At 40.7% G+C, this 144,179-nt stretch overlaps 7 protein-coding genes across 13 annotated transcripts; 3 read left to right on the top strand and 4 right to left on the bottom strand.

The window, feature by feature from the left end:
• Window positions 1–9,051: 9,051 nt before the first annotated feature.
• On the bottom strand, window positions 9,052–25,980 carry LOC103716047 (cysteine-tryptophan domain-containing zinc finger protein 7-like). Its single transcript, XM_008803895.6, has 14 exons — window positions 25,334–25,980; window positions 24,541–24,613; window positions 24,311–24,444; window positions 23,827–24,186; window positions 22,301–23,724; window positions 21,596–22,050; window positions 19,299–21,442; window positions 19,043–19,203; window positions 14,493–14,653; window positions 13,151–13,311; window positions 11,487–12,201; window positions 11,180–11,336; window positions 10,982–11,076; window positions 9,052–9,250 (listed from the first exon to the last, which is right to left on the bottom strand). Exons 1-11 carry the CDS (start codon window positions 25,487–25,489, stop codon window positions 12,010–12,012), a joined length of 5,421 nt encoding a protein of 1,806 aa, XP_008802117.2. The 5' UTR covers window positions 25,490–25,980; the 3' UTR covers window positions 9,052–9,250; window positions 10,982–11,076; window positions 11,180–11,336; window positions 11,487–12,009.
• Window positions 25,981–43,293: 17,313 nt separating this feature from the next.
• Window positions 43,294–69,307, top strand: LOC103716045 (sucrose nonfermenting 4-like protein). 2 transcript variants are annotated; one of them, XR_016396153.1, is made up of 13 exons: window positions 43,294–44,249; window positions 44,923–45,010; window positions 45,819–46,004; window positions 51,481–51,615; window positions 51,716–51,775; window positions 53,572–53,661; window positions 59,926–60,060; window positions 60,265–60,409; window positions 60,545–60,718; window positions 61,816–61,879; window positions 61,969–62,038; window positions 66,648–68,683; window positions 68,756–69,054. XR_016396153.1 is itself a non-coding variant. In XM_088702774.2 (13 exons), the coding sequence occupies exons 1-13, from the start codon at window positions 44,125–44,127 to the stop codon at window positions 68,872–68,874; spliced, it is 1,509 nt and encodes a 502-aa protein (XP_088558900.1). In that variant the 5' UTR covers window positions 43,294–44,124; the 3' UTR covers window positions 68,875–69,307. The 2 variants fall into 2 exon arrangements, 1 of the variants encoding a protein (XP_088558900.1); XM_088702774.2 differs by having other exon boundaries at window positions 68,566–68,683; window positions 68,756–69,307.
• Window positions 69,308–73,953: 4,646 nt separating this feature from the next.
• KUP3 (K+ uptake transporter 3) lies at window positions 73,954–91,196 on the top strand. 3 transcript variants are annotated; one of them, XM_008803890.6, is made up of 10 exons: window positions 74,123–74,368; window positions 78,329–78,572; window positions 78,659–78,907; window positions 79,077–79,127; window positions 83,717–83,977; window positions 84,062–84,114; window positions 88,229–88,343; window positions 88,424–88,678; window positions 88,924–90,044; window positions 90,736–91,196. In XM_008803890.6, the coding sequence occupies exons 1-9, from the start codon at window positions 74,330–74,332 to the stop codon at window positions 90,009–90,011; spliced, it is 2,355 nt and encodes a 784-aa protein (XP_008802112.3). In that variant the 5' UTR covers window positions 74,123–74,329; the 3' UTR covers window positions 90,012–90,044; window positions 90,736–91,196. The 3 variants fall into 3 exon arrangements, with proteins under 3 accessions (XP_008802111.3, XP_008802112.3, XP_088558901.1); XM_088702775.2 differs by having other exon boundaries at window positions 78,369–78,572; XM_008803889.6 differs by lacking the exon at window positions 90,736–91,196 and having other exon boundaries at window positions 73,954–74,368; window positions 88,924–90,279.
• Window positions 91,197–96,738: 5,542 nt separating this feature from the next.
• Window positions 96,739–97,959, bottom strand: LOC149752966 (protein ATAF2-like). 3 transcript variants are annotated; one of them, XM_089924770.1, is made up of 3 exons: window positions 97,895–97,959; window positions 97,468–97,739; window positions 96,739–97,288 (listed from the first exon to the last, which is right to left on the bottom strand). In XM_089924770.1, the coding sequence occupies exons 2-3, from the start codon at window positions 97,729–97,731 to the stop codon at window positions 96,848–96,850; spliced, it is 705 nt and encodes a 234-aa protein (XP_089780896.1). In that variant the 5' UTR covers window positions 97,732–97,739; window positions 97,895–97,959; the 3' UTR covers window positions 96,739–96,847. The 3 variants fall into 3 exon arrangements, with proteins under 3 accessions (XP_089780896.1, XP_089780897.1, XP_089780895.1); XM_089924771.1 differs by lacking the exon at window positions 97,895–97,959 and having other exon boundaries at window positions 96,739–97,285; window positions 97,468–97,864; XM_089924769.1 differs by lacking the exon at window positions 97,895–97,959 and having other exon boundaries at window positions 97,468–97,864.
• Window positions 97,960–100,009: 2,050 nt separating this feature from the next.
• LOC103716043 (zinc finger CCCH domain-containing protein 6-like) lies at window positions 100,010–110,398 on the bottom strand. Of its 2 annotated transcripts, none has more exons than XM_008803888.6 (7): window positions 109,980–110,398; window positions 109,677–109,831; window positions 109,322–109,387; window positions 109,045–109,164; window positions 108,629–108,916; window positions 108,203–108,520; window positions 100,010–101,073 (listed from the first exon to the last, which is right to left on the bottom strand). In XM_008803888.6, exons 1-7 carry the CDS (start codon window positions 110,044–110,046, stop codon window positions 100,687–100,689), a joined length of 1,401 nt encoding a protein of 466 aa, XP_008802110.3. In that variant the 5' UTR covers window positions 110,047–110,398; the 3' UTR covers window positions 100,010–100,686. The 2 variants fall into 2 exon arrangements, with proteins under 2 accessions (XP_008802110.3, XP_089780894.1); XM_089924768.1 differs by having other exon boundaries at window positions 100,010–101,366; window positions 109,980–110,338.
• A 21,935-nt stretch (window positions 110,399–132,333) lies between these two features.
• Window positions 132,334–133,895, top strand: LOC103716054 (ethylene-responsive transcription factor FZP-like). The gene has a single exon (XM_008803902.4). The coding sequence runs from the start codon at window positions 132,485–132,487 to the stop codon at window positions 133,571–133,573; it is 1,089 nt and encodes a 362-aa protein (XP_008802124.4). The 5' UTR covers window positions 132,334–132,484; the 3' UTR covers window positions 133,574–133,895.
• Window positions 133,896–138,617: 4,722 nt separating this feature from the next.
• On the bottom strand, window positions 138,618–139,367 carry LOC148702661 (uncharacterized). The gene is made up of 2 exons (XM_088702776.1): window positions 139,237–139,367; window positions 138,618–139,130 (listed from the first exon to the last, which is right to left on the bottom strand). The coding sequence occupies exons 1-2, from the start codon at window positions 139,273–139,275 to the stop codon at window positions 138,768–138,770; spliced, it is 402 nt and encodes a 133-aa protein (XP_088558902.1). The 5' UTR covers window positions 139,276–139,367; the 3' UTR covers window positions 138,618–138,767.
• Between the last annotated feature and the right edge of the window lie 4,812 nt (window positions 139,368–144,179).

Consider the following 144,179-nt stretch of genomic DNA (forward strand, 5'->3'; position numbering starts at 1 on the left):
CGGGTGTGGCCACACGCTACACATGTCTTGATTTGTTTGAGTTGTTTTGATTTGATCTAGACTCTGGTTTAAGATAAACCTTCGTATGGTGATAGGATAAATTTTGTGGTGGTTGTGATAAAATTAAATTTTATGTAACCATAGTGAAGACAATGCTCATCTTAATATCCACAACTTACTCTTGATACTGTCTCTAATGGATGAGGCACGTACGAACTTGGTCCCTATTTTATTCGAGAATACTTGTAAGGTTCTTCCATTGGGCATACTCAGAGTACATCGAGAACTTCTCATAATTGCAGTCGGCTGTTTTAGAGATCCATGCGTCCAGTGCCGGCTCGAGCCTTAGGCGACCGCCTGGCGACCGAGGCGGTCGCCTAAGGCCTCCGGCTCATGGAAGGCCCCCCACGCGACTCGTGAAGAGTCTTTTTTTTTTTTTTTTTTTTGAGTCACATCCGAAAGCTGGCTGCAGGGTTGACGGTCGACGGCGGCCTGCTACAGTCCCCATCTTCCCGACGAGGCGACGGGCGCGGGCCGACGGCTATGCCTATGCTGCTGCCTCCTGAGAGCCTGAGACAGGCTACGAGCCTATGATCCGTTAGGGGCCTGAGACAGGCAGAGCGGGGCGGGGCGCCGGGGCGTACGGCATACCTTCCGTTCTCCTCTCAAAGCAGTCGGCAGAAGCCAGAAGCCGTAGAACCCTTCAAAGCACAAAAAAAAAAAAAACAGAGCGTACCTTCCGACTTCCGTTCTCCTCTCCGGCTCTCCCGATCTCCCCTCAGGCCTCAGTGCTTCTTCACTTCAGTTCTTCGGCAGTTCGGCCATTTCCTAATCCCTAGTTTCCTTCTCTACCGGCAGCCGGGAGGCTCGACCGTCGACGGCTTGAGGCTCGACGCCTCGACCGCCCCTGCTTCGGACTCCGGAGTCCGTATCTCCTCTCCAGCTCTGCTCGCCGTCCTCGGCTCCTCCGGGCTCCGGCTCCTCGGCTCCGGGCCTCCGGCTTCGGCCTCCGGGCTTCGGGCTCCGGCCCTCCGGGCTCCGTCGCTCCGCGGCTCCGGCCTCGTCGCCTCGTCGACTCCTCCTGACTCCCGTCCTCCACTCGGAGTGGAGCATCATTCAGCAGCTCGGCTATTCCCAAATCCCAAATCCCAAAGGGCAAAGGCAGCCAAAATCAAATCCCAGGCTTAGGCTAAGGGTAAGATTTAATATTTTATATTGACTCATCACTATTCACTATTCACTATTCACTAATTATTTCATGAAAGTATTTGTTGATTGTTGTTTTTATTTTCTAATAGTTCTGTGAATCTGTGATTACCGAACAATTATATATAAATAGGGTTTCTTTCATATGCCATATTGTTGTTATTGGCTTATTGCATTCAGAGCCACTTGAAATTCTTCTACATCTTCCTCTGCTTGCACAGGATAAGGTATGTATTTTCTCTGATAGCTTATTAATTGAAGATTATTGTCCTTGCTGCTGCTGTTATTTTTTTGTTCTGTGCCTGTATGTGGGAGTTGAGGTGTGAAGTGAGGATGGCGCCAACACTAGTGACAGCATAAGCTTTTATTATAAAAATAAGTTTCTACCCTTCTTAGTAACTTCAAATGGTTGGTAAATAGACGGTTCCTAAAGTATATTGCACTTATTAATTTTTTATTATTATTTAAAATAAAAAATAAAAAAAAGGCTTTTTTTAGCAAGTTCGCCTTAGGCCTCCAAATGCATTGAGCCGCCCCTGCATGCGTCAATGGCATGATGTTCATGTAAGTAATATTGCCCATATAATTTAGTATTGTGGTATCAAAGATGGTCATTACGCATAAAGATTGAAACCTTGTTTGTTAAATCTTGCCCATCAAGATCCCATGGATATGGACTGTGATCAGCCATCCTGGCCTCATGACCCATTTAATCGGTGGCCATAGTTAGAAAGGTCACCAGTCACGACCCATGGACCTCCTTAGATTAGATTGGAAAAAAAACAAAAAAAAAAGGGGGGGCATAAGGAAGCGAAAAACGAAAAAAAAAAAAAAAAAGAGGAAAAAGGTGACGGCACTCATGATTTCCTGCCATGGTGCCCGCCTCCTCCTCCCATCAAGGTGGCTGGACAGATCATCGGCGGCCGCCTAGGATGCTCGAGAAGAAAAAAACTGACGTCGGTGGACTTGACGTCGGCAGCTAATGGCGCCAGCATCAAGGTTAACGGCTTACCGGGGCGTTTTCTCGCCGGTTATGGGCTGCCGGCAATCCAATTTTTTTTAAAAAAAGAGGGGAACCGTCGGATCCCAGTTTTTTTTTTTTTTGCTTAAGCGGGCATTTTATACATCACAGATACGAATACACCCTAAAGAGTCAGAATACAAAATGTCCCGAAGAGCTCCGGGCATCTCTCTCTCCCCAGCCCATAGGGTGCCTCCAGAGTAGCTCGCAACAAACGCAGCCACCCAATCGGCCGCTGGCCTCACGATATACATGCATAGCCTGTAGCGTAACACCCTCCCTCACCATCATCCAAATGTCACGAAGCAAAGGATGAGCATCTCCGTGACCAACCGGGCCCCTACGAATCCAGCTAATCACCGTAGCCGAGTCGCCCTCCAGAAGAACCGAACTCGCCCGAAGTACTCGCCGCACATAGGACAAGCCCATCCAGGCCGCTCGCAACTCTGCCCCTGGGACAAAAATATCAAAAATCTGACGGTCCTCTGCTGCCACCACATCCGACCTCGGGCCCCTAACAACAAAACCGGCCCCTCCCCTCCTACCATCGTCCAAGACTGAACCATCAAAATTGACCTTGAGGAAATTCGGGGGTGGGGGCTCCCAGGTAAAGAATACCCTGTGTGGAGCTGCCGAAGCCCTATCAAGGGTCTATGAGCTGGCTCTGCCTGGATAATCTCTGTCGCTTGAGCACAGGCCCGCTCCATCACGAAACGTAGGGACAGCCGACGCTCACAAAACACCCGGGCGTTCCGGGCCAACCATATCTGGTACGCTGTGCAGGACGTCCTAATAGCCAATCCCCGCATCTGAGTAGAACCAGCCCAAAGCCGAACCTCCTCCAAGTAAAACTCCCTACTCCTCCAGGTATCCTCCGAGATCCCAGTCAAACTCCAAACACCTCTCGCCCATACGCAGTGGAATAGAACATGATCCACCGACTCGTCCACCCCACAGTCCGGGCATGAGGGGGAAAGGTCCATACCGCGTCTATACAGCTCTGAGCATGTCGGCAATCGCGCCCAGGCCACCTTCCAGAGGAAAAGAGCAACCCTCTGGTGTAGCCCAAACCTCCACACCCAGCCACAGTCTAGCCCCGACTGTGAACCTGGCTGAATAAGCCGGGTAACATCGCCGACCCCAATGCTCGCTCTACTGGTGGTGCTCCAGACTCTGACATCTGGACCTCCTGACCCTGGAAGGGGAATCGACCAAACCCGCTCTACTAGATGCTCTCCAAACAGCTGGCCCAGCCTGTCACTATCCCACTCGGCCACTCGGTTCTACCCCTAGTTGCCGGATGCCGGCAGCGGGTGGATCCTGAGAGGCCGGCAAAGCCGGGATTTAGCGAGGAGGGGCGCTGGATTTGGCCTCCTCCTCCTCCGCCCGTTGGAAGGAAGAAGAGGATCAATGGGTTTCAGGTTTTGGGTTTCCACCCGAAATCTGAAACCCAAATAGTTCATTTAAAATAAAATGAAAAAGAAAATTTATGAAGTAGTACCTAACGAAGTATTTTATTTCATAAGAGTCCTTAGACTATTGCATCTTGATCCTCGTCATAAGATTTTATTCACCAAAGTTCCTAAATAATTATTTTGTTCCTATAATAAAGTTTTATTACACAGTGGTCCTCCAATATTTATGTTATGGTCGCTATAATATAGTTTTATTGCATAAAAGTTTTTAAATATGCAATTGCAAATTTTCTGATATTCTTATATTTGGACTAAATAATAAGATATTATTTAATTTGTTTATATGCAAATAAAGTATTGTAGGCCTGATATTATATTCTTGATGATTGATTATTTATATATTTATATCATGTTTTGCAATGTAAAGTTGATTAACACTATTTATAAGGAAAGAGAAGTTTTTGGTTTAATTGTTCGGTGTGATCACCAAAGTGACCTCAAGCATAAAAAACCAGAAACTTTTTATAATATATAATTCTGGATAAATATAATTGATCCAATAAAGTTTTAATAATATCATAATTGCATTTAACCTATTGAAATATTGAGTCATTTCCAGAGGAGCATTTTCATATTTGATGTTTAAATGGGTGAGATGGCAGAAGTATGAATTGGATCAAGTGGCACTTTTATGCCCAAAGGTGTGGTGCTTACTTGTATCGAATGTGCATATCTTGCTAAGTTCATCAATGATAATGATATATTACTAATCGAGTATAGCTACTAGTATATTATGACACTCGTCTAAAGAAAAGATATAACGGTACACCAGGTTACCGACCAAAGTTAAATATAGAGAAATTTAATTTATTTTGGATAAAGTTATTGTTATTTGGTCTTATTAATTGATGATAATGCGAGAATGTATTATTTGCATCATTAATTTCCGCAATCATTGATAACAATGTATGAAAAATTATTTTTCTTAATCCAATCTTGGAATGAAGAGAAAGAATAATGCTTGTGGAGTGATTGACTAAACCCCTATTTAATTTTGATGAGCTCAAAGCATTTGAGTATATTTCATGTTGTACTAATGAATTCAATCTAGTGTTTCAGGCAAATATATGTGAATTTATCTTTAAGAGCATCGAGTTTTTTGTTCAAAGTCATTTGGCTAAGTGTTGAACTCAATTAAGCCAAAGTCTGAAGCTCGAGTCGACTCCGGAAGATTACGAGTCGACTCCAAGTGTTTCAGAGGTTCTAGTACAAGCTCGAGTCGACTCCGACTGAGAACAGACAGAAGAACAGAAAGATGAATTTCAGACCCTGTCACCGAGTCGACTCCGACGATTTCGAGTTGACTCCGATGCTTGCCGAGTCGACTCCCGACAGTTTCGAGTCGACTCCAAGGAGTAACAGACAGAAAGACAGAGAAGTGTTTTCTAGACCCTGTTACCGAGTCGACTCCAGAAGGATTCGAGTCGACTCCAACGTTTGGCGAGTCGACTCCTAAACATGCAAGAGTCGACTCTCCGAGGAAAGCAGACTGAAAGGCAGAAAACCAAACAAAGTGACTTTGTGAACGAGTCGACTCCGAGAATACGAGAGTCGACCCAGAGTCAGCCGAGTCGACCCCAACAAAGTGCGAGTCGACTCCGAGGCAGTTCAACTCGAAAGACAGAGGATCAGTTTTCGGGCTCTGATAGTCGAGTCGAGTCCAAGATAATCCAAGTCGACTCCGAGGCAGTTCAACTCGAAAGACAAAGGATCAGTTTTCGGGCTCTGAGAGCCGAGTCGACTCCAAGATGATCCGAGTCGACTCGAGAGAGAAATGCAGAAAAATAGATCTCTGGAATTCTGAGAACGAGCCGTCTCCAAAAGTGTCGAGTCATCTCCGGATATTGGCGAGTCGACTCCAGGTTTGGTCCGAGTCGACTCCAGGACGAGACAGCACTTTAATTCAAATCCTGAACAGTGGGCGAGTCGTCTCCAGTAAAGCATGAGTCGACTCCAGCAACAGCCGAGTAGACTCCAGTCGAACGAGTCAACTCCGACCCTAACAGATACATTGTCAGGAGGTGCAGACTGTGCAGAACGGCCACAAATCAGTGTCTAACGGCTATTTTTCAAAGGAGACTGCTTAAATAGCTAGAGTGAACAGAGTAGACATCAAGAGAGTTACTCCATCTGTGCATTAAGTGTTTTCCAACTACAAAGAGTCTATAGAGAGAAAAGACAAGAAAAAGAAGGAAGAAACGTATTCAATACATTCCTAGAAGTCTTCCCTTCGCATTCAAGGCTCTTCCTCTGACATCAAATCTTCAGTGCACTCAAAGAGGAGACTCAGAGTTCGAGAAGCCCTTTTCTTCCTCTTCCAAAATCTGTTTGAGGGCTTCTAACTTTACTCTATTCATATTGATTCATATTTGCTTGTTAAGAAGCTTTCCTTGTATCTTTTCCCAAACTGTTTTCTTACTTGATTCAATCAGGGGATTGAATCAAGGGGTGTAAGTTTTGTTGGTGAGCCGAAGTTAAAACCAACGGTGTAAGGGTTCGATTGTGATCCCGGAAAAACAATCGGGTGGTTCTAGTCGGTGAGCCTGTGAAAATCGACCGAGTTCGTTGTGATCTCGCAAAAACAACAAGTTAGGTTGTGAACTTGTAAAACAACCGGCTATAATCCAAGGGATTATAGTGAACTCCCAAGTGAAGCTTGGGGAGTGAACGTAGGAGCAAGGGTTAGCTCCGAACCACTATAAACTGGTTTGTGTTTGTATTGGCTGTTGTCCTCTCTCTCTTCATTCACTTCATCTAGTAACTTAACTAATTTGCTTGCATTAGATTTAGTTAATTACTAATCATAGTTTTTAATTGGTCGAGAATTAATCCAAACCCAATTCGCCCCTCCCTCCCTCTTGGGTTGTCTTCTTGGGCAACAATGCTCATATTAGATGTGATAACCTTGACCTAGTATTCCGAATCCATGAATCTTCACCACTTATAGATAAAGTAAACCATAATAGAAGAACTTTTTTGAGAAATAGGAGCTTTCCAATCGCCTCAATTTGCTTCTAACGAAATCCAGTGTGGCTAGGCATATTAAGGGATCCATCATTTCATGTGGCAAAGCATGTGCTTTTTTAGATAATGTGGAGCAGCAATTTGTAAGCTCTCACAAGGCTAAAGCTGGCACCCTAATGATGGAATCAGTTTTCATGAGATATATAGGCAAAATTGGTATACACAAGCACATTATGGAGATGAGGAAAATTGTGTAGAGTTAAAAGATATTAAGGTTTCTATATTTGGTGCATTCTCAGTTCACTTTATTTTCACTTATCTTTTATCTAAGTACAATCTCTTTAAGATTTTCTACAATACCCAGAATGAAGATTGGACAATTAATAAATTATTGACCAAATGTATGCAGGAAGAGAGATTGAGAGGAGAGAAGATAGAGAACGTGAACATTGCTTCCTATCACGTTAGTGAAAGACCAGATAAAGAAAAAGGTGTGCACACAACAAAAAGGAAGTATTAGTTGTGGCATCAAGTAAAACTAATAATAAGATTATCACATGCTTATGTAGAAAGAAGAGACACCTAAAAAAAATGCTTAAAGTATGAAAAATGACGGCAAAAGAAAGGTACCTTTACGCATATCAATGTTTTGAATCCAATATAGTAAATGTTCCGAATTCTACTTAGTGGATTGACTCTGTGCACATTGCCAACAACTTGCTTGATTTCTGCCAAGATGTCATTGAAAATCAAGCATGTTCATATATCGAGGCAGTTGGATGCTACATGGTTGTCTTAGATTCTAAATTTATCTTAAATTTAGATAGGATCTTTTATATTCATTCTTTTTCTAGAAATTTAGTTTTTGTTTCTACTTTGAACAAAGTTGGTTTTTATGTTTGTTTTGGAAACTCTGGATTTGATTTAATAAAAAATCTATATTTGTTGGTTCTAATTTGCTGTATAATAGTCTTTATAGACTTACCTTGGATCATATCTTTGAGCAATCTTTTTTGGCAAATTCTTTTGTTGGCAATAAAAGATGCAGTATCAATGAAAACTCTATCTACATTATGGCATTAGAGACTGGGCATACCTTTAACGAAAGGATCAAAAGGTTAGTAAAGAATGAGATCTTAGAATCATTAAACTTTACAAATCTTGTGACCTGTATTGACTATACAAAGGCAAAGCAAACATACATATCTAAGAAAGATGCCAGGAGGAGTTTGGAAACTTTGGAAATGATTCGCACTAATTTATGCAGATTCTTTTCCTGATGTCTAATAAATGAAAAGTATTTTGTCACATTCGTTAACGACTATTCATGCCATACGTATCTGTACCTTCTATTTAATAAGGCTGGTATTTTTGAGTCCGGTGAATAGTACAATAGACACCTTCTATTTAATAAGGCTGGTATTTTTGAGTCCGGTGAATAGTACAATAGACATATAGAGATAGGACAAGGACCAGGATCATTAATAAAATTCCTAAAGTAATGGCATTGTACCATAATACACAATATCGGGCACACTAAATCAAAATGGTATAGCTGAAATAAAAAATCAAATACTTCAAGAAATAGTTGGGGCTACAATAAATTACCCTACATTATCTATTTCCTTGTAGGATGAGGCTGTAAAGACAGCTCTGCATATCTTAAACAGAATTCCCGCTAAGGCAGCCCAAAAAACTCCTTTAGCTATGGACCGATGGAAAATCTAGTTTGGGATACATGCATACAAAGGTCTGAACCCCTGTGAGGTCATAAGTTGGTACTCTCTAAAATTTAGAACATAGATTAAAAGCACTAGTTTATATGGATGAAATAACATTATCTTTAGACTCATATTGATAATGATCAACTAATATATCTTTAGCTTCTATATTTATAAACCAAGATCAATCATGCCAGAAATATGCAAGAGGCTCTTAAGCTCATCTGGACTTACTAGGCGAGCAGTTCATAAGCTCAAGCTTATCAGTTTAATAGTTGATACGAGCACTTAGAAAGCCAGAAAAAGCCAAAAACAAGCTGCTCATGAACAGCTAGCTCATTCGACAGCCATTGCAGGAGTCATGGCCTGCAGACCCGCATTTAATTTCAAAAAACTAGACATGAAGTTCCTGAAAAATTCTCATGATGCTGCTCGAAAAGAAACCCATGGACCTTTTCTTTTGCATATTGAGGACCTCCAATAGGCATCTCGAAAGTTCCGGACTACATGACAAGATATATAAATTAACAAATACAAATCAATTACAGCTTGTCTTTACCTGGAATTATACTATTAGGTTCACAACCAATACCAATGTGCAATGAACATTGGAATGAAACAGAGTAAGCGCCAAAATTGGGGGGGGAAAAATCATGCTAGCATGTTAAAGTATAAAACTTTTTTTATTTTGAAACCTTTTATTTTGAAATAAAACTTTTCTTCTATTTAAATACATGGGGAGTAACCAGGTCCAACTCAGAGGGTGTGCTCTTTTGTACAATTCTTGATACAAACCGATCAAAACAACTAAAAGCATATAGCCGCCCATGTCGCTACTCGGTCACCTTACCATCTTTTCCAACCTGAAAAACAGCAATTTTGAACAATCAGCACACATCTACAACAACAGTCGCACATTAAGGTTGATGTCTACACCAGCGGTCAAACCATTGCAGTTTGCCGTTTCTTATAAAAGAACAAGATTTCCAACATAATTACAACCCCAGCAGCATGCATTTGCTAAGCTCATTGCAGCTGTATGATTATCCCAGGAAAACATGCCACTAATCTAAATCAAGATACCTAGAGTTCAATTAGATTGTTATTTATATTTACAAACAAACATTAATTTAAATTTGGATTAGTTGTTATCTATAAATTCATATAATGCTGATTATCACTTGAAAGTATTTTAATTTGGATCAACCCGACATCCAAATTACCCAGATCCCAGAATCAGCATAATTACAAGCCTTGGGAACAAGGTTTAACATATTTAAAAACATAAATCATAAATCACATCAACTGTTTCATCTTACCATCGAGAGGGTCCATTTCTCAACCCAAAAAAAAGTCCACTAAATGCAACGGTAGGGAACCTTGAAAGAAGTTGATTGTTGGTCTTTAAATGTTCTTAGATTGCAAAATCATGATGTATGTTGAAAATTCTTGATTAATGGTCCCTAGTTATTTGTAAAATTTGAGGCAAATCTAACACAAAGTACTCATTCGATCAGTAAAAATTATCCATTGTATAACCACTCAATGCTAAACTAAGAAATTTCAAAACCACCTAATTTGTGACTTTTGGCATTTTCAGGAAATTGAAAATCTTGTGAGTAATATGAATTCTCGGTAAAGATGACCCACCATTGCTAGCAGGACAAGAGTTCTGAATTAAGTGAGCAAAAATACTCATTTACTATCTATATAGACTAACATAAGGTTTGAACCGCATATTTAATGCCCAAAACATAAATGAAATTTTTAATCAAGGAAAGAAGAATCGTGACAATGTCCTAAATTACAGTAGTTCATTACATAAATAACATTAGGATGACATCCTGGTCTTATCAGAAGGAGAAACAAAGCAAAAGATCTGTCAGAAGGCTAAAGAAAGCACATACAAGTATACAACATGAGCCCCTATCAGGGTGCGTCAATGGAGAAAACCATGATGACCTTCCAAAACTAAAATCCAAAACATTAGCATGATCATTGTGTTCAAGCACTAGTCCAACAGATATCGAGTGTAAAAACAACTTCAGATGCTCACATTTATGCTTTATGTCAACAAAATTTTCATCATTTACAGCATATTCATATGCTCAAATCTGCTAGATTTAGAAGTGCATGTAATGACATCAGTATATTATTCTCATATCTCCAACAGTTGGACATAAAATATTCTGGTGTCCAGCAGGATATTGTACAAGCAGTTTCATACAAGTTCAAACGGTTCCACTGTTGTGGAGATTTCAAGTAGTTTAATCAACAGATTCTAAAAATATAAATGGATCAACCAAAGAAGTGTTAACATGCAGAGCTCAAGGCTTTTCTAGCAAAATTTGCAAAGACGGATACAAAGTATTGATCTTATCCAAGGAAGATTGGATGGAAAGTTATTGGTGGCCAAAGAATGTACGCAAGTACACCCGGGACAGGGAGTACTTTTTCCACTTCGCCCTGTTTCTTCCATCCACTATATCACCTTTATAAAAACTTTATCTGCTCTCTTCTATCTCTCCATGAATGTATCTTACTGCTTATCAAATCTTTAAAAACATCGCTGTAACTGAGTAGTATGCATTTACCTGTTGGAATTTTGACTGAAGACTAACGCAACAAGAACCCAACAAAAAGACCCTTGCTCCCCACATTATGTTAGTGTTATGATTTAACAAATCCCCTGCCGCATAGAATAGACGTGCATCAGCTAATAGAGTCTAATATAAGCCTTAGAAGATGAAAAAGCAAAAAGGAAAAAAATCATATAACTCCACTTAACAGACCTCTTCGGGTAAGGTTAGAACTCAGATGCTTCAATGTCAGAGAACCTACGAACTGAATGTCTTGTATAACTACACTATAATTGCTCAGTACTAGTCTGCCCTTTCCATGATCACATATGCTCCAACCCTAGTTATCAACAAAAACCAATAGGACAACCTGCAAAGAGAAAAATAAAATAAAATGCAAATGATTTAGCATCATCTATAGCAGTTGGCCTCCAAATGGAAAACAGTTTATCCAATATTGTTATAGCTTAAAACAAGAAAAGAATGAGACACAATTCTGAAAACATTATATAAGACATACCATGACAAGCAATGTCAGCTGTATTCTGCTTCATGGCATTTTAAACAAGGTCACATTTGGCACCCAAACCAGACCGAGCTTAACGGAAAACAATTCATGTCGGCCCACTTCCATGATGTTTTCATCACATATTTTGAATCCATGAATAAAGAAAGTGAACAACCCTGTCTATAGCATGATCTCCATCATGTTGCAGAGACTAATAAGAAAATGCACATCATCTGTCACCTCTCTACAGTTGATGGTGCAAGGGCCAATGAATTCAAGCCTTAAACGAGCCTAAAAACATCAAAGGCTGCAATGAATACAAAGACTGCAAGGTGAACTTTCTGTACACATTTTACAGGAAGCAAGACTTAAAAGTCCAGGCCCTTTTGGAAGAAAGAATATGCTATCATAAAAGTGAGACGGAAACTAATCGAGCATTTTCACCCCCATATAACCAGCACAGCAGAGGATAAAGCAGAACAACATGATCCCTTGTTTCTATTCACAGGGCCAATCTTCCTCTATCTTTGAGCACTCAACAATTAATAGACTCCATTGACAATCGTACAAGTCGCAATAGTCCTTCTACGTTGTCAAAGTTGAAATCCAGAACTTTTCTCACAGAAGACATGCCATCAGCCCTGTCCCTCTCCAGGCTGGCACTAGCAGCTGCAATAGCAATCTTTGATTTCCTGGTTGCTTCAAATGCACAGTTTACATCACTTGTCTGCAGTCAAATATGTTTAGGACACTTTTAGATTCCATGCTAAAGCCATTAACAATCAAAAAAGGTATTTATTACATTTGTCTTATGAGAAAACAGCAGAACACTTGTCCATATGTACTAATACTAACAAAAAGTCCTACATCTCTATATCCACTTTTAGATAAAACATTTACGCAATGTTCTTGTTGCCAATTGCACGGCATTCCAAAACAAAATTTTCCTCATGAGTATACAAAGACACCATGCATATACATGCATATATCCTATGAATCATGGAAATGGATACAAATATTTTATGAAAAAATATAATATGGTTACTGCCATAGCGCAAATCTGGGAAAAAGAAATCGATATGATGCAGCTGAGATATGGTAGTAAATATAAACAAAACTTCTACAAATTAATTCATAAAGCATAACCAGTTATCATCATAGCAATATTCCATGCTTGATACAATAACATCAAGATCCAAAATCTCATTGTTTAGTCATCATCCAAAGACTGCAACATGTACCACATAGCACATGCAGTAACATCAAAATTACAAACTCTAAAATTAATCACCATCATTAAGAATTTTACATTCACCCAAAAAGGGCAAAAAAAAAAAAAAAGAAAGAAAAAGACAAGGCACTGCCCCTCATCCCTGGAGGAATTTATAAAATATCACAATCTTGATATCCAACCCATATTGGATGGAAACACACGTACTGCATGAGCCATTAAATGCAGCCAATTTTTGAAAATACCCAAGTTTGTGTTTTCAGGTGGCTTTGGGCAAGTGTGTATTTGCCTGTGTTTGTTGTTGTCATTCTCATTCTCATTTGGCAATCGGGGATGATAACATATGTTTTATCAAAAAAAAAAAAGTTATTTAACACCAAATTTTTGATATGCCTATTTCTCATCTACCAAAGCTTCATAAAGAATCCAAATTAGCAATACTTACATAGCTGAGCAACCGCATGACGTGGGGATGATTGCAAGCAGCTATAACATGGTTGCCGGCAACCTGAGGGGAAGTAACACCTCTGGCTGACATAGCCTTACCTAATGTACCCTGATTGTTTAAATTATCAACATCTGAAGCAGAAGAAGACGGAGACTCCCCTACAATGAAAAATGGACAATTGTCAACAACCAAGCATGCCTCTTCATTAGAATGAGAATAGTGTGTAACCCAAATAGCAGGCATAAACAGAAATGAGGTGAAGTAATAATTGAATGGCACAAGAAGGAAACCATTGACAAGCAACCATAAAGTCCCACAAAACTATATCAGGGAAAGGAAATGCAGATCAAATTAAGCGACAACATATGATGCATGACAATCTTTTATAGTTAAAATTTCCAATTTAATAAGAATAGACTTCTTTAAGATAAATAACATACATAAGTGTGTGCCTATAGTAGACACATCAAAAGAATATCACCTTAAAACTTAATCTTTGGCAAATCAATGGAATTTTGTTATCCATTATTTTGAAAGGAACTAAGCATCCGTAAGGGGTAACCCTTGGCAAATTCATTATCTATTCCACGAAATCCATCAGAACCAACAAACCTTCTCTCTATACAAGCATCTGCACCTGTTTCCAGTGAAAGCAGATATTGCTTATATTCAAACGAAACTAGCTTTTACTGTTTTACTTTTTTTTCTCTTTTTTTTTGAACTTGAGGGTGGGCAGCTCAGAGCCCATCCTCCTTTTATTATGGTGAAGGAGGGACTTGAACCTAGGCTGCTGGTAACAACTCCCAGCAACTTCAACTCTACCATTTGCACTTTCAACATGACCTAATTCACAAACACCTGGACACTAGTATCTTCATTAGCAAATAATAATTTAAAAATTTAGAGTAAACAGAATCCCACTAGCCCATTATTGGAGGTCATGATAAGAATCTAGCAGTTCCTGGTCCAAACAAAATGATGAATTATATTCACAAACAACACTAGCAGTCTAGTAGTTTTGTTCACTTCTCAAAGTTGGCAAAAATAGAAGTACAGGCTTATGCTGACGGAGCTTCACAATAAGCTCGCGAGATATCGCAGTAGATCAGATGTAAGGCATTATATATTGTCCACTTTTTCGTTCAAGCAGATGAGATCCTTATAGTACAAACAGCTCATTTACATGATAGTTTTTCATGCAACTCCTATTGAACTCTGATAATTGGATTGTTAAAAGTGTCAACTAGAATTATCAATATTTAAGTCTATAGTTCAGGGAAGGTATAGTATTTATTAACTTTTAAACCGAATTTCCAAGAATTGTTACATCTCCACTAACCTGGCTGAAGAATCTGAAGAGCTGCTTGCAATTCATGTTGGTCTTTGCTTGCATTAGGATATTTGTAGTATGCAGACTTCAAATAGGCCACTTCTACACACTTGTATGCTAAAGCAGCAGCTGCCGTCTCTTTGCATCTTTCATATTCATGAGCACAAAATCTGTTAAAAATAATTAAGCATCAGTAAACAAAATGGCATACTGTAGCCAAAATATTTTCTTTATTCTAATATGAAGTTTTAATTTCAGCAAAAAAGAAATATAGATTAGCATGGTCCAGTTCCTCAACTCAGATAGGACAGTCCCATTCTTCAACTTGGATAGAGACATGTACTTGGATACCATGAGTGCATAGGTATTCAATTTGCTAAGTAAAAGTAAAATCATTACTGTTTCATAACCAGTCCAGATCAACCAGGTCAATCACCCCAAACCATCATGCACAAGCCAAAGCAAGTCAGGTTATTTGAACTAGAAAAAAGTATGAGCAGCTTTTTCAACCACCAACCCAAGCTGTTCAACCATTCAACCCACCTGGATCAGATAACTGATGCTCACACAGTTCTAGTGATAGAGAATCCTGGAGATAGGCAATTAAAAAAAAAGGAAATGGCTTATTTTTCTGATACCCCTTTTTTCCTATTTAGGTTTCCATTTCCCCAGTTAACGGTTTCAGGTGGGGTTTAATTCACCTTGATGCCGACAATGAGATTGAGAAGACAGCTAGAATCATTTCTGGAATCAACAACAGAAGCCGTATTCCTAGATAGGGACAGTTGATATGAGGTTTCTCCACCAGATCTCAAACATCTTTAGGGATTAGAGGTAACACTTGGTTCCGATTCAGTTCTTCCTCTTCCAATTGGTTGATCTGGTAAGGATCAAATTTGGTTCAATTTTCACTAGTAAAGATCAGGTTGTAGTTAGCTGGAATATTGCTCTTCTCCTCACCTTCTTCCTCGGATAAACACAGGGCTTGGCTCTCTTTTGGACCGAGGCAGGTTGAGGCAAGTGGGCAGACAAAGGGCTCACTAGTTAAGACAGGAAGAAATGGCAGAGACTGGACATAAAAAAGGATACATGTGATCCAAATATAGATTTCTGATTGACCCATAATTAGAACAACGAACCATGAGCTGGCCACCAGAAGTGGTTCCCTCCAGATTGCTGAGTTTAAAGCACTAGTGATATGTGCTAGGACATACTTCTTCACAGAACATCTTGAGGTCAAAAAGGGTATAGAAATGTTGAATATTATCAAATCACTCTTCTCCTCTGCCATAATCATGATTTATCTCGGTCTTTTATCTTCATCAACTACAACTGGTCATGTGATGGCTTCAATCACAAAATGACCAACTTTTCTTCGTACAAGCAAGAAGATTATGATGTTAGGCGTCAGAAGATTAATTCTACAATATGAACTCTCATGGCTCATATTTCCATTAGAAAGCTATTGGCTTTTTCAAAGCAAGAGGCCAAGGGATAAGCTTTAGTGTGGTGCGTGATGATGCCAAAACTCAAAAGCAAGCATATTAACCTACTTTCTTTTTTTTTATACAACGGTACCTCACACTAAACGTGCATGAGTGCAACTAATAAAGTCAAAAAAGAGAAGTTGGCAAAAGAAAAAAGGAACAGCTGCTAGGTTATTCCACAAGATCCCTCCAGAATAGCGAGCAGCATAAGAGGCGATCCAGTCAGCAGCACTGTTCGCCTCCCAATGCACATGAGCAGTCCGGAAAGAACCACACCTTCTCAAGAGCCTATGTATGCCCCAAAGCAACGAATGCTCGTTGTCGTAGCTGTGCTGACCTCGAATCCACTCGATTACCATAGCCGAGTCCCTTTCAAAGTAAATGTTGTCCGCACCCAAAACAAGTCTCGCATAGGTGATGCCCTCCCATACCGCTCTCAGCTTTGCTCCTATGACAGTCGTGTCGAAAATACATCAGCCCCTGACTGCGACGAGTCTGGAGTTGTGGTCTCTAATCGTAAAGCCCACTCTCCCACTGCCTCCACCCTCAGAAACACTGTCATCAAAGTTTACCTTAAGAAAGCTAGGGGTTGGGGGCTCTCAGAAGACAAACGCAAACTCGGTCGCTACATGAGCTGAGTGGGAGTCCTAGATATCCCTAATCGTCTCAGGTGAGGCCGCCGCAGTAGCCTCGATGATCTTCACAGCATGGAGTAATGCTCTATCCACCATTGTTCTCAAGTTCACCCTTGTACCCTCGAAGATCCTGACATTTCTGTCTAGCCATATGTGATAAGCCAAGTAGGTATCTCTAATCCCCCACTCCACAGTACTGGGCTCCGCGAGGACTCCTTCAACTAGCCTAGGAAGTCCTAAACCAGTGATCTACCCTGCCGCATATTGGGAGAAGCCATGGCGCACCTCCAGGTCTATTAACCTACTTTCCAGTGATGGTGGTTGCTAACATCAATCAGTCTTTGATCTCTTTAATCTGGAACATATTTATAATGACTAGGCAAGTAATGATGGTTCCTTATCACACCATAACCATCAACCATTTCTCGACCATATATATTCCAAGCATCCTCAATTACCACATAATTTTTATTATGAAAAAAATCCTAAGTCACTGCAAGCTTTTTTAAATCTTCTAACAGCATTTATCCATGCTATCTCCAGTTTCTCCTCTTTCCAGATTGTTCAATTTGAACCAAATATTTTTATAATGAAGCCTCCTTAGATCTCCAATGGCAATTCCTTACTTCCTTTTTTATCTCCATAAATTAGCCCATAATAATAGCAATTCCTTTCCTCCTCAGATGTACTTAATCCACCCCCTAATGTTTCTTGACTTACCATATTACCTCAACAAGTTTCATATGAGTAAAACTCACTTTGTATGCTTCATGCCCTAGACCCCCTTTTATTCTTGATATATTGAGCTATACAACATTCTTCCATCCACTCCACCGAACATTCTCGATATATCTCCTTAGATATATTGACTTTCTCCTCTATCTTTTCCTAACCACACCATGACTTCACCCTGGGGCTTCACCCCCTTGATGACATTGATGTGGAGACTCAAGTTGCTCTTGGAGATGTCTTTATTGTCTTCCAATTTGCTTTAGATCTCCCATTTCTTGTTCTCTCATCTTCCTGTTTCCTTTCACCCACAAATGCATGCTCTAACAATTCAAGTCGAGTTTGTCATGTCGAGCACAAGCTAGCTTGAAGCTTTCATGAGCCAAGCTTGAGCTAAGTCTTCCCAACTCAACTTGAGCTCAAGCCAAGCTCAAAATGATGAGATTTAATTTCAAGCCAAGCACGAAAAATCTCTAGGTCAGTCATGTTCAACTCGTTTACACCCATATCCGTAGGATACTTAATGCATTTTATTTATTTTTATATAGTTGAAACCTATGCAGCCACATACCATACATGCATTATATGGTCCCTTGACCGCCCGCTCACCCACCACCATTTTCTAAAACACTGGCTATAAGGCATATTTGAGTGGAAGAGAAACAGTTGAGTATTGAAAGATCATGATCAAGAAGCACCTTCTACCACATATGGCTATTGATCACGTAGAATTAACGGATAGTCACTAATGAAATCAAGTGGTGCTAGCTTTCTTCATTTCATGTTCACAAAGATCTAATAGCACTTTGAATTTAGATTTCCAATTTATGCATGAACTCCTAAATTTGAGGGAAACCATGTAAAGAATTTATCCTTCTTAATAAGATCTAATTGAATTTTTAATGGAAAGGATAGAAGAATGCATTTTACGCCCTAATAATTCCATCTTATACAAACTGATCAAGGGTTTTCTTTAGAGGTGAATAATGCCTTCATGATTAATTCATAGCGATGACATGATTCAGAATCAGGAGCTTCTTCTTGTTCAATGCATCATGAACATGTGTTCCTATGGTTACTTTTAAGCATTAGTATAGCATAGTTAGGTATCCCAGAAGTCCTTGCTGAATTTGCAATCAGTTTGATTATTAAAAGCATTTGGGATGTTCAAACATCATTTTGGGTTCAGTACTAGCTATGAAATGATTGTGAGAAAATATTTGAATTTTAGTTTCAAAGACTCAAAAGTTGCAAATCAAGGCCATGAACACTTTGTTTATGAGGCTCGTAGATTTTCTATAAGGAGGAAAAGCAGACCAAACCATAGTAGTTGCTAGTGAACCAAAGAGGTAGCCTAACTAATGTACATGCTATTCAAATATGTTGATCTGCCAGCAATCCAAAGGATTTCCTGGTAAAAGAGAGGAAGAACTAACACAATAAGAAAAATGAATGGCTATGTTAAAATCAACTATTTGATTAGCATTGTTACAACTTACAACAGCTCGGAGGAGGTGCATCTAGCAAAATCACGAAGTACTCTAGGCTTACGGCTGGGTCAAGAAGAAAGAGGCTGGCATGCAGTACTCAAGTTTGCCATTTTCATATCTCAAGGACAAATTATCTGATATGGGTGTTATCATAATGAAGTTTCTTTGTCAATTGCCTGTTAATAAAAAAGTAATTTATCATGGTATTTTTAGCTTACTCGCAGAGTTTTGCTGTTTCAAAATACATCTGCATTGAACGGGAAGGGTCTCCTTGTTTTGCACTATCAAAACTGAGAGGCTCCATAAGAGAGGCACAATGCAGAAACTTCAATGCTGCCTGAAAGTATAGGCTTGTGCTTTCAAGTTCTAGTCCCTCACTCTGTAAAATAAAACATTCATTAAAATGTTCGCAAATGAATAGTAACCCTAGTGCACCTAAAAAATGAGAAAATTATATGAAACAAGTATGTTTACCTTTAAACGATTAGCTGTATGCTTTAAATCTCTTGCTTCTTTCATGACAATGTGTGCAGCAGAATGGCCATCCTTTCGAATTGGACTTGATGTGTCAGGATCATTTGGGGTGGCCTGCCTCAAACCTGGATGGTGCAATCCATTCTGGATATTGGGCTGTCTAGATTGTTTCCCTGTCTTGGATGTATCAGCATTTACCGCATCACAGGAGGGTACTTCTGACCTGCTTTCCTTGACAGGTGAGAACTTCTGAGGGTCCGGACAGTGAGTTCCTTGTTTATCCCTAAAAGACAAAATTGAATGTGCTTTCCCTGTAAGAAATGGCAGTTCCGGTAGATCAATCTGACCAGAAATTAAGTGATTTGGTGATTTTTCCTCATTGTAAGAAGATCCCAATTGTAGGCCATCATGTACATTGGATTTGCCACATCTAGCTCCTACAGCTGAAACTCGTGAGTCAAGATCTTTGAGCTGAATAGGAAGAACGGAAGGACCATGCTCATCCAAACTTTCTTGTATTCCAAAACTTGAGTTATTATCTCTTCTACCTGTAGAAGATCTTGCAGTACAGTCTTTCTTCCCTGAGCAATCTTTCTCATCCTTCCCCTCAAAACTGTAATTTTTATCCCTCGCATTTTCAAGATAAGTAGAATGCTGATGAGAATCAAGGTCAACCTTCTGTCGGCAGCTGCTGCCATTCTTGGTAGAATATGAATCCTTGTTTTCGCAAAAAGAACCAGAAACCTTCAGTTTACTATTGTCCATGTCTGATTTAGAACTCCTATGTCTCCCCTTGAACTTCAAAGAAGAGTTCTTACCAAAGTTCTGATGACTAGAACCATCTACCTGGTGGTGTTTATTCAGCTTATCAAGATCTTGAGCATGGTCTTTATATGGAGATTCATGAAGACAGTTGTTATCAAGATCCATAAGATTTCTAGTACCACTCACCACATTAATCTCTTCAAATTCAGCGGTTGAGACACCATCACATGCACCCCTTTTCAAAAGCATCTCATCTTCGACTTTGCCGCCAGATAATTGATTTGCTTCTCTGCTCTGGCGATTCAGTGGCCTTCTCACAGAATCTAAAACTCCAGATTCTGCTGCTTTATAATTTTCTATAGGTCGTCTTTGGACAGAATAAGATGTCTCCTTCCTTATTTTTCGCGAACGGTCACTTTCACCATCGACTTCACTATCTGAACATCTTTTTGGGCTCCTCAGGACAGAGGAACCAACATTTATTGCATCTTCCTTTACCACTGATTTTCTTTTGGTAAAAAGCTTCTCAGTGTTTGAAATCCTCAATGGAGATGAAGAAACTGACTCTACTGGAGAGCCCTTGAGTTCCTGAAAGTTGGCTTTACTTCTGCGGGAGCTTGAAACCTTTGAAGAACTTGAAGTAGCTGCCGTAGAAGCCTGTGCATAAGCCATATCACTCTTCAAGGGATCAACACAGTCCAATGCCTGTTGAGATGTAGTCCCCCGGCACTGCCCCAACTGATACTCCTTTCCAACAGCATAGCTGCCCTCATCATCCATTCCATCAGGTAGATGTTCTCTACTGGAAGGCAAGATAGCCCTCATTGAGGAACCTCTTTTGTCCATCCCACCATCAATCTTACTTGCACTAGAACCCATTCCATCGGAATTTGAAACCCTAGCCTTCTTTGACTTTAACATCTCATTGTCACTTAATACTTCATTAAGGGAAGCCTGGGCCTCCTGACTGTCCTGCCACTCCTTCGGTTTTCTTTTCTTAGCAGCAAACCTCAGTCCCTCGGGTTTTTCAAGATCTGACGTGCTGAATGTTTCTTTAATCTCCCCATTTGAAATATCCTGAACTTCATTTTTTAACCTCCTAGATGACACAGATAAGCTGCCTTTTGTCTCGCACTTCAAGTCCTTGGACAAAGAAATATTGTTGTGTTTCTGACGATTTTTTGCAATTGTCTTAGTTGACAGACCATTAGCCATGTCAGGACCTTCTTTTCCAATTACATCATGGTCAGGATAACAATCTTTGATGAGATAATGTGATCCTTCGTTCTTGATTTTTTTAAATGCTCTAGAATCATCTTGCTCGACCTCTCTCTTGCTCTTCGGCTTTGATTGTTTCCCGCTCTTTTCCATAAAATCACCTGTAGTAGAGTACAAGAGAAATAGCATATTACCATCACAGAACCAAGTTTACATATTAAAAAAAATGAGCATTGGCACAATTAATCGATGCGTGGTAGGTCAAATGCCTCCAGAAAGACGTAAAAGAAGAGTTTAAATAGTACGGACAGTACCTCCATTTGAATAGCAGCCCAGATTTTTGTGCTTCTCCTTTTGTTTGTGTTTTTGCTTCTCCGAAGAGAAGTCAGTTGATTTTCTTGTGTGTCCAATGCTGACTTTGTCCAATGAGTTAGTTTCAAAAGGATACTGGCTTGCATTATTTAAACTTCTATTTTTGATAGAGGCCTGCTGGCTCATTTTCACAGGATTTGAAGACTGAATTGAATGATTAGACACATTTGATGCATCCTTGGGTCCATTTTTCCTCTTCCGAACAGCAGGCACACTCTGCAAATTACGTTCAAGTTTTTGATTGCGATACTGAGCATTGGTTGTTGTAATGCCTGATGCAGCAACATTATGACCTTCCAAACTAGCACCAGTCTCTGGGGCAGCGGGAACCAGGTAGAGTGCATTTAGAGCTTTTGTTGTTTCCTCCTCGCCGATTTCGCAACTATTCATTCCATGCCTAGATAAGAATTTCAAATAGTAATCAGTTAAAGAACAACATTAATCGACAGGCATGAATGATAAAAATGAGAGTTGTTGCTTACCTACTTAAACTAGAAAAATAATGAAAAAGCAACAAGATATTGCTATACTAGTAAATACTCATAAGAATTTGTGCATTTAAAAAAACAAGAAAAAAGATATAATACAGCAATCACCAAACCAAATTAAGTTTTGGTGGTCAACAGTGCATCGAGAGAAAAACTTACAGCCAATTAAGCATGTTACATTGCCAACTCTTGGGTAGTTGATCAGGATTTGTCCAGTAGGGTAAGAGGCGCCACTTCTGGCATGCATCACAACATACCCAATGTTCCTCTATAACAACAGGAGCATAAGGGGCAGCCGCCGCACCTGAAGTTTGTGCATTGCCCATCAAAGGCATAACTGTGGGTTCATTAACAGGCACATCAGTGATTGGAGGCTTATCGATCTTTTTGCCACCTGACCTCTCCTTTGATGTTTTAATAGATTGAAACGGCTCCTCATGCTCAGGCTTCAGAACTTTCATCTCATCTTTGGAATGTAAATCCGGCATATCAGTTCCCTTCTCTAGCTGTTTGGCATTTATATCACCCAAAACATCCCCATGCAACTCTTTAAAGGAGTCACCACTCAGTTCTTTGCGGGATTTTAAAACTTTGAACTTCTTTTCAGAATAGTTAGCTTTTGCATGAGACTTTTTCTTTTTTTCTTTTAAGGATGCAGAAGAATGACCACTCAGGTTATCCTTTGATAACTCCATGAGTAATGCAGCATCAGTTTGTTTTCCCAGTTTTCTTTTGCCTTCAAACTGGTCCTTTCCTCGGAATATCTTGTCTCCATCTTCTTCACATGGAGTAGCTTTCTGAGATGGAACATGTTTAATGTGATCTGCAGGTCCAGAAATTCGCTCCTTCCTTCCCTTAAGCCTGTCAGAATGGGCATTGCCTGGATCATATTTTTCCTTAACTTTGCCTCCGACTTCTCGTTGCAAATCAAATGAAGCACCCTTTGGATTACATATATTTCGTTCTTCCAAGCCCTTATCTGCCATAATTGTTTTTGAGTTAAATTTCCCTTTTGAATTTGTTGTTTCGTTTCCTAAATTGCCAGCCCCATTATTTTCCATGTTTTCCAATGACTCCAATTGTTTATGCTTCACTAAATCAGGTGAGGGTATTCTCTCCTTCATTTGTATCTTCTTTGGTTCCTTCAACCCATTCAACATCCTATTGCCACCTTTCACTGACTCCCCAACTATCTGCCTTTCTGCCTTTTTATCAGCATTCCTTGAACCAGATAAGGATGGTAAATTCATTGCATTAGAAACAAGCTCTTGTCCAGCTGGGCTTTCAATGTCAGTTTCCCTATTCAAATTTGTGTCTATGTCATCTTGGTATTTTAAATTCTTTACTTCCATGGACCTCCCTTTCTTGTCATCAGATTTCATTTTGTTTTCACTGCAACCTTCAACATCTCTAATAGGCAGTGCCAAATCACCTAAGACCGCATACTTTTCAGGAATGCCCTTGTAAAGCATGCCTGTTTTACAGTTTTTGACGAAAGAAGTATCTTTTTTAGTCAGCTGGAATAGACTTTCTCGAAGAGGTGAAAGCAAAAATCCCCCAGGTACTGAAAAGCATGTCATCATCTGCTTCATCGCATTTATGAACACAAGAATCATTAGCTAATGAAAACCATATTATCCTGCTTTCTTTAATTAAAGACAAGCCAATGGTTGTAGCAAATTTACCTGGAGAATGGTCCTGGGAGATTCATCAGGCATATCTGGAAATTCAGGGGTAAGGCCTCCACTCCCGTCCGGGCTGTCCTCCAGTGATGAAGATGGAGACATGTCGAGGCCCAGGCCACTGTAGATAGCAGCATTATTTCTTGCCAAGATGTTATCAGGGCCAACTTTTATCCGGACCTTTAGTGTCTTCTGGTCACTACTATTAACTGGTTTACTCAAGGAATCATGCTGGGGAATAGGCTTCTCATCATTGACTGTGCCAATGTTATTTTTGCTTGAGTTATCTAATGGTGATGCTGAGGCAGTGTTATTTTTGGAAAGTGATAACCACGTCCCGGTTGAAGGATTCTGACGTGTACCCTATGGAGAGACATGATGATGATTACAAAATAAAGGCAGGCATGCTGGACTGCTATACATTTTCTTCTACCTAGAGACCTAAAATGGTACATAATTTAGTACATGCCAAATTACAAGAATATACCTCAAATGAAGGGGCATAGGGAGATCTTGCAGCATTGGTGTTTGGCGCCTTTGGTGGACTTTTAGGTTGAGCCAGCATGGGTGGAGAGCGCTGGTAAGTAGGCAAAAATGAACCATATCCCCCAAACTTTGACCCTGTTGTCGAAATCAATTTTCCGATCATCATCTATTGCTAAAATTACTATTATTAGAAAACCAATATCATATTCAAGACTATGCAATCTGCCTTACCCAAGTTTTCCGCAGACACTCCACCTTCAAAATCTTTTTGGAAGTGTCCCAGTACATCGTGAAGTCTTTCGCCCTGAAAGGAAAAGAAAGCCAACTTTGAGAAGAACAGTAAAGATGCACATGGAAAAGAAGGGTGCCACCACATTCTCGGTGAGAACCATAAACATAAACTGTATGAGTACTCTTCCTGCTTAAATTCATGGACTCTCAATTCAACAATCAAACATCATAAATTTAAAGCCCCATGGCAAGGCTGGTTTTTTCAGCCTAAGTTCTAAATCTCGGTGCAAGATCATATAAATATTTTTACAGTTGCCACTATAAGACTTTAGATGAACTCGCACATTTCTATATTTCATGGAAAACATTTAGTACTAGCACATCCACAATGCTTGCAGCCAAACTTAAGGAGTTCCTAGTAAGAACTTTGATGAAAAGTCTTTCTGAAAAAAGCATATTGACTCACAAAAATTATAGGTAAATTGACGCTAGCGAATTTGGAAAAGTGCATGCATTTTTTCATCTAGGCATCTCCTATCATAAAGCAATGTGTCTAATTCCACTAATTCCCAAAATTATGCTCCAGAAAACAACATGAGCAACAAATCTGAACTACCTATACAGCCTACTCAAATTGCAGCATAGAAGAAAGAACAATAGTATCTGGGACGGGCCAACTACTAGTACAAACCTCATCAAAGCCATGAAATTATCAATTATAATGACAGAAAGATCCAATCTTTCTCTTAAAAATGAAAGAAACTACAACCGAGAGACCAATCAACGGCCTTACGATGTAGGAGAGGGCGATATCGGGGTCGATGCAGGAGTCGTCCTCCTCCTCCTGCCCGGAGCACGCCTCTCCTTCTTCAAGCTCGTTCTCCTCCATCCCCCTAAACCCTAATCCTATCTGCCTTCTTCCCTCATCACCCCTCCTTACCGACAGCATCCAATCACCCACCCTGCCCCACCGCCCAACACGAGACACCCCGGCCCAAATCCTTCTCCACCCACCGCCTCCAAGCGCCCCAAAACCGAAACCCTAGAACCACTCCAAAAAAAGGGCGAGCCCGGCGGGCCGCATCGACCCCTGCCCCCGGCCCCGAAATCCGGCGGCGATCGACGCCGGGAGAAGCGGAGATTCGGCGATCGCAAGATCCCCGAGATCGAATTCGATAGAGGGAAGAGACGGCGGCGAGATCGAGATCGCGATCGCGAGGATCGCCGGAGGGTTTTTATCTTCCTGGCTCTCCACACAGAGAGAGAGAGAGAGAGAGAGAGAGAGAGAGACGTTCTCTTCTCAGGAACGGAGAGAAAGGGGAAAAAAATAAAAATAAAATGTTTCCTTCCTTGCATTCTTTTATATTAAGGCAGCGGGGGGAAGAGCATACAGCGCCAAACGGGACCGAATGGCGTTTCTAATTTCGATTAATTTTGATTAATTTTTCTCACCGTTTATTCTATTTTCTATTTTATTTCCCGCTAGACCTTTTGTTGGTGAGTTCGGACGCCGCCGAAAACCGGCTGCCTGGTTTTTTTTTTTTTTTTTTGACAGCGAAGGCTTTCGCACAGGGTAGGACCCAGCCAAACAGCGAGAGGAAAACTGACACGTCAGCAACTCGTCGGGGAGGAGGATGGTTCGGCGTGCGGTGGGAGGATCATGAGAAATTCTTTGCGGCCCAATATCTGATGTTTGATGAGGATGGTCTAACTCGTGTCATCATGTAATTGGTTGTTCTTCCCGTGACCCCACTTAGGTTACACACTAATCCTTCTCCATGTGTATGAAAGTTTGTTTAGTAGCAGCATTTGGCCGCGCAGCACTACTCTGGCCGAGAGAAAGGGTTTTTAGAGGGGGCATTTCGCATTTCCTTGTGCGAGACTTCGATCTTGGGGTGCTCATCACACTGTTTGCCACATTTTGTCTTTGTTTCTTGGGCACCTCCATCTCTTGGCTATTTCAAAGTAAACTTAGACAGTATTAGGTCTGTGGATGGTATGTCTGGAGGGGTCGCATTTGTGATCAGAAACTATCTCGGTCGGATGATAGCAGCAGGAAGGCGGTGTACGCCAGGACTTACAGTGGTTGGGGCAGAGCTGCAGGCAACCTGTAAGGGTATATCCTATGTGAGACGGGTACTTGGGGCCGAACGGGTGTACCTCGAAGGTGATTCATCTGTAATGATTGACTGGATTCGGAAGGTGGATCGGTTTGGGACGGTCATCCCCTCATCCGGGAGTCTCGCAGGATGACTGAGATAATGGCTGAATTTCAGGTAGTACATGTGTTCGGGAAGGCGAAATGGGCAGCAGACTGGGTCACCTCCTTTGTCGTCCGGCATTTTGGTGGTTTTCTTTCGACGTCTGCATCAAACGCCCCCCCCCCCCCCCCCCCCTTTATACTTTTTTTACTTTCCTGTGATCTGGAAGATTGTACTCACGTTCAATATTTATAAGATGAGTAGCCGTTTTTACAAAAAAAAAAAAAAAAAAAAAAAGAGGACTTCCAAAATAGCTCAAAAAGTATAAGAGAGAAAAATATTTTTGGGACTGTGACGGAGAAATTCTCTGGGACGGAGTTAAATGATGGGAATTTCCGTGAGGAGATATGGACGCCGATTTAGTGGAAAAATGTCATCATTTCGGTATGAAGCATTTGTCTCTATTCCGCTGTTTTTTCATAATTTTTGTTCCACAAATTTATTAGAACTTAGGCAGGTTTTGCATGAAGCTTTGAGGTCAAAAATAAAATTACGTAGTATGTTTAACATTGTTCATTGTGTTTGAAATCCGTGGTGACAATTTTCTATGTACTCAATTATTCATTTGCAGTCATTCTTGTATAATGCGTACAAGCCTGTTTAAACTGGTACTTTTAAGTGTGCTTTAATGGGATTTTAAATCGTGCATCCTTATTCTTTTATAATAATCTTTCTTTCAAAAAAATATTCTCGAAAAATAATCTTAAACTTTCTATGAATGCCTTTGAGATAGAAAATAATTTTTAAAAAAAAAAGATCCTCAAGATTCATCAAATTTGCTAATCGTTGTATTGTTTATTTTGTTAATCAAATTTAACATGATATTTGATGTCTTTATATATTTACTTGTAACTATTTATTAAGATTAAAGTAATAGTGAGGGGTCCTATTAACCATTGACACCACCCTTAAAATATTTCTGCCCCAACTTGTGCTTCACATTGTTATGATTATGGTCATAAAAGCCCGTCATTAACTATTCAATATGATCGAAATTATGGATGAACAATATTTTTTGTTAAGTATTGCTCCAACAAGAGTTCATCAACAATGATGACTATCAAGTTTCAAAATAGTAAGATGAGTTGGATTAAGGTGTAACTTGGGTTGAGATCAATTTGAAACCACCTATCCAATTTGCCCATTATATAGAGTTATAGAGCTAAGGTTTCATAAATTTGTGTAGGGTTTGGGCTTAAAATTTCTAACTTGATCTAAGTAGGGTTTGATTAGGGTTGACCTTCAATTTAACCTAAATCCAACTCTTTCCCAAATGTAACAAGACCCAAACTAATTGACCAATGTGTAAATAAATACAAAAATAAATCAATCATATTTACATTTCATAGAAGTTGCTTATATGACTACAAAATAGTTTTTAATATTATTAAAATATATATAATTGTATCATTAAAATTTATAAAAATATTTCAAAATCTTTTCCTAATTTTAAAATTCCTTTCCAACCTAAACGAACTCAATTAATATAGCACAACTCAACTATCCTGACCCAACCAGAGTTAGATATTATAGGTTTGGATTAGGTTAGGTTAGAAAAATCCCAACCCAATATCGATTTAAGTTGGGTTAGAGTTGAGGTATTTAGAGGTTGGGTTGGGTTAAGATTTGCCTTCAACTATCCCAACTCATTGAAGTTGCAACTTTAGTTAACTCAGTTAGTGAGAGATAAAGGTGAAAGTGGTGAGAAAGAGGTAAAAGAAAGAAGAAAATAAGAGAAAGTAATTATTCATTAAATAGTATTGCTATTTGTCTACTACAATGAATAAACTGTTTCAATTGTTTTATTTACCATATATCAAATTTTACAAAAGTATAAAGAAAATCTTAAAATTAAAGGTAATCATATAACTACCAATTTATTGTGGAAACTGTACTTACTTGACACATGGTGAGCATATAAATATAATAGATTGAAGTTAATACTGTATGAACTATAGATAAAATGTGTATCATGCATGAATTTAGAGAATATATTAAGATCTTTTCATTAAATAGCTAAATCAATGATCCTTGATCAGAAGAGAGAGAGAGAGATGCTAAATTAGCACTTAAAATTTTTTCTCTTTGGATTGTGAATCCAAGCTATTTGCTTTCATAATTCTTAGCTTTTTTTGGAACACATATTTTATAATCTTCCCTAGATTTTTATAAATATCAAAATATATAATGGGTCATTAACATTATGCTCCTTATAAAATCCTTTTTACATTCATACGATAAACAACAAAAATTGTCAGAGATGAATCTATAGCTGAGAGCAGTGGATTGCAATTCCTCGATTTCTACCCATCCTTCCCGAGGTTCATCTTGTCTCCCCCATCAACCCCCTCATGTCTTATCATTTTCAAATGTCCACTTTCATATGAGTATATTGATCATTGTGTATCAACATTCGATGATTAAACAGATACTAATATCATATTGTTGGGGGGAACAAGATTTTTCCCAAATGACGCAAATGTCCCTAAGGAGCCGCACGACCTCCGACCCTGGACGGCCAAAGTCGGCGTCCGACCTCGGGACGCCCGACCTCAAGACGACCGATCTCGAGACCTCCGATCCGAGAAAAACCCCGATGTTCGAGGTCTACTCTTGTCAGCCACCTACTACGGCCGTGCACCTCTGAGGTCCGGCCGAAGACCATACCCTGACGCCCCTCTGGCATTTATTGCGCATAATCGCTGTAAACCTCTGGCTTACTCCACAATAAATGCGGATCTCCGGCTTACTCCACAATAAATGCGGATCTCCGGCTTACTCCACAATTAATGAGGATCTCCGGCTTACTCCACAATTAATGCGGATCTCCGGCTTACTCCACAATAAATGCGGATCTCCGGCTTACTCCACAATTAATGCGCATGGCTCCTGTCATCTACGGACTCTCAGCTCTCCACGCAAATTAGCCCAGCAGAGTCTAGTCGACTATGATAAGTCTCTGATCCCGACCATACCTCCGACACCAATGCAATAATTCGCCTGGTAGCGTGCTAGTTCGGGTTGTACGACGCCCTCACCGCCGACATCGGTGCAATGATTCGCCCGACCGTGCGCCGACCTGAACAACATGCCGAGCCGTACTACGGCCTCGCCCTGTTACATCGCAGGTAAACCGACCCCCGCCTATAAAAGGGAGCCTTGGCCTCTCAGGAGGGGATTGGAAGATTGATGCACTCTACAGACACTATTTATCTCCCTTTTTACACTATTCGCCCCCTCCCTGACTTAAGCGTCGGAGGGCCGGCGCCGGAAAATCCGGTCACCGGTTCGTGTGCAGGCACCCAGACGGAGGACGCCGCCAGCTGACGGATCGCCGCCTTGCCACGAGGACCAGCTGCTCCTTCTCCCCGATCACACCAGACAGAGGACGCCGCTCGCCGACGGACCGCCGCCCCGCCGTGAGAACTCGCCGCTCCCTCTCCTCGACCGAAGATTGCCCTCGGGTTCAATTTCCAGCAACAGTTGGCGCTAGGGGAAGGGCCGAGTAGCAGTCATGAAGTTGAGAAGTAAGGGAGCCTCTAACATCTCCCGGCGTCCCCCACAAAGCCCTGGACACTCCGTCCAAAATTCTCCAACTCCGGCTGACCCAGCTCCTCAGGTCCAGCCGGAACAGTTCGACGCCCTGGTACAGCAAGTCCAGGCCCTGGCCGCCGCCGTTCAGGGTCTGCGGCGCGAGGAAGCCTTACCTACGCTCCCCCCACGGGCCCAGGCCCCGCCGGAGTGTCTCTCCAACGGCCCGGTTTTTCCAAGCCAAAACTTGCATGGCTCCTCCAGAGCCAACAACGGAGAACCAGCTTCTCCCTGGAGGGAGTTACCAGGAGAAGGTTTCGACCAGAGGCCCCAACTTTCTGAGGCAGAGTCAGCCCCAGACCACCGTGAGCCGGCGCAAACCACAGCGACAATCCCACGGATGGGGGAGCTCGACCGGAAAGTTGAGTATCTGGAGCGCCAGATTGCGGCGCTCCACAGCAAGAAGGCAAGACAAGAGGGAGACTTTGAGTTCACTACCAAGTCCCCCTTTTCCCGCCAGATCGAGGATGAGCCGGTTCCCGCGAGGTTCAAAATGCCTCAAGTGGAACCCTACAGCGGGACGACTGACCCTCTCGACCACCTGGAGAGCTATCGGGCCCTCATGGCCCTACAAGGGTCCTCGGAGGCCATACTCTGCAAGGCCTTCCCAGCAACCCTCCGAGGGACCGCTCGGCTTTGGTTTTCGGGACTTTGAGCAACTCGGCAGGCAGTTCGCTACCAACTTCGCTGCCAGCCGGCGCCAGCGACGGACGTCAGACTCCCTCCTCAACATCAAACAGAAAGAGGGGGAGTCCCTCAAGGAGTACCTGGATCGCTTCACCGCTGCTACATGGGAGGTTCGCGAGCTAGACCAGTCGATAGCCATGTCGGCTCTGAAGACTGGGGTTCGCTCCTATCGATTCCTCTTCTCCGTAGAGAAGAGCTTTCCGGCCGACTTCACCGAAATGTTGGCCCGAGCCCGGAAGTATGCCAAGGCCGAGGAGGCAGTCGCCTCCAGGCGGGGAGCAATCGAGCCCGCCTCGAAGAAGCGGAAGAAGCGCCGCGAGGAGCGCGGCCGGCAAAGGAGCCGGTCTCCCCGCCGAGAGAAGAGTCTCCCCAGACTGAGAAGTCTGCCCCGACAGCAGAGGCGACCTCAGCAGAGGACCCCTCCTCGACCGAGGTCCCCACCACGGTCTCGGACGTACCCGGGGAAGTACGAGAACTATACACCCGTCAACGCTCCCCGGGCCGAAATCCTGATGGAAATCGAGGGTCGGGACTTCTTCCGACCCCCGCCCCCCATGCGAGACACGGGATTCCCCCGAAATCCCAGGAAGTATTGCCGCTTCCACCGAGATCGCGGGCACGACACGGAGGACTGCTTCCAACTCCGGGACGAGATAGAAGCGCTCATCCGTCGGGGAGTACTCGACCGGTTCGTGAGGAGCCGACATGAGGAAGGAGGCCGGCGGAGAATGTCGCACCAACCGAAAATCCGGGCGACAACAGGCCCATCGCCGGTACCATCAACATGATTGGGCGGGCCTCGGCAGGAACAGCCGCCCAGGGAGCACCCCCGAAGCGCCCACGTACTGGTGAAGTCATCTCGTTCTCGGACGAGGACTTAGAAGGGGTCGAAACCCCTCATGATGACGCTGTGGTCATCTCTATGATTGTAAACAGGTTTGATGTAAAGCGTGTCCTAGTTGACAATGGAAGCTCAGCCAACATTTTGTATTATCATGCCTACCAAAAAATGGGAGTGACAGAAGGGTATCTCCGGAGAGTCAATGCCCCGTTGGTTGGGTTTACCGGAGATGCGGTCCTGGTTGAAGGTGAGGCTAGCTTCCTTGTCACAGTCGGCCTCGCCCCCCGGGAGAGCACCGTGAGGATGGACTTCCTGGTGGTCCGTCTGCCCTCGGTCTATAACGCCATCCTTGGGCGCCCTGGGCTAAACGCCCTTCGAGCCGTGGTTTCAACTCGCCATTTGCTCGTGCGTTTCCCCACCGGCCAAGGAGTAGGCGAGGTCCGCGGAGACCAGCTGATCGCCAAGCAATGCTACATGGCAGCCCACACAGCAGAGCAACCGACCAAGGCGCCGGACCACCCGATGGGCCCTTCGCTGCCCATAGAAACCCTCGATGCGAGGGACACCCTCTGGAAGAAGCAAGTAGAGCCCGGTGAGCTCCTTATTCAAATCCCACTACAAGAAAATTTTACCGAGCTAACCGTGCAGGTCGGCTCCGGCCTCGGTGCCCACGAGAGGGATCGCCTCGTCAGCTTCCTGCGGGATAACGCTGACGTCTTCGCCTGGTCGCCCGCGGACGTGCCAGGAATTGACCCTGAGGTCATGGTCCACCGACTCCAGGTGAGGCCAACCAGCAGGCCTGTAAAGCAGAAGAAAAGAGGCTCCGCCCCGGAACGACAACGAGCTGCGGCTGAGGAGGTGGGCAAACTCCTCGGGGCCGGCTTCATCCGGGAGGTCTCCTACCCGGATTGGCTCGCCAACGTAGTCCTCGTAAAGAAGGCCAACGGGAAGTGGCGTATGTGCGTGGACTACACCGACCTAAACAAGGCCTGCCCGAAAGACAGCTTCCCCCTCCCGAGCATCGACCAGCTCGTCGACTCCACTTCAGGACACCAGCTGCTAACTTTTATGGACGCCTTTTCAGGGTACAATCAAATTCGAATGGCGCCAGAAGACGAGGAAAAGACGGCCTTCATCACCGACAAGGGCACCTACTGCTACAAGGTGATGCCCTTTGGCTTGAAAAATGCTGGGGCCACCTATCAGAGACTGGTCAGCCAAATTTTTAAAGACCAGATCGGCCGGAACATGGAAGTCTATGTGGACGACATGCTGGTGAAGAGCCGAGCGGCGGAACACCACATAGCCGATCTCAACGAGACATTCGCCAAGCTCAGGAGATATCAAATGAAGCTTAACCCGGCGAAGTGCGCGTTCGGGGTCACCTCGGGCAAGTTCCTGGGTTTCATAGTGACCCAGCGCGGAATTGAAGCCAATCCGGAGAAAATCCGGGCACTGCAAGAGATGTCGCCTCCGAAGACAGTTAAGGAGGTGCAACGGCTCGCGGGGCGGGTTGCCGCCCTGGGAAGGTTTGTCTCTCGGTCAGCCGAGCGCTGCCTCCCCTTCTTCAAGAGCCTCAAACGGCCGAAAGACTTCCGGTGGACAGAAGAATGCCAGCAGGCCTTTGAAGAGCTTCGGAGCCTTCTGGCCTCTCCCCCACTGCTCACCAAGCCCCAGAAAGGCGAGATCCTTTACTTATATTTGGCCGTCTCCCCGGCTGCAGTGAGCTCAGTCCTCGTCCGGGAAGAGGACAAGCTCCAAAAGCCAGTCTATTACACCAGCCAGGTTCTCAGGGATGCTGAGACCCGATATTCTAAACTTGAGAAGACCATCTTCGCTCTCATCATCTCGGCGCGGAGACTCAGGCCTTACTTCCAAGCCCACACGATAGCCATAGTGACCGACCAGCCTATGAAGCAAATATTGCAGAGGTCGGATCGTGCGGGGAGGATCGCCAAATGGGCGGTCGAGCTCGGAGAATTCGACCTCGAATATCGGCCCAGGCCGGCTATCAAAGCTCAGATACTCGCCGACTTCATCGTGGAGTGCACCCTTCCGGACGACCCCGAGCAGCCACCCGAATCCGTGGAGGAGGCCCCGAGGCAGCCATGGGTCCTGCACTCGGACGGATCTTCGACCTCGGGGGGCAGCGGGGCCGGACTTATCCTCACCAGTCCAGACGGAGTGGTGGCCGAGCAAGCTTTGCGCCTCGAATTCCCGGCCTCGAACAATGAGGCCGAGTATGAGGCTCTCATCGCCGGGCTCAAGCTGGCGAAAGAACTAAAAGTGGGAGACCTGACGGCCTTCAGCGACTCCCAGCTGGTGGTGAACCAAATCCGAGGAGACTTCGAAGCTAAAGAGCCATCCATGCAAAAGTATCTCCAAAAGGTGCGGGAACTCACGTCTGCCCTGAATTCTTTCAATATTCAGTACATTCCCAGAGCGGAAAACCTCAGGGCAGACCAACTATCCAAATTGGCAACTTCCCGCATGAGCGAGCTTCCCAAGGGAACAACGCTCGAGTACCTCCAGATCCCCAGCACGGAGGAACCCGAGCCCACCATGTGCATCGACTCCGAGCCAAGCTGGATCGATGGGCTCGTCTGCTACCTTCAGGACGGAACCCTACCTCACGACGAGACGGAGGCTCGCCGAATCAAGCGCCAGGCCCCCCGGTATGTCTTGTACGAGAATAGACTTTATCGGCGATCGTTTACTTCTCCCCTTCTCAGATGCCTCCGCCCCTCCGAGGCGGACTATGCCCTCCGAGAGGTCCATGAAGGGATCTGCGGAAATCACCTGGGGGGTCGCGCATTAGCCCATAAGGTCCTGCGACAAGGATATTATTGGCCCACACTCCAGAGGGATGCAACGGATTTCGTCCGGAAGTGCAATCGGTGCCAACGAAACGCCAATGTCCAGCGCCGACCTTCAGCTTTGCTGACTTCCATCATCGCCCCCTGGCCGTTTGCCCAATGGGGGATCGACATCCTGGGGCCCTTTCCCCTGGCCACCGGACAGAGAAAGTTTCTGGTCGTCTCCATCGACTACTTCACCAAATGGGTCGAGACCGAACCCGTCGCCCGGATCACCGAGCCAAAGATGCGGGACTTCGTGTGGAAGTCCATAATCTGCAGATTCGGACTACCCCGTATCCTTATATCCGACAATGGTCGACAATTTGACAATGTTCATTTCAGGGAATTTTGCTCTGAGCTCGGCATTGATCACCGTTTCACCTCAGTCGCTCACCCCCAGACAAACGGGGAAACTGAGGTAACTAACCGCACTATTTTGCAGGGGCTCAAGGCTAGGCTTGATCGGTCCAAAGGACAGTGGGTCGAGGACTTGTACAATGTCCTTTGGGCGTACCGGACCACGTTCCGACTGCCCACGGGAGAGACTCCCTTCAACCTGGCATACGGCACTGAGGCCGTCATCCCGTTGGAGATCGGCCTGCCTTCTCCAAGAGTGGAGCATTACGACCCCGACACCAATTCCTCCCAGCTCAGGAGCAACTTGGATCTTGTCGAAGAGACAAGAGAGGTCGCCCGGGTCCGCATGGCGAGATACCAACAGCGAACGGCCCAATACTACAACGCCAGAGTCAAGCCCAAGCTCTTCAAAGTGGGGGACCTCGTCCTCAGGAGAGTCGAGGCTTCTCAACCGACCGAGCAAGGGAAGCTCGCCCCAAATTGGAAAGGGCCGTATCAGATCGCCCGGGTGCAACGACCAGGGGCCTATAAATTAAAGTCCCTAGAGGGGACCCTGATCCCGCGAAGCTGGAACTCCGAGAATCTACGAATGTACTACCAGTAAAACCCCTAGGGGTTCATGACAATCAGGACAATGGACTCAGCTTCCTTTTTGCAAATAATTCTCCCATCTTGATGGCTGTAACTCTCTTCTAACGTTGGGTCGTCTGTGATCCTCAGATTCCCCGGCCAAAATCGGGACGCCTCGAGGCTCGACCGTAGAGTCCCAAACTCCCTCGACCTCGAGAAGTATCGCAGGACGATGAAACATCGGCTTGGCGCAAGAATCCCTCGACTAAGGTCGGGATGCCCCGAGGGTCGACCGTAGAGAACCAGACTCCCTCGACCTCGGGAAGAAGCCGTAAGGGGTGGAAAGGGTGGCTCCACCCGGGGCGCCACAAAGTGGACCCCCGGAAGCGGTCGACGATCTCCGATCCCCGAAGCGAGCTTTCCCCTGACTAAGGTCGGGATGCCCCGAGGGTCGACTGTAGAGAACCAGACTCCCTCGACCTCGGGAAGAAGCCGTAAGGGGTGGAAAGGGTGGCTCCACCCGGGGCGCCACAAAGTGGACCCCCGGGAGCGGTCGACGATCCCCGATCCCCGAAGCGAGCTTTCCCCCGACTAAGGTCGGGATACTCCGAGGGTCGACCGTAGAGAACCAGACTCCCTCGACCTCGGGAAGCGTCGCAGGTCGGTAGAGCGTACCCAGACCCGCCGACCTGACGAAAGATCCCCCGACTAAGGTCGGGATGCCCCGAGGGTCGACCGTAGAGAACCAGACTCCCTCGACCTCGGGAAGAAGCCGTAAGGGGTGGAAAGGGTGGCTCCACCCGGGGCGCCACAAAGTGGACCCCCGAGAGCGGTCGACGATCCCCGATCCCCGAAGCGAGCTTTCCCCCGACTAAGGTCGGGATGCCCCGAGGGTCGACCGTAGAGAATCAGACTCCCTCGACCTCGAAAAGCGCCGCAGGTCGGTAGAGCGTACCCAGACCCGCCGACCTGACGAAAGATCCCTCGACTAAGGTTGGGACGCCCCGAGGGTCGACCGTAGAGAACCAGACTCCCTCGACCTCGGGAGGCACCACAGGTCCGCAAAGCGTCCACGGACTCGCCGACCTGACACAAGATCCCTCGACCAAGGCTGGGGCGCCCCGAGGTCCGACCATAGGGTCTCAAGCTCCCTTGACCTCGCAAAGAGCTACAAATCAATAAAGCCTCCCCAAATTCTCTCAACCTCGGCAGACGCCGTTGGGTCCGTGAGAAGCCCGAGCCCCCTTAAAGTCAAGAATGACTCCGGAGGTCGACGAGGAAGGGAGGCAACCTACTCCACCATGCAAAGCATAACTCTAAGAATGCAAGAGGTACATCTAACTAGACGCCCTCTTTGTCAAGTTTTATCTACGTACTGCTGAGCGGAATCTCATCCAACGTTGGAGTCTTATCCCGCCCCGAAGTCGGGCTTCTCCAATAGGTCGGCTTAAGACCGACCCCCTAACTACATTATGCATGCTCCGTTCATCAAGTCTCCGCAATTTGTACAAAGGCTTCATAAATTAGGGCCCAACTCGGCTCTTCTACGTAAACTCCGACGTCTGGCTGAGAAAGTGGTCCCGACCACGAGTGTACCAGCCAAACACGGGTACCAAGGCAATCTTTAGAAATCCCAGCCTTGCTCACCGAAATCTCGGCAGAATCCGAGAACGATAACTACGAAAACCTTCGGCAATAACTTGTTTATTAGCCCGCGCTCCCTACGAGGGGTTCAGAGTTGAGTTCGGAAACCCGACTAAACTCCCCGAATAGCAGCACGCACAGACCTAGTTCGGTCTTACTTGAAGGACTAAGGCCCGACCTCAATGCCTGGGGACTTTCCTAAAGGCTAAACGTGATGACTTCCACGACTCTCAGATCCGAGTTATAGGACTTAGAGAAATTTTCTAAAAAACCTAAGACTCGGAGCTCCCTTCGGTCGGAATGACTGGAATCCGAGAAGGCTAAGGCGTAGCCCGGGAAAAAGGGGCAACTTCGTTAAGCAGCCCGAAAATTAAATTACAAAGTTAGAGGTCGTCAAGGCGGTTAGCTAAGGCTCTAGCCTCATCCACAACAACAGAGGGAAAGATGAACACAGAATGACAAAAATATTTTTTCATTGACAAAGGGCCGGAAGGCCAATTACAAAATTGGAAGTCGGCCACTCAAGGGCCGACCTCGGATACAATGGAAAAAGAGAAAGAAAAAATAAGATATACGCTAAGTCCTAAGCGGCGGGAGCAACATCCGGGGGGTCGTCCGGCACATTGATGATCTCGGGGTCTTCGGCCGGCACAGGCTCGGGGTCGGGGGCAGGGGCCTCAGGTACCGCCTCCGGGACGGCGTCCGTCTCGGCCGCCGGAGCCGCCTCCATGGCACCGACCGCCTCGGCCGCCCCCGTCGAAGGCTCGGCGGGGTCTTGTTCGTATATTCCCGCCTCGGATGTCAAAATGGCAGGGAGGCCTTCCGCGTCGGACCCCCAGCCCAGGTCCTCCCTCGGACGGACTGTCGAGAGGTCGTACTGAGGGCAGTACCGGCGCATCTGCAGCCGGAAGTTCTCAAAGCCCCGGAGGAACCCGTCCACCGTCTCCTCCTCCAACATGTCGCGGAACTCTTGCGACTCCTTGAAGAGTTCCACGGCATGGTCAGCCCGCTCAAGTGCCCTCCGCTCTCGGGCCTCGAGTTGCTCGATTCGGAGACGGGAAACCCCGTTCTCATACTTGAGGGCCGCGACCTCGGCCTGGACCTCCCCCAACCGCGCCTCCGTACCGCGCATGGCCGACCTGGTCAGGGCATGAGCAGCCCTTTCCTCTTCAAGCGCCTCCGCCATAGCAAGGCGCTCGGCCTCGGTGGCCGCCCTCCGAGCTTCGGCCTCGGCCAACGCCGCCTCCAGCTCGGCGACTCTCTTCTTGGCCGGCTTCAATTGTCGGCCGAGCCGCCAGGCCTCCTCTTGACAGCCTTGGGCGATAAACACCAAGGCGTCGAGCTCGTGGACATGCTGAAAAGAAAGAAACGAAGATATCATGAGTTGAAAAACACACAAGTTCGCTAGTAGCTTAAGGAAATTAAGAAGGAAGCTTACCCGGGCGGTGTTGCAGTAAGCACTGTTGACGACCTCCTCCAGCGGAATGTTCCGGAACTTAGCCCGGTCCGCTGGAAGCATCGCACGCCGCAACACGGAACGCGCGACCTCGGCATCATGAAAGGCCGAACTCCCCTCGGGAATAGAGGAGCCCGGCTCGACCGAATCTTCTCGGAAAGCCCGGGAAGAGCTCAGCACGATCGAGCCCGAGGTCCCGGAGCCGCTCGCTTCGGGGCCTCGAGTAAGCCCGGGTTCTGGCCGCCGCGGCCGGGCCATGGACGACTCCCCCCGCTGGGCAAGGGGGGTAGGGCAAGGAGGGGCCGATGCACCCGCCTCAATGGCGACCCGCGCCCGCCTCGGGTCAGCTGTGGAAGCCCCCGCCTCGGGGCCACTCGTCCCGGCCGATGTAGAGGCGCCGTCCGTCCTCGCCCTCTTCCGAGGCTGGGGTATGGCTCCCCCGGCCTCGGCCTCTCGCCTTCTCAGGCGGGAAAAAAGTGATGTGTTGCTGGTCGGCATATGGGGAATATCTGAAATCAAAAATTTCGTTAAGTGTTAGACCAGTGGCAGTAAAACCAAAGAACGAGAAAAGAAAGTAACGTAACCACCCTTACCCTCGGGGCGCGCCGAGCTCAGACCCACGCTCGCCAGGGCGTCCTCCCGTAGGAGCTCGGTCAGGTCGTTGCCCCTCCCGAGGGCTCGCAGAGAGTCCAGGGTCCTCAGCTCCCTCCTCGAGGGCTCAGAGAGCTTATTGAGGGCCTTCAACCGAGGGTTCCCCCACCTCGGGTCGAACCCCCAAGGCGCCTCGGACGCCAGAAAGAAAAATTTCCCCTTCCACTCATGAATCGAGGAAGGGGCACCCTGGAAGAGTGACATACCGCCCCGAAAGGCGAAGTATAGCCACCCTGCGTCCGCCGGGTTATTCTTTAACAGAAAACACCGGCGGAAGAGGCCTACCGAGATCGGGACCCCGTGCCCGAGGCACAGGGACAAGAACCCGATTATGGTCCTCCACGAGTTCGGAGCCAACTGCGCTGGGACAAGCTGGTACTCGGCCAGCAGGTTGCTCACGAACTCGTGGGCGGGAAAACGCAGGCCAGCCCAAAGTGTCTCGCGGTAGACCGCGATCCGACCTGGGGGCGGCTGCGTCACCCTGTCCCCCGGCCCCGCAGTTTCAAGACGAAACCCGGGCTGGAAGAAGAACCGGGAGCGGATCAGCTCCAACTCCTCCCCCGACAGGCTCGACCCCACTTCCTCAGGACCCAAACCCATTCCCACAGAAGAACGAAATAAAAATTAAAAACAGCGAATGGAAGCTGGGGAGGAGAAGAAAAGAGGAACTCTAGCAATCACGGGGTAGGAACCTACTGGACATCGCCGGAAATCGCTCCGGGCACCGACGGCAAGGTTCGGTGGAGGGAGGAAGCAAGGGAGAAAGACAACGAAAATAAGAAGCAGCCAAACAAGACCTTTAGGGCAACCTCGAGGGGTTTATATAGACCCCCCTGACGGCCCAGATCAACGGGGTCGGTTCCCATCCCCCGATCAGGTTGCGCCACGTGTCGACCTCGGAAGCCGAGGCACCGTATTCACTCCGGATTAATAAATCGGCTACGAAATCGAAGCGTTGTCCCATCGGATCTCGGGGCTTCATCATGGGTCCGCAAAATCAAATCGTCTTGAGGAACGAGCGGACGCCGCCCCCGCTCCCCTCATTTAATAAGATCTGGGACACGTGGAGCCCCGATGTGGCCTCCACCTCCCCGAAATTATGATCCAGTAACACGAAAGCGGAAGCGTCCGACCTTAGGTCATGCCGCGTGTCCGCTTTAGACCCCGCAACGGCACACTCATTGATGAGTAAGGGGTCTCGATTACGGGATTAGGACACCGCCTCGACGAGCTCGAGGACCCCCATCCTTAATCCGCCGCAAAGCAACCTCGGCAATTCAAGAGACGCCACCCCCGCTTCAAGAAGCGTAATGATACGAGCTTCATCATAAGCTCGCTGAATAAAGCAGCCTCGAGACGCCAAAGGGCGCAGGTTTCACCATGAAAACTCCGAGAAGCGCAAGGACGCGGACGAGATTCGCCCCCCCCCCCAACTTTAATGATAGACTTTACTTCCCACGTCCGAGCCCACAAGCCGCTCGAACTCGGAAGTCGGGGGGTAGTGTTGGGGGGAACAAGATTTTTCCCAAATGACGCAAATGTCCCTAAGGAGCCGCACGACCTCCGACCCTGGACGGCCGAAGTCGGCGTCCGACCTCGGGACGCCCGACCTCAAGACGACCGATCTCGAGACCTCCGATCCGAGAAAAACCCCGATGTTCGAGGTCTACTCTTGTCAGCCACCTACTACGGCCGTGCACCTCTGAGGTCCGGCCGAAGACCATACCCTGACGCCCCTCTGGCATTTATTGCGCATGATCGCTGTAAACCTCTGGCTTACTCCACTAAATGCGGATCTCCGGCTTACTCCACAATAAATGCGGATCTCCGGCTTACTCCACAATTAATGAGGATCTCCGGCTTACTCCACAATTAATGCGGATCTCCGGCTTACTCCACAATAAATGCGGATCTCCGGCTTACTCCACAATTAATGCGCATGGCTTCTGTCATCTACGGACTCTCAGCTCTCCACGCAAATTAGCCCAGCAGAGTCTAGTCGACTATGATAAGTCTCTGATCCCGACCATACCTCCGACACCAATGCAATAATTCGCCCGGTAGCGTGCTAGTTCGGGTTGTACGACGCCCTCACCGCCGACATCGGTGCAATGATTCGCCCGACCGTGCGCCGACCTGAACAACATGCCGAGCCGTACTACGGCCTCGCCCTGTTACATTGCAGGTAAACCGACCCCGCCTATAAAAGGGAGCCTTGGCCTCTCAGGAGGGGATTGGAAGATTGATGCACTCTACAGACACTATTTATCTCCCTTTTTACACTATTCGCCCCCTCCCTGACTTGAGCGTCGGAGGGCCGGCGCCGGAAAACCCGGCCACCGGTTCGTGTGCAGGCACCCAGACGGAGGACGCCGCCAGCTGACGGATCGCCGCCTCGCCACGAGGACCAGCTGCTCCTTCTCCCCGATCACACCAGACAGAGGACGCCGCTCGCCGACGGACCGCCGCCCCGCCGTGAGAACTCGCCGCTCCCTCTCCTCGACCGAAAATTGCCCCCGGGTCCAATTTCCAGCAACACATATGATAATTAAATCTATAAATTAAGTAGAATATTAGTTGAGTATGAAACATATTTTGAAATAATAACAAATATACATAAAATCTGCAAAAATAATTACACAAATGTTCATTTGATAAAAATGAAATTAACAATGCATAGAATATACAATGTTTAAGTAAGGATGCTTGTGATTCGATATCCAAGAATATAAGGGAGAAAAGCAGGATGGGTAGAAAAATCTAAGTTAGAAACAATGAGGGGTTACTTGGGAGATCATATTGAGAATTTTAAAAAATAAAGAGTATGACTACAACCTCTAACAAGACATTATAACTATTATATACTAGTATTTAACACTTGTAATGTACGTGCCTTTCCAAAAAATGAAGAGTACGTAGGAGATATGAGAGTGTGATTAGAAGAGGGAAAAAAACAAAGCAAGAAAAATTTGCTAGACTATTTCTTTAAAAGAAGAAAATGGAGGTTTAGGGCATATTTAGATGCAAAAAGAACTGTTTGGAAAACTCAATTTTCTTAAAAAAATCAAACTTGTTGTTTGTTTACTATACTTGAAAAGCAAAAACTAGGAAATCTAATAACTATTTTTCTATTTTTTTTGAAAGTATTAATCCCCATTTGGTACTATTTTTTTTAAAAAATAAAAAATATAGAAATTAAAGTAGGAAATGTGTTTGGTAACAATCTTTATGTTTTTCTTAAACAAACTTGCAATATTTTAAAAAAATCAAAATTATATCATGCTAAAATTATATGAGTCATCTATTAAAAAAAAAAAGAAAAGTACTACATAAGAATATATTACATTGGAAGAGAGCATGTTTTACATTCATGGCAACTCGTAATGGTCACTTTGTTGCGGATGCTTTAAGGGGGTGTCAGACAGGTTGGCAGTGTTGTAAATTTTGACATAGAACTGGTTGTTGCATGTTTACACTTAATTTCAGGGTTGGCCTCAGACTTTCCCAACCAAAAAAAAAAAAAAAAAAAAAAAAAAGCATCAATCTGTCACGTGGAAGGCACGTGAATGACATCAGCAACGATCAGTTTGACTCACATTACGTCACATTCGGGATTGCATTTGCAGTTAGTTCCACGTCATTGATCAGATAAAGCTGCCCAAAGACGAAACAGCTGATTTGAGCCAACAAGCCTTGATTCAGGGCCCCACGTCGGATTGCATTTTAACACCGCACGATCTAATATCTGCGGCTGAGATTTACCGGATGTGCCGGCCTCCTCCCTTTCATTCCGTCTCCTACCCTTGCAATAAAATAAGCGAAAAATAAGTCGAAAATGCCGAATTTATTATTATTTTTTTCCTTTCATTGCCTCCTTCCCCTCACTCCGTCGTTCGTTCGCTCTCCCTCTCCTCGCCATTTTCCCCTTTTCCTCTTACTCCCAAATTTCCACTCGATTTCAATCTGAAATCGGCCTCGCAAGATCTCTGTTCTTCTTTGCCGCTTCCCGATTCGACGGTTTCAGTTTGTTCTATGGGCAATTCTGGCTTTCTACATTTATTTTTTTTATCGGAAATGTTGAGTTTCTTTCTATAATTAATCTTCACGGTCGCAGTTACTTTTCGAATTTATAGTGTTGTTTTTGAAATTTTGTGGTTGATTGGAGAGATTGCAAGATTCGGATTAGCTTCGAGTGTTGATCGAGAAGGTGCTGGGTTTGAAGTTTTGAAATTTTAAGCTAGCTCTTTGGGTGAAATCATAGGATTTGCCTGTTTTCCAATTAAGTCAGTTGAAGAGAGCGGCTTTTGGGTGCGAAAGGTGGCATTTTTACGGGATTAATAGGTGATTCAATGCATCCCTTGGTTTTTGGTGATCCTCTGGCCTGGAATGCGTGATCATGAGGGGTCCTCTGCGAATCTGTGGAGGATCCCGTTGCAGGAAGAAACTCAAATTAGGACAGGGTTTTTCCTTGGTGGGTTTTTAGAGTAGTGGAACATGCTCTACCCGATCCTCAGTTTCCATGAGGTTTTGTGTTGACCAGAAGCATCGGAGCAGGAGATGGGTTGTTTGAGAGTGCTAATTCTTTTGTTTTACGGAAGAAACTAGAGGTAGCGGAATAATATCATCGGGCATCGTTTATTGGGTAGTTCTTGTTGGAAGATTTGAACAATGTTTAACCCCGGGACAAATCCTTCACAAGATGCAACTGGAGCCTCAGGTGGGGTGCTAATTCCAACGCAGTTTGTGTGGCCTTATGGAGGGAAAAGGGTTCTTCTCACTGGCTCTTTCACAAGGTCAGTTTCAATTGTTTCCTACCCTTCCCTGCTGTGCTTAATGTGTTGTTTATTAGGTTTCTACTTGTTTTTAGTATACATATAAGTATCTATCTATATCTATCTATGTATCTATCTATCTGTCTATATACATGTAAAATGTGTGGGTATATATGTGTGCGCGCGCGCACACACACACATTGGATTAAGATATACCATCACTGCACTGAGGTTTAGTATCCTTTATTATTGAAATGGTACCCGTAGATGCGAGAACTATTCAATGTGAATCTAACAATATAGAGTGCTAGGAGTTTATGAGTTAGGGGTACCATGAAATTCAGGGAGGGCCATCGGCAATTACGTGGTGTAGCGTGGAAATTGGTGTGGCTATAATCTTGTAAATTTATACCAGACTATACATTATATAGGGGATATGTTCATGCATGTATGTATGTATGCAAGTTAATGGGCATGTGCATGTATGGATCTGCTTCTGACTAGCTAGACATTAAACCTGCTGTTTGTTCAGAGTTATTTTTTTTTCATAGAGAGGATACTTGGTTATAAAATTAATGTTGTGTTTTTGTCATATCATGACCTTCACAGCTTTGGAATTGTGTATGTATATCTGCCACAATATAACTCTTGCGTCTTTACTTCAAACTGATCTGTCTTGAATTATCTGTCTTAGGTGGACTGACCATATAATGATGTCTCCTGTGGAAGGTTGTCCTTCTGTATTTCAAACTATATGGAACTTGGCACCCGGCATTCACCAGGTCAGCACGTGGTTCTTATTCCTATGAATGCTAGGTTCATGATTCTTCATTTTTGTTAGCATCATTCGCCATTTTTAAATTTATGATATGTGCATGGTATCTTGATGCTATTTCTAATTAAATTATAGATTAAATCAAGATCTGCCGAACCTGTATCAGGATCCATGCCGGTTAGCACTGGTTTGGTACAGGGTGAACAGGTGGTTCACTCCAATTCAATAGACCATGATTTAAGCCTTTTAAAGAGGGGTGTGTCTGGGTGGGAACTAGTTCAAACCGGTGCGAACCGAGTGGTTCCACCGGTTCCGCTTTGAACCGCCCAGTTCGGGGTGGTTCAAGAAGGATTTCGAAATTTAGGGCCGAACCAACCTGGTTCCCCACCAGTTTAGTTTGGTACAGAGTGAATCGGATGGTTCGGCCTAGTTCGGCATGCCTTGGATTAAATAGATGTTGATTTTAAGTTGATTCATTGGATGCATATGTCATAACATAGTTACCTTCCTCACATTCTCAATTGAAATGTTTAAGATCTGAGATCTAAGATCAACGCATTTCTTTACACCGCATAAGACTAAGATCTGAATTATTTTATGAATACACATTCATACAAATATGCACCACATGCAGATATTTATGCAAATATCTGACTGAAGACACCCGTCTGGTGTTCAGCATCACGTCCTGTTAGTGTGTATCCACATGCATTTAAGGAAAAGTATCTAATTATATAATGACTTTAGATGTGTTAATATTCCATCTGTTGCTTTTGGGCCTTTAACTCATTTTCTTCGTGCCCTCTTGTATGCAGTATAAGTTCTATGTTGATGGGGAATGGCGGCACGATGAGCGGCAACCTTATGTGGTGGGAAATTATGGGATAGTGAACACATTGCTTCTTGCACGGGAACTTGATCCAAGACCTGCAGTCTTAAGCCCCGAGGCAGCTGGCAGTAGAATGAACATGGACGTGGACTACGAAACCTTCCAACATGCAGTAAGATGACAATTAGCTTTTGTGATTAATTCTTTTTAGATGGTACAGATTTATGTTAATCATGTACATAAACATACATAAGTATATAAAATGCACATGCATATTTATAGATGTTGTCAACTTGTATAAACGTACTCATATAGGTGTAGATGAACACTTTTACATGCACATATGGATTTAAAGTGTTAATACATTTATTTTTTGAAAATGCTTTTTTTTTGTATTCTTGACAATCCAACAGCCACATGCTTAAAATCATACTCCAATAACACCCACATGCTTAAAGTTTTAAGCCATTTTAGCAAAATTGGGCAGCATTTAGTTTGGGATTGCAGTGGGTAGAAGGTCTAGAATAAGCTTTATGCTCGCCAAACATCTTTTGAAAAATAGGCATAAGTAAGGAATGGTATTCCAGTCAAAACTGCTTATGCTAACTTTTCCAAGGGTAGAAATTGTCATATTGCTATTCTTAGCTTAAAGCCCTTAGTGGACCTTCTTCTTTTGTTTTTCTGATCAAAAAACACTCTCAGGCCTCCGCCTTGAGTTATTCTAGAAGCTATTGCACAAAAAGAAAAAAATTGTGAAATAACTATTCCAAAAGGAGCAGTTATCATTTTCCCTTTTTGTTTTCCAAACTTAAACACAGAATTAATGTTTAGATTTCTAATAAGCTTCATGGGCTCTATTCAACACCCACGAGCAAGCATACAAAAAAAAAAAAAAAAATTGAAGACCGAAACTAGCGATGAGACTTCTAGTCATGTAGATGGTAGTTTTAGCCAAAAGGGGTCCAGTTTGTATAAAAGAAAGTACAAGTAGCAGAAACTGCTAGAATTCGAGCAGTTTTGGTAGTCAAAATTTAAAAACCTCGGATTGTCTCTTAATTTTGTCATATGAAAAACTTCATTTAGTTACGATAGATGCTTTACTAATTTATTCATACGCGAAACAATTATTCACTGATGTGCATTAGGCATTGGGAATGATGTACAATGTGCACCTACCAAAAGGTTTGAATTTCATTGACAACTAATTAGATGCTTCATGATTGAATGTTGTTCATACTTGGTGTCACCTTGAGATTTGTGGTTGCATGTTTAAAGATGTTGAAATTTGTGTTTCTCAAGTGAATATAAAAAGTTATGAATTGAGGACCTGGTCGATATCAGTCTGTATTGGCTATCTTAGATTGGATTGGTGACTAACTGGATCCTAGGACGCACCTAGGACCCCCGGTCCACTTACAAGGGTGCCAACTTTGTCAGTAAAGATTGGTACCAAGTGGGACATGACAAATACTACATACTCTTGTTTGATGCCAACCAAAATGCAGTCAAAAAGGCATTGGTTCCATTTTAACCATTGTCGGTGTTTTAGTAGAGAAAGGAAGGAAGAGGAAGATCATAACAACCCTAATATATGATTTAAAAAACCACAAAACAAGGCTTAGCGACCCTAAAAAAGTCATAAAACAAAGGAAAAAAAGGGGGTCTTGGATTGGATTCAGGACACCTTGGTGTATCGTGTATCAACATGAGGGTTTCTTGCTGCCACAGGGACTTGGTACCCTAACTGATATCAGGCCTAGATCTTCATTTCTTGTAGAAAGTAGAAACTATTTCTCTTTTGATGCGCAAGATGAGTGTGGCTGAAATGAGAATGCAGAGATGGATGCATGGTAATACAAGAAATTATAGAATAAGAAATGAAGTCATTCACAAAATGATGGAGGTAGCACTAATTAAGGATAAATTGAGAGAAGGATGACTTAGATGGTTGGATAAACATAGGCCGAGGGATGCACCAATATGAAGGAGTGATTTGATATATCTAGAAGGAATATAGAGGGGTAGAGGTAGATCGATTCATATGGGATGACATCATAAGGAAGGACTTGATATCTTAACATCTTTTAGAATGTGTATCTCTAAGCCGGACAGAATGGAGGAAAGGGATTTATGTAGGCAACACCAACTAGTTTGGGATTAAAGCTTAGTTGGATTGAGTTCAGTTGAGCTTTTCTTTATCTTAGTGTTAAAAATAAAAGGATTGAATAGTTTATCCTTCAAACAACAATATTTCTTTCCTAATATGAGGTCTTTTAAAAGGATAATGGCTTAGGAAAGGTGATGATGAGGCTTACAAAAAATGTCACAGGTAAATGATCTTTTGGGAAAAATTGGATATATAAAGGTAGATATGTGGTGAAACTTGAATAGTCAATTGGTTTTTGGATAGTTAAGTTTGACGAGTCTGGGCTAGGATGGGGTGTGGTTTAGGGAGTCATCTTAATGCCTGGTATGTTTGAAAACTTTGATGTGGTTGTTGTATTTTGTAGTTTATATATGTAGGCACACACTACTCATGCTCTCAAAGGTCAACTTGAGCAATATATAAGTATTTTAATCAATACTAACTAACATATATTATAATAAGTTTATTTGTAATTCTTGTAGATGATCATGTATGTATATAAATATATAATATATGTAGTATAACACACACACACACACACACACACACACACACACACATATATATATATATGTATATATAAGTTATGTATAACTCAAGTACTGGTCTCGTTCCTAATGGGACCTAATCGAAAGGCGCAACGTCAATTCAAGTGCAAGTCACCGATTGGCTCCTATCTTCTCTTTAAGGAGGTCCCCTGGTTCCTTAGCTGCACCTCAGTGTGCATTTAGCTGTCTAACTTTATATTTTGAATTTTCTTCCTCTAAAGAAAGGGGCAAGCAACATGCACGAGTAGGAAAAATGGAAGTTTGGGCTTTAAAGCGATTTGTCATTGCACAGATTTTATGAGAGATGCTCGTGTGTAAATTTGATCATTGTATTAGAGTTTGTCAAGGAGTACTTGGTGCTATGACCATTGGAGGACCGGTACGCACCTTGAGGATGCTATAGAGTCTTTTTGATTGCTCATCTGAAAACCATGATCTTTGGCTTTAAAACTAAATTATAATTTGTATTTGAGAACTTCCAAATTAATAGGAAGGAAGTTTGATTTGAATGATTCTGGGTTTCTATTCTATGATCGAGTGGTATATACATTTACAACTTCGAATTGGATTAATTTCTTCTCAACAAGTAGGCTTGAGCATATGCTAGGTCGTGCTGGGCCAAGGTCTAGTATCAAGACCATGGTACGCCGTACTATCTTGAATCGGACGGTACGGGGCATACCGTATTGTACTGGTACCGATACTCGGTATGGGTGGCGTACCGACACTCGGCACGCAAAAATTTTTTTTACCGTACCATAGCGACATTGTGCTAGTGTGGCACCGGTACATGGTTCGGTACCGAGACGACGAATCTTGATCAAGACAATCCAAACCACTCCCAAGCCTAGCTAGTCGTAGCCTTAAGTCTAAAGATACCGAGCTTGGTTGAGTGTAGTTGCGATCGCCCTGCCTTACCTAGGACAAGTTGGGCCAGTCGGGCTTGGCCAAATGGATTTAACTTGATTAGAGAGAGAGAGAGAGAGAGAGAGAGAGAGAGAGAGAGAGAGAGAGAGGGAGGCAAAAGTCATGATAGTGGGTTGTGGTCAGGCTAGGTTATATAATATAAGTAATTTACAATATATAAAAAATATATAACTTATCATATATTAAAATAAAATATATTGTTATATAGTTGAGTTGGGCTAGGCCATGCTATGCTAAAATAGCAAACCCAAGCCATGCCTGATTTCATATTGAGACTAAAATTATAAGACTAGCTCAACTAGCTAGGCCTAAAACCTCAGCTTGAGCCCGGCCAAAATTGGGTTGGGTTGAGCCTGGTTGGTTGGGCTTTTTTTTTTTTTGCATTGATATATCAACAAGAGCTTGGGCCAACGAAATCTTACCAAATGGAGAGACAGTTGAGAGGTGACAAAACCTTTTACTTTCATTTTAAAACCAGTAACCATAAAAAAGATGGATTGTTTTTGAAAGAATCTTTTGACCGTAACAGGTAGAATTTGTTCTTGTGGTAATTATCAAGTTATTGTAGCTGAGAAAGACCTGGAGATTTGTAAACAATGCGGGTTGTAATTTATTGATTCTAGGACATGAAGATATCAAATGGATACATCAAACTTGCATGTCTTGTCTCATGTGTGGTATTTGAAATATCTTCCTAGGTATATTGTTAATCTTTGATAAATCCTTTAAAAGGAGTTTGAAGGCCTGGTATATTGCAATGTTTGGTTTGATCAACATATTCATTTCAGTTTGAGAAACTGTCATCCAATCAGATTGAATGGGATTTCCCGGGCTCTGATATGTGTTTTGGGAAAAGTAACATGAAACTCAGAATTATGGGTATTCCCAGTACTACCAAATGAAAGCAATAGATCCATGGTCAATTCTCTAACAAATAAATAAGAATTGCTAGTTATACCTTGTGCAAAAAAAAGCTTTTCATTAAATTAGCCATTCCATGTGAATCCAAAGTGCATCTTTATGCCAAATAAACTCATAACATACTTAATATACATGCGGTATATATATTTACTTGCAGCCAATGAATGTTGAGTAACTTAAATATATTTAGTTGTGAATATGTAATAGAAAAATAGTATTATTTCCCTTGGAAGAATATGAATGAACCTGAGATGGGTGCATGATAACCTTCCACTCATCCTCGTATCTGTAATTTATTTACCTTTGAAGAGGAAAAGACTATGTCTGTTCTATGAATCCATTTGGCAGTGAATCAGGGTTGCCACGTAGCTTCTCCCTCAAAGGGGTTGCCCAAACTCTAAAATAATTAAATATGCTTCAGTAAATATGTGTTGAATAATACTTCGAAGTAATGATTGCCATGTATACATACTCTAAAATATGTATATAGTAAAAAGGATTTTACTTAAATAACTGAAAATACAGGATTAAGTGATTTTACATCAATAATGTGAACTTAATGTATGCGTAGGACAAACGATGATGGAATTGTCCACAATTTGTTGGGGTCATAGACTAAGGACTGTCTGTAATAACCATGGTTTGTGTGTAAAATCCAATACAGCAAACTTGACTTTTTCCATTTCCAAGTTAACAATGTCCAAAAAGCAAAGGTGGAATTCGTGAAGTGGCTAGGTGAGTGCACAGAGGAAAAAACATCCATAAAAGAACTAGAAGTGCAAGAAGATTATAAAGGAGGAAAAAAAGAGAGTTGAAAGGGGAACAGAAAAGGGTGGAAATTATGGCAGGATGCTTTGATTATCCTGTCTTTTGGCTTTTGGTTGATGCCTATGAGAGCCATTATTGTCCTCTTCTCAGCTACTCTCTATTTATCTCCTTACAGTTGTGAATTGCAAGAAACCAGAAGGTGAAATCTTTAATATTTTTTTTCCAATCATATGTTTTTAGATTTTTAGATATTATTGGTGAGGAATTAGCAGAATTATTGGATTCATCGTCTTGACTCTTGATCGTTTCTCTGTTGCAAATTCTGTTATGCCAAATAGGCTATGTCATCACGTGGTGCCCTGCAAGAGTCAACTTTGACGATATCGGAGGCTGATATAGAGGTCTCTCGCCATCGTATTTCTTCATTCTTGTCCAGCCATACTGCCTATGAGTTGCTTCCAGAGTCAGGGAAGGTATAACTAGTTTCCTTTCAATGAATGATTTCATGTTTTTGTACTGTACTATTGTTGACACTCGCCCATCTTGTGATTCAAAGTGCGCATGTGATTTCAGGTCATTGCTCTTGATGTTAATTTGCCTGTCAAGCAAGCATTTCAAATCCTTTATGAGCAGGTACCTCTAGTCTTAAAGGATGGAATTGATTAACTGTGTTCCAGCTATTTTTATTTGATGATCATTATGTCTTATTGTTTAAATTTCTATGACCTGCAAGACTGCAGGATAGTAAGAACTGATGGAATGTTTGCACTCTTTGATATTTTTCTCATTAATGAACAATGCCTTGACTTTGCACAATCACTTTTTTATTGGCTGTGGGGCACTTTGATTTGCAAAATGCAATGATCAAATATTACTCATGTTCTATGAACATATGCTTGATAATATTAGGGCATAATTATCATAAATAATTTAGAAATGCTGCTTCATCACCAAACTCAGAGAAAAAAATGTGCATATATTGGTTGGTAGATATTAGCACTAATTTATTGTCAAGTTGTTTTAGAAAGAAATTTTAACTCCAAACTGCAGATTGACGCATGAGCTTGCAACATGATCTATAGGAAACTCTGAAGAGAAACTGATACAGAGCTTTGTTGGGTACTCTTAGGGTCTGATCCAATCTATTAGTGACTTTAATTTAGTGGTGGGCCCATAATTATGGGTCACTTTACATCTTGGCAACACATTTACCAGACACATTGGCAAATCTGAATTCATTAGCATTAGATGTGATTATTTCTTTGTGTCTTTATATTGGGTATCCTTCACGGTTTTCTCCTATTCTTATCCATATTTTTTTTTCTAAATATAGATCTATATATTGATATTCAAATTTTATGTTTACCTGTATCCATTCCATCTGACAGCAAAGTATAAATACAAATACGGATATGCATTATCCAATCTATCTCCATTGTATTTTCGTCTAAAGTTAGCAAGATATAAAATAACCAGGATACAGTGGCTGCAGTTGATTATTGCTTGGTACAATCTATTAGAAGATATTTATTTTGAAGTCTGAAAATTAAGGGGAGAAACCTTGTTCATGGGGAGGCAGTAGACCAGTTAATATGTGGGCTTGTGTTTAATTATCTTGTCCTGGCTGCTTCTTAGGTGGCTAGGCTCAACTTAATAGCAATTCATGCATTGCCGCTTGTGGGTGCCTAGTTGCTTATCTAAAAACAACAGGAAATATGCCCCCTGATTGGAATGTTTTGGCAGAGGACTCTGCAAGCTAATTTTAACACAGTAGGATATAGCTCTTATAATAGTTATATCTAATATTGCATTCATCCTTTTGGTTTCTTTTTTTCGAATCCTTAGACCCTAGAAGGTTTACAATCTGGCATTTGGAATCATTCTTTATTAGCTAGCATCATCTGTTTGGTGGCGCATTTGCCTATCATTGATTTTCTCTTCTGTTCTAGACTTCTAGGCTGGCTTATCTTAGCTTTCTGGTTCTTACTGTCTCATCTTTTGAATTCCATGCATCTCCTACTATCAGGCCGCCTGAATTCTGTCAAAAATAATCTCTATTAAATCCTTATTCTATATGTTCTAAATTATCTAGCTATGGTTTAAAATTGCCTCCATATCTGGGAATATGTGCAAATTAAATGCGTGTCAAGGAACTTTCAAGTTTAGCTGAAAGATATTTTAAACTTGGCATATAAATCAATTGGCTCTCTAAAATAGAAATTTTTCTACTCTTCTCTTGTTTGATGTCCCTGTCCTTCTCAAGATGCTTTTTATGTATGGATGTTTATTAAGCACATTATATCTTTAGAGCAGGACAAGTTCTTCCACTGTTAAAAACTATAAGTTTGATGTATTATACCTTTGCATATTGATCAAAGCTTTGTCAAGTTGTCATCTATGCTTGCTGTCTGAAATCAAATTGCTTACAGGGAATTCCTGTGGCTCCTTTATGGAACTCATACCAGGGGCAATTTGTCGGAGTGTTAAGTGCATTGGACTTCATATTAATTCTGAAAGAGGTGCGTGTGGAATGTTGTTTCTCACTGGTTTTAATCTTAGCCAAGACAATATTGTTCTTTATTCCAGGAAAATTGCTAGTTGTAGTTGGTTCTTTAGTCATTCTCTGTTAACTATGAATTATGACTGGCTTGGTTTGTTAAATTAAGTAATGCTTTCTGTATAGAGCTGTTTTGAATCATGGAATGTGCTTACTTAGAAAGGATTCCTGTGAACTCTTTTGCAAGATAATGTGCCCATTCCTTGTTGCCTGAATGATAGGGCTTGCTAATGTTTTCCTTCATCATTCTAAAATTGCTGGTGACATGTCCGTTGAATGAATTTACTGCATTGATGCTTAAAGATATAATATGCAGCATAACCCTTCAATAAATTGCATCATTGAAGGAAATTAACGTGGAAAATATTATAGCTAGCATTTTCTTTCCTGAAGAATTAGTAAATAAAAGTTTTACTAAGCTTGTTTCAAGGAATAGGGGTCAAGTTGACTTTATTAGCTGCATCAAGACCCATCAGATTAGACTGCATTCTTAAGCTTCATATTACATGATATAAATTCTTCCTTCTTTCTCGATAAGATTAGTTAAACTCTTTTTACATAGACTGATTTGGTAGTGTAGGACAAGGAATGCTGAACGAGTCCGTAACGAACCGGTCCGATCTCTGATCGGTCCGGTTCGGCATTAAAAAATGGTATCAGCTACAAACAGGTGCGAACCGACTCGGTTCGCACCGGTTCCAAATTTTTTTGGGCTTTTGGATGCATAAACCAGGCCGAACCAGTGGCCAACCGGTACCGGTACGCCTACCGGTACCGGTACGGCGATCCTTGGTGTAGAATGATTCTATTCATGTGAAACAAGATATCATACCGTATTGAACCGGACGGTACGAGGTGTATCGTACTGGACAATATGGGGTGTGCCGTACTATACAAATTTTGTACCAGTATGCAGTATGGTGAGTGTATCGATACTCAGTATGCTGAACCAACTTCCTTATCAGGCGTGCCGACACAGTAACAGGGTGGTACCGGCATGAGGCCCAATACCGAAATAGCGTACCTTGGTGTAAAATAATTAGTCATTGATTGATTCTGTTATAATAGAACTCGAACAAACACTGTTCATGGCTGTCTCAAGTCATGTTCAGCTCTTTTAACTTGGACCATAGAACTTATGTGCAGGAAAAAGAAAAAAAAAACTGGTGCATTTCTGTCAAGAAAATAATAAAAAGATCCCAGGATCTGTTGTATGACTAGTTGAGCATAACCATTGCCCAATTTCAATGGCAAACATCTTCTTATTCTCCTTGGTGTCAAAAAACTCAATCTACTTTGCTCTCTCACCTGCTTGTTCATTCAATGAAGTTCCTAGCTGACCCGATTACCTTTTGATTTATTTACAATACGATTCCATATATTATAGTAGAGATGTGGTGTTCTTACCATTGGCATCAATATGGCCATTCTTGATTCTTAATTCATGTGCTCCTGTTTCCACTTTCCACCCTATGTATTCTGTTTGTACCAAGGTTTTGCTACAATACTTCTTTATTAACTTTTAATTGGTATAACTTTTAATCCTGGCCATTGGTTTAATAAAGGGTAAAAAAGGAAAAGACTCAATCAATTGCTCACACCCTCCAAACAATCTATACCATGCTCTGCTGTCTCAGTACCGTTACGGACCAGTCTTTCTTCCCACTAGGCATCCCACTTGCCCTTCCTTGCTCGTCGATCCCATTGCACTTCCCTGCCAACCTCAGAACCATTCCTCCTCTACTTACCACTGACTCCTTCCCCCAACTAACTCTAGGGACAAAAAATGGTAGACCAGTCTAGAAACTATATTGATGAATTGGAGGCAGAATGGAGGGGGTGAGATCATTGAGGATGAGAGGATAACTGTTAGCCAATGGAAAGAGGCGGTGGCTGAGAGACCTGATGTAGGGGAAGGGGCAGTCAAACGAGGTGTGAAAATGAGAGGTGGCTGTGGGAGGAGGGGTATCGTGATTGGAGCAAGCATCATCAGGGGAGGCCACAAGGCAAAGGGGGCACAGAAGATGACTACCACAACGTTGCAGCTTAGGGGCCACAGGATGGACTATAAGTGATGGAGGAACTACTTGGCAGAAGATGGATGGAGTAGTAGAGGGGTTTGAGGACACGAATGAGGTGCCCTTTATAAAGTAGTAAACTGCCCTCCGGGTTGAATTGAATCACTAAAATGCTTTCATCTTTCACTTGTACTTGTATAGCTGGTCAGGCATCCACTGCTAAAATTTAAAGATATGAAACCACTTATTTAAAGATGGACTGTTCGAATGAATTCACCTATATAGCTGTATGGATGAGAACGGAGCATTGTAATAAATCCCTTTTGTCAATTGGCAATGCATGCTGGATTATCCAAGAAACCATATATTCTTCATGAGATTCTTTTGTGTGTGATATGAGATTTGTGACTTCGACATTTTAATTCTATATATAACAACAATAAGGCCTACAATGTTCCAACTTCTATGGCATAGAAAGTGGGACAATAAAGAGGGTTCAGGCAAGCAAGTTTAGCATAAATGAAAATGTCATGATGAATGTGTGGTAAGACTAGAAGGGAGATTAAGAAACGAGGATATTAGAGGAGCTCTTGCAAATGCAAAAATTAAGGGCAAATTGATGAGAAATTACTTGAGATGGTATGGGCAAGTTCAACGAAGACATGAGGTGGCTCCAATAAGAAGAGATACTTTAATTTCTATTGAAGGATATAGGAGGAAAGATTTGAGGTGACATGGATGGAGGTGCGAGAAAAGATATGGAAAAGCTTGGAGTTAATCTGAGGTGGCTCTGAATAGGAATTGCCGAATGAGGATATATAAAGTTGATCCTATATACTTGGGAGTTGGGATAAGGCTTGATGATTATGGTTATAGTTATTAATGTTTCAGTTCTATCTACTATTGTTTTTGAATTGGTTGCACATGCAAGCATGTTCAAAATCCCTTTTTGTAATTAGTTTAGAGTACCCTTGGTTAGAAATTATCAGGAGCAGTACTGTTTGTTTGTGGACCCATTTGAGGAGTCTTCCTGCAATTCTTAATTTATCATGGATCCTACTTTTATTTGCATACCTTTAAAGAACAGGCTTGATAACCATTCAAGCATGCTGGCACTTTTAATATGTCATCCAAAAATTCAAAGTCAAAATCTTGTGAATTTAAGAGTATTGCTTTAGGCAAAACAAATTGTTTTTCTCTTTTTCCGCGTATTTTGATTTGCTCATCCTGTGGGTGGTCGTTAGTTAATATCCACTAATTTCTCATTTTTGTCTTTACCAATTTTGCTGCATACATTCAAGTTTCTATCTGAACATTGCACTAATTTTTTTTAAGCTGTGCTGTGATGACCTAAGAGTGTCCCAAGGCTTGCTGAATCGGCCGGTTCAGTATGGGCCGGTTCAGCACGTACCATACCGGTACCAACCCCCACCGGTATGGTACAGTCACATAAAACGGTTCAGGGCCGGAACTGAGCGGGGAAGAAGAAAGAAGAGAAAGAGGAGAAGAGGAAGAAAGAGGAAGAAAGAAGAGGAAGCAAGAAGAGGAAGAAGAAGAGGAAGAGGAGAAGAAGAAGAGAAGAAGAAGGCGCTTCGACGTGCCTCGGGCCGACCCCCTCTCGAGCACCCCGATGCACGCGCAGCCCTCCCAACGGTTCCTTCCTTGCTCGTGGGAGAAGGGGGGAAAGAGAGGAGAAGAGAGAAGGAGAGAGGGGAAGAAAGAAGAGGAGAGGGTTTGGGAAGGAGGAAGAAGGGAAGGAAAAAAAAAAATTTCCGCGCGCCCGTGAGCGGGGAATTGCTCGTCCCGTGCGCGATTCTAGGCGTAGGAATCTCGATTCCGCGCGGTTCCCCGCGCTCGCACGATTTCCCCGCGCCCGCACGCGGGGACTAGCGCAAAGCAGCGAGCCCATGCGGGGCCGCGTGGGGCATTTAATGCCACAGAGCGCGTCCGTGCGCGCGTGTCGCCCTCTTTTTTTTTTTGGGTTCCGGTTCGACACCGGTTCCAACCGGTACCGGAGCCTACCGGTACACCGCTTCGGTCGGCTTGGCGGGCACTGGAGTGTCCCTTGAAGAAGGTGCCTTATTTTGATGTTTTATTGTGTATGCGGTCGGTTCCATGTGTATATGTATATTTTTTTGATGGCCTATCTTCTTGCATTTTTAGTTCATTCCAAGAAATGAAATTTGGATTCAAAAAGGCACTGTTATGCTTAAATATATTATATATCTATTGTTGAGTACGACAGCATGGGGGTAGATTAACAGTTCCACGTGTGTATTAATTTATCTGTAATGCAATTCAAGCTGGGTTTTATCTGCACGGAAATTTGAAATTGCAAATTAGTGTGTTGTGCAAAGAAATTGTTGCATATTGTGGTTTGATGAGAGTATCTTTGGTTATGTTCCTTCACATGCATATGGTAATAAGCTATTTGATTATTCATGTTTCCTCTTGATTAGGGGTGTTTTTGAGCTGAACTTCAGCAAGCCTGATCCAGCTCAAGCTTTGCATTATATTGATGGTTTGTTGAGCTTTGTCAGTTTATTGCTGTTTTGACTTCAATTCCAAGCTCAAGCTTACGCTGATCAATATCATGTCATAAATGAGCTGCTAACAAATAGCACATCAAATGCTCCAACTTAAGTTAACATGATTGATAGTAGGTGTGGGTGCAGATTTGGGTACTGGAGTGGAGATATTGAGCTGTCAAAATAGTTGAAAGTTAGCAGCACCTCGGAAGCAGGTGCTAGAGTGAGATTTGAAGAGATCAGAAAACAGGTGCAGAACTGTAAGTAGAAATTTGGAGTAAAGATTTCAGGATTCTCTTTGCAGTCCCATACCCTTTGTAGATCTTTGGAGCAAGATCTCAGCTAGTAGACCAATAGACCTGACACACATCAATTCCAAGGTACTCCCCTTGCATTTCTTATTGAGAATTGGTTGTAATTGTCAACCTCGAGTGGTTGTAAGTGTTCTTTTTGAGAACTAGAATGGGAGCACCCCTGGCTGAAAATCCAGTGATGGTGGGGCTCAGCGCAGGTCATTGGTACCAACCAGAATGGCTTTACCAGTTGCAGTAGTTCGCACCTCAGTGCTTGAAATGTTTCTTAATCATAAAGAAATAGAGCAGCAGACAGTTGAAACATTTATGGTCCAATATGATGCTAATATGAAATATACAAAACTATATATTGCTATGGTGGCCATTGCTCCAGCTCACCTCAAAACTTTTTTGAGCTTAGATCCTTGGCTCCAGCATGGCTTGATTACTAGTTTAGTGATCTTTTGCTGAGTCAAAAACAAGTTGTTCACAAATGACTCATCAATTGAAAAGCCTACCTTTATTAAGGTAACATATAAACGAACATGGTAGCTATCTCAGAACAATATGCTACGATTTCATCATTTTTTTACTTCAAATTGTTTCTTAATTCTCTTTCTATTACCCAATAACTGATCCACAAATATTAGCTTTTTTCTCATAAAATGAGAAAAATAAATTAACTTGGTTAAAATAAATTCTTATGAAAATATTTGTTAAATCATTTTCTTGATCTTGTTAAAAGTTGTTTACTTAACCAAGTTTTTATACTTGAATTGAAAATATGCAAAACTTAATATGTAAAAGTTTATTTTCTTTGGTAGATTCATGAAGATATTGTAATAATTTTGGACTGCATGTGCTATTTATAAATTTATATTCTAATTGGTAGTAATAACTTCTCAAGATTTAACCTTTTGGTGTTGGGTGCCATTTCGGCAATAGAGTAATACTGAAATTATTTGGTCATAAATAATCAATCATTGATAAGGGCTTGTTTTAATGATTGTTATGATACAAACTTAAATTCTAAGAAATGATTGTAGAATGAAAAAATTGGTCTTCTAAGTTTCTAACATCTTTATTTTCTTATTCTAGTTTTGCATTGTGGCCTTCAAACTAGTCATTTTATGCTTATTCCTGTTTGAACATGCATGCTTCCATTATTTCACTTTTGTTCTGAATGTGCTGCACATTTAGTGTGATCTATAACAGTATTGCTACATTAGTTGGTAGTGATTGGATTTGCGTAGTTCTGCAAACATTCTTTTCTTCCTTTTCTGTTTCATTTTCTTCTTTCTCTTCCTTTTCTTCTCCTTGTCCCATAATTTTTTCACAGATCTTTTTAATGTGTTGTTAAATATAATACTGTTGTAACTTTTTGCAGCTTGGTAATCATGGCTCAAATCTAACAGAGGATGAGCTCGAAACTCACACAGTATCTGCTTGGAAGGAGGCAAAACAACAACTCAGTAAGCAAATGGATCCACATGGAAGAACATTTCATAGGTGGCTAATCCATGTAAGTTCCCATGAAATTCCTTTCTGTTTCTTTTAAAATTTGGTATGGTGTGTTCGCAATTCAGTGGCATGCATAATGCCTTTCAAACATATCATTTTGTTTGGGTAAAAAACTTACATCTAGCATGTCTTTTTCCCATTTTTCATCTGTCTTTTGTAAATGCCATCTCAAGATCTATATATTGAATGCACTCGGTGTCTACAGGCTGGCCCCTATGATTCACTGAAAGATGTTGCTTTGAAGATTTTGCAAAATGACATTTCAACTGTTCCAATCATTCATTCTTCATCATCGGATGGGTTGTTTCCTCAGTTGCTGCATATCGCATCCCTTTCAGGAATACTTAAATGTAAGCTCTATACTATCTCCCTTGCCCATGATCATATGCACCTGTAGTTGTAATTTCTTTTGGTGTTACTTATATACAAGCCTCATTTAGTCCATTCATTGATGTAATCACAAGTGCTGTAATCTTAATTTTCAGGTATTTGCAGGTACTTTAGGCATTGTTCTAGTTCTTTACCCATTTTGCAACGACCTATATGTACTGTTCCTTTGGGCACATGGGTCCCAAAAACAGGGGAGTCAAATGGGAGACTGTTGTCAATGTTGAGACCCAGTGCAACACTTGGTGCTGCCCTATCTTTGTTAGTGCAAGGTGGAACTCTCTTTAATTCTTGATAACCAAATGAATTAAATGGTAATTGTAATTAGATCTTGACAAATACATTGTAGTTACCATTTGTTTTATCATGGGCTTTGGTACTTAGTATAAGTGTTATATGTATGCGTTATCATCACTTTCATTGGGCCAAAAGCAAAAGTTGAAATATTATTTCATTTGTGCAAATAAATGCATATCAAAAGTTCTATCATTTCTATTCTTTGTTTCTTCTCCTCTTAGTTTTTCCAACTTCCTCTCTGCTATGTATCGGGTTGTTAACACGTTGTCTACAATAATTGTTGGCAAAAGTAAGATATAGCCAAGCTGATTTTGCACTCCTAGGTTAAGAATGTCTCAAAATTTAGCTAGAAATGTGACTCTCAAGTCTCAACTCCGGCCTTGGCTTTGTTATTGGAAGCATGTTAGGTGTGGGTACGTGGAAGCGGCCTCTAAAACAAAATACTAAGAAAATGCTTAGAAAGTGGGAACGAGGATGAGTTTCCGAGGAGACTTGGAAGCGGGTGCACTATCCTAAATGGAAAATTCTCGTTTTTAAGGTCCTTGGACATTCTTTCTTTTTTGCTTTTAAAACATTTTCAATTTTACAGGGCTTGCCCACCTGCTAGGAATGTCAGGACTTGTAACTGTGAGGATGACTTGTAATTCTTAGGAAGATCTCACCAAACTAGCATAACTAGAACCTAATGGCAATTATAGAATAGCCAAATGTAGCTCATTTTTTATGCTAAAAAGTGACTAATTGAATTTATTTGGATGAAATTTTTAATTGGTTTGTTACATAGATGCATCCTTTTGAATTTTTTAAGGGATCAACCAGATGTTTTGGGAGGTATGCTTTTGGCTGTTATAAACCATCGCATACATCACTTGAATGCAAATACAAATTCGTTATGGCCAGTCTTTGTGCAATCTCTAGTATTATTTTTTAAGTGCTAAAAGATACTGACTTTTTTTTTTGTTTTAGTTTCTTTCCAAATAGATAATCATCTTAATTTCTGTGCGAGTTTCATGTTTTTATTCTCTTTGCCAAGCATCTTGGACTTATGCTACTGTATTGATTGGCTTCACAGCTGGAGTTAGTTCAATTCCAATAGTTGATGACAATGACTCTTTGTTGGATACATACTCTAGAAGGTACCCTATGCTTCAATTTAGTGTGACGGTTGAATGTTTTAGTTCCCTTTTTGTTTTTAATGCAAAAACTTTGGTGATTCTATGCCCAGTGATATTACAGCTTTGGCTAAAGATAGAGCTTATGCAAAGATTCATCTTGATCAAATGAAAATTCACCAGGTAAATACTGATACTTCTTTTTGGTGAACCTTGGGGAAAAGTGCACTAAATTAATGGTTCTAACTTATTATCCACGAATTGGATATTTTTTTAATGGGTTTTAAAATATATTTTTCTTTACCAGACCGTCAATGTTAAGGTTTTGTAGCCTAAAGATATTTTGTAATAGTGTGAATGTCACTATTAAAAGATATAGTTGTTGGACCAAGATCTGTAGGATTGGAACGAGCACCCGTGCTGGTAGGTCGGTGGTATGGTATCGTGCCATGCCATCCCAATATGAACTGACAAGGGAGAGGGCTGGAGGAGAGAGGAAGAGAGAGGGAGGAAAAGGGAGAGGGAGGGAGGGAGAAAGCGGGAGAGGGCGGTGGAGGGAGCGGGAGAGGGAGAAGAAAAGAGAGGAGGAGAGAGGGAGGGAGGGAGGGAGGGAGAGGGCGGCGGAGAGCGAGAGAGGCCAAGGGAGGGGGAGAGAGGGCTTTTGACTTCACTTTAAAAAATTTCAAAATGAAAAAAGTAAAGTCGGCAAGATTTGCCGGCTTCACTATAAAAATTTCAAACATATATATAAAGGGGCTGAAGCCTCTATCTCATTTCGAAACAAGGGCTCTGCCCTTGTTCTGGAACCATGGGGCATAGGGCTTCGAAAGCCCTCTCTCCTCTCCGCTCTTTGCCTCTCCCTCTCTCTCCCTCCCTCTCCCTCTCCCTTCCAACCTCTCTCTCTTTTCCTCTCTTTTTTTCTCCCTCTACCCCTCTCTCATTGGTTTCTCGATTTGAAGGTCGGAACTGTCCCGATCGGCCTCCGATACAGCTCGATACCTCCCGAACCGTCTGGGACGGAACCACCGACCTTGTTTGGACATTGACTTTCAAGTAGCTCAAAGTGGATTTAATGAAGTATGTAGTATTTTTGTACTATTGTGACTAGGATTGAATGTCCAACATTATCACCTATATTTGGAATGGTGAAAAATTTTAATGCAAGAAGAATCAGATCATGCACCCTTTTATACTTTTGAAGGGTTATGGCAATGACTACGAGTGAGGAGCTCTAATGGTGTCTTGTGGAAGTATATGGGTCTAAGGTTCTTTAGGCATTTTATTGTATTTGTTAAATATTATTTGTAAATTTCATCTAAAGAATGGGTTAATCAGACAACTTTTTTGAATTATTTGCCATCTATGTTCTTTTTTTAAAGGAAAAACTGAGGTCTGCCTCTAACGTGGTTGTTATTTTATATTTGGTTCTAGTTTTTGTTTAATTCGTGGCATGTGAGTTGCTTTATAAAATATGTATACTCAAGGTTAGCCGAACTGGATGGTTCGGACCATGGTATGCTGTACCGATCGGTACCGGACGTACGGTACCCGTACCGATGGGTACCGGTACCGGTACGCCTGGCGTACCGCATACCATACCGTACCAACACTCGGTACGTCTATACTAGTGCGGCACCGGTACGGGGTTCGGTACCGGTACGGCGAACCTTGGTTCGGACCCTACTGAACCGAACTGATCAAGAATCAGAATGGTTTGGGTGGTCTGGAAGGTTTGACCTATAATAAAATCCTAAGGCCTTCCTAGTCCCCTCTTCCAATCTCGCTCGATTTTCCTCTCTCTCTCTCTCTCTCTCTCGATCTCTCTCCCTTTCTCAATTGATTTCTCTCTCCCTCTCTTGATCGATATCTCTCTTCTTCTCTTGATCGAACCGTGCGACAGCGACATCAATGGAAGATCTTGTGATGGTGATGGTGAATGGGCATGGTTGAACAGGTACGACTCTCGACCAATCGATCTCTCCATCCTCTCCCCATCCCTCTCTCTCCTTTTCGACCCCCCACCTAGATTAAGTTTAGGGTTAGGGTTTTCTCTCCCTCTCCCCTCTCTCCCTCTCATTCTCTCCTTTGCTAAGGCCAGCACTGCCTTCCTCTACATTTCTCTCTATCTTTCTTCTCTCTCTCTCCTTCCTCGCCCTCTCCATCCCTCCCTCCCTACCTCTGTTTCTCTGATGGCGGACCACTGCAGGGAGAAGAGACAAAGAGGAAGAAGAAGGGAAGGAGGAGGAAGAAGAGGTTATAGAGACGCAGGAAGAAGAGAAGAGAAGGAGGAAGAAGAAGCAGAAAGGAGGCTAGGGTTTTTTTTATTCAATCATTCAATTTCTAATTCATGAGAGGTTGGCCTTTATATAGGCCTTACATCAGGTCAATCAATTGACGACATACCAAATTTGGATCCTCAATCAATTGACTAAGTCAACCGATTGATTACATACCAAAATCGATCCAATCACTCGATCTAATTACACGACTTAACAACTAACCAAACTGACTCGACCAATAACAAAAGTAACTAATCAAACTGACTCAACCAATAACCAAACAACTAACCAAATTGACTCAACCAATAACCAAACAACTAACCAAATTGACTCGACCAATAATAAAAGCAACTAATTGACTCTATTATCTGAATGAGGGGCTTTGATGTCCCCATCAACTCCTCCCAGATGGAAAAAACTCGATCCCGTCGAGTGTAGGTCTGGCCGGAGAAAATTCTGCAGGCACATGGGCTTGGAGAGGGAAGGGAACACTGCGGGAAAGGAGCCTGTGGAGGGATTAGGGCGCGTGGGCCTGGGCAACAGTGGGCCGGCTGAAGGAGCCTGAGGAAGCCCGCGGTGGGTCGGGCCTGTTGAAGAAATGGGCCCATTGTTGTGTGAAAGGGGGTTGGGGAATTGATGGGCCGCAGGTCACAGGAGGGGGGGGGTTGTTTTGGTGTGTTGGACCCGAGGGCCTTGGTGGCTGCAGGTCAGAAAGAGGGGGGAAGGGGTCTGATGGGCTCGGGCGAGGGTATGTTGGCCCGATAGTGGGATAAGCGGGGAGAAGGAGGGGGGTTGAAACCCTGGGGAACCAAAAATGGGAGGAAGCTGGAGGAGAGGACAGCGGGTGGTGGAGGGCTTGAGGTGGGAGATGATGACCAAAGGGAAAGTCAGAGAGGGAGAGGAGATGAGGGAAGCGAGGGGGGCGGGGGGGGGGGGGGGGGGGTGGGCTGCGGCGGAAAGAGAGGGAAGGCGGAAGGGCAGTGGACTTGTGAGGAAGAAGGCGGCGACAGAATGAAGGAAGAAGGTGGCGACGGGATGAAGGAAGAGGGCAGAGAGCAGCGAGCGGCTCGCATAAGGCGGTGCTTGGAGCCGGAGGACCTCGGCGGAGGACGTCGTGGTGTGGCGGCTGTGGCGCGGTGACGACGGCGGTGGTGGACGGCCACGAGGGAGAGGGCGGTTCCGCGGCGTGAGGGGGCGGCCGTGGGGCGGTTTGCGGCGAAGATCCAGGTGGACCTTGGCGGAAGGAGAAGCGGCAGGCGGCGGGGCTTCAAGGACTGCAACGTGGCGTCGCGGAGGGGCCGATACTTGTAGGAGGTGGCGCTCGGAAGATGGCGGCATTGCTGGCGTTGTGCACGGGGGTGAGGGCGGCCACAAGAGTGACGGGTGGTGGGGAGGAGCAGCCGCAGGGGTTCTCCCCTTTTTCTTGGTGAAAACCGAGAGGGAGGGAGAAAGGCACGAGTCGAGAGGGGAGGGGTTTGTTAAACCTTTATTTTTTTTGTTGAAAACGAAGAGAGAGAGACGAGAAAAGAAACTGGATCGTGGTTTTGGTAGCAGGGGCAAAGATGGCGTGCTCTGATACCAAGCTGATAGCAGACCACTGCAGAGACAAGAGAGAAAGAGGAGGAAGGAAAGGAGGAAGAAGAGGTTATAGAGACGCAGGAAGAAGAGAAGAGGAGGAAGAAGAAGAAGAAGCAGAAGGGAGACTAGAATTTTTTTATTCAATCATTTAATTCCTAATTCATGAGGGGGTGGCCTTTATATAGGCCTTACATCATGTCAATCAATTGATGACATACCAAACTTGGATCCTCAATCAATTGACTAAGTCAACTGATTGATTACATACCAAAATCGATCCAATCACTCGACCCAATTACACGACTTAACAACTAACCAAATTGACTCGACCAATAACAAAAGCAACTAACCAAACTGACTCGACCAATGACAAAAACAACTAACCAAACTGACTCGACCAATGATAAAAGCAATTAATTGACTCTATCATCTGAATGTGGGGCTCTGATGTTCCCATCATTCTCCCTCTCCTTGTTTCGGTATGCTCTGGCACGACATGGTAACGACTTGTACCGTACAATACCAGTAACCGACCGATAAGGGTCATGGTACCAGTTTGGCGAACCTTTATATGGAAATAGGACTAACTGTTCAAAAAGTGGTCTAAAGGACCGAGCAAAATAGCTGAGGACCAATCATAATCAAATGGAAGTCAAACAAGGGACCAAGTGTTTCGTTCCTTTTTTAAGATGGTCAGTCAACTTGCCAAACATTATATGAAATTTTATCATTTGGCTTTAACTAGTCATTTCAATGCTAAAATTATCCATTTAATAACCCTTGAGTTTAAGAAGTCTTATTTTGTCTAAATGATTCTAGGTCTAAGCTTGTATTACGTTATTTAAGTTTTAATTTGATTAGAATTTCATTAGGTTCATTTTCCAATCTCTGTACTTTTTAAACTTTAGTATCAAAATTTGCTATCTTGGTACTAGGACTTGTGAGGAAGAAGGCGGCGACAGAATGAAGGAAGAAGGTGGTGACGGGATGAAGGAAGAGGAAGGTGAGCGGCTCAGACAAGGCGGTGCTTGGAGCCGGAGGACCTCGACGGAGGACGTCGTGGTGCGGCGGCTGTGGTGCGGTGACGACGGCGGCGGTGGACGGCCACGAGGGAGAGGGCGGTTCCGCGACATGAGGGGGCGGCCGTGGGGTGGTTTGCGGCGAAGATCCAGGTGGAGCTTGGCGGAAGAAGCGGCAGGCGCGGGGCTTCAAGGACTGCAACGTGGCGTTGCGGAGGGGCCGACACTTGTAGGAGGTGGCGCTCGGAAGATGGCGGCATTGCTGGCGTTGTGCACGGGGGTGAGGGCGGCCACGGGAGTGACGGGTGGTGGGGAGGAGCAGCCGCAGGGGTTCTCCCCTTTTTCTTGGTGAAAACCGAGAGGGAGGGAGAAAGGCACGAGTTGAGAGGGGAGGGTCTTGTTAAGCCTTTGTTTTTTCTGTTGAAAACAAAGAGAGAGAGAGACGAGAAAAGAAACTGGATCGTGGTTTTGGCAGCAGGGGCAAAGCCGGCCTGCTCTGATACCAAGCTGATAGTAGACCATTGTAGAGAGAAGAGAGAAAGAGGAAGAAGGAAAGGAGGAAGAAGAGGTTATAGAGACGCAAGAAGAAGAGAAGAGGAGGAAGAAGAAGATGAAGCAGAAAGGAGGCTAGAATTTTTTTATTCAATCATTCAATTCCTAATTCATGAGGGGTGGCCTTTATATAGACCTTACATCAGGTCAATCAATTGATGACATACCAAACTTGGATCCTCAATCAATTGACTAAGTCAACCGATTGATTACATACCAAAATCGATCCAATCACTCGACCCAATTACACGACTTAACAACTAACCAAATTGACTCGACCAATAACAAAAGCAACTAACCAAACTGACTCGACCAATAACAAAAGCAACTAACCAAACTGACTCGACCAATAACAAAAGCAACTAACCAAATTGACTCGACCAATGATAAAAGCAACTAATTGACTCTATCATCTGAATGTGGGGCTCTGATGTTCCCATCATTCTCCCTCTCCTTGTTTCGGTATGCTCTGGCACGACATGGTAACGACTTGTACCGTACAATACCAGTAACCGACCGATAAGAGTCATGGTACCAGTTTGGCGAACCTTTATATGGAAATAGAACTAACTGTTCAAAAAGTGGTCTAAAGGACTGAGCAAAATAGCTGAGGACCAATCATCATCAAATGGCAGTCAAACAAGGGACCGAGTGTTTAGTTCCTTTTTTAAGATGGTCAGTCAACTTGCCAAACATTATATGAAATTTTATCATTTGGCTTTTAACTAGTCATTTCAATGCTAAAATTAGCCATTTAATAACCCTTGAGTTTAAGAAGTCTTATTTTGTCTAAATGATTCTAGGTCTAAGCCTGTATTACGTTATTTAAGTTTTAACTTGATTAGAATTTCATTAGGTTCATTTTCCAATCTCTATACTTTTTAAACTTTAGTATCAAAATTCGCTATCTTGGTACTGGGCCTATATCGGTACTATATTGGTATAGCATTAGTATAGGGGTCGGTTCGGCATATGATACTCGGTATGCACTTGAGTATCGGTTCAATACTAGTATGGTATAGTATCCTTGGTATAGGGGTGAACCTTGCTTAGCGTACACCCTCTTATATCGAGTTGCTTTATCTTATCGTCTGTATATCTCAACTTTTGCACAACAAATGCCAAAAACTTACCCTAATAACAAAATAAATTAATTAAACCACCAACGAGAACTTTCTTTTTTCTTTATCTTTGAAATCTTCAAGGGCATGTGCCCAACCATGCCTTAAATGAATGACAATTTGAATTATCTCCTCTCTCTCTCTCTCTGAGATAAATTCAGGCATTGCAACTTGGACAAGATGCAAGTGCTCCATATGGATTCTTCAATGGGCAGCGGTGCCAGATGTGTCTTCATTCTGATACTCTGCAGAAAGTGATGGAGCGATTGGCAAATCCTGGTAATATCTTGTCTTTAGAAAGTTCAGGTTTCTCAATTGTAATCTCATTCTTGATATCCTCCTCGATTTTAGGGGTCCGGCGTGTTATCATTGTCGAAGCTGGAAACAAGCATGTAGAAGGCATTATTTCTCTCAGCGATGTATTCAGATTCTTGCTTGGTTCACCTCAAGCATCAGCAAGTACCTTTTAATTATACTGGCTTGTGATCACATCATTGGCCTACCAGGCAAATGGAATTATTTGTCTTCATTTCTTTCTCTTCTTAAATTAATAGGCCTCATTGGTTTAGAGCCTGGTTTCTGTTGAGAAGGCAGAGGTCTGTAAATGAGGAGTTTTCTTTTACCCCAATTTTTCATAATTTTTATTTCTATACTTTTGTTTTTGCTGGCTTGGATGATTAAATCAGACCCCAGTTCCTCAATTCTGCATGCTGCCAACGAAAAGGGACCAAGAAAGAAAGGGATAAAGATTAGAAAGTGGGAGATGAGGCTGAATTTGATGTCGTCCAAATGCTGTTGAAGTAATTAAGTGGCAACTCACGTCATGCTCATTGTCTTTTGAATTATGTTATTTCGATTGACTTATGAGATTTAGGCGGAATGCAATTACCATCTTCGCTGAAAGTAGTGAAAACTCCTTAAGCTATGTTGGACTTTGCTGATTAGGTTTTGGGGTTGACAGCAGGTTGGATTTGCTTCTGCTGTAAAATTGGATTTGCTTCAGTTGTGAACTAGATAGCATTTATGCCAAAGTTTTAAGCAATAGCAGTAGAACTGTTTTAAATAATACCATACCAGTAGCCGACTGGTATAACCATTACAGTATAAGGGCTGTAGGCATATGAAAACAGGCCCAGCTGATCAAAAATTTGCTTGAAGGACTAGACGAAATAGCGAAGGAGTAGTCATCATCAAATGGCAGGCATATAAAGGACCTTCTATGAAATTTTATCACTTTAGTTTTTAACTAGTCATTCAATGATAAAATGAGCTATTTAATAACCCTTGAGTTTAAGAAGTCTTATTTTGCCTATGATTCAGGTCTAAGCCTGTATTAGGTTATATAAGTTTTCATTTGATTAGGCTTTCATTTAGGTTCATTTTCACCTTTGTATTATTTAAATTTTAGCATTGAAATTTTCTATCTTGATACTAGGTTTCGGACTGGTTCTCAATCCCTATCCCAACCATCCTTCCCCTCCCTACCAACAGTCTACATAAAAACAAAAAAAAGAAAAAAAAACTAACTACCAACAAAAAATTACAATATATATAAATTATGGCTGAAAAAGTTAATGGCTGTTATAATGTGTTCTTTGGGGGCTATTTAACAACCTATTGGTTTTATAAATGGACGATCATAACACGAGGCTAGGTTTAAGTTTTCGTAGAGTCTTGGTTTGTGTCCTTCGTGTTAAAGAAGGATTCACCTTCCGTTGCACCGGTCTTCTTTGGAGTTGGACCATCCGCTGCTTATTTTGAGAGCTGTACAGAATAGAGTTCAAAGTGCTTTAAGATATGTGTGGTGGATGATTCAATGGTGAATTCGAGCAAATGAAGGTGAATCCTTTTCATCCAGTGCTCACTTTATATGCAGAATGGAGTTTGGAGTGCTTTAAGATCTGTGTGGTGGATGATCTAACGGTAAATTCATGTAACAGAAGGTGAATCCTTCTTTCACACAAAAGATACAACCTGAGTCTCCTATATGGTGCAACAAAAAGAAAATATATATACCTCTATGCATTTCCTAACAAATGAAAATGGAAAGCAGATCCTTTTGGGGGGGGATGAAGGACAATTTTGGATAGAGCATTGTTGCCTTGAATATTGCTAAGGTTTATTTAACAATATATCTTGTGACGAACTTTGCAAACACTAAATAGATTAATTCTCGTTCCTCATTGTAAAATTTTGACCATATGGTAAACTCATAAAAAATAATATGTTGATTATGGTAGATTTATATGTTTACAACTAGAAGATTTTTAATAAACAGAATTTCATGACTCTTTGGATTCTAACAATTATCTATCTTAAAAGAAATTGAAATATTTAGAAAAAACATAATGGGTTTGTTGCTATGCTCCTGATTATATATTAAGCTGTTATGCCTATATAACAGATTTGATTTAGGGGAACATTTGGCATTGTATTATCAGGAATTGTAAGGTTTGTTACCGTACTCCAAATTATCTATTGATTACGTGTGAGCTTGAGATTAGGGCCAGAAAAGGATATGGTACCCAATTTGCCATTTTGTTCTTGGAATTGGAAACTTATATGTGCTGAAATCAACTTTCCATCAGCATATAGGCTGAAGATGTTCCAACTAATATATCATGGGCAGAAAAAAGATATGCTTTCACCATGGATGTCAAATCTTTTCATTTTCATGGCCTTCTTAACATCTACATTGACATGGATCTTATTAGATGGGCATTTTTCTTGCACTATTCAAGCATGAAATTTGGCTATCTGCTGCAATTTTAAGTTGCATTGCAACTTAAGTTACAATAGTTGACTTACAAGGAAGCTCATGTCTTGTGTTTGGAAGAGAGTTTTGAGAAAACAAGTATCTTTGATAGACATTCTGTGGAACACCAAGCGAGTATATATGAAGTCGGAGCACTCCATGTACATAGAGTGATAAAGGTGTTATGGATGTAGAGGTTGCCATCAAAACCGTCGATGATGAGGGCCTCGGTGTGGACCTTGGTGCCCACATGGAGGGAGTGGGAGGTGATGTCGGCCTTAAGTGAAAGAAAGGGGTGAGGTTAGAGACTAGAGGTAGTGCATGGCAGTGTAGAGGTGGAGGGGATGGGCAACAGCCACAGTAGAGAAGGAGGCAAAATAGAGAAAAGAAAAAGGGAAGAAAGAAAATCCTTTTCTAAATTACAATATCTACTTGAGTGCTTGCAACTTGTCTCACAGTTTGGAGATGACATATCACAATGTAGCCCTAAGTTCTTAATGAGCAACTAAACTTATAATGCAACTTAAATTGCAGGCATCCAAACAAGTAGATTGGCCTGTGCTGACAACTTAAAGCGGCATACAACTTCACTTATAGAACTTTAAACAGCCTCATAGTGTTGAATAGGCAACCTAGGGCAGGTTATAATTTAGCCCCTATGAATCCCAACATTACTCAAAATGTTGTCCCGAGTCTATTTAGTTCTCAGTTTGATATATTTTGGTCTGAGATTGGTCCAAGGTCCCATGCCCAAATGAATCCCAACATTACTCAATGTCGTCTCGAGTCTATTTAGTCCGCAGCTTGATATATTTTGACCTGAGATTGGTCTAAGGTCCCCTGAATTGCACTCAGGCTATACATTTTTAACTATGGCCTTCATATGATATAATATAACATATATGCCAATTAGACCTAGCTAAGACATTCAATCAAGCTTTGTTAGTGCTGTCGCAAGCTGAACCTATTCTTAAATCAGGTTAGAGTATTTGGATGTAAGCTTAGCTCATATGAATATTCCCTAACATAGGCAAACCTGCTAGTATGAAGTGAAGTAGAACATGGATTGGCCTAGCTTAGAATTGCAGCAACCATCTTTATTATATTTTCTTCTAAAAATCTTCTAATGTTATCCTACATCTTGCAGGAACAATACTAGTCTGAAACATAAAGCTTGAGAATAATTTCTTTCACTTTAGTTGTTATATGAGTATCATATAGTTAAGATGTTCTGATGAAAAATATATGCATAAATAACCTTTACATGTGTATTATTTTGTTTTCACTTGAAACAGACAGTTGTTCTAAAAATTTATATAACGCCAATGTTATTTCCTATAACTTCAAAGATCGAAGGGCTTGGCTAGGAATTTTCGGTCAATGATCAAAACCCATTTTCATAGATCTTGAAACAAGCATGTGGAATTATACCTAATGAGAAGGTTTGATAAAGGTTTATCGATAATGAATTTGAAACAAGATCAGTAAGGAAGTTTAATAGGGGTGATTTGAGAACTAATTTTGACAGGAATGAAAATTTTCACACAATTATTCCCATAGTTATATAATTTTAATTTTATTACATATTATATGATATTAGTTTCATTTATTATTATATATCTAAATAAGACCTTTTAATTAAAAAAAATGTTTTTAAAAAGAGGCAAGAATGCATCAATTTCTCCACACTGAGGTTCATTGTTGGAGTCAACTCCTGGCGACACGGTTGGATTAGATTACACGTTTAACTTGACAATAGTGATATATATTTTATTATAAACGTAGGCCCGCAAATAATTACCCTTTTTTTTTCGGTTTTTCTTTTGAAAGTCTTGCCTGTCCATATCCTGTCCACGCGAAGAAAGCTCCAAATGCGTAAGACAACAAGATTTGTGGGCCCCATCTGGCCAGCCATTCAATGAACGGAGTTTGGAAGTGGGTGTCCTTTAGAGTAGGTGCGACAAATATTTTTTGTTATTTTATTGTTTGGATTCATGCGGCCAAATACAGGGGCCGCACAATGGCACTGGCACACGGTTCCCCCGCGGTGTTCCAGCGCTGTCACATCAATCTCAGCCCGCTTCCTTCTTACTTGCCTACAAAAATTCTTAGATGGATGATGGGGATCCCCTCACCTCCCATTTCTTACTCGCACTTCGATCCCTCAATGGACCGTATTTGACCCGAGCTTCTCACCAGCTTAATGGTTCAACAACTGAGATCTCATCCTACAACCAGAGTTATTTAGGTATCACATGATGGCCCATGATTATTGTATAGGTTTTGTGAAAACATGAAGTATAATGCCTATGTAACATGTAGGAACCTATAATCCGGAGATAGTCATGTGATTCATGGATGGTTATGATTATCGGATATAACATCTGATTCAATCTTAATCTAGATAGTATCCAAACTTGTTTGACTTGAGTACTTTATATTTTATATTAATTTCAAACAAACTTTTTTTTGCCTAGATTTTAAGATTAACACCACTAAATCAAAAAAATCTCAAAATATTTTGCATTATCCATGATTGTAATACGAGCTATAGATTAAATTTGATGACCTCATATGAATAGCATCAGCATCTTATAATTTACTTTCATATGTAAGAAAAATACAATTATAAGACAACACCAAGTTGTCCCACTTGTAGTCATGGTTATTTTATAGGTTGACATGGATATGCAAGAAAATGATATTTCTAGAATATGCTGAAATGAAAACATTGAGATTCACAGATCCAGAATTTGGTTTATTTAGTAGAAGATCACAAGACCAGTGGGAGATCAAGCTTAGCCATGTCATTTGGGCAAGTTTTTATAATTTTCTTGTTATTAATTGAGCGCGTGAGATCGTCCCCAGCAATTGCGGTAACAGTACCCATGACTCCGGGTGCGGTGACCACATCCCTCCAGCTCAGCGTTGGCTATGTGCAGGGTGCCGCCGGGGCTCAAATCGTTATCCCCCCCACCCCAACTCTTTTTTAACCAACCCACTCGTCTCTCTCTCTCTCTCTCTCCCCTCAAATTTCTTTTGATTCTGATCGATCTTTTTCCTCGTTTCGCGGCGACCTCCCACGGATTTGAAATGGAGATTTCTTTCTAATCCTTTCGATTCGCTCGTCGCGGTAGATAATAGCAGCAGCGGCGGTGGGATCGCTCGCGATGGATCAGGAGGGAGGGATGGCTTCCGACAACCAGAGGGTGAGCAGTGTCTATTGTTTTTTTTATCTTTTTTGATTAATCTGCGGTTAGGGTTTAGTGTTAGCGACGCTGTGGCTATCTAATTTTCCAAACTTTATCGTTCTTAATATTTGTTCATAGATTCACGTGATTGAAGGAGTTGTACTCTCTCTACTTCTATGATTATCAATTGAGTGATATTTTCGTCTAATTTCTTTTGACATGGTATATATTGGGATTAAAGGAAAAAAAAACTTACTTTGTAAAATGGTTAAAGCTAGATTATATAGATATTTGGAAGTGAAAGGAGCTTAACTAATTGAGGATTTGTAAGTAATGGCTTCAACGGTGTACTTTTTTGTTTTGGTTGTCTGTTTAATAGTTTAGATTTTGGATGAGGACTTGAAATTTAGTTAAAGTTTGGATTTTAAGTGCAATTGGAATTTGGTACCTTGTGTTTGTATGTTTAATCCTGTTGCTTAGGGAATATAATGAGGAAAAGGTATGGGTGGTATTGGTGGGGTAGCGAAAAAGTATGTATCCAGGCTTTTGCGGAGAGGACTGGAAGAACATATGACAGGTGAATTAGAACGACCCTCTTCTATGACAGAATATATGATGGGACTGATTGGAACAACCCTCTTGTATAGTTGAAGGATAATTCTGAGGAGGTGGCTCAGGGGAGGTTGTGGCATCGGCAAAGATGCTACCAGACAAAATATATAATTTATTATTTGTCAGGGAAAATTATTCATCATAATTATAAAAATAGGGTATAATATGACTGGCCATCTTGTTCATTTGAGTGCATTGCATTACTTGTGGCAGGGCATGCCAATCTTCATAGTATAGATTGCATAGACATCTATGATTATCAATTGAGTGATATTTTCATTTAATTTCTTTTGACATGGTATATATTGGGATTAAAGGAAAAGCAAACTTACTTTGTAAGATGGTTAAAGCTAGATTATATAGATATTTGGAAGTGAAAGAAGCTTATCTAATTGGGGATTTGTAAGTAATGGCTTTAACGGTGTACTTTGTTTTGGTTGTCTGTTTAATAGTTTAGATTTTGGATGAGGACTTGAAATTTAGTTAAAGTTTGGATTTTAAGTGCAATTGGAATTTGGTGCCTTTTGTTTGTATGTTTAATCCTGTAGCTTAGGGAATATAAAGAGGAAAACGTATGGGGTATCTCCTTCTTTAATAGCGGTATCACTACCTGACCGGCGGGCCAGCCGCTCGTCCAGCCGTGTTAAAGCTTCCATAAAAAAAGCCAGACTAAGCAATAAGGTACCCCGTATCACGTTCTATGGGAAAGAGTTGGAGCAGCCTAGATAAGAAAACCCAGGAGCCCTACCCAAGAGAGGATCTTAGCTGTGACTATGCCAGGCCTTCTGTTGTCAGATTGTAAATGTTATGTAATTTGTTTCAACGAAAAAGTAATTAGATCGTAGGTAGGGGGGAAGTGTGCAACAGAGCATAGGGTATGAAGGGCAGCACTGTGGTGTTGGTGGGGTACCGAAAAAATAGGTATCCAGGCTTTTGCAGAGAGGACTGGAAGAACATATGATTGATGAATTAGAACGACCCTCTTCTATGACAGAATATATGATGGGACTGATTGGAACAACCCTCTTGTATAGTTGAAGGATAATTTCTGAGGAGGTTGCTCGGGGAGGTTGTGGCCAGTAGAAATTGGCAAAGATGCTGCCAAATAAAATAGATAATTTATTATGTGTCAGGGAAAATTATTCATCATAATTAGAGAAACAGGGAATAATATGACTGTCCCTCTTGCTAATTTGAGTACATTGCATTACTTGTGGCAGGGCATGTCAATCTTCATAGTATGGATTGCATTGACTTAAATTATATTAATACGACAACCAGATATTATGCAGATATAGTTTATATTGAATTGATTATTCTTTATTTCTTTAGTTATACTCAATGGTTAAGACTGAAAATTACATCATCATCATCATCATCATCATCACAATCAGATGCATGGTTATGTGCATGGAACACGTTAGTTTGTATGGCACTCCATCAAGCTCAAGATGTAAGATTCCAGATCCATTGAGTTATGATTTTGCCGAGAATTTTAACTTAAAAAATGGAAAAGAACCGAGAAGGAAATTGAACATTTATCAAATAACACACAAGTCAAGTGTATACTTACTAATACATGGAAATCAGACTTTTGTTAGTATTTAACTTTCAATACTTAAAAGCAAAGTCTTAAGTCCTGGCGGGAAGGGGTGCGTCCCGGCAGCCCCGCCCCATTCCTGTGAGAAAATGGGACTAGGATGTAGGTTGGGACTCCAAAATCCATTCACACGGGAAAGAAGGGAAGGAAAGATGAAGAAAAAAAATAGTGAAATGAAAGAAGAAGAAGAAATGAAGAAAGAAAGTAGAAGAAAAGAAAGAAAGGAAGAAAAGAAGGAAGAAAGAAAAGATAAAGAAGAATAAAAAGGAAGGAAAGAAAGAAAAGAAGGGATAAGAAAAAGAAACTAGAAGAAAAAGAAAAGAAAGAAAGGTAGAAGAAAAAGAAGGAAGAGAAGAAGGAAGAAAGGAAAGATAAAGAAGAATAAAAAGGAAGGAAAGAAAGAAAAGAAGGGATAAGAAAAAGAGAGAAGAAGAAAAAGAAAAAAAAGAAAGCTAGAAGAAAAAGAAAGGAAGGAAATAAGGAACAAATGAAAGAAAGAAGAAAAAAAAAAAGGAAAAACAAATAAAGATAGAAAGGAATGAAGAAAGGGAGGGAGATGGAGGGTACCTTCTGAGAGTGCCATCAGGATGGGGAATGACAGCGGGTTCTCCCATTCCAAGAAGGAACTAGGACATTACTGTCTTGCGGGATTTAAATCCTTGTTTAAAAGTATCTTTTCTATTTTAAAACTACTGTAGAAATAATTTAGAAGTGAAGCTTATATGTGTAATTTGGTGCTAATAGTAGTTTAAATAATTACAACTTACGACCTATCTACTTGTACTTGAGTCGAGGAGTTTGAGGATTTGATAGTTGCTCCAAATTACTACCTGATTTTAGTTTCCAAAGCAATACTTATTATCTGATTTTTTTTTTTCCTAAAGCAATACCCTGGTTTTGCACCTTGGACCTCCTGAAGTGCAGCCCCTTAGGTGTGGGGTGCCAATTGATCATGATAACAGTTGTTGGCACTGTGATTTTTTGTATTAAAAATGTTGACAAAGATATTATTCGTGTTCATTTATGCTAAGGGAAATCTTATGCGGCATACTTGTATCCATACTATCTCAATTGATTGGAGATAACAAACTAGCACAGCTGGCGAGATCCATGAATTCGATATCTCACCTTAATGTTCTGCAGTTGCCAGTCTTTCATGACCAAAACCTAATAATTAATTCTTTTATTTGTTGTCTATAATTTTTCATTGGAACCTGGATCAGGGAGATGCATATTATCATATGACTTTAAACAGTCCACCTGAAAAAGAAAGGCTATACGAAAACAGAGATATGTATGAAAAGGCTCTCGGTACTTAGATATTACACCTAAATTTGTAGAATTCTTTATTCCTACATTGAACATTAGTATTTGGTTTCTGCTTGAGGCGCCCTAGAGAAAGGGTTGGGGGAGTTGTTACATGGGAGGTATTGAACAAAGGAAAATACTTCTTTTGAAGTGTCGCATAAGCAAAAGGCAATTGAGTTGTTGCCTTCTTTCTTTTTTTGGTTTGTTTTGTTGGCAAGATGCAAGCCTCAGGGCAGTGGCTAATCATTAACCTACCTTTGCCTGCATAATGAAAATTTACTGTTTGTAGTACAAATCAACTATTAATAGTGGTATGTGATGACTGTGCCTATTAGGTTTGAACCATAATTTTGCTTCGAGATGTTCTTAGGAACCTCTCAGTTATATGGTTAGCGTATCTGATAAAATGCAATACTATCCTTTAATAATGGAGAATCTGTTGGTCCATCAACTTGCAGATTCACTGGAAGACTTACTACAAAAACTTGTTTCTTTTAGCATATCAAAGTTTTGGGGTGGTGTATGGTGACTTGAGTACATCTCCTCTTTACGTGTATCGAAGTGCATTTTCTGGGAAGCTACGCCGTCATCAAGATGAAGAGACAATATTTGGTGTATTTTCCTTGATTTTTTGGACATTCACTCTGATCCCATTGCTGAAGTATGTGCTCATTGTCTTGAGTGCTAATGATAATGGTGAAGGTGAGCCCGGAAGCTTCCTTTGACTATCTATTTATTTTTTGTTTTCTTATTCAATTTGTAATGATGATTTGTGGTTTTTGGTATAGGAGGACCATTTGCTTTATACTCTCTCCTCTGCAGACATGCAAAGTTCAGTTTGCTTCCGAATCAGCAGGCAGCTGATGAGGAGCTTTCTACTTACTATAGGCATGGACAAATGTCTCGCAATATGATTACCTCTCCATTGAAAAGGTTTCTAGAGAAGCATAAAAGGCTGAGAACTTGCTTACTTCTTATAGTTCTATTTGGCGCTTGCATGGTGATAGGTGATGGTGTTCTTACACCAGCAATTTCTGGTAACAATGCCATAGATTTGCACTTTTTTCTCTATTTTGATTATTTTCTGCATGATGCCTGTCAATTTTGATACACATTGCCTTTTTTTTATAAGATAATTATTTCATTGTCATTTGGTCTCATGCTACACCTCAGTTTTAAGTTTTTCTTTCCTTTTCTTTTTTGCAGTGTTGTCATCCATTTCTGGGTTGCAAGTTCGTGCGAAGAAATTACATAATGGTATGCATCAATTTTGAAGTATCCCCCCTCCCCCTCCCCCCCCCCCCCCCCCCCCCCCCCCCCCCCCCCAACCCAAAACAAAAAAAAGAGAGGATATATGCAATTTAAAATTGCTGGTTGTTTTTAGCATAGTCACAAATTCAACATTCGGAAACAAGTCGGCTAGATGTAATTATTTGGAATTCGGGGAAAATCCAGAAAATTTTTCGAAAATTCGAAAAGATATCAGGTAACAAAGAATTAGAAAAATAATCAAACTAAAAAAATATGAACTTTCTAAAATATTTGTAAGTTTATTGACTTAAAAATAAGTATAGGAGAGGCAAAATAACAAGTGATAGAAGAAAAACCATTGGTATTAGCAATGATATATGGCAAAAATTTGTAACACATAAACATTTCTCAAAGAAGTCATGAATAATTCATCAATAAATCATAAAATTTGTGTGTAATTCCAGAATAATTGAATAGTTTTGGATTGACTCATTTTGGAGAATTATATAGAGAATCGTTTGGTCAAGAGACAAACCAAGAACAATTTGAGAAATTTTCAATAATTTTGCAAATTTTTTAAGTATGATTTTTAGAAATTTATTTAATATCTTAATGTCAAACTTATAATTTCTAAAACTATAGGATTACTTTTCCCTTTCAAATGAATAGATTCCAATTTGAAGCTTGGAGGTGTTTCTCCAAGTATTGAACCTAGGTAATTTCACTTGTTGGTTTTTTTATCTTCTTTTGCTACAAAGAAAAGAAAACAAAAGAAGGTCCTGAGAGATGAACTTGGATGCATGAACCGACCACCTTTCTTCTAATCCAATAGTCTAACAGTTGTTGTTACTTGTAAACTAGGAATTATTATGATAGTGGTACCCATGACCTGTGATTGCGTCCCGCCATCTTTCAATTTTGGTCAGGCTTTCTCCTATCCTACTACTTTTTTTAAAAAAATTTTAATTATGCATTGCTACTAAAGCTTAAAGTGTTACTCATATCTTGAATTTTAAATATTCACTTTTGAGTTATTGCTCATATATATATATATATATGTATTTTTTAAAAGTTTGAAGCCATGTGTGATTGTATAATATTGGTCAATCCATCTTGCACTCATGTATATGTGTGGTTATGTTAGGGTATTGGTATTGTATACACATAGTAGTGAATTTACTAATACACTGTTTAGCTTTATGAGCAGGTACTAGGAAGAGCCTATGAAAATTGTGATCTTTTTATTTATGTAATGATCATTAACATTGGGTGCATTTAATGTAAGGGTTGTGTGATTCGAAAATCCTCTAATGGTTTCCACATCATGTCAGATAAACCATTCTTTAATCATTTCACCACCATGAAGCACATTATTTATGAGTCTATCACCTATATAATAGAATTTGTCCTTATGCTTATATGAAGTGCAATAAATATTAATATGTAAGGTAGTAATCTTTTCTCTTTCTTTAGGCAGAAGAGTAATAATTTTTAGCTATCCGAAGTGAATCACAACATAAACATTTTTAATCATATCATCGTTCATACTATACATCAAACTAAAGTCGGTGGAACCGTCCTGAATTTGGCGGTTTCGGCCAATTTGAGCCGTACCGATGGTTCACCAGTACGGTTCCGGCAACGTAAATAAGACCGCTATCGGAGCTGGAGAAGGAGAAAGAAAGAGAGAGCGAGCATGGGAGGGAGGGCTGGCGGAGGCCGTAGCAGGTGAGGTCATGGCCGGTTTTTCTATTTTGAACGAAATAGGGATTTGACCACGGCTAAAAAATTTGCCGACTTCACTTAAAAATCGCAAAATTTTTTAGTCGTGACCTGCTCCCTTCGTCCTCTGCGGCCTTTGCCCCTCCCCCTCCACGGCCTCTGCCAACCCTCCCTCCCCTGTTCGCTCTCTCTTTCTCTTTTCCTCTCTCCCACTGTGCCGTGCCCTCTCTTGGTACAGGCTCAACACGGCCCGTACCGAGTCATCCCGCCTAAAAACCGGTATGGTGCCCGGTACCAGGTCTCCGACCTTGCATGAAACTAATTGGATTTGTTTAATTCATTTGGAATATGAAGTGGCGTTTTTGCACTGATAATGATTTGGAAGTTATTGGTAGATATAAGGCCTTATTTTGGCTACTTTATAACCTTGATCAAATTGGATTAGGCTTTTAGTGTTTAGGAGTTAGGATGGGAAAGATTAGACCTTTTGGTTGGTTTGAAGCAAGCTAAATATATCCGGCATTGTGTATACTTTACTAACCATATGGTGTCAACACTTGCCATGTCTAGCGCAGAGACTTATAGGATGGCATCAACAAGAATGCTAGAAGCATGCTAGCATGTCCTAGTTAATGATAAAGTGGACAAGCCCTTGAAGCACTAGTAGGCCCCTAGGATAGTGCTCACAACTCAGAGAATTATGGGCTAGTCAAGGAATAGATTGGGTGATTAGGAAGGTGATGAAGTTCATGGTTAAGAGACATTAAACCAAGGATCGCCGAATTGGTACCAGTAGGCGTACTGGTCGGCTACCGGACTGGTACGGTACCGGTTCAGGCCGATACGAATCGGTACCACTGGTTCGGTCTGGTTCACACATCTAAAAGCCCAAAAAAAATTGGAACTGGTACGGACCAGTTCGGGCCGATACGGGACGGTACCATCCGGTACCATATTTTAACGCGCGACCGGTATGGGTTGGTTCAGCATTCCTTGCATTAAACATTATTGGAGAAAGAAGTGGAGCAGAAAATATTTTTGGGATTTACCATGTTTTCTTTTCTATTTCTTATTTTCTCCTCTCTTTCTTTATCTCTCCCAGATAGGGGTGTCAATGGAGGTCAATAACCCACTAACCTGAGCCAAAATTGACCCAAAACTTAGGGTTTAGATATGAAAAACAAACCCAATAAGCTATTGAGACAGGTTTGAATTCTGAAATTAGACCCAAGTCTTATTAGGCCGGGTTTGGATTTAGGTACATCCATACTCGAAACCTGAAATCTGACCTGACCGTATGCATACATATAGAGTATACGCACACACACATAGATACATATATAAATACATTCATGTGTGTAACTTACATTTTTATATCATTATATGCTTTTGTGTTCATAGTTCATGAGGTAGCATTTTGGGTGCATTAAATAATTTGAGAAAATAGTCCAAAAGTGTAGGAAAAAAATTATCCATTTCTATCTGTAACCCGACCTAATACTTGATATTTTTGGGTCCAATATTGTGTTTGTGTATAGCGTTTAATGGGTTTGGGTTTGTTTGAATTTAACAAATATATTTTGGTTAGGTATGGATATGGCCAGATCCAACTTGAACCTAATCCCTTGAGACCCCTACTCCCACTTTACTTGGGTGCCGAACACTGGATCCCCTCTTGGTTCCTTGGTTAAGTTTCATTTTTAAAGGTATATAATTTACAAGTTAAGCCTTAAATTAGGTTGTAGGTTGGGTACGAGTCCTCATAAAATAAATGACAATTTATAACCCGACCTGCCAGTTTGACCCATAACCAACCCATGTTAGGCAGGTTTAGGTTTGGCATAAATGGGTCCGGATCATAAACGAGTCGACCGTCCTAACCCGTTCATTAAATAGGTCGGGTTCAGATTTAGAATCCTGACTTGCTAAACCCATTTTGACCATTTATTAATTAGGTTAGGCCATGACTTGACCCATTTCACTCGCTTAGGACTTGCTTAACCCATTTAAGACTTGCTCAACTCGTTTAACCAGATTCAACCTATTTTTTAAATGGGTTATGCAGGTCTGGTCAGATTACCTATTTAATAAAATGTCAGCTTTGGGTTTGGATTTTTGACTTGTTTAATAAACAATTCAGTTTGAGTTGACAGATTTTCGACCTGATCCATATCTAACTTGACCTGTACCTGACCCTACTGCTACTCTTAGTAAATGAGTCGGACATGGGTTTCTTCTTTTTAACCCAATTGTAAATTGGTCAGTTATAGGTTAAAGGTTTTTTGAGATGACCTGAATTTGATCTGATCTAAGCTAGACACCTAGACCTGGCCTGATCTATTGACACCCCGAAAATCAAAGAAGACCTTTTTTTCTCCTGTGGTTTTTGATCTTTGCTATCATTTCTTTTCTTTCTGCATGCAAATCTCTTGGTTATTGTGATGAAGCTACCATCTTTCTTATCCTTGCCTTCTTGGTGCTAATTTTCTACCTGTTATTGGATCTAATCATCCACGAAAAACTCAGGAATTCTACATAGTTTCCTTTCTTCGCAAGGCTTATCACTATTGCTGAGATTACTAAAAATTATTTTTTCAAGCAAATATGTCAGTTGTGGTTGGTTGCAAACATGATATTCTATTATTTAATTAGCATTTTTAATAACACCTGCTTAATAACAACCTTTATAGATTTATACCTGTTACAGAGAAAATACTCTAGTTTGACTTTGTGCAGAAATAATTCTAAGTTTTCCTGCATCAGAAAATGCTTGTTTGTCATGACATCTATATTAGCTGTTTATATAACAAAATGTAAAATATCATTCATTAATCTGCTTAATTTCTGAGAATGCTATATTATCTAATGCACAGCTGAGGTGATTATTATTGCCTGCATTGTGCTGGTTGGCCTCTTTGCTTTACAACATAGAGGTACTCAGAGGGTAGCCTTTCTGTTTGCACCTGTTGTTATCATTTGGCTCTTGTGCATTGGTGTAATTGGTCTATACAATATTGTTCGCTGGAACCCCACAATTTATCATGCTCTTTCTCCACACTATATCATTAAGTTCTTCAGAAGGACAGGAAAAGATGGCTGGATTTCTTTAGGGGGAATACTCCTTTGTATTACAGGTTATTTTGCTGAACACAGTCCAAGATGCTTTTCATTTTCATCTATTAGTAGCATCTTATGTCGAATTTTCATGATATCTGCAGGTACTGAAGCTATGTTTGCGGATCTTGGCCACTTCACTGATTCATCCATTAAGGTGTGGTAGTTAAACATATCTGTTTATTTTCTCTTAGAGGTTTCAGTGTTTGTGAAAGAGAAGTGATCAAGTAGAAATTGTCTAGAAGAAGAAAGTGCCATTGTGAATATGATGATATGAAAGCAAAAATCTTTTCTTTCAAATGAATATTAACTAATGCAAAAGCAAACTTGTCTTTTTTTTATTACTTGTCATGACTAAATATAGAGTTGTGCTTGTGATCATTTATATTACTGTCTCCATTGGGTCACCCTGCTATAGTAAACAGCAGTGGATGCCCATTATCTTTCTTTTCCATTTTCTTCGACTCTCAAGAGACGTCAAAGTTCCTAGTTTCTGATGATGCATAGCAGTGATATATCATATGTAATATTGAAACTCAAGAGGCAAAGTGATAAAAGTAAATGCTTACACGCTTGAGGATGTTAAGTCAATATTGCAAAATTAAAGCACACTTTATGAGCAATGACACCACATTCAAGAAATCATGTACAGAATTCATCAGTAGACTATAATTTGGAATTCTAATGATAGAACTTATACATAAGAATGAAATGGTATATACAGGCAAAACCTTGAGTTATGTAGTATAATAAGCACTTACTTGCTAATAGACCTACTTTGTCTATGCCCCTTTTCCATCTTAAGGTAGATCATGCACTATTTTGATGATCATCCGAATTACAGAGAGGTTTTTTTTTGGTTAATATTGAATTTTCAGACAAACCTCTCAGTCCATTTTCGTCCTGATTTGATGAAAAAGCAGGCGTTTATGTAGTTTGACGACTTTTATGAGTAATTCATGATCTCATGCAAATGAGTAATTTTCTGAGATCATTCATATTGTATCTTATTGTGCTTATTAATTGAGGTGTCTCTTATAGTTTGACTCTCTCTTTGTTCTATTATTTTCTCGAGTTCTTGATTTTTTAATACAATTTGTTTTGAATATCTCGAAATGTTGTTGAGCATGACCATAAAATAAAATAGCCAAACAATGAGAAAGGAAGGTGCGAGAGAAGTGGTATACAAAGATGAGAATGACAGACATTAAATGGTTGAGGTTTTCTGTATTTGGAATGAAGTCAAGGTGCTGTTTGAGTACATATGACCATTAACAAGAGATGTGTGATAAGCAGGACCAAGGTCGGTCGGATTGGTATTGAGGCTTGTACCAGTTGGTGACTGGTTCGATACGATATTGGTCCACACCGTACCATGTTGGGGCGTACCACAATAGGGAGAGGGAGAAGGAGAGGGAGGGAGGGGGGAGAGAGAGAGGGGGGTGGGTGGGGTAGAGAGAGGGAGGGAAAACCCTAACCCTAACTTTGGGAGAACCGAGGGTTGGAGGGAAGAAGAAGCGAAAGAGGGATGGGTAGATGGGGAGAGGGAGAAGGAGAGGAAGTGAGAAAGAGGGGTCGTCGGAGTTGTTGTCGGGATTGATTGAGGGAGCGTCAGAGTTACCATCACTAGTGGTCTTTGGCGACACGCACCATAGAGCTTTGAGCTCCATCATGCGGAAGAGGGGGGGCGAGATCAATTGAGAGAGAGGGAGAGATTGGTCGATCGATCGAAAGGGTTGAGACCTGGGGGTGGCTCGGTGGTTTTTAAAGGACCAAACCATCCTGGTTCTTGATCGGTTTAGTTCGGTATGGCCTGAATTACCCAATTCAAGATGGTTTGGCTGACCTTGGACAGGACCTTTGCAGTTGATGAACAAAGGTTGTAAGAGCAATTCTGTGAAAAATAATAGGTGCTAAACAAGCTGAGTTGTTATTTAGCGAGACCACATGAAGCATGATTGGTAAGTGTGAGATTTATTTGCATGATGATGATGACTTAAGAGAGGCATTTAAAAGTACTCTAAGCTTCGAGGAAAGCAATGGACTGGTATTGAGTAAAACAATTTGATTGATATGAAGTTTTAGGTTAAAGAGGTTTGGTTACATTAATAAAAGGTTAAAGAGGTTTGGCAAAGCATGATCATCCTGTTTTGCACCTAAACAACACATCCTTGTATTTTTTTTTTTGACTTGGGCATCTATGTATCTGAATGTCATCTTTCCATTTTTTGGCTAGTTTAACAGTTTTGATGGCACTTTCGTGCAAACTCAATATGAGCCTTGATCACTCAAATCTCTTTCTAGAGGCATTTTGAACTGCAACTAGTTGATGCCAAAATTAGGAAGCAATTAATCCAATGGAAAATGCTTGGTGTTCCCCCATGACCTCCCTGAAATGGCTGCAACTCATGGTTTTTCTTCAGCTGCCAAGGGCAGAGTTGGCCTTGTGGCCCCAAATGAACAACCAAACCCCCATGTACACCTTTTTTTTCCAATTAAAACTGGGTGTACTGCCCTTCTGCAGAAGATCTTGGGGAAACATAGCAGCACACTAGTGCAATTGGGAGATGAGCTGCCAATAACGACCAAGAGAGAATGAAAATTGCATCTTATAGCAAGAAAATCTAGATAATGAAGCATAGGTGTAGAGAACATAGAGTAATGCGTATGAAAAATTAGTTCTTCATGGACCTCTACTAGTGTGGAATATGTGATGTCATTTTTGAGCATCATGGTGGTAAGATTCTTCCACCAGGGTTTGAACCTTGGACCTTTCCCAAGAGCAAGCTCTGAGGAGGAGGTGCCAACAGACCATGCTAATAGCTGTTGATTGTTCAAAGATGTTCTATATCACGAAAGAAAGACAATTGCAATAGAAATAGAAAAGTTCAAAGTATTTGGGTTGTGTCGAATTACTAATTGAGGGCTGCAAGTGCAGCAAGTGAAGGAAAGTGTGGTACACCAAGCAAAAGAGAGGATGGCATGCATGAACGGCCAAGAGACAGAATGAAGGCAACTGATGAGAATCTGCATTATTGGTCAGGGGGTGGGGGGAGGGGGGTCGTTCTGTTATTATGATTTTTCTATGAATCAGATTTAAGAAAGTTGAAGAAATGGATAGGCTTTTTCATGATGCTCTACTATATAAGAGGAAGTTTCTCATTGCTGCAGTTCTCAAAATGAGGAAGGGAGAGGCTGCACCACGTGATACCCCCCTTCCAACCCCCAAAGAAGCTTTCTTTTTTCTTTTTTATTTTTAATAATTTATTATTATTATTATTATTATTATTATCTTTGAACTTATTCTCCTCTACCCCTAACTACCTCATTCTCCTTTGAATTTCTTTCAACCCTTCAAGGAATTTTCTTGTTTCTCATATGTTTGTACCATGGTCGGTGGAACCGTCTTGAACCGTCCGATTTGGAGCGTCCTGAGCCATACCGGCGGCGGACTGAGATTGTTCGACAACCAAACTGAGACCCGGTCGCCGGTGGGGGAGAAGGAGAAGGAAAAAGAGGAAGAGAGAGAGAGAGAGGAGGGGACGGAGGGAGAGGGAGAGAGAGAGGAGGAGAGGGAGGGGCCGGCCGGCTGAGGCCAGAGAGCCTTCATGCGAAGGAGGCGGAGGCCGGGGAGACGCGGAGGTGGAGCTCCGCTGGCCTTTTATTTTTGCAGATTTTTAGTTGAAATCGACAAACCTATTGCTGACTTCGCATACTATATTTAATATATATATATATATTAATTTTGCAATATTTAAGTGAAGTTGGCAAATGATTTGCCGACTTCATTTAAAAATTGCAAATTTTTTAATGGTTGGATCCCTATTTCGAACGAAACATGAATTTGGCCCTGGCCTCCATCGCCGGGGCCTCCGTCGGCCTCCTCTCTCCCTCCCTCTCTCCTCCTCTCTCTCTCTTTTTTTCTTTTTTGTTCGCTCTTTTTCGTTCGCTCTCTTCCCTGCCTCATCTGTTGTGTCGGTACAGGCCTGACACGGCACCGCGCAGCCCATACCGACTCGTACCGCCTGCCAGCCGGTATGGTGCCCGATACCGGCATAGCAGACCGTGGTTTGTACCATAAAGAATTCACTTTAAGGTTGAAGGAGCATATAGATTTTGTTTTGGTGGGCACGTTGGCACTGTTTTTTTGGAAAGGTGATGCATCTAGTATTACCTACTTGTATTTCACCTATAATCTTTGCACGTACACTTTCTTACCTGATTCATGTGATTTATACTGTGAAACTCGATGACATTCTTGCTATGTGCAGGTTGCTTTTGTTGCTGTCATTTACCCTTGTCTGGTATTGCAGTATATGGGGCAAGCAGCATTTCTTTCTAAAAATTTTTCTGATGTACCTACAAGCTTCTATGATTCCATTCCGGGTAAGCGTCAATACCTTCAGATTATGCAAACATTTTCTCAGGCATAATATGTTTATGTTGTGTTTGCATTTTTCTTGCAGAACCTGTGTTTTGGCCTGTTTTTGTGTTAGCCACTCTTGCTGCTATAGTTGCTAGCCAAGCCATCATCTCAGCAACATTCTCAATTGTCAAGCAGTGTCATGCTTTGGGTTGTTTTCCACGTGTCAAGGTTGTCCACACATCAAGGTGGATTTATGGTCAGATATACATACCCGAAATAAACTGGATTCTCATGGTCCTTTGTCTGGCTGTCACTATGGGTTTTCGTGACACAACCGTTATTGGAAATGCTTATGGTAAGTGACTATATCAACTTGATAAATATTATAAAGCAAAAGCTCAAAATTTTTTGTCTATTATTGCATATTTTCATGGATGTCCCAGAAATGATGCTTACATATCTTTGGATATATTCATGCTACCTTCTGCTCTTAATTTTTGTGTATTGGTATTAGGTCTTTTGTATACTTAATGCTAACTAATATTACCAGTCACCCTCATATATTAATTTCTAAGCTGGATACTTGTTTTATAATTTCAGGCATTGCATGCATAACCGTAATGTTTGTGACCACATGTTTGATGGCGCTGGTTATCATCTTTGTATGGCAAAGGCATGTCGTACTTGCTTTGTTGTTCCTTATATTTTTTGGATCAATCGAGGCTGTTTATCTTTCATCTTCTATTATGAAAGTTCCCCAGGGAGGATGGGCACCTCTTGTGCTATCATTTGTTTTTATGGTCATCATGTATGTCTGGCATTATGGCACTAGAAGGAAATATCAATTTGACCTACAAAACAAGGTCTCTATGAAATGGATCCTCACTCTTGGCCCCAGCCTTGGAATTGTTCGTGTTCCTGGAATTGGGCTTATCTACACAGAGCTGGTTACGGGAGTACCTGCTATCTTCTCACACTTTGTCACCAACCTTCCAGCTTTCCATCAAGTTCTTGTCTTTGTTTGTGTGAAGTCGGTGCCGGTCCCCTATGTTCCAATGGACGAACGGTATCTTATAGGTAGGATTGGTCCTAGAGCCTACCGGATGTACAGGTGCATTGTGAGATATGGGTACAAGGATGTGCAGAGGGATGACGACAACTTTGAAAACCAATTAGTGATGAGCATTGCCAAGTTCATTCAGATGGAAGCTGAGGAAACATCCTCAGGGAGTTACGACACATCTCCTGAAGGAAGAATGGCTGTTATACGAACTTCTGAAACATCTGGCTCAAGGCTGTTAATGAGGGAGTCTGATGAGAATGCGGGTGACTCTACCATTGTGAGGAGCAGCAAATCAGAAACCCTTCGAAGCTTGCAATCACTATATGAGCAAGAATCACCTAGTGTGAGCCAAAGACGGCGGGTTCGATTTGAGGTGTCAGAAGAAGAGTCTATGGACTCACAGGTTAGAGAAGAGCTAATGGCCCTTGTGGAAGCAAAACAGGCAGGAGTTGCATATATCATGGGCCACTCTTATATAAAGGCCAGGAGGACTTCATCATTTTTAAAGAAGTTTGTCATCAATGTTGCCTACTCTTTCCTCCGAAAAAATTGCAGGGGCCCGGCGGTAGCCTTAAACATCCCTCACATCAGCCTCATTGAAGTGGGTATGATCTACTATGTTTAGCTGGGTGCTCTTTTTGCATGGCAGCTGAGGAAGGTAAGCTATTCAGATGGTTAAACTTTGGCCGTAGAGTATCTGTTCTTTTCTTTGCTTTTCTTTTTCCCAAGTCTTTTAACTAGATCTGTATTTAGTAATTTATTTTACTCAGGGAATTGTAAGAAAATCAGTATAAAGGACTCAACATAGTTATGTGTGGCCAGGAGTGGCATATAACTCGTGCAAGCGTTCCAGTTTTTGATATGTTACCTACGGAAGTGTAATTTAGTCGATAGTGGGTGCTCCATGTTTGCTGTGGTCTGGTGTGGCAAAATACTCGCATTAGTAAGTCGTTTATAAATATTGTCTCAGTAACTTCAAATTGGTCATCGAGCTACTATGGTTCCCAGGCTACAATCAGTTGTATAGCTCATCATGGTGGTGATAAAAAAAATCCAATGTTTCTCAGCAAAATGGGCATGGAGAAACGATAATGCACTGTTGGAAAAAAGACTGGCATTTTTATACACAAATTACTCACGAGTCAAGCTAGATATGGTGGCTGCTTGATTAGAAACCCTTTTGAGAGAAGGAGAAAGTCTCATTTTTTTTTCAGTTAACTGAAGTGAGAAAGAACCAGGATTGGTTGCTAAGAGAGCTTTTAGATTGAAGGTCATGTTTTCAGTTGTTGTCTACTGTGTCAGCTAGAATAGTTACTAATGATGCTCCCTGGTCTTTGCCGTGCGAACAGGAGATAGCTGACTGCTCAAGGAGGAAAGATGCGAAATTTTGAGTGTGTTGTGGTGACTTAAATTTCTGACAAGAGAAAGTGCTCGCCATGTTTGACATGGAAAAGGTATTGAAGGCAATCACTTGGGAAACCCTTTCAACAGCAAATTACCGGCAACACTGCTGGTTTAAGTCTTTAATTCTGTATCAAGCAATATGCCACTCACATCTGAGCTGCAAACTTATCCATTACCGAATTATTTCTTCTCATCTCTCGAGTTAATATGCCCTTTTCGGCCATTTCTTTCTGTAAAGAAAGAACCTTGCGTTCATCTTCACATTCTGTAAAGTTATAAATGCCTCTATTAGGAGGCATATTCCTCTGCAGCATCTGCTGATGTAATTCATCATCTTCTTCCATCCTTCATTACACATTGTACTTATTAATGCATGATATGTGATTCGAGTTGGTTTGATTCGTAACTTCTCCATCTCTTCATATACCTCCAAAGCTCTATGTGTATTGCTGCCGTTGCAGCGTGCCGAGATCATCATATTGCATGTAACCACATCGGGCCTCAGACCACCATCTTCTAGCCAAAGGGTCAGTTCTTCAGCTTCAGATATACGCCCTTCTTTGCAGAGACCTTTTATGAGAGCATTATAAGTTACGGTATTTGGAGAGATCCCTCTTCTCTTCATGTCCTCAAACAGTGCACGGGCTTTCTGGATCTTACCTGCTGCACAATATGCATCAACAAACATGGTACGGGCCTGCACATTGGGTGAAATTTCTCTATTCACCATGTCATGGAAGATAGCTTCTGCTTCGAGGAGCTTTCCCTTCTTGCACAAGCCATTCAGAAGAGAGCCATAGGATACCACATTTGGCTTAAGCCCCATCTTCTCCCGCATCTCATCAAGAATTTCTTAGCACCTCTCGAACCGGCCAGCCCGTCCATGGGCATCAATCAGGATATTGTAAGTCTCCACACTCGGGGCCACTCCATTCTTTTCATTCTCCATCACCAATTCCCCTGCCTCAGCCATCTTCCGCAACTTACGCGGCCCATGCACGGCGAATTGTAAGTTAGCAATTTGGTTTCAGTGCATGCAACTCCATCTGCCTCACCGGTGCGAATGCCTCCTCCAGGTCGCCAACCCGACGGTATCCATCGACGATGGTATTGTAAACCACCTGTTGTACGTCCATGGCCCCTTCCGGCTTTGAAACCTTCATATCCTTGCAGAGCCTATTCAACAGAATGCTACATGTGTAGTCCCCTATTTTACCACCTTTCCCTGCCATTTCTTCGAAGAGCGCCACAAAGACTTCTGAATTCCCACATTTGCATGCTCGTCGAATAAAATACTATGCGTAAGCCCATCCGGTACGAGCCCAGTAGCCTCCACCTATTCTTTTCCTAACAGAGACTTCTCAAGGGCATTTCGAGCCAGCCCAACCATTCTTCTTCGGCGAGAAAGGATTTAACGCTGGGTCTGGGAGGGGTTTTAACAGAAGGAGAGGGAGAAGCCAGACTTCTACGAGTCCCGCATCAGCTGTGGAGACAACTATTAACTATAGAAAGGGAGGGATGGGCTAGGAAGGTAGTTTTTTTCTTCTTGATTCATGTTCATAGGATATCACCTTCTATGGATGCCTCTTGCTTTGTTGAAGCAATGACGAGACTTGGTTTTATCGCCGACGTCTTCAACCATGGTTTTCGAGTTAAACTAATGTACGCACAAACCTGCATGCACGTATACAGATGCATGCATGCATACATACATACATATTGTATATATACATAAACGTACATACATAATACATATATGCACACACACACATACATCATACATATTGCATACATATACACATACGTACATGCGTACGTATATACATACATACATGCATGCATACGTATACATATACAAATATACATGCATATATATCTTAATGTTTCGTCACACAGTATCATTTGACCAATCTGGTTTAGTGTATGTTCTATCTCGTGAAGATGTGCTGGGTTAGTCTAGATATGGACTTAGCTTTAAAGCTAGTAGTTTTCGTTGTGCTAGGTTAGTCTAGATATGGACCTAGCCTGATCTAGTTGTAGCCCCAAGATCTAAATGATCATTGGTGCAATGCTACCCAAAAATTCCTTGTCATTGTATTTGTTCTTGGTTTTCGATCTGCTTTAAATTTCTCAGCACTTGTTTGCTTAGCTTATCAAAATTATCTGAACCAGCTTGAGTCAAGTCATGTCCTCGGACACCTCAGCCAATTGCAATCTGAATTCAAGTTATGTTGAATTCGCTATTTCCACAAGCCCACCCAAAGTTTGGGTTCGGTATGGATTGGAAGCTCTATAAGAAGATCAGTATATTACGTAAAATATAAATGGCAAGTGGCAATATGGTATAACTTTATTCCGTGGAATAGTTGGTTATAATTCATTTTTTCTCAATTAAGAGAAGAAGAAACATTAACCACACGTCATGAAAGTTAAACCCGACGACGGGATAGACCGACGACGCTTTGGGACCGACGTCGGAATAGACCGACGACGGGATAGACCGACGACGCTTTTTTGACGCGTCGGGTTAAACCCGACCCACGACCACCTGCCCGACGTGTGACCCACGCTTTGTGAAGCGTGGGCTGGGAATTCACCGACGCTTATAAGCGTCGGGAGAGACCAAAAAAAGCGTCGGGAGATACCCTTTCTTTTGTAGTGAAACTTCTAGAAAGTCGAAAAAATATTATTTGATTCCTAATTTTATGGTATGATCAGCTGCATCCAATATATGCATGGTTTGATCAAAATTACAACCTCACCAAATTATGAATGAAAAAATTAAGAAACATTTATCTCATTAATTTGTAAAAGAGTCTAAATACACTAGTCAACACATTGAATATCTACGAAAGCACATGGGTGGTAAAAAATAAATCTAAAAAGAGTTTAAATACACTTTTCAACTCAATACAATATCTACCTAAATACAAGAGAGGTGATAAAATAGAACAACTATAGAAATCCAAGTGCAAACGCATCCTCTCTAGCTTCCAAGATAGCTAGCTGCCCACTCTGAGAAGATTGGAGATCTGGTTGCAAAAGAAGATGACTATGCTATCGGGCCATCCTCAGCTGCTACCAAGCTATCAATCCACTCTAAGACACCGGCATCACTAAGGTTTCCACCATTCGATGACATAGGCACCTCCATAGGTTGGTTGCCAAAAGAAATTGATGTAGGAGAAGATGGTAGTGTTAAGAACACGTTGTAAGCTAGCATTGCCAGAAGTGGAAGGGGGGACAGTGGTGCCGGTGGAGCGATCATCCACAGGTACTCCTGGCGGTGGCACCTCCATAGGTTGGCTACCAGAAGGAACTGGTGTAGGAAAAGATGGTGTTGCTAAGATCACGTTGTCCACCCAGCTCAAGATGTCAGAGTCGATGAAGCCAGCATCACCAGAAGTGGAAGGGGTACTACTATTAGGGTCCTTATAACATTAGCCTCCATTCATAAATTAGTGATTCATCAGATGGATGTTAAGACAGCTTTTCTAAATAGAGACTTAAATGAAGAAATTTATATGAACCAGCCAGAGGGATTTAAAATCCCAGGCCAAGAAAATAAAGTTTGCAGACTAGTCAGATCTCTTTATGGTCTTAAACAAGCACCCAAGCAATGGCACTTGAAATTTGATGAAACCATAATGACATTTGGATTTGAAATCAATAGCACAGACGAATGTGTATATCATAAGAGAGTTGGACACAAATTTGTGATCTTGTGCCTTTATGTAGATGATATACTGATCTTTGGGACAGATCTTCAGATAATTGATGAAGTAAAACAATTTTTAAGTCATAAGTTTGATATGAAAGACTTGGGACAAGCTGACTTAATTTTAAATACCAAAATAATTAGAAGTGCAAAAAGTATTGAGTTATCCCAAAGTCATTATGTTGACAAGATACTTAATAAATTTAATTATTCCGATTGTCAGCCTGTCTCTACTCCATTTGATCCCTCTACTCATCTTAAGAAGAACTTAGGAACTCCTATCCTTCAAAGCCTATATGCTCAAATCATAGGCTCACTAGGATTCCTAACAAACTACACCAGGCCAGACATAGCATATGCTGTAAATAGACTTAGTAGATATACTATTAATCCAAATAGAGATCATTGGACAGCATTAGAGAGAATTCTTAGGTATCTTAAGGGTACCAAGTCCTATAGTTTGCACTTTAGTGGGTTTCCTGCTGTTCTAGAAGGCTATAGTGATGCCAACTGGATCAGCGATACCTTAGATGTTAAATCCACCACAGGATACGTCTTTCTCCTAGGAGGTGTTGCTGTGTCTTGGAAATCCACCAAACAAACCTTAATATCTAGGAGTACCATGGAGTCTGAACTGATAGCTTTAGACACTACTAGCATTGAGGCTGAGTGGCTCAGAGATCTACTAATAGACCTTCCTGTAGATGAGTCACCTTTACCACCTGTCTCTTTACATTGTGACTGTAAATCTGCAATAGATAAGTGCAACCAAGAAAATGCCAATGTAAAAATGAATAGGCACTTAAAAGTGCGTCATAAATCATTAAGATATAAATTGAAAAATAATGTTATTGTCTTAAATTTTGTTAAATCAGAAAATAACTTGGCTGATCAGCTTACTAAAGGCTTGTCTAGAACAGTAGTTCTAGAGTCGTCGAGGGGGATGGGGCTTAGCCCATAAAAATAGATCACCACGGTGGGAACCCAACCTTAAAAGGTTCAATGGGTAGAAACAAACCGGAGTGTGACTAAGAGGAGCACTATTTCATGTTTTCCTCATCCCTATGGCGCTAGTGCTCATAAAAGCAAGCGGTAGGATGAGTTCGTTTGTATAACTCTTAATGAATCCGAGACCCAAGTGGCAGGAGCTTCCTTGCTAGCTTCCTTATTAGGACTCACCTATATGTGTAGTCGTGAGGCCGCGATTATGGAAAATGGGCGATTTCCTAAAAAGCACATGATAGATATCTGCGCATGGCCATAACAGCGCAACCCGCTTAGAACCCAGATCGGGCTATATTATGTGTGTTGTTGATTTAATCTGAGCCATGGACCGAGGTTCAAGGTTAAGACCACCTTGGCTCCACAGATGTAATCAATTGTCACTAAGTGAAGGTTCAAACCGAAAGGTACCTACACCTATTACATAATATAAGATATCCAGCATTTTGTTTTGATTTTAAAAATTATTTAAAAAAATTAATTTTTGTGGGGATTGTAGGAAAAATTAAATGCGCACGCGGCCGAGTCTCGGTCCGCGTGCGCGTTTGGTTTTGGAAACAACCGGGCTTTTAAAGAAGGATTTAAATGCGCACGCAGCCGGTCTCGGGCCGCGTGCGCGTTTGAGAAATAAAACGGGCGTGCCCGTTTGAATTGGAAATGGCCAACGGGCGTTTTTGGTTTAAATGGGAACACGCCAGCGGGCACCAATTGGCGCACGTTGCCCACGTTTGCGTGAAGAGCGCGGATGCGGACGCGGACGCGGACGCGTCCGCCAAAAAGACCATTTTGCCCCTGCGTAAAACCCCTATATAAACCCCCTATTTCATCTCTTTTGACACACGAAAAATTTCAGAAAAATAGTGAAAAAATTCTGGAAAAATTCTTCTCCCTCTTAGCCACTTCCAAATTTTATTTTTACATTTTTATTCAGTTTATTTAGTTCTTTTCATTCCGTTCTTTGCTGGATCTGCAAGTCCGATTGGGTTCGCTTTGACTTCTTCCGAGACGTGCCGAAGAAGAAGTTGTAGGGTCGTCGTATCTCCGAGAAGGATTGCCGGGTGACCTGTACGTGGGGGCAAATACTTCTTTGGGACAGCGTCTACGCGCTTCGACCTGCCTTCAATCAGGCTACTTTCTTCTACTTTTATTTTTAATTTAATATTAGTAGATTTGTAGGATTTGAATTTCTATAATATAAATTTATTAAATGCATAGATTTATTTTGTGCTAGAATAGATTTATTTTGTATTAAAATAGAATTATTTGGATGCCGAATAATATACACGTATATTATTCCCTTTAAAATTTTTTATTAATTAAATTAATAGATTTATTGTTTATTTATATGATATATTGCTAACATCATCTACCAGTACTCCTGGTGGTGGCACCTCCATAGGTTGGTTGCCAGAAGAAACTGATGTAGGAGAAGATGGTGGTGCTAAGATCACGTTGTCGACCCAGTTCAAGATGTTAGAATCGATGAAGCCAGCATCGCGAGAAGTGAAAGCGGGGATAGTGGTGCTAGTGGAGCGGTCATCGACAAGTACTCCTGGCAGTGGCACCAACTGAGATGCAATCTTTTGCTCCGTCCAAGCAGTAGTCACATTCACAACACCATCACTGCTGCTGCAATCGTTGGCCTCATAGGCCTGATCGAAGAGCGGCGTCCACCTCGTAGCATGTATCCGTCTTCTCTTGCGGTCATGTGCGGCAGGAAAATCATCACCAGCTTCTTTGCTGTTCCCCTTGGGATAAATTCTGCATAGAGCCATCTTCTGAAAGAAAGATTCTACCAATTAGTGCTAGAAAATTCTAGCAAGGATTGAAAGAAAGAAAAACATGATCAAATTTCTCAAAAAGTAATAGATAATCAAATATATCAAACAAAACCATGACGAAAGATCATAACAAAATTAGATTCATAAGAAAGAAAAAAAAAAAAAAAATTACATACCTTGCCATCAGGAGAGTGGAGGAGGTACTCGTGCATGATCCAGTTAGGGTGCAGTCTCTTCCTCTGGCTGTCTCTGAACTTGAAGACAAGGGACGACTTATGCCTGATCACCTCGGAGAAGCCATCCTTGAAGATGAGCTGGCCCCGAGCATTGCCATGCCAGAAGCCCTCCCCAGTATTGCGGTTCGCCCTACACACACTCCCGTTGGCGCTCGCCCTATGCCTGGGAGTGAAGTAGTACACCTCCTCCCCTACTCCATGCATAAAATCCCCTGTAGATCGAGTCAAGAAAGCAATCCAGCCATCAAACCTTTTTTTTCCTTTCTAAATAATTGGAAACTGGAAAACAAGATTTACGATATTCACATTAATGTAAAAATATAGAACCGACGAAAGAAAACAAGAACGAAAGGCAAGAAGGAACTACAGGAAACTCCACGAAGTCTGGAAGCGAGAGTCGAACCATCGGTTCACTTGCAACTTGAAGAAAAAGGAGGAGAAAGATGGGGGAGAAAAAAGAAGAAGAAGAATCTTGGGTTTTTGTTTTTTAGGCAACTTAATATATCAAGAACTCATGCTTGTTGCTCTCGACTTTTTATTATGCAAAACAATATATCAAGAACTCATTCTTGCTGGTCATGCCAGAAAAAGAAGAAGGATCTCGGGTTTCAATTTGGATTTTAGGCAAGGCAATATATCAAAAACTCGTTCTTGCAGGTGATACCAAAAAAAGAAACAAAATATAATAACATGAAAAACGAAACCGAAAGAAGAACAAGAAAAGAAAAAAGAGGAGGGATTGTGTACTTGGACAATGAATGTACACATATATATGATAGAGAGACACTAGGATTAGATCAAGTTCGAATCTTGTGAGATCCTAATTGGACGATAAGATTCAACATCGATGATCCAAATCGTTGCATGTTATCTACCACCTCTAAAATATTTACGCACCAATCCCCATCATTCAATCATGACCCAAACGGATTTGAGTAAAGAACCACTTAACCAAATCATAATCTACCTATATATATACACGTGGCCAGCAAAAGTATAAAAACAGCAATATTTGCTAGGCTTTAAACAGAATTGCCAAGGCACCATATATGTAGTAGTTCTTACATATAATGGCAATAACACTATAAAACTATAACTATCCAAAATTATCTTCACATATTATATTGCTTGTTTTATAAGACAGAAGTACTCTAGGCGCTAGGGCAGTCTGTTGGATAAAAAATTCTTATCAAACCCAAACAAATCGAGTTGCGTTAAGATCGAGTTGGGATCAGAACCTGATGCATTGATAGGCTACGAAAATGAACCTGTTGAGATACTTGCACTTAGGTCTGAGAGAAACAACCAATCCATCATTCTCATTAAATTTTGGATCAATGGGGAACCAAAAGCGGATATTTGATATGTCCCAGAAATCTCAACCTCCTAGCAAGTTGTATCTCATATGAGTGAGAGGTCCGGTGCCGTGAACCAAATCTGGTTTGCCCTAATTAGGTTGAGGTCAAGCCGATGGTCATCTGGGTCGCATGGAATCAGGCCAGCCTAGGCTCAGGTCCAGCTCCAACCATAACATCCCAAGAAAATCAGCAGTTAGGGGATGACCCATGCAAGATTTCTTTTCCTTTTTAGTGGAATGGCTTACTGTCGCGAGAGGTTTTCTGCATTAATCCCTTTCAAATTTAGAGACAAACGCTGCCCATCTTGAGAGGAACACTACAAAATCTTTCATGAATGCTTTCCCAGAATCATTAGAGGGTGACCTGAAACTAATTCTGATGGTCAAAATGTGTCCCATGCCAAATCCAAGAAGAATGTCCGAATGGCATTTACATAATTATTTCTATGATAACAGTGGAAGATTGAGTTTTTCAAAACCTTCTAGATATATAACAACTAGAGGAATTAGAGGTGATATTCACCCATGAATTATCATGGATGACCAGAACAGAGAATTTCTGAGTCCATGCTAATCCAATTGTCCAACCTTAATTTCTGAGCAATTAAGTTTTGATTCTAATAATTCAATAACAATTTGTACCAGAGCAGCATGGAGAACATGAATTACATATTCCCATTCGGCATTTTGGTCCAATAAAAATACTATATCTTATGTTTTGGTCAGATGTATCGAATTTACTTCATCAATAAAACAAAAAAAGCTATCAAGCTTGAAGGAATTAATAAATTGACTGTGGAAAGGTCATGGTCCGTTGCTCCTATTGGTTAAGATACTTTTCATCATAATAAATGCAACAAAAAAAGATGTCAACTATTTAATTATAAAACTGAAAAAACCACTATATAAAAGTTATCTTATTTTAAAATTAGTATTCAATTGTATGGAAAATGTCTAAAAGACGGAATTATATTGTGGAGCTATTTACGGTTAAATAACATGCCCAAACCCAAAGAAATCCTGAAAATAAAAGCACGAAACAGGACCCAAATTCATATCCGATCATCTCTGACACTTGAGCTTGATGGATCTAACTAATTTACACGTCCAAGCACCACACAGAAATTGATTGGATTTTCCTTGGCTGATTAAATTAAGCATTCAGAATTTCTCATGATAACACCGTCCCTTGTGTCAGGTGGACAGCAATCATATATTACATTTGAGTCTATAAAGTTCTGCTCAAAATAAATATGAGAAGATACAAAGATAAGAACCTGAACAACTGGGAGAGGCAAAACCATGGCAGCCTTACATGTGTAGACGTGCTTGAAAGCCAGAAACTGGAGGCTGCTCTGTGTCGAATTATGCAACCATTAAGGCAATGAAGCTAAAACTGCTAAGTAGGGAATGTAGAGAAGCCATGACATGTATGATCCTTTCTCATTTCGAAAAGATCAAATCATGAATAGACACCAGCAGGCAGACACATTTGGCTTTTAATTTATCAAAGGGCTTCCTGTTGCAGTTATTGGAAAGGGAGGGGGAAGACCCTAGTGCTTTGCTATGCCTCTTCTATGTTGACTATAGCTTATTTGAGTGGCAAAAGTTGGACTGATAAAGATTGTATGAACACAAGGACTACCAGAGCGTGGGATAGACCAGAGAGAGATGATAGAAACAAGAATAGAAATGGAGACAGCCTGAAGCATCTCCACTCGTGTCAAGAACAATGTAAAACCTGTTGGGAGTTCCAAACTTGTCTTGAAGAAAAATTTGAAAAGAATACACTTCAGATTTTCTCAGCTTGAACCAGATATCTCACCACCATGACCTATGTTGCTGCTGCTACTCAACGTAGAAGCTTGTGGTTGAATGAGGGAGTGGGGAAGGAAACTCCCCCTTGAAAAAATTGAACCAACAGAACCACTAGATGTGCTCTCAGATGATGGCACTCGGGTAGGGAAAGACTCCTTGGTAGAAATGAATTCAGGCCGTAGATCTGAAGATGATGAGGATGGAGCCAATGTCGCCACAGAGAATCCAATTGGGTAGGGAGCAACAGGCATATCAGAAAGAGAAGAAGCAGAAGGACTGTAGCTCAAAGTTCCCATTGGATGATCAAATTTGCATGTTGGCCCAAACTTACACACTCCATGTTGAGCATAGTATGCACAAGGCTGAGCCCCCTGTCATAGCAGCAAGATATTCATTACAAGTAAGAAACTATTACAACTCAGCTAATAATTTCAAAAGAAGGAATGATATGTCTATTGTCATAATAAACAGAATTCCAGAACCAATAAACACTTAAAAATGTGAACAGAATATTTTATAGTAGTTATACATAAAGAAACCCTTTTATTTGGAAAGGTAAAAGGAACGTATTGATACAGGACTTTATAGTTTATACTATGGTTCGTTGACAATTTATTTTCGCATTCCTCGCTACTTTTTCTTTTCTTTCTTCACACTGAAGATCCTGCCAATGCAAAATAATAGTGTTATGCTGAGAGCGCAAGTAAGCATCTAAAAGACAAACTTGATGTGAAATTACAGAGAATGTTCTTTTGCCTAAGAGAATTCTCCAGCATGACTATGGAAGTTTGAAAGTACAATCACTGGGCTTATTTTCTAAAGCTCCTCTCTAAGCTCTCATTGCTCATGTAACAAGTAACAGATTCTGCTACGGAACTATGCAACTTCTGGTACTCTCTTTACTAAAATGGACTAGATGATTGCTGGCGTGCAAGGATATTGGATATACATTAATGATGAATTCAGAAGGGAGGAAATCACAGCTCATGGATTACAATTTTGCCCACCATGCAATTTAAGGTTTTTGTCCTACCAAACCAAGACGGATGCTGAAACAGCTATATGAATGTTATAGGCCTGTTTGGGCCTGTTTCACAGGTTTGATGAGAAACAATGGCCAAGTGAAAAACCTAGATTTCACTGCATTTGGAGGCAATATAACAAAAGCTTGCTCTATGTGATTGATTTCATTTTTTTTCTAAGATAGAGCTTCTACAAAATTTATCATTAATTAAATTTACTCACATTCACTATTATATGAAACACTCATACATCAAATTGTAGCATACTGAATTTTCTTAAGCTACACAATCGATACAGTTAATGCCAAAACATTTCTAGAATATTTTTCATGTTGAATATCATGCTTCCGTCTAATTATATGTGCTGCTTATCTATAAATTTCCAGTTCACTTTTTTAGCAATTTCCATCTGTAGCAGCCTAAAATAACATGAAACTAACAGAAATGGGCAGTTTATGCTTTTGAACAAAAACTTCAAATATTGAAATAAATATGAAACAATATGAAACAAAGGGAAAAATAATATGAACTATATACATGTTCATCTTCATACAAGAAGAAAGTTGAAACACATCTCATTCACAGACTCAAGTTTCTCATCCTGCCAATTATTGTGATCATTTTTTCTTCCATAATGCCCAAACAATGAATAAAACTTCCAAAAGAGCACAATAAGTAGAAGCTATTACTAAGATTCATGTCCATCAAAAAATAAAGCAGTTCTGATTTTCCTTTTCTAGATATTTGTTCATGTGCATTATTCTGTACCAGAGACACAAAAAATGACTTAATTTGTGGGGGTAGATATAACTAATGAAAATAATCAGTAGCTGGGATCACCAGTACTGCCATAGTAAAACAAGGTTATAGAAGTAAACTGTGTTTTACTCTAGAATTTGTTCATCATTGTTCTTTCAATAATAGCTCTGGATATTCTATAAGTTTGTTAACATTGTTCAGCAATTTACATTCTGTAACATGAAAAGGGGGATTTTCTTTCACACTAAATACTTCATGCGACATAATCTTCAGAAAGTCTTCCTAATCACTTCAACTTTTTCTATAAAAAAATCATAAAAAGACAGAATGAATAGATAAAGTATGATTCTCAAAGATAAAAGCTTTGCAACCCGCATAAAAGGTGCCTCAGATGAATGGACTTAAGTGACCCAGAACTATCAGCATCCACATGAGCCGATTCTAAGCCAATTAGTCCTGCAATCATAATGTTCATACTTGGTCTTCCAATCATCCCATCTCCAATTTTGGGCTTCAACATGGCCCGGAGCTGACCTAAAACCAGACTCAAGCTGGCTAGCCCGTGCATATGAACATTGTTATTGTTCAAAACAAGAATATATGAAGAAGTAAAGAGATTGGGGGGGCGGGCGGACTCCAAAATCAGAGACAAACATACTAATTTGAAGACCCCAAGCTTATATGCTTATTAGTAATCTGAAATTTCCACAAGCCTTAAAACTTGCTGTGAAATTTTAATGATGGACGAAAACTTTAAAAACAAATTCGAATTTCTAGATTTTCTTTGCTATATAATATTCATGTACAAAAACAAACAGAGAGTGTACCCTAAGTCATATTTGCAATTTAAAATATAGAGCGGAAAAGGATTCAGCACTTCATTGTCAACCAGCCTGCCCCCTAGCCAGTAGCCTTGAGATAAAACATAGAAGAGAGGAGAACAACCTAGGGCAGTGGCTGGCCAGGGAGAAACTTAAGAGAGGAGAGAATTAAGGGTTTTCTTCAAAGAGCTGTTTATCAATTAGATAAAACCTTTTGTACTGCAATGCAGCTGGGCTTAATTTTAACATGAAACTCTAGGTTCTAAAGACCAAAGTTCATGTTAAAGCCTAGCTTTTATACTCAAGAATACGAAATCACAATTCTTAGACTGGTCCTTCAGGCCTATTGGGCAGCCCTAGATGACCGATGCCCCTAGTCCAGTGTCTTTAACCAACTAGATGACCTGATTCAACTTGTTGATCTATATGGGAATATAATTTTGGACAAGAAACGTGGTTTTGTCATATATACAACTTCTCTTAGACAGAGTTATTTTACATCCATCAGTCAGAAAAACAGAAAATAAACATTCAAACGGACATGAAACTTTCAGTTGCAAAGTGCTGACTTGACCACATGAAATAGTTGAGTTTTATTTGGTTAAGAAGGCATCATTTTCTTTTATGACTCGACAATATTCTAGTCCCATCCTCAGAGCTCATCATTGGAATGTAGGGCATAAATAATTTACTTCTTAGATGAGGCATTGTTCCTTTATCCGTCTCATAGGAAACTTCAAGGATTTTTAAATTCATAATTACATGCCATGATTGATGCCAGATGTGCAAATAAGCAAATGGTGCACATACAAACTCATGATGAAGAGTAACCGAGTAATCAGATAATCATCAATCAGACAGTCCCAAAAGAGAGCTCTGGCCGTTGATTGTAAAACTAAGGTTAAAAAAACACTTCTGGAAAGCAGAGATTGTAAATAAGAAAAAAAAAGATTGAACAATATGCTGATGATGTCATAATGAAATAGCAATTTAGTTGATGAAGCTAGAATGGTACCCTCTGATGTGTCCCTAGAGTAATTGGTCGGCATTAGCCTGAAATGATTGATGTGGCAAGAAGTTGATTTATGGCTGTAATTAGTAGTGGAACAATATAAGATGTTCTGGACATGTAACATGACATAACCAACTTTTCTTCACTTGTAACAAGCACATGTATCTCATCTCATTAAGGCCTTGTTTGTCATTGCTATAGGTAGTAGAGCTTTGGGCAGTAGAGCTTTCGCTAATAGAGTTTTAAATAAAAAGTTGTTTCTATTTAGTAACTACATTTCTAAACTATTGTGGAACTTCAATATCTATTTGGTAACGAAATTGAGAAAGTGCTTTTAGTATTGAAAAAAATGATAACAAAGGACACTACATAGTGTTTTAAATTGTTAACTATTTGTACTTTCAAAAATCATTACTATAAAGTATTCTTGGTTTATAAATTATTTAATTTTATATTTAACCTAAATATATAAGATTAATAGATTTTAAGTTTATATAACATATAATAATATTTTTATAATATCATTATAATATGATATTATTATTTTACTATATTATAAAGTATTATATTATAATATTATTATAGTATAATGGTATTACATTACTATAATATGATCATTATAATATATTAATAATGACAATAATATAATATTATTATAATTTATATAATATTCTTCGTATTATAATGTTATATTGTATCATATTGTATTACTGTACATTCAAAAATTGATGCTATAAAGTATTATCAACTTGTAATTATTTTAAATTATTATTTCTTTAAAAAAATTGATTGATAGGACTCAAATTCGGGTCTCTAGAGTGAGCTTTGCCTTTAAAAAAAGAAGTGCTTCCAGATGCATCTTAAATAGAGCTTATGCTCCAAAAGCTCCAAATTGGAGTTTTTCCTTAGTATACCTTTTTTAACTTTTGGAGGAGCCAAAAAGTTGCTCCCAAATCCTTACCAAACACTTCAAAATCACTCAAAAGAGCTTCTAACCCTCTAAAAAGTGCTTTATGGCGCTCCAAAAGCAATGCCAAACAGAGCCTAAGAACCACTATATTTTATCAAATGCTATTATCTAATTTTTCTGAAAATTTACTCTTTTCAGGCTTGAAAAGCATGCCATTTCATACTCCATCAACAAAGTGAAGTCCACTCACCAATAAAGGTGAGTTGTCAAGCAGGATATTGAACATATTATTAACATAATGAAAGGTTTAGGTCAACAAGTATGTCATAAATCCAGCATTTTTCAAGCAAGGAAACAATAAATCATAGGCTTTAGGACATAACAATGCATCACATTACCATCTACTACATGGGAAACAGGACAAGAATGGTCAGATATGGCAGAAGCAAATGGTGAGGGATAGTGAATCATGCAGATGAGAGAAGTTTTCTAAAATTCATGCATGCTACAAGAAAAATTAACTGACAATATGTAGCCAAACCCAACTAGTTTGGATTAAGGCTTAGTTGAGTTGAGTTAATGCAATATGTGATGCTATCATTCATTCAAATAATCATGTATGCACAACTAATTTACAAGCTTTACAAAGAGATTCTAAGAGCTCTATAAACAAGCCGAGCTTAAGCAAGCTGGGCCTAGCTCAAGCTTAGCTCATTTTGTAAAGTTGAGCTCAAGCCAGCTCATTTAGTTCCTAGCTATACTTGAGCAGCTCACAAACAGCTCATTTAAGAGATCTTATGAAAGCATGGCATCTTTCAAGACTCATGCATACAAAAACATGTACCTGCAAACATACATAAACATTTGTGTATATGTATATTGAGCTAATTTCTACCATTAAATTTTGAAATATAAACTATATTATTTTTAATAACTATAACTAAAAATAAAATTTAATTAATATGCAATATATATTTATTATATATTTATTCCTATTTTAAAATTAAGCAAGCCAAATTTTGAGCAAAGCATAAGCTATTCACAAAGAAATCACTCATTTGACAGCCCTAATTTTTAAGTTTTAATGCTTTATAATATGGAAGTATCATTGACTCAAGCAAGTTAGCATGACTTGGAATTCTTTTAAACTTCTTGTGCATGAGTATTATTAGGATAAAATATTTACAATGAATTATTTATAATCATCTAGTCTGGCATGCCATAAGAATTCCACTTTCTTGGGATTATTTGAGCACATTGGGTTATCCTTTTTTTCCTTCTTTATGCAGTCAAGAGCTGCTGCTTAACAAGAGAAAATTCCAGCTTAAAGTTTGGCAATTCACATCTCCACATCTAGTTTGATACATCAAAGCAATCTTTAGTGATCATTATTCTTTATCAAAAAGGGTGATAATAAGATTCAACTTCCAAATATGCGTCAAGTTCAAATGAATTTTCCCCATTATATCACCAAATACCCCACATACATTAATCATTTAATTTTAAATTATTGAAGTTTTTCAAGGGATCCTTTTTTCTTCTTTCACAAGGGTTGGGAATGGTGCACGGTTCCCATCAACGAAAGAGCAAGTATATACCAAATTGACGGGGACATGGCAGGCAATATCTTCTCTATATCTTCTCTATAATGATCTTTAACCTTGATGCCTGATTTAACAAGTAACTAACATTAAGGCTAATCTCAAAAAAAGAGAGAGAGAGATGGTTGCGCATGCTGATGCCTGTCTATCAAGATTATTCAACAAGCATAGAATTTGCAATCACAACAAGTATTTTATTCAACCAGCTAGCTCAACTTCCTCAAACTCTTCCTAGTCATAACAAACTGAAGGTGCTTCAAGTTTACAATGTAGTCACTTCGTTAGACAAACTTATCCTTTCTTGTTTTGAATAGTAATTAATTGGAGTCCAGCATCTCATACCATCAAGTTCACCATTATTAATTAAGATCCCAGAAAAAACCAACAATTCCTCTACACACCTCTTCGCCTACAGAGTACTTATGCTTTTCATCTTGAACTTCCGAACACAAAGAGGGTTTCTTTTCCCACCGGCCATCTCACACAAGTTATTTGGTAATACCTGCCTAGCCATTTTTAAAGCAAATCATTCACAGAGTCATCCCCCTGTCAAGACTTTTTGTTTAAATCATTCAAGATAATATGATTTAGAACATCTGATATACACTATCACACTCATCAAAACTCCCACTCATCGCTTTTAAGTCAAACCCATGAATCTCTCGTAGGGTGTGAGATATAAATGCTCAACTAATAGACAACTATTATCCAAATTATGTCTCTTATCACAACTCTGTGTTTATCTTCTCCAATATATAGGTTTCCTTTCGCAAATGTGAGTTTAGTAGTTAGAGTTAGTTGTGGAAGAACTCTCTGTATATCAAAAAGATAATGTGATTCATAATTCTTCAAAACAAGAAAATTATCAATTGCAGAAGTGACAGGATTCCCCGTACAAATGGATCTAAAGTAACTTTCATAGTAAAGCAATAATGGAGGGGAATGCAGTCAAACCAAGATGACAATTTAAATGCCCCAGATACACATATATACCTCAACCATGTCCTCCAACTAGGTCCCTGATTCGTATTACCTGATGCCATACCCTTAGATCACGACATGTTCTAAAGGTTCTAATGTTAATTAGTTACACAAGGAAATCAACATATGTTTAACATCCAGGACTTTTCGGTAGAGTACTAAGAGAATAACAATTTTTCATCATGCTGAAGATTTAATAGAAGTCACAGGTTGTACTACAACTTCCAGCTTAAGCACTGTTACAAAATGCAAATATCACATCAGCCTACACATCCCAGTTGAACTTTAATGTAAAAAGATAATAATTTCATTTCTAGATAATCAACAGTAGGATGAGGGAATCAGCCCACATTTTATATTACAAAAGAGACTAAAAAGAGGCGGTGATGCATACCGGACGAAGAGGGAGACCTAGAGGGCTAAGAGCACAGTTTGTTTTTGGTATGCTCCAGTCTCGTGGATGATGGTATCTACATGTGGCTCCAAATTTACAATCTCCTGTCCTCATGTAGAACTGGCACTCAGGTTGGCCAGGTCGCTCTGGAAATGTGTGTTCCCTCTGACTACTGCTTGAAGGCCCAGCTGAGGAAGATACTGGAGTATAAGGTCCTGGGTAAGCAGGGACTGAAGCAGTTTGGCTGGATAACCCATACAAATGTCCTGCTTGAACAGTTTGTTGCCCACCAGGGGAGACTACTGGACTTACAGGAGCCTGCTCATATAGAACAATACAGAATAAGAGATCTCAACTTCACTCTCTTGTCACTACACACAAAAATAAGCGTAAGGCAAACTTATGCGCCAAAAGAATTTTACAAACCGGATAAGGACCCCAACCCTGAACTGGAACAACTCCAGGAGAAAGCAGCATGGGACCATAAGACCCTGGCATGTATGACCCAGGCAACACTGAAGGCCTTCCCACTTGCCAACCGCCTAAAGATGAATATGGATGAGGTGAAGGAACTGTAGGAGACTGCACCGTTGGATAAAATGTAGGTGCAGGTGAAGGCACTGAAGCACCAGCAGGTTGTGGATGATGGAATTTACAGGTTGACCCAAACTTGCACTGTCCTGTTTTCATATAGTAGGAGCACTCTTTTTCACCCTGCATTTTGTAATCCCACTACTATGATCAGCAATGCCCAAACAAACTACATCAAACCAACAAGATAGAGCCCACTAAACAAAAAAAAAAAACGTAGTCGACATAAATCTAGGAAAAAAATCACCAACCGGCCGTAGCGGGAATCCATAATAATTGAACAACACTGGCCGCACAGATCCACCTCCTTGTCTCGGGTGGTGGTACTTGCACGTAGAACCAAATTTGCAAGTTCCGGTCCTCATGTAATACTGCAAAACATTGGGCGTGTCATAACCGAAAACAAAACAAAGTTTTTCTTATCCATCGAACCACCATTTCCACCATGACAGTGGTCCAATTTCAATTTGTTTCAATATACCAAGTTCCAAAATTAAACAAGACCACATGCCAAACTAAGCATAGTACCTCACACACAGGTTGGCCCACGCGCTCTGGATACTCTCCCACTCCGGTCCTTCCACCGCCGCTTCGCTAGATAAGGTATCCATAAATACCATAAATTCAATGAACGATGATTTAATTGTCCAATTATCAGCAAAAGCTATGAAGCATAGAAATTTCACATCTCGCCGGATTCAATAGCTCAAAAATGCGAAACTTGCTTCATTAAATTCATATTTAACTACTCCATAACTCAATCAATGAACTTAACACACTTCCAGCTTGACTCGAAAGCAATAAAACCACACACATTACAAGCAATAGCAATATCGAAGCCCTAGTTGAATCAACTGCAAAGGAAAGATCAAAGGAACCTTACCGCTCCGCGATCGCGGGGGTGATTGTAGCGGCACCTCTCGCCATAGCCACACGATCCGGTGCGCATGTAGTAGGCACAGTCGGGCTCGCCGGGTCGCTCCGGGTACGGCATATCACCGCCGCCGCCGCCGCCCAATCCCAACCTCCACATGGATTCTACCGCAGCGGCCAACAAAAAAAGCCACTATCTCCCATCAGCCCAATTCCACACCCAAACTCTAAACCCTAACTACTCCCCCAAATTTCCGCCCCCAAAAATATCCCAAAAAAAAAAAAAAAATCTAAGAAAACAAGTAGCAACTACCTTCCACGCCAGTGTCGGGATCCGGATGGGCGCCCTCCGTTGCGGGCCTCCGTCCGTGCAGCTCCATCCCGGGAATCGCGGGCGGCCGTGCGTGTTGGCCTTCTAGAAGGCTCCCGAAGGTTCTGGAAGCCTCCGATCGAGCAGGATTGGCCTAATGGAGAGAGATTGAAAGGATCGATTCCCCTCGTCTTCCACCGCGTTCGACAATTTTCCCCCCTCTTCACTTCTTTTTTTTCCCCCCCTTTTACTCTTTCTCTCTTTTTTTTTTCGTGTTTTCACGCTTTCTGTCTCTACTCTCGGCTGCTCTCTTTTCCTTCCTCCCCCGTTTTCAAAGCGCTCTGATCTTTTCTCGCCCTCTCGCTCGGCCCTTCTCGTCTCTTGGTTTTTATACCCGCCAAGCATAAGCCAAAGTTCGTATCTATTTTTTTGGTACAAAAAGTTCGTATTTATTAATTGCCCCCTCTCGAACCGTAATTCCCCTTAAAAAAAAAAAAACTGCAAACTAGTCCTCGAATTAAATTAATCCCTTCCTGTTTTAGCGAAAACCCCAAAATTTGTGAAATTACGTTTAAGCCCCTAGGTCGGATTTTTAATTGGACGGTATTGCCCGGTTGCTGACGCGGCGTTCAATTCTGCGCTGGTGGATGCTATCAGGGATGATTAGCCCCGTGGAGAAACGGAGGGATGTACGCCTATGGCGTGATACGTGGGCGAACAGTACACGCGGCGAATGGTCATACGCTGATGAAGTTGTCCTTTTTCCTCAGGGGTTCAGCGGATCTGCGGCGTCCTCGGAGATGGGAGACTGTCGGCAATGCGAGCGGGGGGGTAGTTTGGTAATGTTCGAGCGAGGTAACCAAGAGTGGCAGAGCGGTGGTTTTGGCGCGACGGGTACGGACACGGGTTATTCGACGCTCGGCGACGACCAATCGGGAGAAGACGCGTGGGCATCAGGGAGCGAGTTGCTGCTCGGTTGTCCGGTCCAAGGATGGGTCGGGCGGTTCGGGAGGAGGAGATCGTGGACGGATGATGGAGAATGGACGGTGAAGATCAAGTATCAGTCCGCATTGATGGATGGGAGTTGGGGAGTAGGTGGGTGTCGTACTGGGAAACGCCGGTGACGCGGGGGGGGGTTTGGGGGTTGGTTACCGGGGGCAGCCGGTCAGCATGGGGAAAACTTGGTTTTGACTGGGGAAGCCACGGGCTCCGATCTGGTCTCGGACTTTGACGAAGTTCAGCTGGTGTTGGCAGGCAGGATGCACGTGGAGCCCGCAAGAAGTCCGTAACGTGTTTGATAATGATTGGATATAAAGGCAGCTGCTGCATTAGGTTAGACAGCAGTGTGAACCCGGAGCAGCGGCGAATGATGGAATGCGGTCGGTGGCTGCTTTCCGGACCGTAGGATCAAGGGATTCCGAGAGATACTGCGCGGGGATTTTTATAAGGCTTGCGTTCATTAAGAATATCGTTCTATCGTGGCTTCTAGCATAGTTAAGGCTACAAATCGGGTCCACACCCGTGGCCTGACCCAGTTCTAACCCAATTAGATCAGTCTAATCCATATTCGAAGATCCATGGATGAGCTAAAGAATTAGATGCTTCTAAATTCTAGGTTGGGTTTGAATCTTGTATCATTAAACCATCCAACCCGATATCATCCAAGCTTAATTTAGGTATAAAAAAAAAGGGCCGGAACTGAAATGAGCTTGATCTCGCTCATCACAAAAATCCAAACCATGTAAACTACCTCCATTTGAAATATCTCTCTTAATTCATTGAATGAACTCTTTTTCCATCTCAATAACTACATCTCACATGCATATTCACTTTATTATATTTAAACATTTATATTTTATTATTTATTTTGGTAAATTCTTATTTATAATATTCTAAGTATATATATAAGTTTGTAAAATTAAAAATAATCAATTTCTTTGATGAAATTAAAAGTTGTTGAATGAAATTCAAGTTTAATATGAATTTTTTAGTTATATTTATTTTTAAACAATTTCATATTTAATTATCAATTACTATATTTTAGGTTTAAAAAAGCTAATGGTTTATGTAGACTGCAAACTTGATTTATCCAATCACAATTTGAGCCTAAACATTTTAGGCTAGTTGTTTGTGGACCGAACTTGGCCTAATCAACTAATAAGTTAGATATGGTTCCAAACCATGATCCAAATATGAAATCAAGTTGTGTTGGGGCATACCCTAGTTCAACCTGACCCATTTGCAGCCCTATTCTTTATTACTAAAAGAAAAAAATAAAAAACTATACTTTTCTTAAGATATTTCTATATTTATTTATTTAAAAATAAGTAGGGTCAATTATGCTTTTGGTTCTCTAAGTTTAGATTGGTTTTTTAATAAGTTTCTAAATTTCAAAAGCTCAAATTTGGTTTCTATTATTTTACAATTGTTTTAATGTCATCCTTTCCCTCAATTCCTGCAGTTTTTCTGATCAGAAATTCCTGCTGGTATTAACCAGTGTTTACGTGGCTAATTATGTGGCAGAAACCGCTTAGATAGGTGATTGCATAACCTATTGGTGATGTATTGCATATAGGTGATGATGTGGCAAATGGGTGATGATGTGGGATGGAATTTTTTGTCCAAAAGGAACAAAAATCATATGGTGCGCGCACCACTAGATCGTATGGTACGCGCTCCTATTTCGGCCACGTCAGTATGGTACGCGAATCTTAAAAAAAAAATGGAAGCCCACACTCCGCCTCGAGTCCCCGCAGCGCCCCACGTTTCTAAGTAACCCCCACCCTCTCAATTCCCAAAATACCCAGTTTAAACCAGCATCTCCTCCCATCCCTTCCTCTGTTCCAAGGAGAAATAATTATACCACCGTATCCTCTTTCTTTCTTGTGTCCCCGTATCAAGAAGAGAGACTATTCATATCCTCTTTCTTCTTCGTTAAGCTTTCCCTTCTATCCAATTCTTCATCAAGCCATCTCTCCAACCCATCTCTATCCAATTCCCTTGTATGAAGATTTTAAATCAAGACAAACAAAACCAGTTGTTTATGTTCGAGGACTGCCTATGTTACTTGAAGCAGCTGAAAAATATACAAGACATGTTTCTAGTGATTTCGAAGAGGAGTTCAAGAGCCAACTTGCATGTCTTTGTGAATGTATAGGATGTGAGGGCGGCAAATACACTTATAAGATTACTCCATCAGATGGTTGTTATCCTTGTTTTGTTGAATTTAATTCGCTTGATATCTTAGTTAAATGTAGCTGTTTAAAATTTGAGAGTATGGGCATTTTATGTTTGCATGCACTGAAGGTTCTTCATTATAATAATATTCTTCATTTGCCATCTAAATATATACTAAAACGATGGACTAAGTATGCAAAAGATGGAGCATTCTCAAACAGTCATCAACCTAGGGGTCCATTCAGATGACAAGGAAACATTGGCTTCTTATTATACCAGAGTATGTCAAAAGGCAATCGCTGTTGCAGTCAAAGGTGCTATTTCAAGTGATATTTTAAATATTCTAGAAAATGGACTTGATAAATTGACTACGGAGGTCGAAGGGATGCTACATCAAATGAATATAAATAATGTTGACAATGGAAAAGAAAAAAATGTTGTATCAGAAATATGTAATATGGAGATACCTAGCAATCATATAACAATCAAGCCCCCACCTATTAAGAAAGGTCCAACCACTAAAAGGATGAAGAGTGCACTTGAGAAAAGAAGGAAAAAGAATAGAGAAGCTATATCGAAAGGAGATACAAGTAAGTGATGCTAATTGATAATCTATGAATTATAATACTTAATATGTCAATTGAATATTATAACTTGTTGTGTGTGACAATTTCTTATTAACATCTATGTGCTAGGAGGATCTGGTGATGTTGTTCCTTCTCAAGAATCATCTATTCTTTCACAAGAGCACATACACCTTATTATGGATGCTCCATCAATGTTTGAGATTCAATAATGCAAGGAAATATGAATCATTTAGTTAATTGAACTCCTCAAACATGCCCATATCCATATCCAAATTCTTCGGTGCCTTATCATCTCAACCCGCATATGGTACAAGTTAACAACATTTTTAGTATTAGTTGGTATCTCTCATTAATATATATCATGATAATATATGTATTTATATTTTGCAGTATTACATGGTTCCAAGTCAACAACAGTTGGTGCCTCGCAAGCTAAACTTTGAGAAAAGATATGGACATTTAACTAGAAGTCTTTACTTAACATTACTATTCATATTTCATTTTAAAGTTTTAAAAAATCTAGTGAACATATCTACTGGAGCTCATCAAGTTTTTATTGCATTGCAGGTAATTGATTGGAAAGAGGTTGCTGCTTGGATTATGCGTACCCTTTTTTGTTCATTAGAAACTTTTAGTTGTAAATATCTCTCCATTTTTGGCACTTTTGTATGCATTAATGTGAGATGAATATATCATTGAAAATTTGAAGAGTTGACATATTCTGACTATAGATAATGTATCAAAAAATCATATATATTGGCGAATACCATGTTTTAAATATTATATTCTGAAAACTATGTATCAATATTCTCTCTTTCTCTCTTTCTCTATCTATCTATCTATCTATCTATCTATCTATCTCTCATGGTGTTATCCTTTGGAACCAATGCTCTGTTTTTCCTTGGAACAGGGGAAGGGATGGGAGGAGATGCTGGTTTAAATAGAGGAGAAAATGGTAACGGGGTGCATTTTGGGAAGGAAAAATATGGGGATTAGTCTGGGAACGTGGGTTGGGTATTTTGGGAATTGAGGGTGGGGGGCACTTAGAAACGTGGGGCGCTGCGGGGACTCGAGGCGGAGTGTGGGGACTTCCGTTTTTTTTTTGAGATTCGCCATACGATCTAGTATGGTACGCGCACCATATGATTTTTGTTCGTCCAAAAGTATTTAGTCAATGAGTGCCACATCATCACCTATATGCCATGTCATCATTTATATACCATAAATTATGTTTTTAATCCTCTAAGTTTCACAATTGTTTTTATATAGTCCTTATATTTTAAAATCTCTAATTAGATTCCTTGATTTTCAAGTGTGATTTAATGTAAAACTACTATGAAGAGGACAATTAAAACTAATACAAAGAGATTATATATAAATATATGATTCTACTCCATCTTCAATCATATCCTTAACTCCATCCACAAGGGAAAAAAAGAAAAATCTACACTACCATGGCTCGTATATAACACCCCATCACATATTATTCATCTAATCTTCCATTCCATCTACTGTATCCATTTTTTTTTAAATGCAAATGGAGAGAGTCTGATCCGAACCCAAGAAGAATAGAAGGCAGAAGAGGATAAAAAATAAAGAAAACGATTTCTATTTTTAATTCATTTATTCTCTTGACTTCCTCATTCTACTCCAACCCGAGCAAATGCCTGAGCTCCTTAATCGCATATTCCACAATCACCAACCCATCCTTCTTTAAGGAGAGACTCAGCAACAACAACGAGCTTGATGATGGTGAGACCGAGAACATTGAGCCTGTGTACTTCTCCACTATTGCCACTGCGGCCACGACCCTGATATTTAGATCCCCAAACTTGATCTACTTTAAGACCATCTCCGGATCTATCCCCAGCCTCCTCGTTTCAAACACTGAAACCTTTTCTAGCTTTTTAAACTCGTCTCACTTCAGAATCGTCACCTACCCCACCGCAAGGCTGGAAAGGTTACATTAAATCATACTTGAAAGCAAGAGACCTAATAAGAGTTATTAAACTATAAGAATCATGTAAAAATAGTTATGAAACTTAGAGGACTGAAAATATAATTTATGGTGAATGGGTGATTACAAGACATATGGGTGATGATGTGCATATGGATGATGATGGGGCACTTGGACACTTATGGGCAGAAAATTCCACAGCATGTGCCCCATTATTATCCATAAACCGCATCATTGAAATAAAAAAAAATTCATATGTTATGCCACATCATCGCCATTCGGCCAATTAATCATCTATCTAAGAGGTTTCTACCATATAATCAGTTACGTAATCATCGGTTAATGCCAGAAGTGATTTGTGGTGAGAAAAATAGCCGGAATAGGGAGGAAATTAGAAGAGTTAAGAAATAATAGGGACCAACTTTGAGCTTTTGAAAGTTTAGAGACTTATTAAAAAACTAATCTAAACTTAGAAGACAAAAAGCATAATTAATCCAAATAAGTATAAGAAAACAAAAATAATCAATGACGAGCTATTCTTATATATCAGTGCTAGGAATAATATACGGTATTATTAATTTATAATGCAGAAATTCTTTAAATTAATCATGATTCTAAATAAATTGTAAATATAATTCATGAATAATTAAATAGTTCTGGATCAATTCATTTTTGGCAATAATTCAAAGAATAACCCATCAAGAAAAAATTGAGAGTAGTTCAAGAATTTTTCAAAAACACAGAGAATATTGTCACCATGATGGCTAGAAACCAATATATAAGCAAACATTGCATAATTGTTATGTCTAATTTCTATATGAACCATCACACGGATGTCCATGTTTTTAATCTTAACTAAGATCTTAGTGGACATGTTGATACACCCCCAATACGATGTATAGTAGATCTCAGCCCTTAATAACTCAGTCCACTAATACCTCAATCAATATAAAGAAATATACCAAGGTATTATTCAATAAGATATAAAAATATCTATGAGGACTCGTACGTGCATGTATTTAGTCCCCTAATTGTTATTCGTTGAAGAGATCTTGGATAATTATACAGAACTAAAGAACCAAAAAATACTTCCCAGCTAGCTTTTTTGGGTAAGATCTTGGGTTATAACAAATGGTATCGGAGCGAACTCGGTCCATAATTTATATGGACTAGAGAATACTGCAGCATGGGTTTATAGAAGCTGACCACGAGCCGATCGTGGTGGTTGTGATTAAACTGAAATGGATTTGAACCCTTATCTTGACGAGAACGTCAGGACTTGAACGGGAGGAGTATGTGGGAACCCGTGCGGATATGTATTTAGTCCCACATCAGTTATTCGCTGAGAAGATCCTGGGTACTTATATAGGATTAAGGAACCCATAAAAAATATCCAACCAGCTTTTTTGGGTGAAGTGCTGGATTGTAACAATATCCGCCAATATTATTCAACCACCTTCTTTTATTTCCTAATTTAGATTTTAATTAATAAACTTTAAAATCAATGGCCTAATAAAGTTATTAATTTTTAATTTACTATATTGGCCGAGATTTTAATATCCTAGATTTTTAACAAAAGATTGGATTCTTTGCAATTTTTTTAACCTTCCGTGGTTGAGATCGCTTGAGACCTTAGTTTTCAAAATCAACTTGGACATGAGAGAACTATTTCCTTATGAAAGGTGCATATTAGTCTGGTCGGCTCAAAACTTTGATGGTCTAGGTTTGATTAAACCATCTGCAAAATATAAGTGGTGAAAGTGGTCCATTTACATGATGTCGATGCTATGAGCCGTAGGTATGGGAACTTTGGAGTTGAACTAAATGAAGAGCCATACGACAAATGCCCATGACATTGGTATGGAAACTTTGGAGTCGAACTGAATGGATCGCCATGTAACAAATGCCCATGAGCAAAGAAACATCATCAGAGGATGCAGCAGGACATTTGTTGATCCAGCCTAATTACATTGGTAGAATAATGCGAAGACAGCATTGGAGATGCACGCCCACATTGGATGGTTGTTGAGAATGATAGCTGGGCCCTGTAAGAAAACAATAACCCACTTAAGCACCACAGTGGCATAGTGAATACAATGTATAAGAAGCATAAGGTGTTCATTTTGCCAACAGTTGCCTATGAAGTAAATAATATGATTCACTAATTCGAATACTGGATTCACCCATGCCGGGTTGAACTAATAATATAAACTACTTTATCAACATAAAGATTATTTTTTTGAAAAAAAAACTCAGCAAAGTGACAATGCAGCACAAGACAGACATGGTCTCAATTTAATTTTCATGTTCAAAATGTGCTATTAAGATGAAAGTTTTGGCCCATGTTTTTTCACACTTGGTGGCCATGGTTGCATTATTATTGTTTTTGGCACTGCAAGATCATCATAGTAATTATAACACTCAAAAGTTCTAAGAAAACTTAAAATACAAGATCATCATAATAAGTGCCTACTTTGTCTCAACAACCCACTATGGAGGTTTTATGTAAAAGTAGATTTATAAAGCATTTTTTTGTGATTAGAAGTCATTGACTCCTGTAATATATATCTTTCTTACTCATTCTACAATTCTTGATTGTTCATGGAAACTTATAAGGCGAGTACCTAACTTAAAATTGCTAAGTCTATAACTGCTTTAATCACTGTAATCATTGTTGTACTTGGACATATTTTAATTGCATTGCATTGGATATTTTTAATTCAATGCAATGCTTTTCTACTTACAATCATGTGGATGGCAATAATTCATTGCCATCATCATTGTTTTTCAAATGACAGTAAAGGTGAAATAATGTGGAAATCTAAGAAGGAATATGAAAGTGGAAAACTTTGTCGCAACTTGGAAAGCAAATTTTGCTAGAGCAAAGTGGTCTTAGGTGAAATTCTTTTTGATCACAATGAGCCTATGATCATCCAAACTAGACATGGTCCATGTATCTCTCCACATATGTGATCGATGAGAGGGGTGGAAGAGACATATAACAAGTTCATTTTTTTTGATGTTTAACATGATATGTTTATATTTTTGAGAAAATTACAGAAACACCTCCTCAACTTCAGGCCAATCTCTAAGACACTTCTTGACTTTAAAAAATTTTAAATGAATTCCTAAAGTTTGCAAACTGTTCCAAACTGATCATTTGACTCCCCGAGCAACGGATGGCATTAGTCTTGCCATTTCAGTTGGCGAAAATGCCCTTTCTCTCTTTTAGCCTATTCCATTATTTTTTTTTTAAGATCTATGCAGATGGATGAATAATCTAAATTATCCACATGGTCACCTTGAGATCCATGCAGGCAATTGAATATTTTGATTGCTTCGAGATCTATGCAGATGGATGAATAATCTTGATCATCCACTGATCGCTTTTGAGATCTGTGCAGGTGGATAAATATCTAGATCATTTGCAGTTGCTTTGAGATTAGTGATTGCTTTGAGATATATGCAAGTGGATAAATATTTGAATCATTTGCAGATGCTTTGAGATTTGTGCAACGAATGATATCTGGATCATCTGCGGTGCTTTGAGATTAGTGTGAGCATCATCCCCTTCGAATCACCTCTTCTCTTATTCTTCCTCTTCCTCCACGTTGCCAGTGGCCGGCAGAGAGCACAGAGGGTAGTATCGTTGAGCCTCTCACAGTAGCACTGGCAACACCGACATGCCATTGCCCCTCAACTTTGGCGAATCTTTCTTTTTCCCCAAAATCCAAGGCTCCCCATCCTCCCAAACTCTAATTTCCCCCCAGTTTTATCTAATCTCTTGATCTCCAGCTTCGAAGTCTGCCTCGATGATCTCCGATGCGGCATTGTTTCAACCTCTCCAATTGCCCCAACCCATTCTCACCATACCAAACCCAAATTTCTCGAGCTCGAATCATGGGACAAGGCATCACCAATATTGGTTGGGATGGAGGAAATGCCCTTTCTCGTTTTCCTATTCGCATGAATCTCGATCATCCATCCAATTTTGAGATGTGTTGATAGATAACTAATCTAGGCTTTGAGATCTATATAGGTGGCTGAATAATCTTAATCATCCACTAATTGCTTTGAAATATGTGCAAAATGATGAATAATCTGGATTATCTATCTGGTTGCTTTTGAGATTTGTGCATACGGATGACATCCACTAGTCGCTTTGTGCAAGTGGATGAATGATCCTAGTCATGCACTGGTTGCTTTGAGATATGTGCAGGAGGCTGATAAAGGAGTTTGAAGCACTTTGAGATCTATGCAATAGATGATCGAATGGTGGATTCATACGAAGGAAGGTGAGTCTTAACACTATTGTGCGATGGACGATCCTTTTATGATATGAAGGGCAGTTTGGTTATAATACAATTTTATGTTACCGTATGATGGTGATGTGATACTACCCAGTTAACTGAGATGAATTATATGACTAGTTTGGAATAGTTTACAAACTTGAGAGATCCATTTAAAACTTTTTAAAATCGAGGGGTTGCCTTTGAGATTGGCACAAAGATGAGAGGATGTCCTTTCTAATTTTCCCTAAAGTTTTAGATGTATGCTAGCTAGTGCATAGGATTTTGAATAAATTATCCCCTAGCGTCGCAAATTGCAATAGCTAATTGTCATGTCCTCCATATAATATTGTTCCAACAGTTCTAACTCACATAAACTGACCACCAGTGGAGTAGTCACTATACCTGTATAACATTATGAATTTGTATATTAATTTTTAATAGCAGTTTTTTGGAACTCCAATTGTTCAAACGTATGAGTGCATGGAAGGATGAAGTGCACTGATGAAAGACAGGGGCCCGGAAGCATATTTCTTCATCCTTTGGAACATTGTTCCCCCAAGAATAAGGAACGCACACTTTCCTGTCACATTATAAAATCCACAGACAGCCATTCTATGAACTGCAACAGTATATTAAACATTTTGCATACTTTCTTCATTTAGCTTTTAAGGTTTTGGGACCAGCGAGTTGGAAAACAAAATCGAAATTGACATCTATGGCTCATGCAATTAATCCTAATAGCAGAGAATTAATGATACCATGCCAATATCTATGTAAGCGAAGCACTGCAAATGTCTATAATACAGGGTAGAAAACAAGAACTTATGGGCCAAACTTTGCTAGCCTCAGTTCTCTGGGTGAGGCCCATCACGGGCATCTGAACTGGCCATTTTTTTGAATCAATGATTTCACTAAATTACTAAACTACTAACCTGCTACTCTTTGAGATGAGAATTGGACCTATGATTGAGCAAGTTCCTATTTGTTATCATCATTGAATTCATGTTTTTTTTTTACCTTGACCATATGTAGATTGATGTTGAAGATAGTATTTGTAGAAAACTTTTATTATTCTTTATGTTCTCTCTTTTTTCGAAAGACATAAACCCTTGCTATCAAAACTCTAAAGATTTTATAAACAATTTACAGAAACAAAATAATTTCATCGGGTCTTAAAAGAGACAAGGAACTTAGGGCATATTTGGTTCGTGACCAGAATCGGAATGGATTGGAATGAGAATTGGAGTGGCCAATCTGCCAACATGTTTAATTTATGATTGAAATCAAAATAGAATTCAAATACTAAGGGAGAGTAGAAATTGAGTTTTGGGAGATTGGGGTATTCGGATTCTCCTTGGAATTATAATGGAAATAGAACTCCCTCTAACCAAATGGCTAGAATGGGAGTCACTCATTCTTATTTCCATTATAGAGTCTAACTCCTCCTAACCAAGCATGCCCTTAAAGTAGCGAATGGGTTTTGCATGCCTAGTGCCTAGGTCAATCAATCCTTTGGTGACTATTGTTACAAATATACACATGTGCATTTTATATTTAGGTTTGTAACTATTAAGTAGAAGTGACCACTAAACATTACTTCAGATAATACTATCTCTTGCCACTTTAGACAAAGGGTGGGGGTTCGATTTAGAAGAACATCGACCCCTCTTTGAACCCCTATTTCTCAGTATCCCAATTCTCCGAGCATTGGATTCAGTTTGACCAGGAGGGACTTGGGTTTGGTAGAGAGTTGGGCATGGGTATAAAGTGGGGTGTGGGGTTAGAATCTCTCATCATTCTTTTTTTTCAAAAAAAAACTAATTAGAAGTGAGGGCATAGATTTTTTGAATGAAAGTTTGGGTACTGATCCTTTTATCAGATAATTAATGGCACAACCTCTGAAGTGCATTAAAGAGCTCAGAATAAACTCAATAATCAAAACCATTCGTGTTGGCCCTCCCCAGTCCAACATCGGTCTGGAAAGGATCCCAACTCTCTCAATTTATCCTAATCAGAAAGCAACAAATAGAGTAACATAGAGGACTTAATGGTTATATCCAATCTAGCAAAAGACTTCTAGCGTGCTCTGGCACAGAATATATTAGCCATTTGACCTACCCTACCATTGTGCTAAAAACCTCTATTGAAAGGCGAACTAAATCTTGAGTTGGCCCATATGATAGCTTACGCTTGCTTTATCTACAGTACTCTTAAAAGCAAATAGATATATAGATTTTATTATCCTCATGGAGTTCTCCAAAATGCCTTGGACTGATACTAATGAAGATATTACAAAATTATGGCAATTTCGTCTACAAATGCGTGCTAATTAATTACTCCTCTCTTTGATTAAGTTAGCACCATTTCTTTTTCATCGAGGTATGTCTTTCTCTCGTGGTTGTCTCTTGTCAGTTCATATAATTAACTAGCCAATCCAAATTAAATCTCACTATGGCTTGCAAACCCTTTAATTCTCCATTAAATTATAACTATTTTGAAGTAAATATTTTCAATAGTTACATAAATCAATGGTCATAAAAGCCGAATATTTGGCTTTCCATATCGCAACCAATATGCTAACTTTCCAACCCAAAAAAAAGCTCATCCCTATGGGTTTTCCAGCTTTCTTATCCAAAGTGTTTGCAAGCATGGATGGTATATATGTGGGTATGGGATGGTATATAATGTGGAATGGATCCCAGTTCTTCCTCTTGCAAAGATCTTTTTTGGTTTTTTGGCTTATCTCAAGGTGATGGTAAAAGTTTCTTAGAAGTCCAATTGCTTTGACTTCAAGTGCATAGTCAGCAATGGCAGCAGAGTGGTGTGTGCATTCTACTATAGCTTAAACTAGTCCAATCTACCATCCTTGAGCCTCCATTTGCCACAGGCACTCCACATATACCCCCTTCTATAACAGAAATATACCATAATTAGTTCAAGTTCAGCTTAGAGAGAAACGAGAGTGCAATAGCTAAATCGGGAGTTCAATTATCAGATGTAGGATCACACCCAAAACCATCAATGCATCCTCAAATATTGTCACTTCACCGACTCATTAGAGGATAGATTTTTTTTTTTGGTTTTACTTACTTTTGTTTAGAATATTCTCCAATACTTTAAAGGCAATATCAATATGTTAGGTATATAAAAGTGTGGCTATCTATTTTGCTTGTTAATATCAATATGTTAGGTATATAAAAGTGTGGCTTTCTATTTTGCTTGTTAAATGTATGAGACAACAGTTGTAACCTAAGCATTAGCTTAGTCGTCGGGATGACAATTCAGCCAGGTCAAATTAGATATAGGTCGGGTCGGGTTAAAAATTTGTCAACCCGAACTCGACCTATTTTTTAATAGGTCTTGAGATGTGAACTGGACCTATTTGTTAAATAGGTAACTCAACTCGACCCATATAACCCATTTACTAAGTCGGTCGAATCAAGTTAGATGGGTTAAATAGATTAAACGAGTTTTTAACAAATTAAATAGACTTAAACAGATTAAATAGGTTAAGCAAGTTGGGTTAAATAAAATATTTTAAGTAAATTTTAAACATGGTTAAGCATGTTAAACAGATTTTAAACAGGTTAAATGATCAGATCATGGTTTGACTCAACTATCAAATGAGCCAAAATAGGTTAAATGGATCAAAAGTCTAAATACGAACTTGACCCATTTAATAAATGGGTCTAGGTAGGTTGACTTGGTTATGACCCAAATCCATTTATGTCAAATCTAAACCTACTTAAAATAGCTTGTTAGCAGGTTGGATTGATGCATTGGATAATAAATTTCCATGTTTACTTATTAGTCATACACCCTCGTTTTCAGGTAAGGAGTCGGGAGTCTAAGTTTTCAATTGTATTATTTAGGCTTGCACATATTAGGCTAGGCTTTGCATAAATCAAAGTCACATCAAATAATTTGGATTGAGCTTATTCAAAATTCGATATCATAGCTATTTTGAGGATTGAATGATATAAAGAAGAACATGATCTTTAGATGTTTATATGAACTTTTACATTCATTGATATCAAGATGAACATGTTCAAGATAATTAGGCCCTCTAACTTTCATTGAAAATGAAGAATTCAGAGGTTTATATGACCTCCTTTAACTACTAAGGCTAACAAGACATATTGAAAGCCATATGCTATAGTGTGTTCTAATATCTTTGAGCCTCAAAGGTGATGCTCCTAGCCTAGTTTCTTTTTGGACAATTTGGAGAAAGCAGAGAATCGTGCGCGCCATAGACAAGGAAAGCGTCAGAAGCTATTTGTCAACATTATAGAAGAAGAGGAATCATTGTATCTTTCTCAAATAAGCAGTCTTGGTTCACTCTATAATCATCTCTCAGTTGGAGTTACCTCCATTCAGTTGTCTGCAGTGAGCCAATATACCCAAGATGCCAGATAAGATAGTAGCACTGCAGAGGTTTGTAGTTTGAAGATAGAGATAGAGCAGATAAGGCAGAGCTATCAGATAGAGGAGATAAGGCAGAGCCATAGGACCGATATTGCGGAGTTGAAGCAGAGCTATGAGTTAAAGATACAATCTTTGTAGGATCAGCTTGACCAGATTTCATCTTTATTGCAGAAATTTGTCTCTCCGGCAAATAACTAAATCTATTTGAATATTTTACATAATTATAACATATTTTTGCACGAACATAATGACTTTCGTATTCTTACTTTCTAAAGTGTCTTCTTTTTTCTTGTAGGTTGCTAATACTTTATCTGCTCGTAGAGATGATAATGCCATCGACCCTTAGGGCTGTCAACGGGCCGAGCTGCTCGGGCTCGGCTCGGGCCCGGCTCGGTAAAAGCCCGGCTCGAGCTCGGCTCGTTAGTCAAACGAGCCCGAGCCCGAGCCCAAAATGAGGCCCGTTTAAATCTGAGCCCGAGCCCGAGCTCGAGCCCGAGCAGCTCGCGAGCCCAAACGAGCCCAAAAGAGAGCTCCAAAATCGAATTGGATTGGTTTGGGTTCGGACTTAGCCCGTTAACCCAAACCCAATCCGTTAATCCTTCCCTCCCACCTCCTCTTTTTTTTTTTTTTCTTTTTTTCTTCTCCTTTCTTCTGGGTTTCTCCAGAAGCTTCCGGTGTCCCTCCCCTCCCCTCTCGCCTTTCTCCTCCGCCGCCGATGCCTCGCTGCCTCCCTCCGCCGCCGATGCCGAGCTCGGTTCCGGAGGTTTCGATCGGAGACTGGATAGGATTGTCCCTCCCCCTCTTTCTTCTCCGTTTCTCCCCTCTCTTTTCCCCTCTTTGCCGACTCCTCCACCGGCAACGGCGGCGAGACTGCGACAGAGGAGGGGAGTCCCTCGCACGGGAGGGTCGGGCTATGGCCGGCAACGCCCGCGGCCGAGCCCGCGGCGCCCGTGGCATCCTCGGCCGTGCCTGCGGCCGAAGCCCATGCCGGCGGTGCTCGCGGTCGAAGCCGGCAGCCGCCGCACACGAGTCGCTTTCGCGAGGATTCTTCTTCTGAGACGAACCGCCGGTCGTCGCTTTCGCGAGCTCTCCAGATCCGAGCTCCCTCCGCCGCCCTTCGTTCGTCTCAGAAGAAGAAGGCACCGGTCGTTAGGGCTGTTAACGACCGCGAGCTCTCCAGATCCGAGCTCCCTCCGCCGCCCTTCGTTCGTCTCAGAAGAAGAAGGCACCGGTCGACGAGGTGAGTCATTCTTCTCCTTTTTTTTTTATTTCTTTCTATCCTTCTTTCTTCTCTTCTTCTTCTTCTCTTTCTTTCCTTCTTTCATTCTTCTCCGACGAACCGCCGGAACTGAGCTCGGCTGGCGGCTGCTCGTTCTTCTCTCCGACGGTCGACGGAGACAGGGATGGGGATGGGGATGGGGCGGGCTCGGGCTCGCCGCTCGGGCTTGGGCTCGGGCAAACGAGCTTCACGAGCCCGAGCCCGAGCTATGCCGCCTGAGCCCGAGCCCGAGCCCGAGCCCAATACTGGGCTCGGTACCGAGCCCGAGCCCGGGCCGGGAAGTTGGTGAAACGAGCCGAGCCGAGCCTGCGGAGGCTCGGGCTCGGCTCGGCTCGTTAACAGCCCTATCGACCCTTGATATATCGTAGATTATTTATTTAGAAATTTGATATGTATGTTTTTAATGTTTTCGAAGTATAATGTAATCAAATATGATAATATAAATATTTCGAATGAAAAGTTCTTGTTTGTGACGTGACTTTTGTTATCTATGTGATTTATATTGTGTGTTTCTTGTGTTGGAAAGTAATGTATACAAGTTTAAAAATTACTTATATATACATTTAAAAATAATCACTATTGCCGACGCAATAAGTAAACCGGCATGGCAAGAGGTGGTCCAAGCTTGGGCCGATGCTTTTAAGCATCGGAGAAAGCCCAACATGCTTTGGATTCCGCCGACGCTTAAAAGCGTCGATAGAATCCAAAAGGAGCCGACGCTAATTAAAGCCGACGCTAATTAGCGTTGGCAGAGTCCAAAATGGGCCGATGTTAAGAAGCGTTGGCCTATATTCGATTTCGGCCGACGCTTATAAGCGTCGGCAGAATCCAAAATAGACGATGCTTAAAAGCATCGGCGTAGAGTCTGTTTATAACAACGCTTTCAAAAAGCGTCGGAAAGAAAAAAATCCCACCCTCACCTGTCCGATGCTTTAGCGACGTTTTTGGAAGCGTCGGCACAAAAATTATCGACGCTTATAAGCATCATTAAAGACTCTAAAAAGTGCCGGAAAATGTTATTTCTTTTGTAGTGTGCCATAGACAAGGAAAGCGTGAGAAGCTATTTGTCAACAATTATAGAAGAAGAGGAATCATTGTATCTTTCTCAAATAAGCAGTCTTGGTTCACTCCATAATCATCTCTATGACTCTATTATCCATTTTCAAATTTTGGGTGCACTCTGCAGCCCCAAAAATACACCTTTGATTCATAGCTATGCAGAAGATTTGAGAGCTTAATTGTAAAAGGTAACGGTATGTGGCAGCCTCTTTCTATGCCTCATGTATATTCTTCTTATCATTTAATAAAAGCTCAAGGTGGGTGTATTACAATATCTCCGCATTCCCATATAGTAGGCTAGATAAATTTGAGATAGTCAAGATATTCTCATATATTGATCAATATATAATGACCAAGATACCAACATATCAATCTAAATAGTAAAATGAGATCAATTACCACATGCTAGCTATCAGAAAACCTCAGCTCATCAATTCACATCATCTTGGCCAAAATCTCAAAATATATTTGACTTATATTATTTGAGACTATGGGGGTCAATGCTTCAATTTATTACATTAAACTACCAGTTTGATACCCCATCTATGTTGAAGACCATGTTTAATCATTTAAAAAAATTGGGCTAGATAAGGAAGTAACACAATGATCCAACTTAATGTGCATCCCTATTTACATCAAAATTAATATTTAAAAGAATTGTGAGAGAGAGAGAGAGAGAGACTTTGGTGATCAATGGCCATTTTCTTTGGTCAATAACCATTTTCATTTGTCAAATTCTATCCTTCATGCAAAGCCCAATTTGCAAAGTCACGCAAGCCCTTCGGTCCAAAACCCAACCTTTTGGGAGAAGTTTGTTTCTGACTCCCATTCACCCTGGGAGTTGAACTGGAACAGTGACACCTTTCTTTCATTCATCTTCATTCGGGAGAAGAATGGAGGATATTCTACTCAGACTGCACCCATTCCTCCTGCCATCAATTGGACACGTCAAATCCTGGAGACCCGGCCACAAAGATCTCGATCTCTAGCTCTCTCTCTCTCTCTCGCCCCCTCTCTCCCTCCCCCTCCCCCCTCTACGTGAGCTATCTCTACTCTATCTATAATATTAAGGCTGGGTTGCCGTATCTCGCTGTAGCACGCGCAATCGAAAACCCCTCCCCTACCTCGGTGGAGATCGAAATCGAACCTACGCTCGCGAGATCCCGCCCCCCACGTACCTATGTACGATCCTGTAGGGCGCTGTAGTCGTCGCCCATCTCCTCCTCTCCACTGTTTCAATCCTCCACTGTTTCATTCTTTCAGTCAGCATTTCCTTTGGATGAGGGCTTCACACTTCTTCCAACCATGGAGACATAAATGAACCAATGAGAGAGAGAGAGAGAGAGAGAGAGAGAGAGAGAGAGAGAGAGATGCAGTTATAATGAGAACAACCATTAAGATTCATATCATGAATCTTAACGGTTGTTATAAAGAGAGTTTAATTTTGGTAGCTGCTCTTAGTTTATCTGACAACATGCAGCATTTCTACTAGTTGTGCACCATATGCCCAGAAAAATGTGATGCAACTAGGACTCCTGAAAACAATTTTGAAGAAACTGCAGGATAATTAGCACCACATAGCTACGTCGAAATTTTATAAAGCTTAATCTTACTTTTAGCATTGTTTGTGAGGCTTATAAGTTATTGTACCATTTCTCTTAATTGTTTACGATAGAATTCATCAGCTGGCCGCTATCTCACTAGATGGACATGTGTGTCATGCATTTGTTTTTTGAATTCTTCAAATGAATGGCATAGATATATAGCTAAATACTACAACATGATGCTGATACTATTACTTTTGTTGTAACTAAAGTAAACGTTTAGTTTCAGCTAACTGCATTGTGATCATATTTCCAATCTCAAAGTTCTCACCTTACAATAGAGATCACCCAATAATAGAGCATTGAATAAATTGATACCCTATATACATGATCTTACGGTCATGGCTAAGTGAGTTGGAGTTTCTCTCTCTCTCTCTCTCTCTCTCTCTCTTAGAAGCCAACTACTATATATCCTTTAAATCCATATGAGGAGAAAATTTTAATGGATTGAACAAATTATATATCCATGTCCCTGAATTTCCTAAGATTTTAAACTCGTTAAATGAGAATAGCTTATTTTCACTGGTCACGTTTCCAGATTGATAAGACTTCTTGCTCAAAAGGAAGGCGATGGAGAGAAATCATAAGCAGTACGAGATTATATGCATATATAAATAAGTTTATCATTCCCTAGGCGAGTTTATTGAATGACAAAAGTTGTATCAACTGATGGGGAACTAAATGAGCTTTGTTCAAAGTAGGCTCATGGAAACTTGAAGTATGGCTGGGCCTACATTGGCTGCTTTTGATGCATAAAACTTTATCTCAATTCGTTTGCAGATGAATGTGATATTGATCATCTCCCATATATCCATTATTTTTTCCCCCATTCTTTGGTAGAGCAACGTCAAAATCACTAAAAGTCTGGTGTTAAATGTCAGTTGCTTTGCAAATTAACATGATATCTGACAAATACTAAAATCCAAACAAGTTATGGGTACCTTTTTATCGTGTACTACGTTTTGACCAAACAATGGGTGTTCCCTGAACTTAGCAGTGCATAATGCTAGGCTTGATATAGTTCACCCTAAGTCTTAGTTATCCTAACTTGAGTCCAGGACCTCCAGTTCTGGTCGATACTGAAAACATAACTCTGCCTGAACTAATTTGGCCTGGCCCAAGTTTAACTAGAGAGAGAGAGATTCATTATGCATTGCTCAAGTAGCACATGTTTAGTGCATCCACTATGAGAATGCCATATAAATAATACATGTTACAATATACATGGTCCAGTTTAGAAGGCAGGCAATTGAACTCAAAGTTAGATAGCTTGAGCATGACAAGGACTCAAGTTAGGCCAGATAGGAGAAATTATATCATACACTACGTGCATTATATGTCGGTGCACCATGCCAATCACCTCATCTCATTTCTCTGGGCTCCATTCATCACATGCTTGTTTTGGATTGCCGTCTTGCTCATCTCGTCGGAGTTTATTCCTATGGTGCACTGTTGATGTGGTGCTCGATGGCGCTCAACATGAGCTAGGTCATGTTCATCTATAACTTGGCCTTCAGCATTTTTGACAAGCAATCTATCTTTTTACAGGAAAAACCATCCAAGACTTCTTGGAGGAAATCCCATGCCCTTTGAGACTTTGAGATGCATGAAGCCATGAACATGCTATAATGTCCATCATTAACTTCTTTATAGTCCTCGTTTCATCATGTTAATTAAATAAGGAGATTAAGGTGGGCAATCACCAAGCATCTCTCTCTCCTACTTCTTTCCCCCTATTATAAGCTGAAGTCAAAGTAGTATAAAGACATCCCCAAAATCCCGGGCGACCTATAGTAGGGACAAAAGCATTTGTTTTGGGTGTTGTGCCCCATCCATTTCTACTACAATTTGGTAAAGAAAAACTCACTCACCATTTAAATTTTATTATTCTCTCACCCTTCCAATGAAATCACCCACCCTCACTATTTTCTTCTATTATTTACTATCATTATATCCCCACATAGACCACCTTTCCTCACACCTTTTTAGATGAGCATGACTCTCCTGTTATAGCTATTATGTTCTACATTTACCAACTTATATTATCAATCTCATAGAAGGGAAGATGTTCAAAATTTCATACAAGCTTATATACACCTAAGGAAATGATCAACCTTTATGTAGTTGTTAGAGCCTGATAGCTTGTGGAGGACCCTTTTGTTCTGTATCAAAGATTGAGAGTAGGCAGACAATGCTAAGATTGGAGTAGTGCTTGAAATGCTGCTTCAGTAAACTAGGCACACAAGAAGGGCAACTTCTCAAAAACATCTGCTATTGTGGAGCCTGTTCGTTTTTCTACAACTGGGGAGGATCAAAGGGAGCTCATCATATGCCTCAAAATAAACAAAATACTAAGTGGAGAAGTCAAGGGTCATAGATTCCGAGACCGAACATGTTGCGTCACGGACGTTTAAAACCTAATAAACTTATTCATAATTCTTAGCTCAACCTCAGGTGAGCCTCTTGATGTTTCTTCTTTCTTTTCCAATCTTATATATCAGTATGATGTACTTTTATAATGAGACTAAGGCTATGGTAGTGACTGGTGGGGCATTGGGGTGCTTTGGTTATGGCTTGCCGAAAACAAGAAAAAGATGCAGTAGGGCCATTGGGTTAAATTTGGAGTTTTGTGTTGGTGTTGTCAAGACCCAAGTTTTTGATAAGGTTGAGCAAAAAGGATGCAAAGGCAAGTCCCCTGTTTCCACTTGTTGTTCTTCTTCTAATCAAATTAACATGAGACCCACTAAATAGTCTTCAGTGTTGGATTAGGCATTATATATGCTGATCCTTTTCTCTCTTTTTGACCCCTCAATGTCCTCCTTGCCTTTCCAAATTACTTTTGATGACATGAAAGACATAGTTCTCTCCTTTAGCTAATTTTGATATGATTGCCTCTTGAGTTGTTATAATTAGGACTTATACGAGCACGCACCCACGCACTAATCTAATCCCATTGTTTTGTAATCTAAGTTCATAATCCTTTGTGCCTGCCCACTTGTTTCAAGCACATGAAGCAAACAAACCGAAGGTGGCTCCATTGAGGGAGTCAAAGGGAGGAAATCCATGGGGCCTACTAAGGAACCCCCTCATGTGACAGTCACTTGAGCTTTATATTTCCCCCACAAAGCAAGACAAAACTATTGGAAAGAATGTCTTGATTTGGTCAAAAATTTTCCATATTAATTATAAGACCATCCTAACTGCTCCATTTGAAAATTTTGAAGCAGACAAGTAGCTCTTCAGCAATTTGATCCATTTTTATTTCGCTTAAAATGCGGAAGCACATGGCGAAGCTTACGTAGGAAAAGAAGGCCTAGTAGGTCTGTTTTAAATTCACATGTTGAGAAACCGACATGGCCATGCGAATGCAAATTATACGATTAACATATCAATCTCTGCCTTCTCTACTTGGCTTGATTACAACTTTATTCACATCACATTCATACATTATGATGACACATCAGATATATATGTAGAACTCTTTGGTTAGAGGTTAGGACTATCAGAGAAATATAATCCCAAGGCAATCCAATGTGGTTCTGATTCTTAAACAAGGTATTAGGTACTGCAAGGTATCCGACGATATTATATGAATTATGCCCCGAAACTTCTTGATACAAAATTACAAATGCGAAGCAGCGAATAGGTGGAGGATCCACAAAAATTCTGTGCTATCTTTTACACTCCCAATACACGGTATGTCCATGTGCAGCAGATTAATTTAAGAAGAACATTGAAGAGAGGAACTATCAGTTTACTTGAATAGAATAAGGGAAGAACTGAACAGGATTAGCTGACAAAATCTAGTAAGTTTGGAGCATCGTAATACTACTTATTTCCCTTCAATTATGCATTCATAACTACTAAAAGATAAAAAAGAAAATAAAAGCCAGGAATGAATACAATATGAAAGTGCTATTTTAATTTGTGATGCTGGTCATGAATCCATGACATCCCCTATCCCATCTACAATGTCCTTTTCCCTCCGAACATATCCAACAGCACACATTTTAAATCCCCTATACCTCTCTTCACACCCACCCCACTCCATACCCAAACAACCTCACTCATAGCCACTTCTGCCTTCCTTCAGCTCCCTCTCTTCTCTTCTCCTCACCTTTCCAACCAATGTCTTCCTCAAAGTCCTTGGACACCATAGCACAGAAAGCTCAAGGCCACAGCACACCCCTGATGGGCTTCTGCCAAGCTAAAACATCACATTCACCATTCTCTTCATCACCATCAACATCATCTCCAACCCCAGCCACCTCACCTACCGAGAGGAGAGGGAGGAGAAAGCCCACAGAGCCGGGGAGGTTCCTTGGTGTGAGGAGAAGGCCTTGGGGGAGATATGCTGCTGAGATAAGGGACCCTACAACCAAGGAAAGGCATTGGCTTGGGACCTTCGACACAGCCCAAGAGGCTGCCCTGGCCTATGACAGGGCTGCCCTCTCCATGAAAGGCACCCAAGCCAGGACCAACTTCATCTATACCGACACCCCCATCTCCACTTTCCATTCCCTCCTCACTCCTTTCCACTCCCAAAGCTTCATCCCACCACCAATGCCACCACCTCCAACCCAACCACACCACCTCCTTGTCCCTACATCCATGCAAACTACCAATCAGAGTATTCCAAGTGAGTGCCCCATGAGCCACCACTTCGCCTTCCAATCCGGTGGCAACACTAGCACCATGCCCACCTCCAATTCATCGATGGAGACCGACATTGCTAATGACTTCCTATTCTCCGATGACAGCCGGTCCGGTTACTTGAGCAGTATAATCCCTGAGAGCTGCCTCAGGTCCTCGCCAAAACACTCTTCTCCAAGCCAGGATATCAGCAGCTCATGTGAGTTGAATGCCCAAATCCTCTCCCCTCCTAGCCAAGTTCAGAGTCATGGCTCCAACAGTGCCTCCTCTTCTTATTCTGCAACAAATGGGGCTCTTTTTGATGCCTACAGTGGTGGAATGGGTGCAATGACCTCAGTGGACTTCCCTTGCCTCACCGAAATGAACAGTGGGTTTTGGTTGGATGAGCCACTGTGGGAACTTAGTGCATGCGAGTTCCCTGCCACCACTATTAGTAGCATGGGGGATCTTAGCTCTTCCTTGATGCAAGCTCCGGTTTGTGGGTCATTGCCTCAGGTTTCGGACTCCTCTCCACCAGCTTCCTCACTAACTGATGTTTTTGAAGTAGGTTACTCACTCTTTTGAGCACTCAATGCTTGAGAGATGCTTGCTTTCTGGCTTAAAGCTTCAAGACTTTAGTGGTACCGGACATTTCTGTGCTGTTTTTCTTCCCCTTTTGTTTTGGTCCTCTATGGTTCCACGCAAATCAGGAGCCCTCGAAAGGCTTAACTATTTAGGATCGTAGTATGTGCTAGCTGTTGCCTTTAGTAACTTCCTTTCCCTTTCAACTCATGAATGGGCTTGTAAAGACTATGAGTATCTTAGTATCTTGCAATATTTTGTTCTTGGCTATGAAGAAAAGGCTTCATTGTGGGGAAGCATATAAATGATCACTTCTTAATAGTCATTCTAGCTAGCAACATTGCAGATGCTTGGATTGTCATGCTCTTTGTGATGCATATATTATAGATTCAGCGACCGGACCATCTTAAGTTCTTATTATCAGCAAACACTCCCTTAATTCTTAACACAGCTTACAAATTTCTATAGTTTGATTTCAACATTAGTTCTTCCTGGTGTGTGTGTATATATATATATATTTATATATATAGTAGTTACTTTATTCAATATGCAAACTTTATTTAAATAATTAAAATCAAATTTTATTGTCTCAAAGAACCAACTTACATCAAAGTTTAATCAAATCCTTGTCTAAATTAAAGATATCAAATTTGGCCTCTAGTCACTCTCCTGATCATAACCCAGTGTCATCTTAGTTCTCAAAATTTGAAAAAAAAGAAAGGATAATGAGCTCGATAGCTTAGTAAGTAATGAATACCCTATCTAAATAATTCATATAATAATATAAGATATAATAGTAAAACACAAATAACTACGGATCAATGTAAAAACATAACTAATTCGGTTTCAAAATACAAATCCATTAAAAATCTATATCTTTCAAATATTCATATACGTATTTATAAATTTGATTCGAAACGAATCACATTCAACTTAATAGCCTTCAACTATGTCCACATTTATACCCTATGACTAGTCAGAAACAAAATCTTACTTATACTTTGTGGAGTGGGCCGAAATAATGCACTTATATCTTGTGGAGTAGGCCAGATTACCTCACTTATACTTTGTGGAGTGGGCCGGATTGCTGCACTTATATTCTATGGAGTGGGCTGGATTGCTGCACTTATACTCTACGGAGTGGGCCGGAGTACCATATTTATATCCTGTGGAGTGGGCTAGAATACTACATTTATATCGTGTGGCAGGGCTAGAAGCAGAATCAAATGAGCTTAATAATAGTCAGAGTCCCAATGCATAATCCCTAATTGGTAGGGTCCAGTACATAGTCAGGATAAGAGTTCAAATTTGATACATGTCAAATTTCATTTTACCAAATAACATATACATCATAATCCAATCAATATGCATATATGATGTAAGATCATTAAACAATATAACAATAGTCCAAAAAAATTACTCTAGATTACATATTTATTTTTCATTCGAAACATCCTCTCATAATATAGTAGCCCAGCCCAATTTACTTGGGCTAATGGGTCGGTCCCAGAAGAATAGGTCTATTAGCCGGAGCTTATACTGTTGCATCAGGAGAGGAAGAAGAAGACTTCGAATTGGAGTCTTCTTCCTCTTCCAATTTCAGCAAGATCGAAGGCCATCCAAGTTCATCTAAAACTCGAGGGCTTCATCTATTTAATCCTCTTCCTCTATTGAATTCCATCACCAATCTCTCAAGGTATAGCTGCGAATTCCAAGCTTCTTCTCTGAATCTCCTCATTGATTCCTTGCTGGAAATGCTGTCGAAACTTCATCGGACTGAGGTAATGGGTCAAGCTTCTTCTTCCTCTTGGATTTTCGGCTTCATGGCTGCTGCCACTGCTTGATCTGGGGCTGACGAGCCACCGGAATGCATGAAATAGGGCAATCCCTGTTTCACCTTCCTCTTCTTCTAAGCTTAGCCATCTTTGGAAGCCAGTTTGGCCGGGGCTGCGGTCGCCTATGGCCACCGACGAGTAAGAGCCAAGCTGCCATGGCTGCCCCCTTGGACTTGTGGGGAAAGGAGCGGTGGAGGAAAGGAGAAGGGGCGGACAAGCCTCCTTGTTCATGAAGAGAGGAAAGAGGGGGTTTCTCTCTCTTCTCCCCTCTTCTCTCTCTTTCTTTCTTCTCTCTTATTTCTCTCTCTATCTTTTTCTCTAGAATATCTAAGAAACCCAGAATTGGGTCCTGTTGACCTAACCAATGAACCCAAGTTGATTCCTGAAAAGAGGCCCTAAATTGTTCTAGTGCCCGCGTCACCTATTGAACCAATCACTCGACCTTGTCAAGTGTCCATGGAGCCCACTGATGATGAACTATGTTAAACGATCTTAGCCCTGATAGAGTCCATGCCTTATGATTTATTGATTGAATCGCTCAGGCCTGACCCACCTGAAATTGTCGAAAGCTATCATCCGGTTAATCGTCTCTATTTCTTATTATTTTAATTCAATTAAAAATTATAAAATATTTTAATATTCTATACTATGAAATGCTTATCTTGGAATATCTATTATTTTTCTTAAATGATGCATTGACATAAAAAAACTTATGCTTGATTCGGTAAGATAATGAAAGGTTTACTTATCGAGCCGTGTCACTCATATACCTTTATTTTTTTCTCTCTCTAGATGAATAAAGTTAATAGGAACGAAGAATGATCTAGGCTTGGAGTTCGTGCTAATAAGTTTGGCGATATATATAACAAATCAGAACTTTAGTTCTTCAGTTGATTATAAAATTGTAGTCAGTGATTTTCTGAATAGTAAAGATTATGGATTTTGTACTTATGTTTGGATTAGACACTTTGAACCAATATTAGTTTTATTTAATGGATGATAAGATTAGACTTTTAATTATTATATTTTATTTGTGATGGAATTGAAAGCTAAATGTAATGTTGGCTTCATATTATTATAGGTTATACCCCTCGATAGCATGACAATGTCATGCTTCGGATTTGGAGCGTGATACATAAAATTCATAAAATCATATATAAATTGATTAACAACTTATTTGATATAAAAATAATATTATATAAATAAAAAATCTATAAAGGGCAGATCATACTTACCTTGCGAGTGAAACAAAACTATAGGTTCAAATAATTTTGACAATCCCTCTTAGAACCTAGGATTCTGGTGAGTGCTTAACTAAAATCTTTGGTGCGCATCATGAGCTAAGGCCATTGGAATTCAATAGGAGAAGGAGAATAAGGCAACAATGGTGTAGCGGTGGCAATCAACAATACCTATCAACAGTGAGGCGAAGGGGGTGTAGGGTCTTTAAATGGCTGTTGGAGGCTAGGTTTTCTAGCTCCATATAGAAAATCAAAATGGAGGAGTCTGTCTCCTACTCCAAGTCGAACAGGGCTCTATCCTTTTTTTTTCATCTTCTACCCGAACTCTTACATTTGGGCCGACCAAGTGAACTATGCCTAGTTCCTTATTAGCTGGTCGGGTGTTACATTCTCCCCATAAAAGATTTCGTTCTTAAAATTTTATTAATAGAGTCTTCAAAGAGTTGAGGATGCTTCTTCCAAATCAGGTAATCATAGTTCTCAAATCAAAGTTATCGTATCTGACTAATTTTAAAAAAATATAAACCATGCTTTCGTTGCACAACTCTAATCTAAACCGCCAATATTCTCTAGATTCACTAAATGTCTTTCAATGAAAAGATCCGAAAATATCAAATAGATGATGTACAATTTTTTTCTTTATTTAGAAATCCTCCAATAAGATGTCTTAATTCTTCAAATAATTTATTCTATAGTCAATATATATTTACATTCTCGAATAGTGTCTACCCATCTGCACTCATCCTATGTCTGATTCTATATATTATCATTTATCCACTTATGCTCTAATACCATAATAATTGTCACACCCCAAGTCGAAATTGTGAGCCAGGGGTTACGACAACTGTTGCATACTCTCAAAAAACTTTCTCCACAAGTATGCAAGGCATCTCATTTTGATATCATAAACAAGCAGCAAAATAAATTTAAATAATCAATATTCAAACTTTAATTTAAATAACTATAATCAAATTTTAATATCTCATAGAACCAACAATATTTAAAAGATCTTATATCAAACTCTAGTCAAATCCTATTCTAAATTAAAGATATTAAATTTGGCCTATGGTCACTCTTCCGATCATAACCCTGTGCCATTTTAGTTCTCAGAATCGAAAAAAAAGAAAGAATAATGAGCTTGACATTCTTGTAAGTAATGAATAACCTAATTAGATAATTTATGTAATAACGTAAGATACAGTAGTAAAACAGAAATTACTAGGAATCAGTATAGAGACAACCAATTCCGTTTCAAAACACAAATTCATTAAAATTTATATCTTCAAATATTCATATGCGCATTCATAAATTTGATTCAAAACAAATCATATTCAAATCAACACTACCAGAAAACACGCGTATAGTGACGGAGATTCCCGTCACTATACTGTGTTTCCGGTTACTAATATGGAATTTGTGACCGGAGCTCCCGTCACTGACTTCGTTGCAAAAACACGCGTCGCTAAATTCTCCGTGACGGCGGCGATTCCCGTCACTAACCTCCGTGACAGAACCGCCGTCACTAAGCCGTTACAAATTCAAGAATTAAATATTTAAGAAATTATGTATTTCCCGTCACTATCGAGTTGCGGAGTTAGTGACGAAGGCAACTTGGTCACTGATTTTGTCACAGAATGCGGTCACAAGTTTGGTCACTAATCTGTCACGACCTTTAGTGACAGATTTAGTCGTCACAGACATGGTCACACATTTTGTCACTACATTTGTCATTAATCCCGTCACTGACCTAGTGATAAGTTTACGGTCACTAATTGGTTACAAACGCGCTGAGCAAAATCAATTTTTATTGACCAAAATCCTGTCACTAAGTTTATGACTGCTCGTCACAATAGTTGGTAAACAATTTAGTAACCAAAATTTGGTCACCGATCACAATCTAATAACCTGGTACATTTGGTACATTGATTGGCACATAATAATAATAATCATTAATAGCAAAGGCATTCAACATTACGCAAAAGTCATTTTAAATGTCATTCAAAATTGGCATCAACATGTCCTGAATCCATCAAAATCAAAGTCTAAAAATATGTCATAAAGATCAACAGAGATTTCATTCCTCCTAGGAATGCAAAGACCTATCATCTAAGGCAAAAACAATTATAATGAAGCATGATCAGCAGAACCAGAATCACCATTACTCCCCCGATCTGCATGCCTTGGTCCAAAGCCAATCTCTTCTCTCATCTTTTGAAGAACCTCCTCTTGCCATTTTTTCTTTTCCTGCTCAAGAATACGTAGAAGGTCTTCATTAGTGTACAGCTCTGGAGCTTGACTTGTAGAGGTGGAAGCAGATGATGATTGCCCAATAATTCCAGTGAGATCCTCTAGGGGACTAAAGCCATAGACATGGCCATGAGTTGGGACACCAGTTGCCTCAAACCACAAGTCATAATCACGTGGAGGAGCATCTGAGGTGGAGGCATCACCATATTTTTTGGAGTATTCAGCTGAATACTTTGCCTGCCAGTTGATTTAAAAGAAGAGAAAAATATTATGGTGGATCAAACAAGAGATAAACATGAGCAAGCTCAATAATATTTATGAATCATAAAAAAATTATACTTACCATGACAGCTTCACTTCTCTTATCTACATATCCTCCCATGCCTTGCTTTGTCTTATGCGTCCGATTAAAAGATTCAACTATTGTTGGCTCCCTGCCTAACTTTAATTTCTACAAAAGAGAAAAGAAAAAATTCATTAACATTAAGAAGGCATTCAATCTTTACAAAAAACTGAACATAAGGAATTAACCTTTACAAGTTATCTGTTCATTCATCTAATACCAGCAATATTCAAAAAGCATTTAATCTTTACAAAGACAAGGAATACAAGTCAAATCATCCAAATTTACATATGGAATACTATCTGCTTCACATAGAACAAATGTGAATATACATGATCGCCTCTAATGCTAGGAAAGCATGGTACTTCTTAGCAAGCTTTTTGACCAGCTTCTTGATTGCACACTGGAAATAACTCACAACCATGAAGCAACACCACTTTCCACCACTTTCCATTATTCCTTGCAGATGAACAATGATTGTAAAAATGAATAACATGACGAAAAAATTAAAATCCATGAACTTTACATAATCCCAACCCATCAACCCTCAAAATTACAACAATAATCAGTGAAGCAGTCTAAATATACGCAAACCATTGGTAGGACTAACAAATGTGTCAGAATAAAAATGCATAATATTAAGGAGCTCCTCAAGTACAACATTATTTTTGTCTATTTTAGCAACAGTAAATTCGACACAGTGCCCGTATCATGATTTATCCAACCAAGTGATGTGTCCAAGTATCATAATAAAAGCAGCTACTCAGATATATCATAGTTGCTTTCGTCTATTTTAGCAAAAAAAAAAAAATCCCTCCTCTCTTTCTCTGTCTATTTTTGTTTAGATGGCATGTTTATTTATTTATTATTTTCCCCCAAGACAAGTAGGGGCTAACACCCCACCTTTTCTACTCTATACAACCTTAGGGGCTCACTCTAACCAGAACCGAACTACCAACTTCTTGCGCAAATGGCAAGAGATGATGCTATCCGAGTAACTACTCGGCAGTACGATTGTTTAGTAATCGATCCTTCAAACTTGTGTCAGCTCTTCTTCTTACCATGCTATCCTCAAATTTTTTTAATGCTCCTTTGCATTGCTTATGCAGAAACTCTAACAATGTTTCTCTTAAATTATATACCCAACACTGCACACAGTTCATGTTATTCTACAATTTAACATCCATCCATTTCACATTATTTCCATAAGAGATGCTCATCTTATTTCCTTTGGCTCTTTGTCCTGTGGTATAGGACATGAAGCATCATGTCATATTTTGGTTATGACCCTCCTGATCAAATATGATCTATTTTGTAGTGACTGTATCTAATATATGGGTAACCAAAAATTGAAACCATGATATATCAAACAGCCACTTAGCTAAATCAGTTGGCTATATATAGAACCTTTTATTTGACCATATGTTTATATCCTCTTATCTTTATTTCTGGAGTTTGCTGGTTCATTGTTCTGCTTAAACATCATAGAATATATGAGAAACTGGATCTTTATATTATCAAAATAAGTTTTTGTGATCACATCTTGTGTCTCAGCTACAGCTACTATAAAAGATTTGGGTTGGCTTCTAAAGCCAAAAATAGAGTAGTTTGAGCCAATACTTAAAAGAATTTAGTAGTGCTCAATTGCCTAGGAAAAAATTAGCAGCGCTTGATGCGTTAGGTTCTATTATATAATTTATTAAAAGGTCAAGCTGAAGCAAAAATTATGAAATAGATACAAGGGAAATAAGTTGTTTCTCTTATCTCTTGTCCATCTACGTTGTATAAGTCTTGCTAAATCTATGTCCTTCAAAAATGGGATCTTGTTTCTGAAAATTGTCCCAGAAGTAAAATGGCTTCCTCTTACAAATGGAATGCCTTGTCCAATCAACTTGAGATCTAATATGCAACTGAGCCCCTAGCTTCATGGCATCTATGTAACCATGTTAGGATGAATGGTGCATCTCATTATGTTCTAAGAAGAATACAAATTTTGCTACAGAATTGGACCCGCTAAGTAAAGATCCTGCAAGTTCATAAGAGAAGCAGAATAATCACATTATGTCCTCCCTAGAACAGCATGATCTGCAGGAATCATTAGATGGGGTTAAGATTAGAAAGCATTCATCTGTGACGTTTTGCCTAGAATATAATTGGCATTGCATCCTTTTCAATTCAATGTGTGGTTAAGATTAGAAGTTTCTCCACACCTCTCCCTCTCTCTCTCTCTTTCTCTCTCCGGGCTTGGGCAAAATCTACCGGGATCGAGCTTGAAGAGGAGGAGGAGGAGAAAACTCTTACCGTCCGGGGAGGTTGTGAGTCGGTGACCGGAGCCGCGGAGGTTGCCGTCCGGGGGAGAAGGACGCGAAGAGCCGCCGGCCGGTCGTTGAAGAGGCGACGACACCGAGAGGAGGCGGCTATCAGGCTCTCAGCGAGGGAAAAGGGGGGGCGGGGGCGGCGGCGGCGGGCGGCTCTCAGCGAAGGAGGGGGGCCGGCGGCGGCGGCTCTCAGAGAGGGAGGGGGGTGCGGCGGCGGCTCTCAGCGAGGGGGTGCGGCGACGGCTCTCAGCGAGGGAGGGCGGCGACGGCTCTCAGCGAGGGAGGGGGGTCGGCGGCGGCGGCTCTCAGCGAGGGAGGGGGGGGTGCGGCGGCGGCTCTCAGCGAGGGAGGGGGGGGTGCGGCGGCGGCTCTCAGCGAGGGAGGGGGGGCGAGGGAGTGGGGGGGGGGGGGGGGGGGGCGGCGGCTGCTCTCAGCGAGGGACGGGACGGGAAGGGAAGGGAAAGAAAGGTTAGGGTTTTTTATTTAAGTCGGTTTGCAAGCTGATTTGGGCTAAATCGTGATTTGGGCTAAATCGGTTTGCAAGCCAAATTTCATATTAATTTTTTTTTTTTATTTATAAGGCTGATTGGATGGGACTTGCAAGGCAAAAATATTTTTGAACTATAAAGTATGGTAAAAAAATTCTATAAAACAGGAAACTTGCAATAGGGGTGCAAATGGGTCATGGCCGACACCATGAGATTTTAAAATGAGAAGAAGAAATTTGAGTTTTATAGAGAGCGATTGGAATTTGGATTATCGAAGAAATTTGGGCGGAACGGCGGGCACACTTAGTTTCATTTTGGATATTCCTCCTTTTATTTTTTCTTTTAATTTAGGTTTACTCAAAAATAATATTTTTAATATTTTTGGAATTAAAAATTAAATTTGGTGACAGAAATTTTTGTCAATAATCTGTTACTGCCAAAAATAATCTTTTAAAAATTTATAAATACTAGGGTTACTATATTTGTGACGGCTGCATTTGTCACTGTCTGGTTGCAATTTTGGTTATCATATTGCTGACAGATATCCCGTCACTATGATGGTCACTAAGGTTTGGCGCCCATCCTACCCGCGCATTTTGTGACCGGTCTGTCACTAAACGGTCACTAAGTTTACACCACGGTGACCAAATTTCTGTCGGTCACTAATCCGTCACAAATAGTAACTGATAACGGTCCGTCACTAATTTTCCGTCACTATACGCGTGTTTTCTGGTAGTGCAACAGCCTTTAAATATGGCCACACATATACCTTGTGGCCAGGCGAGAAACAAAACCACACTTATACCCTACGGAGTGAGCTAGAATACCACACTTATACCCTATAGAGTGAAACAAAATACTATATTTATACTCTACGGAGTGGACCAAAATACCATATTTATACTCTATGACGGGGCTAGAAGCAGAATCAATGAGCTCAATAATAGTCAGAGTGCCAATGCATAACACCCAATTAGTAGGGTTCAATACATAGTCAGGCTAAGAGTTGAAATTTAATACATGTTAAAGTTCTTTTTACAAAATAATATATACATCATAATCCAATCAAAATATTCATATATGATGTAAGATCATTAAACAACATAACAATAGTCCAAAAAAATATTACTTTGAATTACATATTTATTTTCCATTCTAAACACCATCTCATAAAATTTATAAAATCACATATAAATCGATGAACAACTTGTTTGATATAAAAATAATATTATAAAAATAAAAAATCTGAAAAAAGTAGGTCATTACTTATCTTACGAGCGAAACCAAACTATAGGTTTAAATAATTTCGACAATCCCTTTTAGAACTTAAGACTTTGGTGAGCACTCAACTGAAATCTTCGGTGAGCATCGTGAGTCAAAACTGTTGGAAGTCAAGAGGAGAAGGAAAAGAAACTAATGGTGGTCTAATAGTGGTAATCGGTAAAACCTGTCATTTTGAGGCGAAAGGGGGTGTAGGGGTCTTCAAATAGTCGTTGGAGGCTCGGTTTCCTACCTTCTGTGGAAAATCGAGATGGAGGAGGAGACTACCTCTTACTTCAAGTAGAACATGGCTCTATTATTTTTTTCCATCTCCTACTCCAACTCTTATGTTAGAGCCAGCCAAGTGGACTAGGCCCAATTCTTTATTAGCTGGCTGGGTATTACGATTACTAAATACCAACAGTGATGTCTTGGTTGGGGGTATCTTCTAGTTTATATGGAAAAATGGTAGTGTAGATGAAAGTGATTCAACTATTAGAATGTTGTGCATACCTGATCATTTAGTTTAAAGCATCTACATAGTACATGCAAAAATAATAAATAATAAAAGAAATATGTACACTTGTGGATTAGTTCTAGCATGATTAAACACATGAGAAGTAGGAATTTGTGCAGGCATGACAAAATTAACATGTCTTGCATTAACATGATTCTACTCATGCTCAGGTATTTTCTTGGATGAACTTATCCTCTATGAGTGACACTATATTATACCAGGAGTGTAAGTAAGAGATAACGCAAATCTTTGGTTATGCTTACTCCAATTAAAGCAAGTTACATAACCCCTACAGTGAAGTTGAGGTAGTTGCATCGAATGTGCAAGTGTCTCCCCCTACATCATGTGCAAATCGACCCT

This window comes from Phoenix dactylifera, chromosome 8, assembly GCF_051530095.1.
Source record: "Phoenix dactylifera cultivar Ajwa chromosome 8, Ajwa_hap1_PhDact_Kaust_v1.1, whole genome shotgun sequence".
Taxonomy (NCBI): Eukaryota; Viridiplantae; Streptophyta; class Magnoliopsida; order Arecales; family Arecaceae; genus Phoenix; species Phoenix dactylifera.

Excerpts from the sequence above, each read along its gene's own strand:
- LOC103716045 (XM_088702774.2), top strand. The coding sequence starts at position 44,125 with ATGTTTAACCCCGGGACAAATCCTTCACAAGATGCAACTGGAGCCTCA. Across the intron at positions 45,011-45,818 it reads TGGCACCCGGCATTCACCAG|TATAAGTTCTATGTTGATGG; the intron begins GTCAGCACGTGG and ends TCTTGTATGCAG. Across the intron at positions 61,880-61,968 it reads TTGGATACATACTCTAGAAG|TGATATTACAGCTTTGGCTA; the intron begins GTACCCTATGCT and ends TTCTATGCCCAG.
- LOC148702661 (XM_088702776.1), bottom strand. The coding sequence starts at position 139,275 with ATGGGAGGATATGTAGATAAGAGAAGTGAAGCTGTCATG. Across the intron at positions 139,131-139,236 it reads AGAGAAGTGAAGCTGTCATG|GCAAAGTATTCAGCTGAATA; the intron begins GTAAGTATAATT and ends ATCAACTGGCAG.
- LOC103716054 (XM_008803902.4), top strand. The coding sequence starts at position 132,485 with ATGTCTTCCTCAAAGTCCTTGGACACCATAGCACAGAAAGCTCAAGGC.
- LOC103716047 (XM_008803895.6), bottom strand. The coding sequence starts at position 25,489 with ATGCTGTCGGTAAGGAGGGGTGATGAGGGAAGAAGGCAGATAGGATTA. Across the intron at positions 24,614-25,333 it reads ATATCGCCCTCTCCTACATC|GGCGAAAGACTTCACGATGT; the intron begins GTAAGGCCGTTG and ends TTTTCCTTTCAG. Across the intron at positions 23,725-23,826 it reads CTCCCAGGACCATTCTCCAG|ATGATGACATGCTTTTCAGT; the intron begins GTAAATTTGCTA and ends GCGATGAAGCAG.
- LOC149752966 (XM_089924770.1), bottom strand. The coding sequence starts at position 97,731 with ATGCATGGAGTAGGGGAGGAGGTGTACTACTTCACTCCCAGGCATAGG. Across the intron at positions 97,289-97,467 it reads TCCACTCTCCTGATGGCAAG|AAGATGGCTCTATGCAGAAT; the intron begins GTATGTAATTTT and ends TCTTTCTTTCAG.
- LOC103716043 (XM_008803888.6), bottom strand. The coding sequence starts at position 110,046 with ATGGAGCTGCACGGACGGAGGCCCGCAACGGAGGGCGCCCATCCGGAT. Across the intron at positions 109,165-109,321 it reads TGGGCCAACCTGTGTGTGAG|TATTACATGAGGACCGGAAC; the intron begins GTACTATGCTTA and ends AATGTTTTGCAG. Across the intron at positions 108,521-108,628 it reads AGGGTTGGGGTCCTTATCCG|GCTCCTGTAAGTCCAGTAGT; the intron begins GTTTGTAAAATT and ends CTATATGAGCAG.
- KUP3 (XM_008803889.6), top strand. The coding sequence starts at position 74,330 with ATGGATCAGGAGGGAGGGATGGCTTCCGACAACCAGAGG. Across the intron at positions 79,128-83,716 it reads TGCGAAGAAATTACATAATG|CTGAGGTGATTATTATTGCC; the intron begins GTATGCATCAAT and ends TCTAATGCACAG. Across the intron at positions 83,978-84,061 it reads AATACTCCTTTGTATTACAG|GTACTGAAGCTATGTTTGCG; the intron begins GTTATTTTGCTG and ends TGATATCTGCAG.